The following is a 144,179-nucleotide window of genomic DNA, read 5'->3' as shown; positions in this document are numbered from 1 at the left end:
GCTGCTAAGTCACTTCTGTCGTGTCTGACTCTGTGTGATCCCATAGATGGCAGCCCACCAGGCTCCACCGTCCCTGGGATTCTCCAGGCAAGAATACTGGAGTGGGTTGCCATTTCCTTCTCCAATGCATGAAAGTGAAAAGTGAAAGCGAAGTTGCTCAGTTGGGTCAGACCCTTCGCGATCCCATGGACCACAGCCTACCAGGCTCTTCCATCCATGGGATTCTCCAGGAAAGAGTACTGGAGTGGGTTGCCATTGCCTTCTCCATTACTATATTTCTAGATAGAGGCAATTCTAATTGCTTCCATTTCACCATCCATGCCAAAATAGCCCTCACTCTGCAGGTCAGGGAACAGATGAGTTGTGGACTCTGCCAGCTGCTGAATATGTCTATCCTAATTTTGCATTCAAGAACTGTGTAGACAAGCACAGGATTGGTTTGGCTTCACACTGCCCCCAATGGAGGTGGGTCTAACCTAAAATTTCATTGATCCCTTGACCTAAAATAAGCTCCTACTGTGACTGATGGACCATAGTGACACTTGGGGCATCTTGGAATTAGTGTGAGATCAGAACCAGTGTCTGATAGGCCCCAAAAGGTATTCTCCTAATTCAAAATCACATTGACTAAAAACCTCTATGTCCCTTTCAGGAAGGCCAGGAAACAGACTAACAATATATATTTTGGGACAGTGTACCGAGGCATGATGGACACGTACTTCCGGATTTCAAAACTTACCCCAAAGCTGCAGCTATCAAAACTGTGTGGTACTAGCATAAGGATGGACACATAGATCAATGTAATAGAATTAAGAGTCTTGAAAAAAACCCATAAATCTATTCATGGACATACATCCCAAAGAGTTGAAAACAGGCGTTCACACAGAACCCCATAGAGGAATGTCCACCACAGTAGGCACAAGGCAGAAGTCACCCAAATGTCCATCCACTGCTTAGCAGATAGAAAACATGTGTGGTCTAGCCATACAGTGGAAAACTATTCAGCCAGGAAAAGGAAAGAAGTGCTGATTTGGGCTACCACGTGTATGGGTCCTATGCTCAGTGACAGCAGCCAGACACAGAAGGCCACCTATTTATTGTATGCCTCCATCTCTAGGAAGTCTCCAGAACAGGCAAAGGGCTGTTGATAGGAAGCTGATGAGTGGTTGGTTGCCTGAGAACTATGCAGGGTAGGATGGGGTGGGGAAAACTGCAGGAGGGGGCAGTGGGGAGTGACCGAATGGCTGGTACAGGGGTTTCTCCTTGTGGTGGTGCCAATGTTTTGGAACTAGACACAGTGGTGATGGTGTCCCAGCACCGCCAGCGTATACTTGGTACCACTGGGTGGTCTGCTGCCTTCTCTGTATAAAGGTCTCGTCCCGTGGAAAGGGAGAGTTCCGACAAAGAGAGGGTCCAATGGGCAGGGTGAGCAGGATTCTGCCAGCGCCATTTCTTTGCAGATTCAGGCCTGCGGAGGTGGGTGGGGTGGGGAGCATGGGAAAGCAGTGATCTCAGGGGAGTCTACCTGTCACAGAACGTGCGCCCCGACCAATGAGGGGCCGGCTCGTGGTTGCTAGCATACGGAGTAGAGGTCTGAGAGTACCGGTTGTCTTGAGAGGTTGGGACCAGCTGACTCATCCCACCGCGTATCATCCCATCACACCTCATCCCATTGCACCGCAAAGCGAGGCCTCAACGGTCAGCATGCCCAGGGAAAGGGGCCGTCGAAGGTCATCTGGTCGCCGCTTCCGCACCGCCCATGCCGAGCTATCCTTCTCCATGAGACACATGAAGCGCCGCCTGAACTCGTCTGCACCCATCTTTCTAGCAGCCATTATGCAGCACCTAACTGCCAAGGTCCTGGGGCTGGCAGGCAACAAGGGCCAGAACAGCGGTCAGAAGCACATCACCCCAGAGCTCGTGGGCACGGCGGTCCACCACAACGCTCTGCTCAATGGCTCTTTTGGGATGACAACCATCTCCCTGCTGGCCCCAGCCTGGCACCAGCTGCTCAACCCTGGGTCCTGGGTTCCAGGCCCCGGGTGCCCGGGCCCTGGACGGGCCTCCCCCTAGCTGTCGGGCACCAGGTCTGCTCACTGACCGACCGCACAGCCCGGTGCCTCGGGCCCAGTCATGTCGAATCAATCAAAGTGTTTCAAGACATCCCTGTGGGTGCTTCAGTCACTTGGCCTGGGAAGTGGTGGTGGGACACCCCTCCTTGGAGAGGTAGGGGTCGGGGGTCTGGCTAGAGCGGAGGGGGAGTGTTGTGGGTACGGGTGGAGTCGGGGATGGCAGGCAGAGAGGAGCGGTCACCCACGGTGACAGCGCATGCGGTGACCCTGGTGAGAGAGGCTGGCTGTGGCGGGGGTGTGGTGGAGTGGGGTCTGGGGGGAGGCCGGGGAAAAGAAGGCTCCCCCGTTGGCTCTGAGCAAGTAGGAGCCAGGCGAAGTCCCCAGAGGGACCGGGGTCCTGAGGGTGACGTTCAAGACCGAGAGGATGGCGTCGTGGTAGGGTGAAGGTGCCAAAGTGACCGACCGCCTCGCAGCGTGGGATGCAGGGATGGTGGACAGCGTGCTTGACAGGGGTTCCCATGTGGGTAGGGCCTAGATACCCATGGGGGCAGGGGCCTAGACCGCAAGACTGCGGCGGAATGGGGACTGGGGTGGGCGGGACACAACCCGCAATTATGCAAAGTCGAATCAGGGTCACGCAGGGTCACCAGTTGACTTTTTGGTCGTGTGCCTTTAGGGATGCCAAGAGATGCCCTGCTAGGCAACCTGCAGGAGCAAGCTGTCACCTAGCAACAGCGGGCTCCCAGCCAGAGCCAGCCCAGGTCCCCCGGTTTGCATATGGCGCCGACAGCCAACCATGGCCCCGCCTCCGCGCCCGCTCTTTTGCATATCCCGGCGATGGGACCATCTGGGCGGCCGCGCGGGCGCCGTCGCGCTGTGGGCCCGAGCCGGACGCATGGCACGTCGCCTGTCGCCGCCCGGTTGCGTCAGCGCGCCTGGAAGGGCCGGGGAGGCGAAGATGGCGGCTTCCACGGCCGGCCTGGGCGGTGGCCCGGGCCCGGGCCCCGAGCCGGGGGACTTCCTGGCGCGCTACCGCCAGGTGTCCAACAAGCTCAAGAAGCGGTTCCTGCGGAAGCCGAACGTGGCGGAGGCCGGCGAGCAGTTCGCCCAGCTCGGCCGTGAGCTGCGCGCCCAGGAGTGCCTGCCGTACGCGGCCTGGTGCCAGCTGGCGGTGGCGCGCTGCCAACAGGCGCTCTTCCACGGGCCCGGCGAGGCACTGGCGCTGACCGAGGCCGCGCGCCTCTTTCTGCGGCAGGAGCGCGACGCGCGCCAGCGCCTGGCCTGCCCCGCCGCCGCCGGGGAGGCCCTACAGGCCGCCGCCGCCGCGCTGGGCGCCGCCGTGCGCCTGCACCTGGAGCTCGGGCAGCCGGCTGCAGCCGCCGCGCTCTGCCTCGAGCTGGCGGCTTCCCTGCGCGACCTGGGCCAGCCGGCTGCCGCCGCCGGCCACTTCCAGCGCGCCGCGCAGCTGCAGCTGCCCCAGCTGCCCCTGGCCGCCTTGCAGGCGCTCGGCCATGCCGCGTCCTGCCAGCTGCTGGCGCGGGACTACAGCAGCGCGCTGGCACTCTTCACGCGCATGCAGCGCCTGGCGCGGGAGTTCGGCGGCCCCCCGCCGCAGCCCCTGACGCCGCCGCCCCCACCGCCCGGGCCGCAGCCCGCCGCCCCCGCGGCCCTCGCCCCGCCGCTCCCGCCCGGCGCTGGGCAGCCAGCCACCGCCGCCCCGGCCGCGCTGGGTGCCTTCGCCGACGTGCTGGTCCGCTGCGAGGTGTCCCGCGTGCTGCTGCTGCTGCTCCTGCAGCCCCCGCCGGCTAAGCTCCTGCCGGAGCACGCACACACCCTGGAGAAGTACTCCTGGGAGGCTTTCGACGGCCACGGGCAGGACAGCAGCGGCCCGCTGCCCGAGGAGCTCTTTCTGCTGCTACAGTCCTTGGTCATGGCCACACACGAGAAGGACACAGAGGCCGTCAAGTTGCTGCAGGTGGAGATGTGGCCCCTGCTGAGCGCCGAGCAGAACCACCTCCTGCACCTCGTTCTGCAGGAAACCGTCTCCCCGTCAGGCCAGGGCATATGACGAATCCCTGACAGGAACCCAGCCACACTGTGCCTGTTCCCGAAACTCACGCACCGGCCTGAGCGTTTGCGGGAGCATGAAAGATCTTGATCCCGGCGCTTCTGCCTCTGCAGTGTATCTTACTTGTCTTGCCACCGGAGGAATGTAGTTGACTAAAGTCACCTTGTTTCCATGACAGTGGCAGGAAAAGAAAAAAAAAAAAAAAACACCCATATAATAGAATCGGAGGACACAGCTCACCTCACCAGAAATTTCAACATAAACTTGAGAATCCCTTGGGTCCCTTTCACCCAACTCCCCCCAACCCAAGGCTCCCCTTTCCCCACATCCTTGTTTCACACAGGATTTATTTGAATAGCTCTGGCTCAGAACTCTAGCTGCATGATCTTTTCATGGTGACACTGATTCTTTAGCATATTCCGATGTCTGCCTGCGTGATCGCCCAGTTCCTCCTTTGTTTCATGCGCCTCATACATAGTATTCATTGGAATCATTGTATTCAGTCCTCCACGGTTGTCACTACAGCCCTCAATCTATGATAAAGCCTTTCTGACACTCCTGACTTGCGGTTTAGATTGAGCTCCTCTGTAAAATGGGAATTTTATCTAGCTGTCAGAAGGTAGAAGCACAGATAGTTCCCTTTTAGATACGAGGTGGATTCGTTCACTCGAAATGGCCACTGTGCCTTTGAATCTACAGAGATCATTTGCAATGTGGTCCTTAGCTACAGTGTGTATGTTTTCGGTGCGAAAGGGGTGGGCCTGGGAGTAGGGGTGAGGGTGGGGTGAGCTCCAGCGCAAAGGTGTCAGATGTGCACTGGAGTTTTCAGTTGCAGTTGTTCCGAGAGGTCTGGGTAATCCACACGGGCAGGTTTAATTTTAGTACGGATCCTTCTACAAATCTTCCTTTAACTCAAATATATAAAATCAGCATGCTTCTTTGGTCTAGCGTGATCACATATATGCCAGACTGTCCCCTTGGCCCCCAAAAGCAGGATGGTGTTCCATTTTTAAACACTATATTTCTGGTCCAAATGATACATGCAAACTGACTTAGCTGTTGTCTCAAATTTTCTTTAGTGTTGAGTGTGATGACAAGAACTCTTTAGAATATATTCTCATTCTCAGCCATTCAGTTTGGGAAAATGTGTCCTTGAGGCTGAGGTTATAGACAGCAGTAATCTTTTGGGGTGAGATTTAAGCACTCAGTTTGGGACTCGATCTTGCTTTTGTGGGTTTGGTGGGGAGGGGGAATATGTGGAATGTTGTATGAGATAAGTGCCCCCAAATTGGTCGGACTTTTAGGGCATTTTTTGTACCTCTATTTCAGCAGTGTGGGAGCAGTGGCTAAGCAAGTATAGCGGAGCCCATTGGAGACAGATGCAGGCACCCCTCCTGTGCTCTCACATGGCTGCCAGGCAGGGTCCTTCCAAGCCCTGAAAGCCCAGTCCCACTTACTGCCAAGGTGGTAAGGGTGCATGCTCCCTTGTGCGTTTGCTTTTTCTGGGACACTCAGCCCTGGCTGCCTCCCTTACCATCCTTAGGACAAGAATGCTTACGAATGAATTATGGAGTGTGCCTGGTGAGAGCATTTGGGTTTGGGCGGAAGGGAAAACCTCCTTAGAGGCTTGCTTAGAGTAGGTGGGGGAAGGGAATCCCAAAGATGCTGGTATTGGATATACAAGCAGTGTTCGCCTTCTCCAGAGAAAGCAAAACAACAGAATCAATCTGTTAAAAAACAAGAAAGCATACCCAGGAACTTCCCTGGTGGTCCAGCGGCTAAGACTCTGAGCTCCCAGTGTAAGGGACCCAGATGTGATCCTTGGTCAGAGAATTAGGTCCCACATACCACACCATGCCTCAGTGAAGATCTACGATCCCACGTGCTACAACTAGCACCTGGTATAGCCAAGCAAATAAATATAAATATTTTTAAAAGAATAGCCAGGAAATCACTCAAAAGGAAAAACTGTAAGGGAAAAGTAGTCTGATAAGATATTAAAATATACAATCAGGAGTTCCCTGGTGGCCGATTGGTTTAGAATCTGCCCCAAAATGCAGGGGACATGGGTAAAAACCCTAGTTGGGAAACTAAGATCCCACATGCCAAGGGGCAACTAAGCCCTCCTACCACAAGGAAAGATTCAACATGCTGCAACTAAGACCCAGGACAGTAATTTTTTTAAATGCTTCACAAATTCAACTTTAATTATAAAAAATAAAATATATAGTAAGGCATCTTTAGGTAAAACAGTAGGGTAGTGGTGTAGCAATAGACAAACACACCTGTGGAGTGAATAGCATGTCAAAAAGTATACCCAGATACACATAAAGTTTAGTTTAAGACAAAGATAGCATCTCAAATCTCTATAGAAATGATGGACATTTTAATAAATGGTTCTGGGACAACTGAAAAGCTATTTATTAAAAAATTAAGTAGATTTATATCTCACTCCATACACAAAAATAAACTCCAAATGTATAGGGGTCTAAATATTAAAAAATAAAACCATACAGCATCAGGCAAAAACATTAGAAAATTCTTCTGTAGCCTAAGTGAAGAGAAATACTTTCTAACTACAATTTAAAACCAGATGTAATAAAATTAAAAATTGGTAAATTTGACTTAATTAAAATTTTTTTAAATCAAAACTTTTACATGGTTTTAAAAACACCATATTTGGGAGAATGGCATTGAAACATGTAAAATATCATGTATGAAATGAGTTGCCAGTCCAGGTTCGATGCACGATACTGGATGCTTGGGGCTGGTGCACTGGGACGACCCAGAGGGATGGAATGGGGAGGGAGGAGGGAGGAGGGTTCAGGATGGGGAACACATGTATACCTGTAGTGGATTCATTTTGATATTTGGCAAAACTAATACAGTTATGTAAAGTTTAAAAATAAAATAAAATTAAAAAAAAAACACCATAAACAAAGTAAAAAGACAGCAAACTGGGAGAAAATATTTACCACATATAATGCAGAGTAATAGCTAATATTTCTAAAATAGATTCACTTTATTATTTTACACATTTTTTTCCATTGGGATTTTGATCCTTTGTCCCTCAATTATATATATATATATATTATATATATATATATATATATATAATATATATGTATGTATATGCTTGTTTCTATTGAAGAAACAGAAAGGTAAGCCAGAAACAAAATTGGTTGGCTACAAGGGGTGAAAGGGGGAAGTTTTTTATTTTTAATAATGTTGAATTTTGTAATCATGTTAATGGTTTCATATTAAAATATAAATAAAACCAATGATAGAACAATAATTCTAAAACTAAATGAAAATGAACAGTTGAGTTCAACTATACTTCAAATAATTAACAAACGTATTCAAGGAAAAAGAAAAAACTTAATGCCAGTATTTTTTAATGCAGTTCTTTGGCTAAATATTCTCAACCTAGAAAGAATTCAGAATATATCAATAATATCTTGAACTATCCTTAGCAGACTTGCTTTTTGTGGGTTTTTTTTTAACTCTGAAGAAAAAAGACTCTACTGATGAGCATATTTGAGACTGGGCCCAGTAGTTGCCAATGGAAAGAAGTGAAAGTCTGTAAACAAGTCACAGTATATTTTTCAAAAGAGTAATATGTTAAAATTTCTTAGTGAGATTTTAAGCTTTTAGAATATGTGAAATGAATGTCTCCTGCAGACAGCAAATGGAGAAACACATATCAAAATCTATAAAAATTTTATTACAAAAAGCAAAAATCTGTCGTATTTGAACCAAGAACACTCCTCCCTTCCCACCTGCCCCCTACCCAGACTCAGCACTTCACTTCAGATTGCAATCACTTTCTCTTCCCTTGACTTGTAGTCAGAGGGCTTTCTTCCTGGGAGGAGCAGTATGTCATTATGTCTCATCCTGACCCCATCTGTGTGCTGATGAGGCTGAGTCCCAGGCAAGTGTGGTGGAGAAGTGAAAGTTCCCTTCTTCCACTCAGTTCCCACTTACCAGACTGAAGGTGCACCTTGGGTGTGATGGTTTGAGAAGACTGCGGTCCTGATCATCTTGTTCTTTCTCTGGCTCATGAGTCAGTGGTTCAACTTCAGGCGGATGCCCCCTTCCAAATGTTCAAGTCCTAGAGCACGAGTGTCACTCAGAAGTTTTCCATTGTCCCCAACCCCAGTTCCAGAGCATGGATCAGAGATTTTACCCAAAAGGAGGCACAGACCAAAAAAACAGATAGCTCCTAATCTCTTCCCAGGGGAACTGATTTTATTTACAACAGACCATGGAGAAATTCAAACCTAAGGACAGTCTCAAGAACAACGGAGATTGTAGTGAAAAGACAGTGAAACTTGTGGATTTAATGAAACTGCAGACTTAGCCAGTTATGAGCCTTCCTGGGATCAGAACAAATATCAAGCATGAACTCAGAAACTATTCTTCAAAGAAGCCACAATTTGGTTGAATTCCTTTGAAGAACAATTTATGCTCCCAAGGCTTTGATGAAGACAAGAGAGTAAGTAATCAGCTGGCAGTTCATGGACTTTTAACAACTGGATGTGATCAAGCAAAGAGAATCCTGTCAATATCACTGTCATTCTAGGGTAATAGGTAAGAGGCTTAACAATGTGTGGGGCAAGGGTGGGGGAGCGTGGGGATAGACTTTACTGGTATAATCCACTTAGTCACTAAATAATAATAAACAATAACCAACCCTGGGGTGGGTAATGGACCAATACTCAACAGTTACTACAATATATTGTCTAAAATGGCTAGCCTCCAACAAAAAAATTATGAGACATACAAAGAAGAAAATATGGTTCACACACTGGGAGGAAAAAGTAGGCAATGCAAACTGCCTGAAATAGCAAGTAGATGTCAGATTTAATAGAAAAAAGACTTCAAAATTGTCCTTACAAATATGTTCACAAAACTAAAGGAAAGCATCCTTTAAAAAGTAAAAGATATGGTGCCAATGTTATATCAAATATAGAATATCCATACGAGATAGGAAGAAGAACCAAAAGGAAATTCTGGAGTTGAAAAGTACAATAACTGAAATAAGTAATTCACTAGAAGGGCTCAGTGTATTTCAACTAGAAGAAGAGAGAACTAGCAGACTTGAAGACAGTTTGATAGAGATTATGCAAGCGGAAGATAGAACAGATAAAGAATGAAGAAAATCGAACAGAGTCTCTGAGAAATGTGGGACACCATCAAGTGTACCAACATAGGAGTAATGAGAAGAGAGAGAGAAAATAGTAGAAAAAAATGTCCAAATAAATAATATCGGAACACTCCCTAAATTGAAAACCAATAACCTACACATCCAAGAAACTCAATAAACTTCTAGTAGGATAAGGATAATGAGATTCCCAAACAGATGCATCATAGTAAAAGTTCTGAAAGTCAAAGAAATAATAAAAGTCATAGAGAAAATCTTGAATGTAACAAGAAAAAAGTGATTCATCTCTTAAAAAGGAACTCCAATAAGAATAACAGTCAACTTCTGGAGGAAACAATGCATTGGGATAACATATTCAATGTGATAAAGTAAAAAATGTAAACCAGCAACCCCATATTCAGCAAATCTATCTTTCAAAAAAGGAAAGCAAATAAAGACATTTACAAAGTAAACAAACAAGCACTGAGTGAATTTGTTGCTAGCAGACCTGCCTTACAAGAAATACTGATGGAAGTTCTTCAAGCTGAAAGCAAGTGACTGCAGATGGCAATTCAAACACAAATACACACACAAGACAGCGCCAGGAAAGGTGTTTATGTAATTATAAAAGACAGCATAGTTGTAAACTTTTGTTATTTTCTGTGAACTGATTTTTTAAATGTATAAAATAATACATATAATAATATGTTAAATATATACAATAGCATGTATATGGTGTACTGTTAGGTCTGTAACATAAAATGTAATATATTTTCCAAAAGCAATGTAAAAGAAGTGGGTGGGAGTCAAGCTATACCGAGTTACAGAAATGACTACAGTTGGCAAAGCAATAATTATTGCAATTTATTGTTGTATTTGTAATATTAATAGACATAATAGGTATAATAGTATCATTAAAGAGGAGAAAATGGAATAGAGCTATATAGGAATAATGTTTCTATATATTATATGGAATATATATGTATACATGTGGAATAAGGTACTATAGATCTGAAGGTGATTCTGGTAAACCAAGATGTATTTGGCAAGCCCTAGAGCAACCACTAAAAAAAAAAAAAAAAACTCAAAAGTATATTTTAAAAAATCATTTACAAACTTACAATGCTACACTATAAAATATTCACTTAATGCAAAAAAGGTAATAAAGAAGAAATAAAGGAACAAAAAAGCCCATAAGATATATAAAAGAAGAAGAAAAGAGCAAATGTAAATCAACTATAGCAGTGGTTAGAATAATAGCAATCTAGTAAAAAAAAAAAAGCAAAGATTGTGAGATTGGCTAAAATAATATGATACAGCTATATGCTGTCTACAGGAGATGTACTTAATGTTCCACAATACAAATTGATTGAAAGCAAACTAGTACAGCCACTATGGAGAACTGTGCGGAGATTCCTTAAAAAACTGGAAATAGAACTGCCTTATGATCCAGCAATCCCACTGCTGGGCATACACACTGAGGAAACCAGAAGGGAAAGAGACACGTGTACCCCAATATTCATCACAGCACTGTTTATAATAGCCAGGACATGGAAGCAACCTAGATGTCCATCAGCAGATGAATGGATAAGAAAGCTATGGTACATATACACAATGGAGTATTACTCAGCCATTAAAAAGAATACATTTGAATCAGTTCTAATGAGGTGGATGAAACTGGAGCCTATTACACAGAGTGAAGTAAGGCAGAAAGAAAAACACCAATACAGTATACTAACACATATATATGGAATTTAGAAAGATGGTAACAATAACCCTGTGTACGAGACAGCAAAAGAGACACTGATGTATAGAACAGTCTTATGGACTCTGTGAGAGAGGGAGAGGGTGGGAAGATTTGGGAGAATGGCATTGAAACATGTATAATATCATGTATGAAACGAGTTGCCAGTCCAGGTTCGATGCACGATACTGGATGCTTGGGGCTGGTGCACTGGGACGACCCAGAGGGATGGTATGGGGAGGGAGGAGGGAGGAGGGTTCAGGATGGGGAACACATGTATACCTGTGGTGGATTCATTTTGATATTTGGCAAAACTAATACAATTTTGTAAAGTTTAAAAAAAATAAAAAAAATTGATTGAAAGTAAAAATATGAAAATAGATATGATAACAGCAATGGCAAGAAAGCTGAAGTGGGTATACTAATATCAGATACAATAGACTTCAAAGCAAAAGTCCCTAGAGATAAAGAGAAACATTTCATAATGACAAAAAAGTCAGTCATTCTTTTTACAAATATATATGCGACAGAAAACAAAAATACAAAATATATAAGGCAAAAACTGACAGAATTGATGTGAGAAATAGTTGTACAATAATATTTGAAGACTATTGGAAGGACTGATGTTGAAGCTGAAACTCCAATACTTTGGCCACCTGATGCGAAGAACTGACATTTGAAAAGACCCTGATGCTGGGAAAGAATGAAAGCAGGAGGAGAAGGGGATTACAGAGGATGAGATTGTTGGATGGCATCACTGACTCAATGGACATAAGTTTGGGTAAACTCTGGGAGTTGGTGATGGACAGGGAGGCCAAGTGAGCTGCAGTCCATGGGGTCACAAAGAGTTGGACAAGACTTAGTGACTGAACTGAACTGAACTGATACTAAACTTTCATTAATAGGACAACTATATAGGAAATGAACAAGAAAATAGGAGACTTGTTGTTCAGTCGCTCAGTCGAGTCTGACTCTTTGTGACCCCATGGACTGCAGCACTCCAGGTTTCCTTGTCCATCACCAACTCCTGGAGTTTGCTCAAACTCATGTCTACTGAGTCAGTGATGCCATCCAACCATTTCATCCTCTGTCATCCCCTTCTCTTCCTGTCCTCAATCTATCCCAGCATCAGTGTCTTTTCCAATGAGTCAGCTCTTCACAGAGGTGGCCAAAATACTGGAGCTTCAGCTTCAGCATCAGTCCTTCCAATGAATATTCAGGGTTTATTTCCTTTAGGATTGATTGGTTTGATCTCCTTGCTGTCCAAGGGACTCTCAAGAGTCTTCTCCAACACCACAGTTCAAAAGCATCAATTGTTCAGCACTCAGCCTTCTTTATGGTCCAACTTTCACATCCATGCATGATTACTGGAAAAACCTTAGGGACCTTTGTTCACAAAGTGAAGTCTCTGCTGTTTAATAACCTGTCTAGGTTTGTCATAGCTTTTCTTCCAAGGAGCAAGCGTCTCTTAATTTTGTGGCTGTAGTCGCCATCTGCAGTGATTTTGGAGCCCAAGAAAATAAAATCTACCACTGTTTCCACTTTTCCTCCATCTATTTGCCATGAAGTGATGGGACTTGATACCATGAGGAAAGGTTGTTGCTGAACCACACAAAGACGCTGGGATTCTTGGCCTCCGGAGGAGAAGAATTCAATCTGGGGCCAGAGACAAGGCTTGCTCGCTCAGAGCTTTTGTGTAATAAAGTTTTATTAAAGTATAAAGGAGATAGAGAAAGCTTCTGACATAGGCATAAGAAGGGGGTAGAAAGAGTACCCCCTTGCTAGTGTTAGCCATGGAGTTATATACTCTCTAATTAGTTATTACAGTGAATCAAAAGAATGTCTGGAGGTTGTAAAGACCTCACTAGACCTACTCCCATAATTTACAGCTTAAGATAACAGGATTAGCCAGAAGGTTTTTTCCAGAGACTGTCTTCAAGCAGGATACATTATTGTTATATAATCCTAAGGAATGTAGAGGGACAAAAAAGTTTGTCCTTTCTTCCTCCTTGAGAATTCCAGACCCCTCTCTCCTTGGGACCCCTAGACTTATTATCAACCTGCCTAGGAAATGACTCTCTCATTCCCCCCGCCCTTTTCTTTTAGGAGAATTATGTTGCCAGGGGAAAGGAGCATCGTTTTCATTCCATAACTGCTTCCGAGCTGATAAGGGGCATTGTCCCTAAATTGGTGAGGCAACATATTCTCCCAACCCTCATATTGAGGGTCTCTGATCCAGGGGCCCCAAGTAATATTTGGAAGAGGCTGTGGCACTCGTAGGAGCTTGGACAACCATTAGTAACTTAAATGCCTTCATGCAACTAGAAACAAATCCAATTACACAGTTACAGATGCAAGGCAAAATAGTCATTAAAACAAGTTAAAATCAAAATTAAAAGTCATATTATGTCCATAGTTACATCAGTCTATCTTAAAGTGGTTAAATGTCATCAGTTTAAGAAGAAGCATCACATGCAATTGTTGTTGAAGGTATTAGCAGACTGTGAGAAAGTCTTTTCCTTGTGGAGATGTCCACCACAGGAAGCCTTTCACTGATGAAGAGGGGAGCGCTCCACAGACCCAGCAGTTAGCCTGATTGTGGAATTCAGCATAGGAATGAGCCCAGGACAGGAAGGCATTGTCTTGAGGATCAAACGGCAGACTCAGGACTTCTGGGGTCAGCAGAAGTAGGCTTACATAGATTATCAGGCCCATCTGAAAAGTACAAAGTCAGAGCATAGAAATTAAAGACATAAAATGAAGTCACTTAGTTCTGGTCAGGGTGCCACCTCTTAACTCGAGTGTGATGTACCCACGAATCAATTTCTGGCACTTTGACAGCTGTGGGAGAAGAAAGAATAACCTGGTAAGGGCCTTCTCAGAGGGGCTCAAGGGATGGGCCCCCAGACCCCAATGTTTTTATGAGGATCTCGGTTCCTGGCTCAAATAGAGGCTTGCTTGACTCAGAGGCTGGGTCAAGAGTTGTCTCCTGGAGTTCTGTTAATACCTGTTGAAAAGCTGAGAGCTGAGTTACTAGTTAATTCCGAGGCTTCAGGGTCTATAACAATGTGCATAAGAAAGACCTTCCATAAATACATTCAAAGGGGGACAGTCCCTCCTTTTGGGGGGCAGTTCGAGCCCTCATTAAAGCTATCGGTAGGACTTTAATTGTCCTGTGTCTCTTGATTTAATTTGTGCAGATGTCTTTTGATAATGTCATTAGCTTTTTCAACCTTTCCTGAGGATTGGGGTCTCCAGGAACAGTGTAAATGATATTCTATTTCTAGAGCCTTAGACACCCCCTGAGTTACAGCAGCTTTAAAGGCGGAGCCATTGTCACTCTGAAGGCTCCGTGGCAGCCAAAACCCGGGGATAATTTCATAGGTTAAAATCTTTATAACCTCCTTAGCCTGTTAACTATGACAGGGAAAAGCCTCAATCCATCCAGTAAAAGTATCCACCCAAACTTGTAAGCAAGAATACCCATTAGCTTTTGGCATATGAGTAAAATCAATTTCCCAGTCCTATCCAGGATACTTTCCACTTCGTTGTAATCCAGATTTTGCTAGCTTTTCAGCCTTTGGGTTATTTTTCTGACAAACCTCACACCTTTTGATAATGTTCTTTAAAGTTTTCATTACATTTTTACCTTCAAACAAATGAGAAGCCATCTGGTAAGTACTCTCTGCACCCAAATGAAAACCCTTAAGAATTTTCCATTGAGCATTTTCAGGAATTATTAATTGTCCATCCTCAGACTGTAACCATCCTTTATCAGTAATCTTTGCTCCTCTTTTCTCATATCTTTCTAATTCTTCCTCAGTATATTGTGGTTTTTCCTGTTCCACAGGACCTGTCCAGATCAAAGACGTCTGCAGTGAAGGGGTTTCGTAAAGTGCCGCTTTTCTGGCTTGACAGTCAGCCAGCTGATTACCTTCAGCTACTTTACTCCCATCTCTGTTGTGTCCTTTGCAATGCATAACAGCTACTTCTTTAGGACAACATATAACAGTTAAAAGTCTCTCGATCTCTCTGAAATGTTTAATAGGTTCTCCTGTTGCTGTTTTAAACAGTCTTTCTTTCCATATTGCAGCATGAGCATGTAAAGTCAAATAAGCCCTTTGCTCAACTCTAGAGCTCGGGTCAGGGCCACAAGCTCCGCTAACTGAGCACTGGTTCCCTGGGGGAGAGATTTTGCTTCTAAAACCTGTTCAGCAGTCACCACAGTGTAACCTGCTTTACACTTTCCATCCTGAACAAAAGAACTGCCATCAGTAAATATTTCCATGTCAGGATTGTCTAATGGGGTATCCACTAGCTCTTCCCGAGCTGCATAGTTTAAAGTTAGAAATTGGGAACAATCGTGATCAGGTATTTCATTTTCCTTCTCAAGAAGGAAAGTGGCAGGATTTAAATTTCCACAAACTTTAAGCTTAGTTACTGGTTCTTCTAACAATGACTGATATTTAAGAAGCCCACTGTCTGTCATCCACATATTAACCTTAGAATTTAAGATTCTACTCACATCATGAGAAGTCAGTACAGTAAGGTTTCATCCATTAATTATTTTTAAAGCTTCAGGTGCTAATAAAGCCGCTGTCCCAATTACTCTTAGGCAGTGGGGCCACCCATGTGAAATTACATCTAATTCTCTGCTTAGATAAGCAATAGGTTGCTGGTGAGGCCCTCAAGGTTGTGTCAAAACTCCCAAGGCCACACCTTTTCTTTCAGTGACAAACAAATTAAATTCTGACCCCGTGGGCAAGCTCAGAACTGGAGCTTGCAGGAGAGCAGTCTGAAAAACCTTAAAAGCCTTTTGAGTATCTGCAGACCACACCAGTTTGTTGGTTTGGGCCTGCTGAGTTTCAGCTAAAGTTTATATAAAGGCCCGGCAAGTTCCCCATAACCCGGAATCTAAATGCAACAGTAACCTGTGATTCCCCAAAATCCTCTCAATTGTCTTAAAGTCATAGGTAGGGGATGATTTAGTATAGGTTTAATTCTCTCGGGGCCTATGGCTCTAGTCCCTTCTGATATGATTAGGCCCAGGTATCTAACAGATTGTTGACAAAGCTGAGCCTTTTCTCTTGATGCCTTGTAACCGCAGCCTGCCAGAAAGTTTAAGTCTTCTGAGGCTCGTGAGGTTAGGGGCAGAAGCCGGGAGGACCCCATGCCCGAGGGGAGGCGGCCAAGAGGAGTTACCCCACGTCCAAGGTCAGGGGCAGCGGCCAAGAGTGCCAGGCTGCGACAGCGCAGGAACGGCTGAGAGGAGCTACCCCACGTCCAAGGTTAGGGGCAGCGGCCGAGAAGAGTTACCCCACGTCCAAGGCCAGAGGCCGCAGCCAGCAGGAGCAACCCCACCTCCAAGGAGCGGTGGCTGCACGGGCACAGGAAGGCCTAGAGGAGCTATTCCACGTTCAAGGTCAGAAGGGGCGGTGGTGAGGAGATACCCCTCATCCAAGGTAAGAGAAACCCAAGTAAGACAGTAGATGTTGCAAGAGGGGATCAGAGGGCAGACACACTGAAACCATACTCACAGAACTAGTCAATCTAATCACACTAGGACCACAGCCTTGTCTAACTCGGTGAAACTAAGCCATGCCCGTGGGGCCACCCTAGATGGGCGGGTCATGGTGGAGAGGTCTGACAGAATGTGGTCCACTGGAGAAGGGAATGGCAAACCACTTCAGTATTCTTGCCTTGAGAACCCCATGAACATTATGAAAAGGCAAAATGATAGGATACTGAAAGAGGAACTCCCCAGGTCAGTAGGTGCCCAATATGCTACTGGAGATCAGTGGAGAAATAACTCCAGAAAGAATGAAGGGATGGAGCCAAAGCAAAAGCAATACCCAGTTGTGGATATGACTGGTGATAGAAGCAAGGTCCGATGCTGTAAAGAGCAATATTGCATAGGAACCTGGAATGTCAAGTTCATGAATCAAGGCAAATTGGAAGTGGTCAAACAAGAGATGGCAAGAGTGAACATCGACATTATAGGAATCAGCGAACTAAAAGGGACTGGAATGGGTGAATTTAACTCAGATGACCATTATATCTACTACTGCAGGCAGGAATCCCTCAGAAGAAATGGAGTAGCCATCATGGTCAACAAAAGAGTTAGAAATGCAGTACTTGGATGTAATCTCAAAAACGACAGAATGATCTCTGTTCGTTTCCAAGACAAACCATTCAATATCACAGTAATCCAAGTCTATGCCCCAACCGGTAACACTGAAGCTGAAGTTGAACAGTTCTATGAAGACCTACAAGACCTTTTAGAACTAACTCCCTAAAAAGAAGTCCTTTTCATTTTAGGGGACTGGAATGCAAAAGTAGGAAGTCAAGAAACACCTGGAGTAACAGGAAAATTTGGCCTTGAAATATGGAATGAAGCAGGGCAAAGACTAATAGAGTTTTGCCAAGAAAATGCACTGGTCATAGCAAACACCCTCTACCAACAACACAAGAGAAGACTCTACACGTGGGCATCACCAGATGGTCAACACCGAAATCAGACTGATTATATTCTTTGCAGCCAAAGATGGAGAAGCTCTATACAGTCAGCAAAAACAAGACCAGGAGCTGACTGTGGTTCAAATCATGAGCTCCTTATTGCCAAATTCAGACTTAAATTGAAGAAAGTAGGGAAAACCACTAGACCATTCAGGTATGACCTAAATCAAATCCCTTATGATTATACAGTGGAGGTGAGAAATTGATTTAAGGGACTAGATCTGATAGATAGAGTGCCTGATGAACTATGGACTAAGGTTTATGACATTGTACAGGAGACAGGGATCAAGACCATCCCCATGGAAAAGAAATGCAAAAAAGCAAAATGGCTGTCTGGGGAGGCCTTACAAATAGCTGTGAAAAGAAGAGAAGCCAAAAGCAAAGGAGAAAAGGAAATATATAAGCATCTGAATGCAGAGTTCCAAAGAATAGCAAGAAGAGATAAGAAAGCCTTCCTCAGCGATCAATGCAAAGAAATAGAGGAAAACAACAGAATGGGAAAGACTAGAGATCTCTTCAAGAAAATCAGAGATATCAAGGGAACATTTCCTGCAAAGATGGGCTCGATAAAGGACAGAAATGGTATGGACCTAACAGAAGCAGAAGATACTAAGAAGAGGTGGCAAGAATACACAGAAGAACTGTACAAAAAAGATCTTCATGACCCAGATAATCATGATGGTGTGATCACTCACCTAGAGCCAGACATCCTGGAATGTGAAGTCAAGTGGGCCTTAGAAAGCATCACTATGAACAAAGCTAGTGGAGGTGATGGAATTCCAGTTGAGCTATTTCAAATCCTGAAACATGATGCTGTGAAAGTGCTGCACTCAATATGCCAGCAAATTTGGAAAACTCAGCAGTGGCCACAGGACTGGAAAAGGTCAGTTTTCATTCCAATCCCAAAGAAAGGCAATGCCAAAGAATGCTCAAACTACCACACACTTGCACTCATGTCACACACTAGTAAAGTAATGCTCAAAATTCTCCAAGCCAGGCTTCAGCAATATGTGAACCGTGAATTTCCAGATGTTCAAGCTGGTTTTAGAAAAGGCAGAGGAACAAGAGACCAAATGATCTGCTGGATCATTGAAAAAGCAAGAGAGTTCCAGAAAAACATCTATTTCTGCTTTATTGACTATGCCAAAGCCTTTGACTGTGTGGATCACAATCAACTGTGGAAAATTCTGAAGGAGATGGGAATACAAGACCACCTGACCTGCCTCTTGAGAAATTTGTATGCAGGTCAGGAAGCAACAGTTAGAACTGGACATGGAACAACAGACTGGTTCCAAATAGGAAAAGTAGTCCATCAAGGCTGTATATTGTCACCCTGCTTATTTAACTTCTATGCAGAGTACATCATGAGAAACGCTGGGTTTGAAGGAAGCACAAGCTGGAATCAAGATTGCCAGGAGAAATATCAATAACCTCAGATATGCAGATGACACCACCCTTATGGCAGAAAGTGAAGAGGAACTCAAAAGCCTCTTGATGAAAGTGAAAGAGGAGAGCGAAAAAGTTGGCTTAAAACTCAACATTCAGAAAACGAAGATCATGGCATCTGGTCCCATCACTTCATGGGAAATAGATGGGGAAACAGTAGAAACAGTGTCAGACTTTATTATTTGGGGCTCCAAAATCACTGCAGATGGTGACTGCAGCCATGAAATTAAAAGACGCTTACTCCTTGGAAGGAAAGTTATGACCAACCTAGATAGCATATTGAAAAGCAGAGACATTTCTTTGCCAACAAAGGTCCGTCTAGTCAAGGCTGTAGTTTTTCCAGTGGTCATGTATGGATGTGAGAGTTGGACTGTGAAGAATGCTGAGTGCTGAAGAATTGATGCTTTTGAACTGTGGTGTTGGGGAAGACTCTTCATAGTCCCTTGGACTGCAAGGAGATCCAACCAGTCCATTCTGAAGGAGATCAGCCCTGGATTTCCTTGGAAGGAATGATGCTAAAGCTGAAACTCCAGTACTTTGGCCACCTCATGCAAAGAGTTGACTAGTTGGAAAAGACTCTGATGCTGGGAGGGATTGGGGGTAGGAAGAGAAGGGGACAACAGAGGATAAGATGGCTGGATGGCATCACGGACTCGATGGACGTGAGTCTGAGTGAACTCCAGAAGTTGGTGATGGACAGGGAAGCCTGGCGTGCTGCAATTCATGGGGTTGCAAAGAGTCGGACACGACTGAGTGACTGAACTGAACTGAACTGAACTGAGGCTCGTGAACAAGCTTCCTCTGTCTCAGCACTGAGCAAAATATCATCTACATATTGTAACACCACTGCTTCTGAGCTATTAAAGTTTTGTAGATCCTGTGACAAACTTTATCCAAATAAGTGAAGACTGTCACAAAATCCCTGGGGCAAAGCTTTCCAGGTTAACTGAGAAGCTTGCTGCGTAGAGTCCTCAAAGGCAAGTAGAAATTGACATTCCTCCACCAAAGGCACTGAATAGAAGGCATCTTTCAAATCAATTACTGAGAAATATTTGGCTCATTCAGGAATTTTAGACAATAGTGTATAAGGATTAGGCACCATGGTGTGTAAAGGAACTACAGTCTCATTTTATTATTCATAAATCTTGAACTAGTTTCCATTTTCCACTTGATTTTTTATACCCAAATTAGGAGTGTTGCATGGACTGTTACAAGGAATTAATAGTCCTTGTTCCTTTAAATTTTTGATGATGGGTTTTAACCCTTCCTTAACCTCAGCTTTCAGTGGATACTGCTTCTTATGTGGAAATAAGTATGGGTCTTTGAGCTTGACAACTACAGGAATAGCATTTTGTGCTTAACCCACAGATTTTCCATCAGCCCATACTCTAGGATTTACATTTTGTCCAATTAAAGGGAGAGAAAGGGAAGGCTTCATATTCATGAAAACAGAGGCATGGACTTTGCTTAGTATATCCCTCCCCAAAAGGGGTGAGGGAGACTCTGGCAAGATCAGAAACTCATGTGAAAATAGCACAGAGTCTCGGTTATAGCTTAAACAACAACTGAAGTATAATACCTTTTGGCTCGTCCAGACAGTCCCATTACAGAAGCGGATTGGGAAGAAAGTGGGCCAGTGGCTTCAGTAAGCATGGAGTAAGTTGCCCCAGTATCTAAAAGGAAATCGATGGATTGGCCCCCCAGAATTATTAATACCTGGGGTTCCTCAGGTGTAATTAGGATGGGAGCCTGTGTGGGGACCCCCGGGCACCTTTAGTCCTGTTTGTCTTGAGAGTCTGACCCCTGAAACCTACGCCTCTGGGGGCAGTCTGTCTTCCAGTGTGGTCCTTTGCAGACCGGACATGGAGCCGGGGGCGGCTTAGATGCCTGAGGGCAATTCCGCTTGAGGTGCCCCTCCTTTCCACAGTAATAGCAAGCTCATCCCTTTTCACCTGGGTCCCTCTGGGCATTTTTATCAGGCTGTTTATGAACGGTTTTCATAGCCATTGCGAGGGCTTCCACCTGTTCCTTTGTCTTTTTTTCTTTCTTTCCCTCATATTCCCTACCATAATAGACTGTTTGAGCCAGATGAAACAGATTATATAAAGTCTGATTTGGTCCATACGCCCATTTTAATAGCTTACAGCGGATATCTGGAGCCGACTGAGTGAGAAATCTATCCTTTAAGATCACTTTTCTCTCTTCACTTTCGGGCTCAATCTCAGTGAATCTGCGAAGGGCTTCTCTCAGTCTATCTAGGAATTTACCAGGAGCTTCCTTTTTCTTCTGTTCTATGTCTGCCAATTTGCCATAGTTTAAAGGCTTAGCACTTGCCTACCTGAGTCCTTTAAGAATACATCTGACAAAATGACTCTGATCCCATCTTCTTTTAGCTGTGTTGTAGTCCCAGTATGGTTCTGTAGTTGTGACCGCCTGATTCCCAGTGGGGAGGTTGGTTATCTCATCCTCCCTCTTCCCTACTGATTCATTACCAAACCATTCATCTCCATAAGCAACCGCTTTTCCCCAAAACTCGAGTCTTTGAGTCGGGAGTCAGCGTTTGTCCCAAGATGTATATCACATCCTTCCAAGTAAAGTCATAAAGCAGAGTAACACCTTTAAAAGCTCTAATATATTTTTCTGGGTCCTCTAAATAGTCTCCCAGATCCCCCTTGATTCTTTGTATTTCTTGATAAGAAAAAGGCTTATTAACTCTCATAGACTGATTATTTCTCCCGGTGGGTGTTTCATAAAGAGGCAACAGCTTGTGTGGCTGTTCCTCAGTCTCTTTGGCTGCTCTGCGCATATGATCCCAGGGACAGATTGAAGAAACCTGCTTTTATTTATCTCTTTGTCTCCTGTCCTCCATCTCATCTAGCAAAGTAGGGAGGACAGGAGGGAGCTGAAGGAGTCACACCCAAATCTGTACCCATAGGACATAAGTCTGGCATATTTCTCAGAGAGGAAAAGGGCAACACATATGCTACTTCTACCCATTTTCCTTGTTTTCTACAGAACCGCTGTAATTGTAAAACAGTGTTGTACTTAAGAGACCCTCCAACCAGCCACCATTCGCCATCCTCCAATGGGTACCACAGCCATGCAGTATCACATAGGAAGACCAGGTGTGTCTTATTTAAGCCCTGGGGATCAAATCTATCCCAGTTTTTCAGGATACAGTTCAAAGGAGTGAGGCTGGAATTGTTAGCTCCCATCTGTAAGAGAGAAAAAAAGCGACCAGCACCATCTTTCTACCAGAGGTGTCCCTCCCTGCTCTAGATGGGGGTGTAGACAGACTTTACACCAAATCTTTTCTTTCCTGGTCGGACTTTACTGACGCAGGTGATATACCATCGCAGGTGACACACCAACGCAGGTGACATACTCATTCCTCCCGGTTCTACCACCAAGACGGGGTGGAGATGCACCAGGGGTAGACCTGATGGAATCCCTGACTGACGTTCAGCTCCTCACCTTGCTTGCCTCTGATGCAACCCGGGATGCAATCAGAGTAACCTTCTGGAATACCTCCAAGGCTAAGACCACTGGGGGCACCTTTCATCACCTGAGTGCCTGTGCACGACCCTGAGTATATTCCTGACCACAATAAGACTGATACGAACATAAAACTGAGATGTTCCTTCCAAGCATCACCACACCAGTATAAGAGTCTCCTCTGGTCCACTAAGAGCCAGCGTTACCAAAGGGAAAAAAAAATCCATTGTAATTCCAATCTGAGTAACCTTTAACCTCAGAGATGCTCTTGGAGCTAGTGCTCCATCTAGCTTCCAAATTTTCCATGCCTAGAGAGGCTAGGTGCTTCCTGACAACCAATCCAAGTTTGGGATCTAAGTCACAGTAACAGTACAATCACAAGTCCCTTGAAAGTCTATGAACCGACAGATTAGTTTCGTACTTCTAATTCCCAAGGAGTTATGAAACGGTCAAAGAGACCGAAAAGTTTGACCGAGAAAGGAGAGTTTGGTCCACATGCTTTATCCATTTCTGGTCAGTCCCCAAAGGAGACATTGGGTGTCTCTTGGCATTGGCAGGTTGGTATAAACCCCCAACAGGTTTCTGCCATAAGCTGTATGAGGTCACCACGGAATCACAGAGCAGGGCTCCTCACTTGCTTCATGCAGGGCATTTCATTCATTCATGTAAGCACACTGTAGAGTTAGTAAAGCACAGCAGAAAACGTGTTTGCTAGGAGAACAAAGAACTAGAACTCCAAGCATCCTTACCTTGTCCTGAAGAATCCCGTATGAGCCCCCAAGATGAAAGGTTGTTGCTGAACCATGCAAAGACGCCGGGATTCTTGGCCTCCAGAGGAGAAGAATTCAATCTGGGGCCAGAGACAAGGCTTGATTGCTCAGAGCTTTTGTGTAATAAAGTTTTATTAAAGTATAAAGGAGATAGAGAAAGCTTCTGACATAGGCATCAGAAGGGGGTAGAAAGAGTACCCCCTTGCTAGTGTTAGCCATGGAGTTATATACTCTCTAATTAGTTATTACAGTGAATCAATACACTGTTGGTGGGAATGCAAACTAGTACAGCCACTATGGAGAACAGTGCGGAGATTCCTTAAAAAACTGGAAATAGAACTGCCGTATGACCCAGCAATCCCACTGCTGGGCATACACACCAAGGAAACCAGAATTGAAAGAAACACGTGTACCCCAATGTTCATCGCAGCACTGTTTATAATAGCCAGGACATGGAAGCAACCTAGATATCCATCAGCAGATGAATGGATAAGAAAGCTGTGGTACATATATACAATGGAGTATTACTCAGCCATTAAAAAGAATACATTTGAATCAGTTCTAATGAGGTGGATGAAACTGGAGCTGATTATACAGAGTGAAGTATGCAAGAAAGAAAAACACCAATACAGTATACTAACGCATATATATATGGAATTTAGAAAGATGGTAACGATAACCCTGTATGTGAGACAGCAAAAGAGACACAGATGTGTAGAACAGTCTTTTGGACTCTGTGGGAGAGGTGGGGGGCGGCGCTGATTTGGGAGAATGGCATTGAAAAATGTGTAATATCATAAAAGAAACGAATTGCCAGTCCAGGTTTGATGCAGGATACAGGATGCTTGGGGCTGGTGCACTGGGATGACCCAGAGGGATGGTATGGGGAGGGAGGTGGGAAGGGGGGTTCAGGATGGGGAAAACGTGTACACCCGTGGCAGATTCATGTTGATGTATGGCAAAACCAATACAATATTGTAAAGTAATTAGCCTCTAATTAAAATAAATAAATTTTTTAAAATGGCAATTATTATATATATATATATATATATATATATATATATATAAAGAATGTCTGGAAGTTGTAAAGACCTCACTAGACCTACTCCCATAATTTACAGCTTAAGATAACAGGATTAGCCAGAAGGTTTTTTCCAGAGACTGTCTTCAAGCAGGATACATTATTGTTATATAATCCTAAGGAATGTAGAGGGACAAAAAAGTTTGTCCTTTCTTCCTCCTTGAGAATTCCAGACCCCTTTCTCCTTGGGGACCCCTAGACTTATTATCAACCTGCCTAGGAAATGACTCTCTCAATGATCTTCATTTTTTGAATGTTGCATTTTAAGCCAGTTTTTTCACTCTCCTCTTTCACCCTCATCAAGAGGCTCTTTAGTTCCTCTTCAATTTCTGGTATCATCTGCATATCTGAGGTTGTTGATATTTCTCCCAGAAATCTTGATTCCAGCTTGTGATTCATCCAGCCTGGCATTTTGCATGATGTACTCCGCATATAATTAAATAATCAGGGTGACAATATATAACCTTGTCGTACTCCTTTCCCAATTTGGAACCAGTCCATTATTCTACGTAAGGTTCTAACTGTTGCTTCTTGACCTGCATACAGGTTTCTCAGAAGACAGGTAAGGTGGTCTGGTATTCCCATCTCTTGAAGAATTTTCCATAGTTTGTTGGGATCCACAGTCAAAGGCTTTAACCTAGTCAATGAAGCAGAAGAAAATGTTTTTCTGGAATTCTCTTGCTTTTTCTATGATCCAAAAGATGTTGGCAATTTGATCTCTGGTTCCTCTGCCTTTTCTAAATCCACCTTGAACATCAGGAAGTTTTCGGTTCACGTTCTGTTGAAGCCTAGCTTGAAGAATTTTGAGCATTACCTTGCTAGCATGTGAAATGATCACAATTGTGTGGTAGTTTGAACATTCTTGGGCATTGCCCTTCTTTGGGATTGGAATGAAAACTGACTTTTCCAGTCCTGTGGCCACCGCTGAGTGTTCCAAATTTGCTGGCATATTGAGTGTAGCACTTTCACAGCATCATCTTTTGGATTTGAAATAGCTCAGCTGGCATTCCATCACCTCCACTAGCTTTGTTCACAGTGATACTTCCTAAGGCCCACTGACTTCCCACTCCAGGATGTCTGGCTCTAGGTAAATGACTATACCATTGTGGTTATCCAGGTCATTAAGACCTTTTTTGTATAGTTCTTCTCTGTATTCTAGCCACCTCTTCTTAATCTCTTCTGCTTCTGTTAGGTCCTTACTGTTTCTGTCCTTTATTGTGCCCATCTTTCATGCCCATCTTTGCATGAAATGTTCCCTTGGTATCTCCAATTTTTTTTAGAGACTTGGACTATGCTAGAAACAAATAAGACCTAATTCACATATAGAACAATCCACCCAAAAGTAGAATATAAATTTTTCTTAAGGGTACAGGGAGAATTTACTATACCATAAAACAAATTTTCAATTTTAAAAAGTACAAATGATACAAAGAATGTTCTCTGCCCACATGAAGTAAAATTACAAGTGGGATAAAAAGCAGAAAACTCACAAATATATAGAAATTAAACAAAACCCTCCTAAATAACAAATGGGTCAAAGAAGAAATCAAAATAGAAATCATAAAATAATTTGAAATAAATGAAAATACTTTTATGAAAATTAATAGGATGCAGATAAAGAACTGCTCAGGGGGAAATTTATAACTGTGAGTGAAAGTGAAGTGAAGTCGCTAAGTCATGTCCAACTCTTTGCGACCCCATGGACTGCAGCCTACCAGGCTCCTCCCTCCATGGGATTCTCCAGGGAAGAGTACCGGAGTGGGTTGCCATTTCTTTCTCCAGGGGATCTTCCCGACCCAGGGATGGAACCCAGATCTCCCACATTCCAGGCAGACGCTTTAACCTCTGAGCCACTCCTGGAAGTTCAGAGGTAAAGAATCTGCCTGCAATGCAGGAGACCCCGGTTCGATTCCTGGGTTGGGAAGATGCCCTGGAGAAGGGCATGGCAACCCACTCCAGTATTCTTCCCTGGAGAATCCCCATGGACAGAGGAGCCTTCCGGGCTGCAGTCCATGGAGTCACAAAGAGTCGGACACGACTGAGCGACTAAGCACACACAGCACAGAGAAAAAGAAGATCTCAAATCAATAACCTAACTCTACACCTTAAGGAACTGGAAAAAGATGAATAAACTAAAAGTAAATCACACATAAAGAATGGAATAAGATTAGAGCAGAGATAAATTAAATGGAGAGCAAAAAACAAAAACAAAATAGAATCAACAAAATCAGAAACTGGTTCTTTGAAAACAAATTGACACCATCTTTAGCTAGATTGACCAAGAAGAAAAAGAAGATTCTCAAATCACTAGAATTATAAATGAAAGAAGGGACATTACCACTGACCTTACAAAATTTAATATTCCATAAAGTAATACGATGAACAATTGGATGCTGACAAATTGGATAACTTAGATGAAATGGAGATATTTCTGCCAATACACAAACTACTGAAACTTACTCAAGAAGACATAGACAATCTGAACAGAGTTATAAGAAGTGAAGAAATTGAATTAGTAATCAAAACACTACCCACAAAGAAAAGCTCACACTCAGATGGCTTCATTGCTAAATTCTAGCAGATATATAAAAAAGAATTAATACTAGTTCTTCACAAACTTCCCCAAAAAGCAGAAAAGGAAGGAATTTTAGGAGGCCAATATTCAGTTCAGTTCAGTCGCTCAGTCATGTCCAACACTTTGCGACCCCATGAATCGCAGCACGCCAGGCTTCCCTGTCCATCACCAACTCCCGGAGTTCACTCAAACTCATATCCATTGAGTCGGTGATGCCATCCAGCCATCTTACCCTCTGTCGTCCCATTTTCCTCATGCCCGCAGTCCCTCCCAGCATCAGAGTCTTTTCTAATGAGTCAACTCTTTGCATGAGGTGGCCAAAGTACTGGAGTTTCAGCTTTAGCATCATTCCTTCCAAAGAACACCCAGAGCTGATCTCCTTTAGAATGGACTGGTTGGATCTCCTTGCTGTTCAAGGGACTCTCAGGAGTCTTCTCCAACACCACAGTTCAAAAGCATCAATTCTTCGGCACTAGGCATTCTTCACAGTCCAACTCTCACATCCATACATGACCACTGGAAAAACCATAGCCTTGACTAGACAGACCTTTGTTGGCAAAGTAATGTCTGTGCTTTTCAATATGCTATCTAGGTTGGTCATAACTTTTCTTCCAAGGAGTAAGTGTCTTTTAATTTCACGGCTGCAGTCACCATCTGCAGTGATTTTGGAGCCCCAAAAAATAAAGTCTGACACTGTTTCCATATTACTCTGATGCTAAAGCCAGAAGAGGACGTTACAATAAAAGAAAACTATAGACCAATAAATATCATGAATAAGAATGCAAATATCCTCAATAATACTAGAAAATCAAATTGAAAAACATTTTAAAAATTATATACCATGATCAAGTAGGATTTATACCAGGAGTGCAAGGTTAACTCAACATCCAAAAGTCAATTAATGTAATACATTATATCAATAGAATAAAATCACATGATTGCCTCAAAGATGCAGAAAAAGCATTTGACCAAATCATAAGGAATGCACTAAAAAAAATTGGGAATTTCCTGGCTCTCCAATGGTTAGAACTCAGTGCTTTCACTGCCAGGCCCCAGGTTCTGTGCCTGGTTGGAGATCTAAGATCTGCAAGCTCTGCAGTGCAGTCAAAATAAAAAGACTGAAAAATGCTATGAAGAATCCAAAAATGTAAAATTAAGAAAGCAGATAACTTAGCTGAAGAAGTTCAAGACTTGTAAACAGAAAACTACAAATCTTTATTGAAAGAAAATTTAACATACCTAAATATATTGAAAGATATTCTATGTTCAAGCATTGGAAGACTTAATTTCATTATGATGGCAGGCAGTATTCCCCAAATTGATCTATATATTGAATGAAACCTCAATCAATATCACAGCTGCCTTATATGCAGAAACTGACAAGCAGATGCTAAAATTCATATGGAATTGAAAGGGGCCCCAAAATAGCCAAAAACAATCTTGGGGAAAAAGGAACACAGTAGGAGGCTCTTGCTTCCCAATTTCTAAACTGACTACCAAGCTACAACAATCAAGACAATGTGGTACTGGCAGAAGACTAGACACTAGACATAGAGCAATGGAATAAAATTGAGAGTCCAGAAATAAACCAGTCTACGGTCAACTGACTTTCAACAAGGGTGTCAAAATCATTCAGTGGGGAAAGAATAGTCTCTCCAACAAATGGTGCTTGAACAACTAGATATCCACATGCAAAAGAATGCAGCTGGACCCCTACCTTATAGCATATATAAAAATTATCAAAAAATGAAATATAGACCTAAATGTATGAGCTAAAACTACAAAACTCTTCGAAGAATGCATAGGAGTAAATCTTCATGTACTTGAATTTGGCAAAGCCTTCTTAGACATGATATCAGAAGCACAAGCAACAGAACAAAAATAGATAATATTCATCAAAATCTAAAACTGCACTTCAAAGGGCACCCTTAACAAAAGTCAGAAATGGACACACAACATGGGAGAAAATATTTACAAATTGCATATCTGATAAGGGACTTGTACCTACAATATATAAAGAGCTCTTATAACTCAATAATAAAATGATAAATAACCCAATTTTAAAATGGGCAAAGGGGCAATTCCCTGGTTGTCCAGTGGTTAGGACAACACACTCTCACTGCCATGGTCCCAGGCTCAATCCCTGGTGGGGAAATAAGATCCCACAAGCTACTTGCTCACCACTTGGCATGGCCAAAGAAAAGAAAAGAAAAAGAAAGAAAAGGCAAAGGATCTGAGTCTACATTTCTCCAAGCCAGATATGCAAATGGCCAATAAGAATGTGAAAATATGCACATTGTCATTAGTCATCAGGGAAATGTAAGTCAAAGCCACAATGAAATACTACTTCATACTCACTAGGATGTCTAGAATCAAAAAGTCGGAAAATAAGGTGTTGGAAGATATGGAGAAATCAGAATCCTCATGCATTGCTGGTAGGAATGTAAAATGGTGCAGCTGCTGTGGAAAACATTCTAGCATTTTTTCAGAGGATTTAGCATAGAGGTACTATAGGTCACAGGAATTCTGCTCCTAGGTTAAAATCCAAAAGAGTTCAAAGCTGGGTTTTAACAAAAACTTGTACATGAATGTTCATAGCAGCATTATCCATAATAGTCAAAAGGCGGAAACAACCCAAATGTCCATCAACAGATGAATGGATAAACAAAATATGGTATGTCATACGATGGAATATTATTCAGTTATAAAAAGGATCAAAGTCTTGATACATGTTACAATGTGGATGAACTCAAAAACATTATGATAAGTGAAAGAAGTCAGTTACAAAAGTCCATATATTGTGTGATTCCATTTATCTGTAATTACATCAGATTGGAAAGAATTAATACAGAATATCACATATGATGCTTGAAGTAATGCCAAAGAAATGGTCTTTTCAAGCCTCACTGTTAGGGCTTTTAACTGCTATAAACTTGTTGCTGAAACTTGGCCTCTGTTCAACGGTGCCAAATAGGAACAGGGACACAGAGTTCTAGGTAAAGTAGAAAATAATAGTTTTTTTATTGCTTTGCCAGGCAAAGGGGGCCACAATGGGCTAATGCCCTGAAGACCCTATGACCCTTACTACCCTGGAGCGGGTAGTAAGGAGTTTCTATAGTGTTCAAGGAGCAGGGTGTGATCAGCTTGTGGACAGTTCTTGGATTGGTTGACATCAAGTTGACATTTCAAGCATTATCAGCCTTCTGGTTTCAGCCAGCCTAGGGTCTGTGTTCTTGAGGTCAGCAGTTTTCATCTGGTGGGAGGGTGGTGTCTGCTTCCTGTAAAAACAACTTAGGAATATGTATCAGGCCTTTATCTATATCCTTCAGGGAACTGGGACTTTGGGTGATTCTGTTATGTGGCAGAATTATAGTCTAAATTGTTACCAGTTCCTTAGCCCGACAGCTATTCTTTGTTTCTAAATCTTCACATTTTCCAATCATTGACTCAACTCAGCATTTTACTTCAAAAGACAAGGCCACAGAGGCTTGAACACAGTTTTAAACTTTGTACTGGTTTTGTCAGAAGTAAAGTTAATGATTTTAGTACATCATATTCAAAGACTACAAGATGTTCACTCTGCAATTAATAGTCTTGGGAGAGCCAGACACCCCACTGTACCCGTCCCACTGTGGCAGGATTTAATTTTATTAAAGTAACTTCTGATAGTTTTCCTAAGAAAAAGAAAAGAAAAAAAGAAATGGTCTTTTCAAATTTTGCCAACTAGAATTTAAATTGCTAAGTATGTTTTCAAAGTATAATGGCCATATCTATAACATTTAAAATATTCATACTCTTTGACTTTTTGGTCTTTCTTTTTAAAACCCTATTTCATAGAAATAACATATGTGTTGTTTATCCATCTATCTGTTGATGGACATTTGGGTTGTTTTGCAGCATTGTTATGGCAAAAGGAAACTGAGTTGGAAATAAAGAGATGTCTATGATTCTTTATTAATTGCAAAAAGGAAATGTCAGAACGGTCCAGTTTGATCAAATTTGTGTAAAATCAAACAGCAATAAATGTGTATATGTATATATTTTATAGAAATACATGTGGAAGAATATATAGCAAACTTCATATTTCTTTTCAGTATATTTGTACTGTTTCACTAGTTTTAATGAAGAGGTGTTACTTTTGCTATTTGAAAGATAGAGAAAATTTTTAATTAAGAAAAGGAGGTGGGTGGAAGAAAGGAAGTTGTTGTTCAGTGGCTAAATCGTGTCCAACTCTTTGTGAACCCATGGACTGCAGTACACCAGGCTTCACTGTCCTTCACTATTTCCCGGAGTTTGCTCAAAGCATTGAGTGGGTGATGCCATCCAACCATCTTATCCTCTGCCATCCCCTTCTCCTCCTGCCTTCAATCTTTCCCAGCATCAGGGTCTTTTCCAGTGAGTCAGCTCTTCCCATTAGGTGGCCAAAGTATTGGAGCTTCAGCCTCTGCATCAGTCCTTCCAATGTATATTCAGGGTTGATTCCTTTAGGATTGACTGGTTTGATCTATTTCCAGTCCAAGGGTCTTTCAAGAGTCTTCTCCATCACCACAGTTCAAAAGCGTCAATTCTTCGGTGCTCAGCCCTCTTTAGGGTCCAACTCTCACATTCATAGGTGACTACTGGAAAAACCATAGCTTTTACTATAGGTACCTTTGTTCACAAAGTGATGTCTCTGCTTTTTAACAGGCTGTCTAGATTTGTCATAGCTTTTCTTCCAAGGCTTCCCTAGTGGCTCAGACGGTAAAGAATACGCCTGCCAATGCAGGAGACCCGGGTTTGATCTCTGATTCGGGAAGATCCCCTGGAGAAGGGAATGGCAATCCACTCCAGTATTCTTGCCTGGAGAATCCCATGAACAGAGGAGCCTGGCGGATTACCACCCATGGAGTCGCAAAGAGTCTGACACGACTGAGCGAGTAACACTGTCTTCTTCCAAGGACCAAGCGTCTTTAATTTCCTGGCTGCAGTCACCATAGCCTTTGATTTTGGAGCCCAAGAAAAGACAGTCTGTCACTGTTTCCATTCCCCCCCCCCCCCATCCGTTTGCCGGGGGAGTGATGAGACCGGATGCCGTGCTCTTAGATTTTTGAATGCTGACTCTTAAGCCAGAAAGGCAGGGAACTAGCTTCTGCGCCCCCAACCCCCGCCCCCGCCCGCCCCCGGCCATTTCTGTGTGCGCTGCTCTTACAGACAATGCGGTGCTGGGCGTCGCCTCTACCTGGAGGATTACAGTAAGCCTGTTGTCAGTGATGAGTCAGAGTGCGTGGTGCTGATGCTGCTGCCATTTCATCACCTCCGCGAGCGCAGCATCCATCCCTCGGTCCTCCCCGCGCCTGGGCCTACCTGGCCTGAGGCTCCCAGGCCAACGATGCCCTCGTGGCCGATCTAGATCAGGACCGAGCCGCGCTCTCCGAGGCCCCGGCCTGGCGCCCCCATCTCGCCGCCTGAGGCCCGGGCCAAGGAGACCTGCCGAGCCTCGGCAATGGAGGCCATCTGGCTGTATCAGTTCCGGCTGATTGTCATCGGGGATTCCACGGTGGGCAAGTCGTGTCTGATCCGCCGCTTCACCGAGGGCCGCTTTGCCCAGGTTTCGGACCCGACGGTGGGGGTGGATTTCTTCTCCCGTCTGGTGGAGATCGAACCCGGAAAACGCATCAAGCTCCAGATCTGGGATACCGCGGGTCAAGAGAGGTTCAGGTGGGAGCGCAGACTCGGCCCGTGAGCAGTGGGAGGTCTTCTGGGTTTTCCCGATCCCCGGGGGAAGAGGACTTCCTGGTCCCGGTCGCCGCCCTTAGCGAAGGTAGCGAGGCTCTGAGAGTTTCTGCTCAAGCCCACCTTCAGCTATCTGGGAATTCAGTTCAGGGAAAGATACATCCTGGCAGTCAATAATGCATATTGCTCGTACCACAACTCCACCAACTTGCCCCCTTCGTGGTTAATCAACTCGCTGGAGTTGATCTCTGTCATTCATCAATTTCAGTCCCTATGCTACATTTCAAAAAATGTTCCCAGGTCATCCTAATGTAGGATGACAGATCTAGATAGGTGATGTAGAGATAAAGATATAGATAGAAACATAAATACTAGATAGAAATAGAGATGTATGTGATGATGGATTCTTTCTTGCAACTAGCATGCATGCAATGATCATTCACTCTCTGCCAGACACTGCACCTATCTCTGGGAAAACAGCCTGAGGAACCTCCTGTAAGGGGATGCCATGTAAACAAAATAGACACAGGCATTGCCCTCCTAGAATGTCTCTGCTAGCATAGTGGAGGGGGAACTAGGTCAGTAATTACACAAAAGAGTGCCTTGTTCATATTTGTAGGCTCACCACCTATGATAACACTTAGCACATAATGAGTGATAAATAAACAGGTGGAATTTTCTCTTCCAATACTTTGTTTCACTTGTAGCATGTATCACGTGTAATTATATGTATGGACACAGATGAGGGAAGGCTTACTGGAGACAATGACGCCTGATGAGTGCGAGGAAACTGCATGTATAAAGACAAAAGTCAGAGCAGCGTACGCAGAAAACTTTGAGCTACAGTCATGCAGAGCAGCCGAAACTCGATCAAGAGGCCTCAATAAATCATCATTTATCTAGTGAACAAGAATCAAACATAGAAGATATTGGTCAGCTGGTTGAAGAGGGGTGGGGAGAAGAGAAAAGTTAGACTTGTCTCCACTTCCCCACTTCTGCAAACAAATATCCTTGTCCAGGTTCACTTTGAACTTGTGATTTCATGTTTCATATTATAACCAAAGAAAGGCATCTTTTGTGTTTGTCACAATTTCTTTCTGTATGAACAGCATTTTCATATCCACAGATTATTATTTATTGGATGATAGTGACTTCTAAGGGTTCTTTGTATATTAAGAATATTAATCCTTTTCTGTCATGGATGTTGTAAAGTGTTTTTTCAGTTTTTCATTTGTCTTTTAACTTTGTTTACATTAAGAAAATTTTTTGCTGTTTTGTTCTTACCATCATCTAGCTAGGACTCCAATTCCCTGGACAATGTTTGTTCTGTTATTACTGGGCCATTTGTCCTAAGGCTTAAGCTATCGAGTCCCTCATTGTTTATATTCTTCATCCAAGGAGAAAGAAAAACTAAAAATAGACATAGGTCAAAAAGCATGGTAGTCTAAGGAAAGTGACTGGATAAGCAAATAGTTCTACAATGTCTAAGACGCCCTGAGAAAAGTACCATAATGCACATTGAAAATTAAGCTCCTCAAATCAAGAAGCGAAAATACATGTGGTTTCTTCCATTTCAGAAGTAGAGAAAATGTATAATAGGTTTTAGAAACATTCTGATTACAATGCTTTAAATAAATCATATGATTTTAAGGGGAAGCTTTGTCTATTTAGGCAGTTTCTCCCACCTGGTGGCTCCTGAGTCAGCCTTTCTGAAGTGGGGCAGACAGACAATTGGCTCAAGGTCTTTGCAGACAATCCCTCTTTTTCCTATTCCCACATGGCCTGCAAAGTAAAAAAACAAAATCATGTTCCTCTTCACAGAAGAGGTTGAAGACCTCTGGTGAAAATAAAAAGGTAACAGAGAAATACGGTAATGATAAATGGTGCACTTTTGTGATATATACTTGTATTTCCTGTCAACTATCATAAATTCATTTTTCTTTTTTAGAAAATCCTATGCCAACTATGATCATTTGTAATGAGCTCTCCAGGTGACAGAATACTTAATCCATTATTTCATTTGCCTCATGATAACCTGTTACTTAGATATCCCACTTAGCAGAAAAGGAAATCTCATTCAGCTCTTCAGTGGCGAGAATGGACAGGTTAACTATGGTTTGACCTAAGCTGAGGGAAAATGCCTGTATGCACATGAGCATTCATTTCTAGAAGATACCATTTCAAAGTTTAGCTCAATTGAAAAGTTTAGCTCAATTGCAAATTCATGTATCATTATTATGATGGAATGATGTTTGTATTCCTTTGTTACAAAGAGAAAAGCATTTTCACTGAAGGACTCTGTCGCTAACCAGAGACCACTCTTTGAGTTCACTGAAGTACAGGAGTTTGGGCTTGGCATTCAATCTTGACTTCTCTCTTGTGTTCTAGATCCATCACTCGTGCCTACTACAGGAACTCAGTAGGTGGTCTTCTCTTATTTGACATTACCAACCGCAGGTCTTTCCAGAATGTCCACGAGTGGTTAGAAGAGACCAAAGTACACGTCCAGCCCTACCAAATTGTATTCGTTCTCGTGGGTCACAAGTGTGACCTGGATACACAGAGGCAAGTGACTCGCCACGAGGCTGAGAAACTGGCTGCTGCGTATGGCATGAAGTACATTGAAACGTCAGCCCGAGACGCCATTAACGTAGAGAAGGCCTTCACAGATCTGACGAGAGACATATATGAGCTGGTGAAAAGGGGGGATATTACCATCCAGGAGGGCTGGGAAGGGGTGAAGAGTGGATTTGTCCCCAACGTGGTTCACTCTTCAGAAGAGGTAGTCAAATCAGAGAGAAGATGTTTGTGCTAGTCAGCCCTTGTGTCTCCAAAACCTGCTGTCCCACCTGGACTTCCAGCTGATCAAAATGATAGAATCATCATGCGACTCAAGAGAACTTAAACCTCTATATTGGATACCAAGTGAGCCTCTTCCCCAAGGGGCCCTCAGACAGGTGATTGGTAGGTGGGCGGGGGAACCTGGAACTGGAACTGGCCCTGTTTTGTGGCCCAAGCTGTGCACTGGCTGCTCTGTATGCCCTTTGTAGACTGTATGTCAAGAAGCTGAGGTCCAGGGAACCAGGCCCCCCAGGAAAGTACACCCACAGTCAGGACAACTATTTTTCGGTGTTGCATAGGTCACGATCATAATAAAATATGTAAAGGGGATAAAAGTATCACATCGGGAACAATGATCAAACCTACAAAAATGAGAGATATCGACCCAACCAATGAGAATATCCTGCACTAAATGTATGTGTGGGGTTTGGTTAAAAGGTACCAATTAGCTCTCCACAGCTCATATGTAAAATGAGGGGTATGGGCCAGTCTTTTCATAAGACCCTTTCAAGGCCTGGTGTTCTGGTAAAAAAAAATGGTGTGAATGTCAAGAGAGAGTCAATTTATACACTGTTATTATCACATTCAAAAAAATGTACAGTCTTGTGCAAGAATAACCAGCACTGTGTAAGAAATTTTCCCATGCAAATTATCATGGAATTAGAAGAGAGAAATACTATTAATACCGATGTCATCCCCCTTTTGCCTCTGACCACACCTGGGGTTTCACTGCTTTGGTGACTATGATCTGAACATAAACACCTGCTTAGGAGGGGCTGTAACCCTTACAGACACATTATGGTTCACTGAATGACCTGTTTGATCATTGTAAGAGGCCATGAGGTTTTCTTCCCCAGTTTACAAAAAAATTAACTGAGAGGCAGAGGAGAGTCACTAGGCCAAAGTGAAGGTCTTCTGACTCCTGGTTTTTACTTCACTGCATCATCCTGCTGCCCAATGAATAAACTGTTATTGTTTACTTTGGAAGAGATATGACTGCAAATAAATATTCTCTACATGTTAGGATATGTTTCCTTATTGATTATAACTCAGCTCTAACCCTGAGGAAACCTGGGCATAAGTCAAAGGTAAAGCCCATTCAGGTATTATTGACAAGAGGATTTTACACAAGTGAATAATTGCACAGTGAACACATGTTAGAACTGTTTGGGTTATGTGTTCTTATCGCTGAAATGCAGTGGATATATTATTGAAAGGAACTAAATACAGCAATGGGGAGTGGGGTGGGGGTAAATACTCACTTCACAATGACCTTGGCTCCTTGTTTGCCATATGCCTACACTGGGCTCCTATCTACCCTACAAAGTTAACTCTTAATTCTCAGGTGAACAGACAGCTAACTAGTTGCATCAGAAACTTGAAATGGTTGCCTTGCAGTTCCATTATCTTCTTGAAGAGAGGTGATGCTTTAAATGATTTTTTGATTGTAGCCAGTTCAGCTAGGCAAAAGCCATACTTTTTGTAGTAAAACAACCAATTCTGATTAGAGTCAGGTTTCTCATTTCCATTGTGATAGGAACGCCTAAGGATGGTAAATTGCTTTGAAATATGGTATTGAATCTCAGAATGGATGTAACTGAATCTGAAATTTGGAGGATTTACTTCAGCCAAAATAAAGCAGTAAAATCATGAAAATTATGGGAACAAACCACCTTAGACCTACCTGCAGCATCCACTACAAGTGACCCAATCATCATCTCTTCCTTGGTTTAGCGTGACCTAGCTTGGGTGGAGTAACTAATTTGCCAGCTTTGTGGTTGTAGAAGACAAACAAAAGATAGTAAATTGGGCTAACACAAAGTTTCATCAACTGCTATACTTAATTATGTTTAGAAGATTCTGAAAGCAAGATTATCCAGTGGATAGATGAGAGTTGACTGGATTCTGTCAGTTCAAGAAAAAAAGGATAGAAACAAAACTCTCTACCATTTTCTTGACTTAAATACATCATATGTATATTTTTCTCATTCTTTGCATTTTTAGGCAGGTTTAAAAATACTCATCATAGATTCAGCAGAAGTGGCTGAGCTTAACTGCTTAAACAAATTCTAGAACTTTAAAACTCATTTTAGTAGAATTCAGTGCTGTTGTCACTGCAATAAGTGGGTTTTGGAAAATGTGTGAAAAAGTCAGGTGTTAGTACAATATTAAGGGTAAAGCTCTAGAAGCTATTTTACTACATAGGTGAAGACAAGATAAACTAACTTGTAACAAAGACCACAACTGCATGTTGGATTAGATTGCCTCATATTCCAGAATAAAATGTACTGTGTACTTTTCCTCACTTTGTTGTGCACTGTAATGAAATGTGAAAAACTTTAGCTGTATGTGAATGAAAATATGCTTGTATTTAGTAAAATGGTTGATTATGTGACTGTAAGATTCCAAGTGTGTGTTGTAGCTATTTCCAGAGGAGTCTGTCCCTACAGTGTAGCAACTGCTACCAAGAACATCAGGTAGGTGGGACATATGCACAACAGTATTCACCAATATCTTAAAGCCAGAAAGTTACAGGATCATCAGGTTGAAAGTCACAGAGACCTCACTAATCCCTGGAAATGCCATATGACTTTTGCAAACATTTGTTCTGTGAAGCCTAATATGAATCGTTGCAATTTTTAGTCAAGGGTTTTTTGTTTAAATTTAACTATTTTTGTTAAATAGCTCCTAAAAATTGGGGGGGGGTTGTTTTTTAATTGAAGTATATTTGATTTACAATATTATACTCATTTCAGATTTATAAAATAGTGATTCAGTATTTTATAAACTATACTCCTTTTAAAGTTATTATAAAATATTGGCTATATTCCCTGTGCTGTACAATATATCCCTGTAGCTTACTTATTTTATACATAGTAGTTTGTCCCTCTTAATCCTTTACCCCTATCATGCCTCTTCTCTTTCTCCCTGCTAGGAACTACTGATTTTTTTTCTATATCCATGAGTCTGCTTCTGTTTTGTTATATTCAGCAGTTTATTGTATTTTTTAGATTCCACATGCAGGTGATATATTTGTCTTTCTCTGTCTGACTTACTTCACTTTGGTATGATAATCTCTAGGTCCATCCATATTTCTGCAAATGGCACAATTTTGTTACTTTTTATGGCTGTGTAATATTCCACTATATATATATATATCACATATCATATATATGTGTGTGTGTGTGTGTGTGTATATATATATATATCACATCTTGTTTGTCTATTAATCTGTTGATGGCCACTTAGGTTGCTTCCATGGCTTGGGTATTGTACATAGTGCCACTGTGAACACTGGGGTGTGTGTATCTTTTAAAATTAGAGGTTTTATTTGCTTTAGATAGATGCCACGTAGCTTATTACAATTGTTTTCCCTAGAAAGTCTTCTTTTCTCAAGGCTACATTGCTTCTATCTTTTCAAATACTACTAAGATGTGCATTTTGTGTCAGGATCACTTGCAGTATGGTGCCCAGATCACAACACAAGAGTTCCATACACTGCCTAGGGTTTATAGCACATATTTGGTGGAGGAGTTAAAAAAAAAAAAAAAGGAAGCCCTTCCCAATAGCTCAGCAGTAAAGACTCCATCTGCAATGCAGGAGACACAGGTTCTATTTCTGGGTTGGGAAGATCCCCTGGAGAAGAGAATGGCAACCCACTCCAGTATTCTTGCTTGGAGAATCCCATGGACAGGGGAGCCTGGCGTGCTACAGTCCATGGTGTCACAAAGAGTAGGACACAAATGAGCGACTGAACACACACATGAAAAAAAGGGAAAATGTTTGATTCAGAGTCTGGGCATAAGCTTTATCACTTTTATAATCATGAGTGAATGAGGGAGGTAGGGAGGGCGGGGAGAAAGGAGGGAGGGAAGGACCAAAAATGCAATATCATTCAGTTACATGACTGTAAATATCATCTGTCAGCCAATGAGTCCTGAATTTCTATCTCCAGCTCATCTCTTTCTCCCTTGAAGTTTACACATTTAGAACCAACTGTGTAGCCAACGTCTCCATTTGAATGTCTATTAGGGTCATAAGTGTAACATGTCACACTGTCGTTTGTTGCCACGGTTGTTGTGATCGCTGATCTCCCTGCTTCCAGAGTCTATTCTCCACACAGCAGCCAGAAGGAGCCTGATAAAACATTTATTATCAGCAATCAGCTGCTCGTAATGCCCCAGTGGTTATCCATTTTAGTCAGCTGAAAACCCAAAGTATTTCCAGTGGCTTTCAGAAAAACTTTTAAAAATGAAGTTCAACCCCTTTGCATCACCTGTGTGGCCTTTTTCATCAAACACCCCCAGCACATTCACACCTCAGGGTGTTTGTACTTGCCCTTCACTGAATCTTAGATTCTCTACCTTGAGATGTCTGCATGGATTTCTCCCTGACCTCCATCAAGTTCTGAAACCAACAGCTGCTGAAATCTGCAAGCAGCTTCCTGATCCTAGAGAAGATGTGGCTTGAGAAGTTGTTCCTGACAGTGCAACCTATAATCTAACTCCTTAGTCTGCCCTGGGAAACAACAAGGTTTAGGGAAAGGGAACTTCAGTTCAGTTCAGTTCAGTCACTCAGTCATGTCCGACTCTTTGCGAACCCATGGACAGCAGCACACCAGGCCTCCCTGACCATCACCAACTCCCAGAGTCCACCCAAACTCATGTCCATTGAATCTGTGATGCCATCTAACCATCTCATCCTCTGTTGTCCCCTTCTCCTCCCGCCTTCAATCTTTCCCAGCATCAGTGTCTTTTCCAAAGAGTCAGCTCTTCCTATCAGGTGGCCAAAGTATTGGAGCTTCAGCTTCAACATCAGTCCTTTCAATGAACACCCAGGACTGATCTCCTTTAGGATGGATTGGCTGGATCTCCTTGCAGTTCAAGGGACACTCAAGAGTCTTCTCCAACACCACAGTTCAAAAGCATCAGTTCTTCGGTGCTCAGCTTTCTTTATAGTCCAACTCTCACATTCATACATAACTACTGGAAAAACCATAGCCTTGACTAGACAGACCTTTGTTGGCAAAGTAATGGAACTTAGAAGGAGAGAATGGGAAACTTTGAGAGCACAGTTTCACAGGAAGGAGTAGACAGTAGTATCCCCAAGCAGCAGTGGGTTCAGAAAGACAAGTCTGAAAATATATCCCTAGGATTTCAGGGAGCAGGAAGGCATGCATGACCTTTGCCAGTATAGTGCTGGTGGAGTGATTTCTGCCGACACCAAGCCTCTTAGTAAGTTGATGTTCTTAGTTCTGTTGGGGGCCCAATCTTTTATGATTTTAGCCACTGTCTTTGTATTGATGACTCCCAACTGAAGGATTCCAGCCCACTCTTGTGTGCACTATACCAATACAACCAACCTGCCTACTAAACACATCCAGAGATTCCTCAAACTTGACATATCCAGTATGAAATCAATGGTAGTCAAAACGAGCTCCTTCAACCTCAGACTTGCTTCTGTAAATGACACCACCATCTACCCCCTTGTTCAACACAGAAACTTAAAAGTTATTCTATTTCCTCACTTCCCCTCACTTCCCATATCAAATAGGTCATCAAGTCCTATCAATTCTTTCTCCAAAATATAGCCAACTCTGCCATTTCCTCTGCCCCTATTGCTATCACCTTTGTCCAAACCACTATCAACTCTTTGCTGAACTACTTACTATCTTTCTAAGTGGTCTCCCTACTTCAGCTCTTATTCCCATGATACATTCTCAATATAACAGCCAGAATGATCGTTTCAAAAAGGAAATCACATCAAGTCATTCACCTGCTTGAAACCCACCAACAGTTTCTCATCACATTTAGAACAAAGTCCAGACAAACTTGACATTTCTTAACGTGGCTACAAGGCCATGCATGATCTGGCCTCTGGCTACAGCTCCAGTTGTAAGGTCCATGAAAGTAAGAACATTATTCATCTTGTTCACAGATATTTCTATTCTACAATGTGTACTATAGATATAGGTTTGAATCATGATTTCTTCTTGCCCAACTTCAATTCAGTAAGAAAGATATACCCACCTGAATGCAGAGTTCCAAAGAATAGCAAGGAAAGCCTTCCTAAGTGATCAGTGTAAAGAAATAGAGGAAAAGAATAGAATGGGAAAGACTGGAGATCTCTTCAAGAAAATTAGAGAGACCAAGGGAACATTTCATGCAAAGATGGGCTCAATAAAGGACAGAAATGGTATGGACCTAACAGAAGCATAAGATATTAAGAAGAGGTGGCAAGAATACACAGAAAAACTGTACAAAAAAAGATCTTCATGACCCAGATAACCATGACGGTGAGATCACTCACCTAGAGTCAGACATCGTGGAATGTGAAGTCAAGTAGGCCTTAGGAAGCCTCACTATAAACAAAGCTAGTGGAGGTGATGGAATTCCAGCTGAGCTATTTCAAGTCCTAAAAGATGATGCTGTGAAAGTGCTGCACTCAATATGCCAGCAAATTTGGAAAACTCAGCAGTGGCTACAGGACTGGAAAAGGTTAGTTTTCATTCCAATCCCAGAGAAAGGCAGTGTCAACGAATGTTCAAACTATCACACAATCACACTCATTTCACATGCTAGCAAAGTAATGCTCAAAATTCTCCATGCCAGGCTTCAACAGTACATGAACTGAGGACCTTCAGATGTTCAAGCTGGATTTAGAAAAGGCAGAGGAACCAGAGATCAAATTTCTAACATCCCTTGGATCATATAAAAAGCATGGAAATTCCATAAAACATCTACCTCTGCTTCATTGACTACACTAAAGCCTTTGACTGTGTGGATTACAACATACTGTGGAAAATTCTTCAAGAGATGGGAATACCAGACCACCTGACCTGCCTCCTGAGAAACCTGCATGCTGGTCAAGAAACAACAGTTAGAACCAGACATGGAACAACAGACTGGTTCCAAATTGGGAAAGGAGTAGGTCAAGGCTGTATATTGTCACTCTGCTTATTTAATTTATATGCAGAGTACATAATGTGAAATGCTGAAATGGATGAAGCACAAGCTGAAATCCAGATTTCTGGGAGAAATATCAATAACCTCAGATATGCAGATGACACCACCCTTATGGAAGAAAGCAAAGAGGAACTAAAGAGCATCTTGATGAAGGTGAAAGGAGAGTGAAAAGGCTGGCTTAAAACTCGACATTCAAAAAGCAAAGATCATGGCATCCAGTCCTATGACTTCATGGCAAATAGATGTGGAAACATTGGAAACAGTGACATATTTTATTTTCTTGGGCTCCAAAATCACTGTAGACGATGACTGCAGCCATGAAATTAAAAGACACTTGCTCCTTGGAAAAGCTATTGTAAGAAAAGAAAAGCTTGGAATAAAATCTAGACAATACATTTAAAAGAAGAGACATGACTTTGCTGACAGAGGTCTCTATAGTCAAAGCTATGGTTTTTCCAGTAGTCATGTATGGATTTGAGAGTTGGACCATAAAGAAAGCTGAGCGCTGAGGAATTGATGCTTTGAACTCTGGTGTTGGAGAAGACTCTTGAGAGTCCCTTGGACTGCAAGTAGATCAAACCAGTCCATCCTAAAGGAATAAACCCTGAATATTCATTGGAAGGACAGATGCTGAAGCTGAAGCTCCAACACTTTGGCCACCTGATGCGAAGAACTGTCTCACTGGAAAAGATCCTGATGCTGGGAAAGATTGAAGGCAGGAGGCGAAGGGGACAACAGAGGATGAGATGGTTGGATGGCATCACGGACATGAGTTTGAGCAAGCTCCGGGAGGCCTGGCGTGCTGCAATTCATGGGGTCTCAGAGAGTCAGACCCGACTGAGCGACTGAACAACATAGCTGCACACAGACTGTCTAGATTAACACATGAATCCTTGTAGGTAAATTTTGGTAATTTATATTTTCTTTGAAACTTGTATCTTCCATCTAGAATTTCAAATGTATTGGCATACAGTTGAGCTTAGTATAATTTTAAAGTATCTGTATTTGTGGATAGAAACCTTTCATTTACAATGTTACATGTTTCTGTTTATTATTCAGAGGCATTATATTAGAGGTCTGCCTATTTTTATCAGTATTTCCAAAGAATCAGTTGTGTTCTTGGTTTTATGCTTTTTTACTTCTTCTGCATTGCGATGTATTAATTACTATGTTACCTACGTAAAAGGCCTTCCTTTTTCTGTGCTCCAGTCAGAATTCCCAACCAAGCCAACATGACTGAAGGCAGAAGGGGAGGTAAGAACAGAGTGTTAACTGCTGTACAAGTATAAAGCAGGGCTGTCTCTAGTAAACAGTGGCATCCATACTAGAGTTTATTTTTCTGGGCTCCAAAATCACTGCAGATGGTGACTGCAGCCATGAAATTAAAAGACACTTACTCCTTGGAAGGAAAGTTATGACCAACCTAGACAGCATATTAAAAAGCAGAAACATTACTTTGCCAACAAAAGTCCATCTAGTCAAGGCTATGGTTTTTCGAGTATTCATGTATGGATGTGAGAGTTGGACTGTGAAGAAAGCTGAGCCCTGAAGAATTGATGCTTTTGAACTGTGGTGTTGGAGAAGACTCTTGAGAGTCCCTTGGACTGCAAGGAGATCCAACCAGTCCATCCTAAAGGACTGAATATTCATTGGAAGGACTGATGCTGAAGCTGAAACTCCAATACTTTGGCCACCTGATGCGAAGAACTGACTCATTGGAAAAGACCCTGATGCTGGGAAGGATTGAAGGTGAGAGGAGAAGGGGACGACAGAGGATGAGATGGTTGAATGGCATCACCAACTCAATGGACATGAGTTTGGGTAAACTCAGGGAGTTGGTGACGGACAGGGAGGCCTGGCGTGCTACAGTCCATGGGGTTGCAAAGAGTTGAACATGACTAAGCAACTGCTGAACTGATACTAGAGTTAAGTACTCATGGGAAAATAAAGCAAGGAAGAGGGGTAAGGACACACATTAGTGTGTGTTGTGCAGGGGGCCAGTCCTTTCCAACGTGTGTACGGTGGCCTTAAGAAGCTCATTTAGGAAGTTATCTTTGAGCAGAGACTTGAATTTAGAAGAGTTCAGGGGGAAGCTATGTAGATAACATCTGGACAAAATGGGGAAGGATTTTCCAGGAAGAAAGAATAGCAAGCAAGAAAAGTCCTGAAATAGGAGCAAAATGATTGCCCATTCCAGGAAGAGCAGAACCAGGCATGCTAAAGCAGAAGGCCCACAGGGAAGGGTACAAGGTAGGCAAAGGGCCGGAGTGGAAACCAGCTCATGTCAGTGAATTTAGATCATTGTCAGGATGCTGGCTTATGCCCTGAGCTCTGACCTCTTCACATGGTGGACCACAGAGAGACAAGCGTGGAAGCAGAGAGCCCACCTCAGAGGCTGTGGTGGTGATCCAGGCAACAAATGTTGGGACTTGGGCCAGGATTGTAGCTGAGGAGGTGATGAGTCAGTCACATTTTGGATACACCACGATGTTAAGAGTCAGGATTTGCAGATGGATGAATAGGAAATCAGAGTATGTTGGAATGTGGGTAGACTTGAATTGGAGGTGAGGCAAGGGAAGGAGTTAAGTTTTTGACACGTTGAGCTTGAGATGCCCATGAAGTTTGGCAGATGGAACTGTCAAGTAAGCAGCTGGATACAGGCGTCCAAAATTCTGAGCTCTCAAGGTCCAAGTTGGAGACCAAATTCTGAGGCTCACCAGGGCAGGAATGTTTTCCAACACAAAATGAGTGAAGTCACTCAGTCGTGTCCAACTCTTTCGACCCCATGGACTGTAGCCCAGCAGTTTCCTCCATCCATGGACTTTTCTAGGCAAGAGTATTGGAGTGCATTGCCATTTCCTTCTCCAGGGGATCTTCCCGAGCCAAGGATCGAACCCAGGTCCCCTGCATTGCAAGCAGATGCTTTCCTGGCTGAGCCACCAGGGAAGCCCTTGCAACATGAGGGTGAATGACAAACCAGAGGTCTAGGAGATAGAAGCGCTGGCACATGAATGTGAGAAGAAGCAGGCAGAGAGTTGAGAGGAAAACCAGGCAAGGATCCTAAAAAGCCAAGAGGGAATCTCAGGAGGAGAGAGCAATCTTCCATGTTTGCTGCATCTGACTGAGAACAGGAGAGAAAAAGGAGAAACAACGGGGACCATGAGTACAAACACTTTCAGGACAATGCTTTCTGCGAAGGGCAGAGAAATGAGGATGGCAGCTTGAGGGGAAGAGAGGCCAGGAGAGAATTGTTTTTAAGATAAGAAAAATTCAGTGGACAAAGATAGAGGATGCAGGAGAGAGGGGCCCTGGTTGCAGGGAAGGCGGGTGAAGTGGAGAGAGGCCAGCTGTTCTGCTGTGGACCATGACACGATGCCCATGCTCCTCTGACATTTCCATAATCTGCAGGGCCATGCTCTGCCTCTGATGGGCTGACTTGTGTCCCCCCAGCAAGATATGTTGAGGTCACCACAGTGAATCTGACCTCGTTTGGAGACAGAGTCAGAAGCTGTCATTAGAGGGGTGGCCCCATGGATCCGTTGATGTCAGACTTCGGCCTCCAGAAAAAACTTGAAGACATTTCTGTTGTTTAAGACTTCCCTGGTGGCTCAGAAGGTAAAGCGTCTGCCTACAACACAGGAGACCTGGGTTCGATCCCTGAGTTGGGAAGATCTCCTGGAGAAGGAAATGGCCACCACCTCCAGTCTTCTTGCCTGGAGAATCCCATGGACAGAGGAGCCTGGGGGGCTACAGTCCACAGGGTTGCAAAGAATTGGACATGACTGAGCATCTTCACTTCCCTTCTAGGCCATCAGAGGCCAAGAGTTACAAGGACGAGGGAACAAACAGGTTTGGTCACTGGCACTGGGGACAGAATGTGTGCACTACCCAGGCCAGAACCTGGCTGAGCAGATATGGCCCCCACACACATTCAAGATGCTTCACATACCGCCCAGAATGCCTATGATGGTCCACATGTCTTGGCGAGGGTAGGGTGGCCAGAGGCTGACAGTAGGCAGAACTGAGTTGGGTGAGACAACTGTGGACGGAGGCAGTCATAGGCTGGGGGCTGCACTCAGCAAGGGGCCTCCTGCAAAAGCTTTTTTTAAAAAATTGTTTTAATTGGAGGCTAATTACTTTAAAATAAAAAAAGTTACAGAGAAACCACAGCACAAAAAAAGCTTCTGTCTTTTACAGCCAAAGAGACACAGATGTAAAGAACAGACACTTTTTTTGGGGGTGTGGTTTCTCTTTCACTTTTTCTTTTTGTAAATTTATTTATTTTCATTGGAGGCTAATTACTTTACAATTAAAAAAGCTAAAGAGAAACCACAGCACAAAAAAAGCTTCTGTTCTTTACAGCCAAAGAGACACAGATGTAAAGAACAGAAGCTTTTTGGGGGGTGTGGTTTCTCTTTAACTTTTTTTGGGGGGGTAAATTTATTTAATTGGAGGCTAATTACTTTACAATATTGGAGTGGTTTTGGCCATACATAGACATGAATCAGCCACGGGTGTACATGTGTTCCCCATCCTGAATCCCCCTCCCACCTCCCATCCCAACCTATCCCTCAGGTCATCCCGGAGCACCGGTTTTGAGTGCCCTGTTTCATGCATTGAAACTGGACGGGTGATCTATTTCACACATGGTAATATACATACTTCAATGCTATTCTAACTTTTTTTGCTTTTGAGTGACAGAAGCAACAGCCAAGGCTGACAGATATTGACAGCTAGGAGCAAGAATCGGGGCGTGGAGGTCTGAATGGCTGACCTACGGATGGTGGAGCCTTGCACCCCTGACTTTAAAGTGCTGGGAATTTGCTGTCTGATTAAACAAGACACTGGCTTAGCCAGGTCAGGACGGCAAAGCAGGAGTGGAACCAAAGCATGTGTGGTGTGTGCAAGGACCTGAACAAGACAGACCATGAAAGAAGTAAAGATGTGGGGGACAGTGAAAACCTGGAAGGGAACAGAATGGCTTGAGGTGGAGATTAAGAAGGCACTGCAGGGATTGACAAGGTCTCAGCTGTGACTGAGGCTGAGAGATGGGGAGATGACAAGACACCCCAGAGAGGGAGATCAAACAGGAGAAACACTGTCCTTACCTTAAGGACAGACCAGCTGCAATCTCTATTGAGAAAGGCAACAGAAGTTAGTTTGTTTGACATTTTTGTTTCAAGTTTCTATTTTCATCCAAATCCCTTGTTCCCAAGTTGCCTATGTCCACATTCCATTAAATTCTGCAAGACACAAAATTGATTCTCCAAAACCTCCCACTGCTATCTCACTTGAAGTGTTCAAAACATTTTAAAAAATGTTACTCTGAAAAACCTCATTTGTATTAATGACAATTCCATGCAAATATTTTTTGTGGGTGGGAAAAAAGCAGAAACAGGTGGGTTAACAAAAGTCAAACTAGATAATGTTTACAATATGAATACTGATTTCCATAACCAGCGTTCAGTATACCCCACCACTTCTAAAGCTTAATATTAAATATTGGTATATATTTGCCATTATTCAGCTACCTGAATCATTTTTCCTTATGACATACGCAGAGTCATACATGAAAGTTTCGAGCTACACAAAAGCACTCTGACCATATTCCTGCCCTTTTTAAAACTCTTCCAAGCTTTGTTACTATCTGCTTTTAAAATATCGTTTCCCTTGGTCATTCCTGCTGCTGCTGCTAAGTCACTTCAGTCATGTCCGACTCTGTGCGACCCCATAGACGGCAGCCCACCAGGCTCCCCCGTCCCTGGGATTCTCCAGGCAAGAACACTGGAGTGGGTTGCCATTTCCTTCTCCAATGCAGGAAAGTGAAAAGTGAAAGTGAAGTCACTCAGTCGTGTCCGATTCCTAGCGACCCCATGGACTGCAGCCTACCAGGCTCCTCCATTCATGGGATTTTCCAGGCAAGAGTACTGGAGTGGGGTGCCATTGCCTTCTCCGTTGGTCATTCCTACGGGTGAACAATTCTCCCTATGGTCACTAGTTATCTGGATTTCTCCCAGAAGTATGTTGGGACCCATCAACTTTCAGCAGTTCGTGGTGTGACCACCTGAATACGTATAGGATAGGAGGAGAGTCAAGGACGGGATCTTCCAGGACTATTTTATCTTGGACCAATTCTTATTTTTCCGGGACCTTCTTTGTATCATCTGAACTGTGCAGATTCTATCCTTAAAGCCAAGGTCAGTCCTAGACGCTGGTCATCTCTTGCATAGCTGAGGACCAATGGAAAACAAGGGCAACTACAGTCCACTTGTAACTGAACCCTGGAGTCGATGTTTCAGGGTGACACCAAGTCGATCCTGAAAAGCTAATATTGTCACTTTGCTGTGGTATTGCAAGCAACAGTGATCGTGGAGTTGAAAATTACATGTCCCGGGTCAGTTAAAATGTAACTCTTAAGCTGCCTCTGGACCACCTGGCTGAGAATAAACAATTGCCCAAGCCACTCCAAACATGGACCTAAGTAGCCAAAGATGTAGGTATTGACGAAAAGGAAGAGATCATTATCTCCTGACCTTTAGCTTTTTAAAATTTTTGTGTATTTTACTCTCTAGAATCCACAGCTTTGAGCTGGAGAAAATAAGCTGATTCAGCCTAAAATGGGTTTACTTGGAGGTGCTAATAGAACCAGGAAAAAACTCACGGCCCCAAAGACAAGTTGTTACACAACCTACTGAACATAAGCCATGGCAAGGAGGCATGATCCTTTATACACAAACTGCTCAAATACACTGTGCACACAAAACAAGAAAGAGACACAAATAAAAGTCAATTCTTTACATGAACTTTGAAGCACTATCCACACCTCAAAGGAGTCGGCTCTTCACATCAGGTGGCCAAACTATTGGAGCTTCAGCTTAATATTATATCAACTTAGTAATATATTACATATTATATTAGCTTAATATTAGCTTATCATTATACTAGCCTATTAGCTACTAATATATAATTTTAGCATTAGTTTATTGTTAGCTTATTAAATATACACAATTTATATACATATATATCCAATTTATATATATACAACTTATATAATTACATAATTTTGTATTATATTAATACAGAAGTGTATTAATATAGAGATGTGGCGAATTAGCAAGCCCATGTAGTCTATGATACTGGTTGTGGTTATAAGATTTCAAAATAATACATGTACAAATTCAAAAGTTTATTGACTAGTTTTGGCCACAAAACTAAAAAGTCACTCTATGAGCTCCTGAAGTTCAGTAAATTTATAGCAACACCTGGCTTTGGGTTAAGGAGAAAACAGCTCTCCAATCTATCATGTCATTGTCAAACTTGACCTCTCAGCTGATTCCTGAGTTTTGCCTCACCTAGACAGAACTTATTCCATCTGGCTCTTTAAAATATCTTAACTTTTTGTTGATATTTTAAAATAAACAAGATTATTGCTTTTGTTTTTTTGCAGAGGCAGATACTAGCTAAGCAGCCTTATGAAGAGGACTAGAAAAGGAAGTATCCCACTGACAAAAACTGACCATGATCATGCAAGATCCAACAGGCCAGGTGAGAGGTGTTGAAAAACCTTTTCTCCCTCAAGCAAGATGCTCACCTTGGATCAGCTTTCTAGTTTGGTTGTCCTGGAAACATGATGAAGGTGTATGGTCCTCTGTGGGATTGCTGGGCCTGCTTCCAGTACAAAGTCATGGGTACCTGACTCCTGGCCTGGGAGGGCTACAATTGAATGTAAACATCTGCTGGGGGCCACAGCTCAGGGTCCCTGAGTGCAATGGACCTCTTGTTCCCAGGCCTTGACCTAGCTGGGACCCAGGCTGTGCACAGGGGGCTGTTAGAAGATGGCCTCTAAACCCAGCAGCTCTTGCACCCATCTGTGTCGTCTGTGGGGACCACTGCAAGAATTTCCACCTAAGGATGATGCTTCAAGCTGACCCCTGGCATGGTGTCCATGGGGTCTTGCCTGTCCCGTATTCTTCAGAGTAAACTGGTATTCAGGCATGGCCTATCCAGGTCTTGGGAGTTCAAATGTGTTGTTAAACACAACTCTAACTATGATGAGTATTGCCTGTGCTCTTGGCAGTCTTCAGAGACAATACACCCCCACATTTAGCACTAAACAGACAACAGACATGGCTCCATAGGGGATCAGGACCAACCAAGATGAACCTTTAAGAAATGATTTGAGACCCTTAAAGATATTGTGAGGTACAGGGCCAAGAATAGCAAACATAAAAGAACGGAGAGTATTCATTCATTAAGGAACTGAACTTAATGAATTACTCAGTATGTGCCATGGTACAGAGGGAAGGAAATTCACCTGGGAACCAGACCTTGGTTTCACTTTGGCTATGTGGTTGTGGCCGTCAGTATCTATAGTGTGTCAGACATTTTTTTTGGGGGGGGGACATTTATTTTTGTTTCAAGTTCCTGTGTTCATCTGAATCCCCTGTTGCTTCCCATCATCCCCTTACCAAACTCCTCTCAGTTAACCCCAGAAAATAAAATGCTATGATCTTTGACTCTGTAATTCTATTTTTGGTAATCTAATCTCAGGAAAAATCCTAAATACAGGAAAAATCCTTTTGTAAAAATGTAAAGTGCTGAATTATTTACTTCACACAAAAAAATTTTAAAACATCAAATGTCTATAGGTCACAGTTTACTAGGGTCCAGCTATTTAGAATACTGTTAAACCAGTAAAATAATGTTAATTTAAAAGCATTCTATAATAGGCAGATTGCAAATTCCATGTTAAGAAAGTATGATAAAAATTATACAGACAAAATAATTTAAATTATGTTTTTTTAAAAACCTATGCACAGTAAAAGAAATGGAAGCCATAGAATCATTAAGGGGCGGCTGCAAGTGGAACTGAAATGTCTTTTTTCCTCCTAATTTCAAAACGTTCTCAAGTGAACATGTTTTACAATGGAAACGTTGATTTCAGTTGCATTTTCAACGCATTTGTTACTCAATATCACAATTTTATAGTCAATCTTGTGCTCATTATGCTTTCAGGTATACTATACTAGTATTAGGCTTGAAGAAATCATGTCAAATCAGGATGGTTATGTTATTCTGAAAATGTAAACTGTTACAAGAGAAATAATCTGGCAGACGCAAGATTTAAATATCTTTTATTTAATTAACAAAGCCTAATACTCTCTCTGACACATACTGCATACTTAGGTAATATTTGTTGTGCTTAGAAAACCTAAAATTCCTATTTAGATTTTCATGGACTTAAAGGAAGACAAAAGGAAGATCTTCTGACTAAATCATTCCTGTTAACAGGAACATTTCACACCAATATACTTACCATAATAAAGTTTGGGGAAAAAGTAACACAAAAATATATTAAGATGTTTACAAAGCTCAAATTCTAAAATACGGGAATTTAAACTCATGAAAGAAACCCTGAGAGGAAACTTTGGTATCTCTCAGATTTAACTTCTGAATTGTTTGCTTATCTATATTCCTTCCAAAGGGATCTTATGTTGTTTCTACAAACATAAAAGGTTCTGGACATGGCCAGTTATACGTGCAAGTAAATAAACTTTACAAAAGACCCATGTTGATTTTAGCAAGAATAACATTTAAAGGTTCTGTGCTACAATTGTTAACTTCACTGCTTTAGTATCATGAAATACCAGTACAAAACACTGTACGAGTATACTCTTTGCTACAAGGACATGGAACAATACATTTGTGTTTTTACCAGAATTCTGTATCACCCAGCCACTGTACCAAGGGCTTTCCACAGGGATTTTCTACCACTCTTATGAAGTTTTACCATGAATAAAAAATCTCACAACTCTTTTAAACCACTGCAGATTTATATTTATCTTAATATTCCTGTCTTGCTGCTTTGGAGAACTGTCAAGAAGTACAAAATCACCTCAGGCAAGAGTTTTCAGTAGGTAATTTTGTTATTTTATGTTGGCCAAGATCTCCTTTATGTTGGCCAAGATCTCCTTTATGTTGGCATTGCAAAGGCTCTGTGTACCTATATCAGGTTAGAAAAGGTGTTGTCTCAATAGCCCTCTTACGATTTAGCAATGCAAATTGCCATTTCCTTAAAAGTACAGAACATTACATAGTTATTAGCTAAGCAGTAATTCATGAAACTCAATTTACAAAGGACAAATAACAACAACAGAGGACCATAAAGCCCTACGTGTACTAAAGAAAAACAAATTTTCAAATATTTCAACTGTTTTTTTCTACCTCTAAACTCATTTAACCATATCACAAGTGAGAGTAACACCAGGCAATACAGAAAAAGTAAACTGCGCTAAACTGTCCAGAAATCAGCTTCTGTAACATATCTCACAGTTTCTAGCCATTTTGGCTAAGACCTTCCTTATGAAAAACAGACAAACAAAAATGATGAAAGCAGCATTTACTTTGTTGGAAATGCAAAAAATAAAATAACAACACTGTAAGTTTCATAAGATATTTGCAACTAATTTTGTTTTTATAAATAAATAAAGTGGTGCTTATCTGTTTTTAAAGTTTTAATTATTCTTGCTGTTAAAAATCATTTAAAGTTATGTCAACTTTTAAGCATAAACATGTTTCGAAAATTGAACCACATTTTTAACTGCCATCTTTATGCTTTGTTCTTGGTAGAATCATCTTTGTTTCTTCTCTTAACATCCCAATTATAAACTCTGGCCATATCTGCAAGAATTGTCAAAGAAAATGCCACAGCAATTCAAAAGATAATGTGCAATCACACACTGAATGAAAGACAGAAATCACACACACAAAATACTAGTGTCTACAGCAAGGTGTAGTATCATCTGCCAAGCAAAGACTGGAATAAAATTCCACCAAAACCTAGTCAAGACCTCAAATCAATGATTGTTTAGCGTAGCTGGTCAACTATAGTATTATATTTGACACATGTGTGCTTGACACTCCCAACAGTTTTCAAGAGAGCCCCTCATCCACAGTATTTCAAAGGTGGTTCAAAGCATAACCTGACATGCAATATTTAAATTATTACAATTTAATTATCACTAATTTTATCTCTTACCCTCTGTTTGGCTTAATTTATGCAATCTATTCAGCATCTATATCTTTTCCTTTCCACAAGCACCACCCTGCATAGGCCTTCGCCTACTGGTGCTTTCTTTCCCAGCTCATGCCTTTGGTGGTATGTCCTGAAGGTACAATACTATCTTCTAGGTATTTTATCTTTTTTTTTCCCTCTGAATGAAGCCTCCACGTTACCAGTCATGTGCTAACCCCTGCTCTAGGCCTCAGACAGGTCTTCACCCAACCCCTTAAAACCTGTCATGCACTACATGCTATGGAGGAGAGAGAACATGGAGCTCCTACACTTGAAGAGCTCCCAGTCTGGCACGAAAAACAAATTTTAAGTACTATATGCAAAGTGCTCAGGAATCACAAAGGAGCAACAGAACACCCTGAGAGGACTAGAAAATGTTCAGAAATGTTCTGCTGCTTGAGCTGAAAGATGAAAGATAAGATGGAGGAACCCAAGCAAATAGGGGGAAATCAGTTTAGGTAGGAGGAACCAAGTGTGGACGTATAAAGGGCACACCCCATTTAGGGGGTGAGGAAAACCACCTGGGGTGATTTGGACCTTGGGTGCACCAGGGGAGGACCAGAGCACGAAATTAGTCAGTGGCACATGGAATCGAGACTGGCAGGGACCACCCCCTAAGAGTGCCCATGTGCATAGCTGATAAGTAACAAAGAACCACTGAAGCATTATAGCCAGAGGAATAAAAATAAGACGTGTGACTCAGTGAATTCATGGCAGAGAGAGTGTGAAGGACTAGGGGGAGGAAAACAGAGTAGAAAACTGCCATATGACGCAGCAATCCCACTGCTGGGCATACACACTGAGGAAACCAGAATTAAAGAGATGCGTGTACCCCAGTGTTCATCACAGCACCGTTTACAATAGCCAGGACATGGAAGCAACCTAGATGTCCATCCTTAGACGAATGGATAAGAAAGCTGTGGTACATATACACAATGGAATATTACTCAGCTATTAAAAAGAATTCATTTGAATCAGTTCTAATTAGGTGGATGAAACTGGAGCCTATTGTACAGAGTTAAGTAAGTCAGAAAGAAAAATACCAATACAGTATACTAACACATATATATGCAATTTAGAAAGATGGTAATGATGACCCTAGCAAGAGAGACACAGACGTAATGAACAGACTTTTGGACTCTGTGGGAGAAGGCGAGGGTGGGATGATTGGAGAGAACAGCACTGAAACATGTATATTATCATATGTGAAACAGATCGCCAGTCCAGGTTCGATGCATGAGGCAGGGTGCTCAGGGCTGGTGCACTGGGATGACCCTGTGGGATGGGATGGGGAGGGAAGTGGGAGGGTCAGGTTGGGAAGACATGTAAACCCACGGCTAATTCATGTAAATGTATGGCAAAAAACACCACAATATGGTAAAGTAATTAGCCTCCAACGAAAATAAATAAATAAGAAAACTACTGACCCTCAGTTCTAAAAGGCCAAAATGAGTGTAACAGAGAGCTAAGAAGATTGACTCCCAGGTTTCTGTCTTGAATGACTGCGTGGGGCAGATGGAAAACGCCAAGAGCTGGGTTTCAACACGAGAGCCTTCCCTTTCTCTCTGCTAAAAGAAATCCTACATTACCTTTAAATACAGTCTCAGCCCTATCTTCTCAAAGACTTCTGAAATCCCTGAGCTCACATCTATCGCCCTAATTTTAAACTGCATTGGTGTTGGCTACCTGAAGTTGAATGACTTCTATTTTGCTATGAAATGATCACTAGCTATCTTACGTGTGTTTTGTCATTCTTTTTTTACACTGATCTCCTCACCAGCACATGCCCCACACAGCTTAGCACAGTTGTAGGAACACAGGAGACCCTTAATAAGAGCTGTGGAACTCTAGTACTTATCTAGCTATAAAGATTATCTTGAGAAAATATTTGAAATAGAAATACTCATGTACTAAATTGAATTTGCTATTTCCACACTTTCACACCTCAAATTCAGATAAGTCTATCTATAAACTTATTTCAGTATTAGTTCTAAAATATGTCATTTACTACTGTTATAAAATCTGCAACTTAACATTAGTCTAAGAGTAAGGACATTCTTCTCATTAAAGCAATGCACATAAGAACATAAAAAACATTTTTCTCCTTTCCCCCTTTTGCCTTTCTTTAGCAAAGGATACTGACTTCCGTGGTAGTAAACTGATCTCGAAGAAAGTCGAGGTCTTCCTCAAGAGACTCAAGATTCTTTGTGGCCGTCAATAAATTCTTTTCCAACAACGCCTGAGCTTCATCAATATCATATTCAAGCATTACGTTCGCCTGCAGAGAAAAGCGTGACAATGAGTGAACACTGACTTTGTGCTTCATAGGTTAGAGCAGCGGTTGGCAAACTACAGCCTTTGGGTCAAATTTGGCCAGCCATCTCTTGTCCTAAGTTTTTTGGAAACCCAGCCACTCTTCATTCACTTAAGACTTTCATGCCGTATTGGTGAGCCAAGTACTAGTTGTGACAGAGACCATGTGGTCTGAAACACCAAAAATATTTACTCTCTGGCTTTTAACACAATATTTATTGCCCCCTGAGTTAGAGAATATATTTACATACATTATATCATTTCCTCCTCAACTTCTCTACAGTGAAGAAAATAGGCTCTGAGAAGTCAGCTTACCTATGATTTCAGAGATACTAAATAAATGGAAGAATTAGGATAGGAACCAGTATCTTTAGTTATCAAACCCTATCTTTCTACCACCTCTATTGGGACACTAAATCAACTGAAGTAGTTGTTTCTGAGCTTAAGGTAGAACTTTAAAGCTTTCAAAGACATATGTATTATCTACATTTGGTCCATTAAGAGAAACAGCTAGCTTTAACTGCCCCCTTCCAACCTACAACAGATGCCAGAGGCGAAGGCAAGGTGACCAAGTCTGGATCTAAGATCTGGAGTAACTGCTGACACTTGGGAAGGCATGCGCTCTGTAACAGGGAACCATACCTTTCACAGCTCTGAACTATCACCTGACATAACACCAGGCATTTCCTGAACCACTTTCATCACATGACAAATGAAATTTAAAAATTACTCAAAGGATTGTTGTAAGAATTAATGAGACAACATGAAAGGACTTAGCACCAAGCAGGTGCTACATACTTATCGACTGAATATGCCAGTCCATTATAATTGCAAGTGAGTGAGTGAAAGCCGCTCAGTCGTGTCCGACTCTTTGCAACCCCATGGACATGGATTTCTCCAGGCCAGAATACTGGAGTGGGTAGCCTTTCCCTTCTCCAAGGGATCTTCCCAACCCAGGGATCGAACCTAGGTCTGCCGCATTGCAGGCAGATTCTTTACCAGCTAAGACACAAGGGAAGCCCTTGTGATAATTAGAAAGCTGCATAAATTCAGACAGGACTAAAATATTCAGTGCAAAGTAAATTCTTCTCCAAACCCAGATTCCCAATCTCACTTCTCAATTACTGATACTTATTAGCACTTTTTTTTCCCCCAGAAAATGTGTACACTTTGCTTACCTGTAACAAGAGGAAATAGAATACATTTTAAAACACTTCATTCGTGTCAAAAACTATCATTCATTCATTCAAGTATATCTCCTTAGTTGATTCACTCCTCAAACACTGCCTTATCAGCCTCTCTACTTGACAGTCTAACAGACATCTGAAGATTGACATGCCCAAAAGACAACTCCAAGTCGTCCTGCAAACCTGTTAGTCCTTTGCATGCAATATGAGTCACATATATTTTTTCTTGTTGTCTTTTTACTTTGCTCATGGTTTTCGAGTTTTGAGGCCTGAAAAACCATCCTTATTCCAGGGCTACAATTATCTGTGACTTGGTCTACAACTTTGATGGTGTCACTATTTCATGTGAGTACATGATCCATTTGAAATCCATCTCGTGTAAGGTAGGCTCCAGCCGTGATTCTTAGGACAGCGCTCCCTGTTGTCCCAGTCTACTTTATGGAATCATCTTATCCCCACATGCTGATTAAGTGTGGGCCAAGGAGAAGAAAAACCAAGGAGGATAACCCCTAAGATCTGAGCTACTGGGTGGCTAGCTGTTCCATTTTTAAAACTAAAACTAAGCAAGAATGGGAATTATGTTTGTAGAAATAAATGCATAAACTCTGAAATGTTACTGCTAACAGAAATCAGGAAGGAGGAACTAACAGACAGAGAAGTGAGTTTCCATGTATGATCTGCCAACCTTTCATGGCCCTAGAGTGCCTCTTGGGGATGACTATATAGGATAGCAGCAAGTGGAAATCCTCCCAATTTGCTACTTTGCATAGGAACTTGCCTGAGGTAGCAAGACCTACCTGTGTAGTCAGGCATGACTTGTTTGTTCATGGGACTCAAGAGTAGTAACAGGAAAAATCACAAACAAGGTCTCTGAAATCATCACAACTGAAATGTTTGACTTTTTCAAATGGGTTCCAACCCCAAGGTTTTTATAATAATCTGTTCCCCCTTAAGTTCAGAGAGCTCTTTCTAGAACTCATAAATTCTGATGATGAACAAACATCTATCTGAGGTTCAACAATACCTTCTGTTACATTTAACAGATAAAGTACTAGCTGGAGGGAAAGTCGGGTATTGGTCCATTTTGTTTTGACTGGAAGAGACTAGAGCATGTTTCTGTGGCAATCTTTCTCATACTCCTCGTCCCCCGCAATGCTACCCCTTCATTCCATCTATGGTCAAGTGCTCCTCTCCAACACTGCCATGTTGGGGAAAACACACTGCCTTACCAAATGTCAGCCAAGGAAGCTGTGACAATGACACTGACTTACCCCCAACCACAGACACACTTTATCGGTAGGAGGAACTGAAGCTTTGCAATACAGGTTGTCTGCCAATAAGAACCTGGTCTCCAGTGAACTGGTGGACTCCTTCAAAAAAAAATAAATAAATACATGACGGTACTGTAAACTGTCCATCTTAATACCAAGGTCATACAGGCGATTGCAGAGCTGAGCTTAAGCCATTTAAAACAGTCCCAGATCAGATCAGATCAGTCACTCAGTCGTGTCCAACTCTTTGCGACCCCATGAATCGCAGCACGCCAGGCCTCCCTGTCCATCACCAACTCCCGGAGTTCACTCAGACTCACACTCATCGAGTCAGTGATGCCATCCAGCCATCTCATCCTCTGTCATCCCCTTCTCTTGCCCCCAATCCCTCCCAGCATCAGAGTCTTTTCCAATGAGTCAACTCTTCGCATGAGGTGGCCAAAGTACTGGAGTTTCAGCTTTAGCATCATTCCTTCCAAAGAAATCCCAGGGCTGATATCCTTCAGAATGGACTGGTTGGATCTCCTTGCAGTCCAAGGGACTCTCAAGAGTCTTCTCCAACACCACAGTTCAAAAGCATCAATTCTTCGGCGCTCAGCCTTCTTCACAGTCCAACTCTCACATCCATACATGACCACAGGAAAAACCACAGCCTTGACTAGACAAACCTTTGTTGGCAAAGTAATGTCTTTGCTTTTGAATATGCTATCTAGGTTGGTCATAACTTTCCTTCCAAGGATTAAGCGTCTTTTAATGTCATGGCTGCAGTCACAATCTGCAGTGATTTTGGAGCCCAGAAAAATAAAGTCTGACACTATTTCCACTGTTTCCCCATCTATTTCCCATGAAGTGATGGGACCGGATGCCATGATCTTCGTTTTCTGAATGTTGAGCTTTAAGCCAACTTTTTCACTCTCCTCTTTCACTTTCATCAAGAGGCTTTTGAGTTCCTCTTCACTTTCTGCCATAAGGGTGGTGTCATCTGCATAGCTGAGGTTATTGATATTTCTCCCAGCAGTCTTGATTCCAGCTTGTGTTTCTTCCAGCCCAGCGTTTCTCATGATGTACTCTGCATATAAGTTAAATAAACAGGGTGACAATATACAGCCTTGACGAACACCTTTTCCTATTTGGAACCAGTCTGTTGTTCCATGTCCAGTTCTAACTGTTGCTTCCTGCCCTGCATACAAATTTCTCAAGAGGCAAATCAGGTGGTCTGGTATTCCCATCTCTTTCAGAATTTTCCAAAGTTTATTGTGATCCACACAGTCCAAGGCTTTGGCATAGTCAATAAAGCAGAAATAGATGCTTTTCTGGAACTCTCCTGCTTTTTCAATGATCCAGCGGATGTTGGCAATTTGATCTCTGGTTCCTCCGCCTTTTCTAAAACCAGCCTGAACATCAGGAAGTTCACGGTTCACATATTGCTGAAGCCTGGCTTGGAGAATTTTGAGCATTACTTTACTAGCGCGTGAGATGAGTGCAACTGTGCGGTAGTTTGAGCATTCTTTGGCATTGCCTTTCGGATTGGAATGAAAACTGACCTTTTCCACTCCTGTGGCCACTGCTGAGTTTTCCAAATGTGCTGGCATATTGAGTGCAGCACTTTCACAGCATCATCTTTCAGGATTTGGAATAGCTCAACCGGAATTCCATCACCTCCACTAGCTTTGTTCGTAGTGATGCTTTCTAAGGCCCACTTGACTTCACATTCCAGGATGTCTGGCTCTAGGTCAGTGATCACACCATCGTGATTATCTGGGTCATGAAGATCTTTTTTGTACAGTTCTTCTGTGTATTCTTGCCATCTCTTCTTAATATCTTCTGCTTCTGTTAGGTCCATACCATTTCTGTCCTTTATCGAGCCCATCTTTGCATGAAATGTTCCTTTGGTATCTCTGATTTTCTTGAAGAGATCCCTAGTCTCTCCCATTCTGTTGTTTTCCTCTATTTCTTTGCACTGATCGCTGAAGAAGGCTTTTTTATCTCTTCTTGCTATTCTTTGCAACTCTGCATTCAGATGTTTATATCTTTCCTTTTCTCCTTTGCTTTTCCCACAGACAAATCAGGTGGAGGAACCAAGCGACAGAGAGGTAAAGGAGAAGGGTAAAGAAAGGACCACTGGGGCCACAGGACTCCGCAGGGAGTGCATGCATCCTGACTCAGCTACTTACTGCACCCCTGAAGGCTGTGGCAAGCAGCGCTTGTACGAACACAAACACATACACTTCAGTGCCTGGCACAGAGTAAGCACTAGACAAGCGTGATTATTATCATTTCATCAGTACTTCATGCTCAACCAACCAGTCTTCTGAAGTCTCTTATAAAGTTTGTGACATAAAATAAACGGTCTCGAGATGTAGCTACTCTGCCAGTCAAGTAATAAACCATATATATACACACACACACACACATATATATATAATAGGTTAAATATTTTCTGAAACTTCATTTTTACACCCTGCTTTTATTTAACAAAAACAAAAACAAAAACGGGTGAGAACTCAGAAGATTCTCAAATTCAGTTCTGCCAGTAACTAGCTATGTGACACTGGTCAAGTATACCCTCTTTGTAAATATTTCCTCAACTGTGAACTGAGAGCCACAAACAATAAAGACTATTCATTTCTTTTTGCACTTAAAATAATTTCAAGTTGCATTTAAACTTCACAAATACTACATATAAGTAAAAGCCCCCAAGCAGTGTGGGCCCTAGAATTAAACCTGACTTTCGGTGGAAAGCCACATGTCTCACAGAAGCACACCATCTGTGATATTACTACATGTGCTTAGGAAGGCAGACTGGATCTTCCAGCACAGGTTCAAATACCAGTGACCAAGGAGTCAAGGAACACATGTCTCTGCTGAACTATTCTGGTTTGCTCATGTTTACAAACAAAAAAGGCACTTACTTTTTTCTTCTGCATGTATTTTAGAATTTCTAAAGTCTGCTTAATTTCAGGAATCTGGCCTTTTAGCCTGTGAATAAGAAAAAGGTTACTTTAGTATCTGGCACCAAGAAACAGTCTTACTAGCTTTGTACTTTCTATTGATATGTTTTGAGGACAATATGTAAATATGAAATAGTCAATATATTTTATATGTAAGATATTAATGAATTGTTTATTAAAATATCTAAGATATTTCAGACAAATATTTACTAAACTACTTAGATATAATAGCAAATACTTATGGAACACCTATTGTGAACAGAGTCCTGTTCTGTATGTCAAATCCTCCATTAGTTAACTTTTCTGGGCTGTGTGTGCTTTAGTCACTCAGTCGTGTCTGACTCTTTGTGACCCCATGGACTGTAGCCTGCCAGGCTCCTCTGTCCATGGGGATTCTCCTAGGCAATACCAGAGTGGGTTGTCATGCCCTCCTCCAGGGGATCTTCCTGAATAAGGGATTGAACCCAGGTCTCCTGCACTGCAGGCAGATTCTTTACCAGCTGAGCCACCAGAAAGTCATAGCCCCCAGAGGTGATTCAAAGGTTCTACATTTAATTAGAATTGCATTTTAAATAGATTAATTTTTAAAATAACATGCATTCAAGTATTATATTCTCAACTGGAAACCACCAACCCAACAGCAGCAAGTGCAGGGACAGCTTCTCAGCACCTGCACTTCTCACAATGCAAAATCAACTGAATGTGTAACACACCACAGTAAGATACAGTATAATTTCATGATCCTTTTAAACTTTGGAAAGAATAAAATACTTAGGAATATATCTACCTAAAGAAACTAAAGACCTATATATAGAAAACTATAAAACACTGGTGAAAGAAATCAAAGAGGACACTAATAGATGGAGAAATATACCATGTTCATGGATTGGAAGAATCAATATAGTGAAAATGAGTATACTACCCAAAGCAATCTATAGATTCAATGCAATCCCCATCAAGCTACCAACAGCATTCTTCACAGAGCTAGAACAAATAATTTCACAATTTGTATGGAAAAACAAAAAACCTCGAATAGCCAAAGCGATCTTGAGAAAGAAGAATGGAACTGGAGGAATCAACCTGCCTGACTTCAGGCTCTACTACAAAGCCACAGTTATCAAGACAGTATGGTACTGGCACAAAGACAGAAATATTGATCAATGGAACAAAATAGAAAGCCCAGAGATAAATCCACGCACATATGGACACCTTATCTTTGACAAAGGAGGCAAAAATATACAATGGATTAAAGACAATCTCTTTAACAAGTGGTGCTGGGAAATCTGGTCAACCACTTGTAAAAGAATGAAACTAGAACACTTTCTAACACCATACACAAAAATAAACTCAAAATGGATTAAAGATCTCAACGTAAGACCAGAAACTATAAAACTCCTAGAGGAGAACATAGGCAAAACACTCTCTGACATACATCACAGCAGGATCCTCTATGACCCACCTCCCAGAATATTGGAAATAAAAGCAAAAATAAACAAATGGGACCTAATTAACCTTAAAAGCTTCTGCACATCAAAGGAAACTATTAGCAAGGTGAAAAGACAGCCTTCAGAATGGGAGAAGATAATAGCAAATGAAGCAACTGACAAACAACTAATCTCGAGAATATACAAGCAACTCCTACAGCTCAACTCCAGAAAAATAAAGGACCCAATCAAAAAATGGGCCAAAGAACTAAATAGACATTTCTCCAAAGAAGACATACAGATGGCTAACAAACACATGAAAAGATGCTCAACATCACTCATTATCAGAGAAATGCAAATCAAAACCATTATGAGGTACCATTTCACACTAGTCAGAATGGCTGTGATCCAAAAGTCTACAAGTAATAAATGCTGGAGAGGGTGTGGAGAAAAGGGAACCCTCTTACACTGTTGGTGGGAATGCAAACTAGTACAGCCACTATGGAGAACAGTGTGGAGATTCCTTTAAAAACTGGAAATAGACCTGCCTTATGATCCAGCAATCCCACTGCTGGGCATACACACTGAGGAAACCAGAAGGGAAAGAGACACATATACCCCAATGTTCATCGCAGCACTGTTTATAATAGCCAGGACATGGAAGCAACCTAGATGTCCATCAGCAGATGAATGGATAAGAAAGCAATGGTACATATACACAATGGAGTATTACTCAGCCATTAAAAAGAATACATTTGAATCAGTTCTAATGAGGTGGATGAAACTGGAGCCTATTATACAGAGTGAAGTAAGCCAGAAAGAAAAACACCAATACAGTATACTAATGCATATATATGGAATTTAGAGGGATGGTGACAGTGGCCCTGTGTGCAAGACAGCAGGAGAGACACTGATGTATAGTAAAGTCTTATGGACTCTGTGAGAGAGGGAGAGGGTGGAAGATTTGGGAGAATGGCATTGAAACATGTAAAATATCATGTATGAAACGAGTTGCCAGTCCAGGTTCGATGCACGATGCTGGATGGTTGGGGCTGGTGCACTGGGATGACCCAGAGGGATGGAATGGGGAGGGAGGAGGGAGGAGGGTTCGGGATGGGGAACACATGTATACCTGTGGCGGATTCATTTTGATATTTGGCAAAACTAATACAATTAAGTCAAGTTTAAAAATAAAATAAAATTTAAAAAAAATAAATAAATAAACTTTGGGTGATTTTTCTATGTTGAAAAATACTATTTTCTTTTCAAGTTAGGTAATAATTGTTACCTAAAAGTTAGGTATATATTATAATAATATAATAAAATTATAAATGGATCATTGGTTTGAATCCAGGAAATTTACAAAAACAATGATAGACATGATGAGACTGATCAGACTGAACCAACTGGACATCCACACATAAAAAAATGAATCTAAACACAGACATACATACACATTTCACAAAACTTAAGTTGAAATGAATCACATATGTAAAGTATGATGCAAAACTATAACACTCCTAGAAGATAAAACAGGAAAAAAGCTAGATGACCTTGAGTCTGGTAATGATTTTTTAGATATTAATACCAAAGACATAATCCATAAAAGAAATAATTGATAATGATAGACTTTAATGAAAAGACAAGCCACAGACTGGGATAAGATATCTGCAAAAGACACATGTGATAAAGGACTGGTATCCAATATATACAAAGAACTTTCAAAACTCAACAATAAGGAACAACTGTATTAAAAAATGGACCAAAGGACTTAATGCCCTACCAAAGAAGATATACAAATGGCAAATAAGCATATGAAAAGATGCTCCACATCAGGTATCATCAGTATCAGTATCAGTTCAGTCGTTCAGTCGTGTCTGACTCTTTGCAACTCCATGAACCGCAGCATGCCAGGCCTCCCTCTCAATCACCAGAGAAATGCGATTTTAAACAATGACATAACCACTGCACACCTATTCTGGGCTTCCCAGGTGACGCTAGTGGTAAAGAATCTGCCTGCCAATGCAGGAGATGCGTGTTTGATTCCTGGGTCAGGACGATCTCTTGGAGGCGGGCATGGCCACCCACTCCAATACTCTTGCCTGGAGAATCCAATGGACAGAGGAGCCTGGTGGGCTACACTCCATGGGGTCGCAAAGAGTCGGACACGACTGAGCCACTGAGCACACACACACCTATTACAATGGCCAAAATCCAGAATACTGACAACTCTGGATGCTGGTGAGGATATGAAGCAACGTTAATTTTCATTCATTGCTGGAGGGAATGCAACATGGTACAGTCACTTTAGAAGACAGTTTGTCAGGTTCTTACAAAACTAAACACATTCTTACCATATGATCCAGCAATCATGCTCCTTGGTATTTATCCAAAGGAGCTGTAAACTCAGGTCCACACAAAAACTGCACACAAATGCTTATAACAACTTTATTCATAATTGTCCAAACTTGAGAGCAACCCAGATGCCCTTGGTAGGCAAACGGAGAAATAAATTGTGGTCCATCTGGACAATGGAATAATATTCACTGCTAAAAAGAAATGATCTATCAAGCTATGAAAAGACATGCAAAAAGCCTAAATGCATATGACTAAATGAAAGAAACCAACCTGAAAGGGTACTACATACTGTAGGATTCTGGCTGTAAGACATTCTGGAAAAGACACAACTATGGAGACAGTAAAGCATCACAGGTTGCCAGGAGTTTAGGAAGGGGAGGGAGGGATAAATATATTGCACACAGAGCATTCTTATGGCAGTGAGACTACTCTGTATGACACTATAATGACAGATACATGTCATGGTGCATGTGTTCAAACCCATCAAATGTACAACGTAAGAGTGGACACTAATGTAAACTATGGACCTTAGTTAATAAAAACATATCAATATTGGTTCATCAACTGTAACTAATGTTCCACTCTGGTGAAAGATATAGATAATGGGAAGGTTATACATGTGTAGGGGCAGGGGCTAAATAGGAAACCTCTGTACTTTATGCTCCATTTTGCTACAAAACTAAAACTGCCTTTAAAAATAAAGCTTATTCAAAATAATTTTAAAAAACTACTAGCAACTGATTCCCAAATGAAGTCACTCTCACTGACAACAGGTAACAATATGCTGAAAACACTCAAGGCCAAACTCAGAGAATACAGAATGAGACCTTTTTTAGCTCTTTTGTTTTTGACGATTAGAAGCTGCCCAAGGCTTTCAAATGTTTCACATGGAAAAATGTGCAAAACTATTCTGGGAGTCCTGTCAAATCACAGTATAATTTGTAACCAAATGGACTAAAAGCAGACTAAAAATAAAGCTGTGGTTCTTTCAGAAGACATGCAACTAAATATTATTAGAGGTCAGCATGTAAATAAATTCTAAATATGATAATGAACATGTATTTCCTGAATCATACAAAGGAAGTCACAGTACTGTGTGAATGAGGTTAGCATGGCAAACTTCTTTACAATCTGTGCTACTGACCTGGGAAATGTGTCACAGTGGCCTGCTGCTTGAAAAATAGTATCACTATCTGGCAAGACAACTCAGTGAAGAGTTGAGAAATACACACTTAGCACTGACTTTTTTTTTAAAGCATAGCTTGAAGGCTACTGTTCTGTGAACTCTTTACAATTCAATATAGATGTCAAAGGTCTCTCAATTTTGCTTTTTTGTCTATGCTGATATACGTAAATGAGAGAAAGATGTAGACATGTTCATGTGTATAGTATCTGATAGACATGTAACATTAGTATGTTCAGATCAAATTGTTTTGGTCATACAAATGATTTCTATGTTATATTGTTGAACATGTAGATATTACATGTAATATATACGTTATGAAGCATAGCAATCAATCAAGCAGCTGCAACCCCAGACATCTCAGGAACTAGACCACCAAGGCCACTGTGCATGTCTGAGCAATACACCCTCCCCACCCTTGTTGTTCATTCACTAAGTCATGTCTGATTCCCACGACCACATGGACTGCAGCACACCAGGCTTCTCTGTCCTTCACTATCTCCCAGAGTTTGCTCAAACTCACGTCCACTGAGTCAGTGATGCCATCTAACCATCTTATCCCCTACTGCCACCTTCTTCTACCCTCAATCTTTCCTAGCATCAGTGTCTTTTCCAATGAGTCGGCTCTTCATATCAGGTTCCCAAAGGATTGGAGCTTCAGCTTCAGCATCAGTCATTATCATGAATATTCAGGGTTCATTTCCTTCAGGATGGACTGGTTTGACCTTCTTGCTGTCCAAGGGACTCTTAAAGAGTCTTATACAGCATCACAATTTGAAAGCATCGATTCTTTATTGCCCAGCCATCTTTATGGACCAACTCTCACATCCATATATGACTACTGGCAAAACTACTGACATCACTAGAAAAGTGATGTCTCTGCTTTTTAATATGCTGTCTAGGTTTCTCACAGTTTTTCTTCCAAGGAGCAAGTGTCTTTTAATTTTGTGGCCGCAGTCACCATCCACAGTGATTTTAGAGCCCAAGAAGATAAAATCTACCACTGTTTTCACTTTTTCCCCATCTATTTGCCATGAAGTGATGGGACCAGATGCCATGATCCTAGCTTTCTGAATGTTGAGTTGTAAGTCATTTTCATTCTCCTCTTTCACACTCATCAAGAGGCTCTTTAGTGCCTCTTCGCTTTCTGCCATTAAAGTGTGGCATCTGCATATCTGAGGTTGTGATTTCTCCAGGCAGTTTTGATTCCAGCTTGTGATCCATTCGGCCTGGCATTTTGCATGATGTACTCTGCATAGAAGATAAATTAGCAGGGTGACAATATACAGCCTTGATGTACTCCTTTTCCAATTTTGAACAAGTCTGTTGTTCCACATCCAGTTCTAACTGTTGCTTCTTGACCTGCAGACAGGTTTCTCAGGAGACAGGTAAGATGGTCTCGTATTCCCATCTCTTTTAAGAATTTTCCAGTCTGTTTTGATCCACACAGTCAAAAGCTTTAGCATAGTCAATGTTTCAGAAGTAGAAGTTTTTCTGAATTCCCTTGCTTTTTCTATGATCCAACAGATGTTGGCAATTTGATCTCTGGTTCCTCCACACCCTGCTCTGTTCCAAAAAATAGCAGCTCTCCTGAATTGTGTGTTTATAGTCTCTTTATTACTTCTTCAAATAGTTTCATTACAGTTACGTGTATTCCTAAACAATATATTCTTTGCTAGTTTCTTGATACAAATGGGCTCATGTTAGTTGCATTTTTCTGGTGTTTGCTTTATAACCCAATCAAATTCCTAAGAGTTTTCATCCATTTTCACTTATGTGTAATATACATTTACAAATATAACACAACTTGTTCATCCATTCTCCTGTCAATGGACATTTGGGTCAGTTCCAGTCTTTGTCATTCTATGAACAATGGAAATTTCTAGGTGAGAGGAGAGACAGAAGGGAACTAGAAGGGAACTAGATCAAGTTTTCAAAGGGAGGAGCATTTAAGGCTAAAGGGCAAATTTCTAGTTGTTTTTCCTCCCTCTAAATTGCCCTGCGTGAATCACATTACCTACCCCATGACTGTGCTACTGCTAAGTTGCTTCAGTCGTGTCCGACTCTGTGTGACCCCATACATGGCAGCCCACCAGGCTCCCCCATCCCTGGGATTCTCCAGGCAAGAACACTGGAGTGGGTTGCCATTTCCTTCTCCAATGCAGTAAAGTGAAAAGTGAAAGTGAAGTCACTCAGTCGTGTCCGACCCTCAGTGACCCCATGGACAGCAGCCTACCAGGCTCCTTCGTCCATGGGATTTTCCAGGCAAGAGTACCGGAGTGGGGTGCCATTGCCTTCTCCGACCCCATGACTGTAACAGGGCAGAAAAACAATACAATTGGCCAGAGGCAGGGAGAAGGTCAGACTGAGGGCTGAGAAGAAAGTACTGGCCCCTAGTAGTTCTGTTCTCCCCATCATCCTCCCAGGGGAGATGCCAGTGAAACCAGTCAAAGAGAAAGGAATGGAAACAATCTCCCAGAACCTGAGGCACTTGCCTGAAGAGAAGGAGCATTTGTCTGATGGCCATGCCATAGAGTGTAAACTCTGCCCACCAGGAAGGACTTGAATTACTCACTCCCACTTCCACACATATTACTGGCCAAAGGGAATGGATATCCCTGAGGGAATATGAGCTGACAGGGGAAAAAATGGTCATCTGATAAACTCAACTACAAAATAAAACAAAGAAAATAAACTCAACGACCTCTACCAGATGAAACAAGTGCAGTTTAGTTCAGTTCAGTCACTCAGTCATGTCCGACTCCTTGTGACCCCATGGACTGCAACACGCCAGGCCTCCCTGTCCATCACCAACTCCTGGAGTTTACCTAAACTCATGTCCATGGAGTTGGTGATGCCATCCGAATACTAAAAGATTATACAGTGAATATTTTTAAATATCTCAAAAAGACAAGACAGGATACTGGTAATATAAAAAAGAAATGAGTAGCTGTAAGAAGAACCAAAAATACTAGGTTTAAAAAATGTAATGGCTGAAATAAAGGACTCATGGATAGCAATCCATTTAATCACCAAAAGACAAAATTACTGAAGTCAGCAGAAAAAAGGAAACAATAAACAGAAAGGCAAGGCAGAATTAGAAGAGTTAATTAACATCCACATTAACACGAATCCCAGAATGAGAAAAGGAAAAAAATTAACAGATGATCGAAAAAAAATGATAATCACAAAATTTCCAGTTACAGAAATTTATAAAAGCACATAAAAATTCATGTGTTAAAGAGACCACCACACGAAAATTATGAATTAATAAGTAACTTTTCAAGCTGAAGGTAAATTTATATGACAGGGTGCAAGAAAAGATAAACAACATGTGTAAAGAAAAGGTTAATATCCACACTACACAGAGCCATCTGCTGTAAAACAATCAACCACAGAAGTAGTTTTGTTGCATAGCTGATATCACAGAGGTAAGGGAACTTTCAGGAAGAAAAATAAGATAATAAAACTGGAAAACGCTTTGAGTTGAGCAGTGAGGACTACAGAAAAGCATGTGTCTCGAGGCAGGTGCCAATAACAGCTGGAGACCTGAGCCTGGGCCCCTGACTCACACTTCAGTTGGGAGCTCACATACTTAAGTGCAAGAAGTAGGAACAGGGTTCAAGAGGTCCAAGGCTGATACAGATGCACAGCTCCCAAAAAGCAAACTCCTCTATGCATAAAAGCAATCCATACAGGTATCCATGGCTACAGGAACCTGAATATAAGTCAGTTAAGAAAGAATTTAAGAAAGATAGCCTCAAAAAAACACAAATCTGTATGCAGGTCAAGAAGCAACAGTAAGAACCAGACATGGAACAATGGACTGGTTCCAAATTGGGAAAGGGGTATACAATGCTGTATGTTGTCATCTTGCTTATTTAACTTATATGCAGAGTACATCATGCAAAATGCCGGACTGGATGAAGCACTAGCTGGAAGCAAGATTGCCAGGAGAAATATCAATAACCTCAAATATGCAGATGACACCACCCTTATGGCAGAAAGCAAAGAAGAACTAAAGAGCCTCTTGATGAAAGTGACACAGGAGAGTGAAAAAGCTGGCTTAAAACTCCAACATTCAAAAAACTAAGATCATGACATCCAGTTCCTCACTTCATGGCAAATAGATGGGGAAACAATGGAAACACTGAGACAGACTTTATTTTGGGGGGGGCTCCAAAATCACTGCAGATGGTGACTGAAGCCATGAAATTAAAAGACACTTGTTCCTTGGAAGAAAAGCTATGACCAACCTAGACAGCATATTAAAAAGCAGAAACATTACTTTACCGACAAAGGTCCATATAGTCAAAGTTATGGTTTTTCCAGTAGTCATGTATAGATGTAAGAGTTGGACAATAAAGAAAGCTGACTGCCAAAGAATTGATCCTTTTGAACTGTGGTGTTGGTGAACTCTTGAGAGTCCCTTGGACTGCAAGGAGATCCAACCAGTCCATCCTAAAGGAAATCACTCCTGAATATTCATTGGAAGGACTGATGCTGAAGCTGAATTCCAAAACTTTGGCCATCTGATGTGAAGAACTGACTCATTGGAAAAGACTCTGATGCTGGGAAAGATTGAAGGCAGGAGGAGAAGGGAACAGCAGAGGATGAGATGGTTGGATGGCATCACTGACTCAATGGACATGAGTTTGAGCAAGCTCCGGGAGTTGGTGATGGACAGGCATGCTGCAGTGCATACGGTCACAAAGAGTAGGATGCGACTGAACTGAACTGAAAACAAAAGAGCTGACAATCTTGAAAGTATCCAAAAAGAAAAATGAGCTTATCTAAATAGATACGTTGGATTAAAAAAAAAAACACACCATATGTTGTTTACATGGAACACCCTTAAATATAAATAGTAAAAACAATTGAAAGAAAAGGCATTGGAGAAGATATACCAAGAAAATGTTAGCCACCACTCCCGGGCATATATCTGGAGAAAGCCATGATTCAAAAGGATACATGCACCTCAGTGTTCATTGCAGCACTGTTTACAACAGCCAGGACATGGAAACAACCTAAATGTCTATGGACAGAGGAATGGATAGAGAAGATGCAGTACATATGTACCATGAAATATTACTCAGCCATAAAAAGGAATGACATCATGCCATTTGCAGCAACATGGATATACCTAGAAATTGTGATATGGAGTGAATTAAGTCAGACAGGGAAAGACAAATATCATGTGACACTGCTTACATGGGGAATCTAAAAAAAAAAAACCAGGTACACATGTACTTATTTACAAAACAGAAACAGACTCACAGATGTAAAAAACAAACCTATGGTTACTAGGGAGGAAATAAAAGGTGAGGGATAAATTCAGAAATTGGGATTGACATATATACGCTGCTGCTGCTACTGCTAAGTCGCTTCAGTTGTGTCCGACCCTGTGGGACCCCATACACGGCAGCCCACCAGGCTCCACCGTCCCTGGGATTCTCCATGCAAGAACATCGGAGTGGGTTGCCATTTCCTTCTCTAATGCATGAAAGTGAAAAGTGAAAGTGAGGTCACTCAGTCCTGTGCGACTCTTAGCAACCCCATGGATTTCAGCCTACTAGGCTCCTCCATCCATGGAATTTTCCAGGCAAGAGTACTGGAGTGGGTTGCCATTGCCTTCTCCGATATATACACTACTTTACAGAAATCAGATAACTAGTGAGGACCTACTATATAGCACAGGAAACTCTGTAATGACCTATATGGGAAAAGAATCTAAAAAAGAGTGGATATATGTATATGTGTAGCTGATTCCCTTTGCTATATGGCAGAAACACAGTATCTATTATAAATCAACATACACCAACAAGTTTTTAAATGTTAGCCAAAACAAAGGTGAAATAGCTCTAAGTTTCCAAAAAAACTGACTAAAACAAGAAGCATCATTTTACATGGCTTTAAAATCAGCAAGAAGACTTCATAATTCTCAAACTGCATGTACCTAAAGAAACAGAGTAAAAAGCTTAAAAAAAAAAGGATAGAAATTATTTCAGGTTAAGATGGCGGCAGACCCAACATGTACGCTTCTAACTGTTCAAGTAGCCAGGGAAAATACACATTTTCTTTGCAGCTAGGCAGCAGAGAGCTGTTGAGGTGACAGGGACTACAGGGCTAATCTTGCCGGGGACAAACTGAGACGTGAGCCAATTTCTTACAGCCACTTTTACCAAAGAGAACATGAAGGAACGTTTCTGTTTATAGCAACATGCCAACTTATTAAGAAATAAAAAATAAATAACTGAATTAGAACATCAGCATTTTGCGACTCATCATTAATGGATTGAGGAATTAAGTATCATTGTAGGAGAGAACTAGATACTATTTACCTCTTAATGGAGAAACCATACACAAACCTATGAAAGTATTACCAAAACAAAAAAAGAGAGAAAGAAACAAAAGAAAAACCTGATTATGAACAAGACTGCAGAGACAACTATCAATGTATAATACACAGAAAGGGCAAAGAAACATACTTGAAAAGCCCACAACTGCTGTGAAATTTAGCAACATCCTTCTGAATAACCCACAGATTATAGATCTAAGTGTGAGATAAACAATAAAGCTCTGAGAATAAAACATGAAGAGAATACCCTCATGAACTTGGGATATCTCTTAAACAGGATACAAAAAGCACTAACCATTAAGGAAAAAAACCCTGTTAAATCAAAGTACATTCAAATTAAATGGTAAGTCAAACAGGATGTCCACAGTGTATCCTAAAAACAAAGAGGAATTCCCATCTAAACACCAACTTTTGTATCTCTGCCTAAGTGGTACCCTCATACCCAGACTACCCTTCCTCCCTTTAGTCTGCTTCTAAGCTCATAACCAGCCTTCAACATTCTACACAGCTATCTGCTCCTCTTGGAAGTTTCCCCTGAACCCGTGTCTCCCTGCAGCTCACCCCTTCCCCTCTGCTAACTCATCACTCTGTACCACAGCACCTTAACTGCTATATTTTGTGTACTTCTTTTATTTACATACCTATCATGCCACTAGACTACACCCCTACTGAAAGCAGATATTGGTATTTTACCCCAAAACAGTATCTGGCACCTATTAGGAACTCCATAATATTTGATATCAGAATGCTGGCATATGTGTGTAACAGGTCTCCATAAGTATTTATTACAGTGAATTGACTGCATAAGCTGCTATAAAAACATAGGGGAATAAAGGACTAAAAATGGGAATACTTTTGGCCCAAGCTTATTAGTTATGAAATCTTGGGAAAGTCGTAACTTCTGTGGGTCTGCCATCTCATCGGCAAAATGAAAAAATGAAGTAGACATTTAGGATGTTATGATCCTAGATGCTATGGAATAAGGACTTCAATACTCATTCTGTTAGGTCTTCAAAAGCATCTTAGACTGACAACAGCAAGTGCTGGCAAGACTGAAGAACTGGAACTCCCACACATTGCTGTAATGTAATATACAACAATAATTGCATATAATGCAATTATAATTGCATATAATAACTGCAATAATGTAATACTGCTGTAATGTAATAATGTAATGCGGCTGTATAATATGCTAGAGCCACCTAGGATTTTTGGCAGTTTCTTATAAAATTAAACATACTTACAAGTCAGCGATTCTACCTCCTGGATAATAATCCAGGAGAAATGAAAATATATGTCCATGGAAACATTTAAAACCAAATGGGGAAACAACCCAAATGTCCATTAATAAGCAAATAGATAAAAACAGACAAAAACTGTGGTAAACCCACATACAGTGGAGAATGACTCAGCACTAAAAAGAAACTAATGTATTGATACCCACAGTACCATGGATGATGACTCTCAAAACCACTATACTAAGTGTAAGAAGCCTGACATAAAAGAGTAGTTACTATATGGTTCCAGTCATATGACGCTCAAGAGCAGACAATACTAATTTATGGTGAAAATAATCAGAACAGTGTTTGTCTCTAAGAGTGGGCATGGTTGGCCAGAAAGGACCAGGAAGAAACTTCCTGGGTAACAGAAATGTTCCATATGTTTATCTGGGCAGTGGTTACAGAAATGGATACATTTATCAAAATTCATAAAACTGAATATTCAACACATAGACATTTTATCTGTGTGCAAATTATCTCAATCTTTCAAAAGTTTCAGCGATGTAATATTAATCTTAAAAACTTAGAAATTTTTACACTTACCTCCTTTTTTTTTGGGCAAGATTGAGTTCCATAAACTTATACTTCTGATACTGTTCATCCAGCTTCTTCAGTACAATATCTGCAGTCTCATTCCCAGGCTGTTTCATGAAGGAATCTACATCTTCCTTTTAATATCAAAAAGAATACATTAAGAATTTTACAATTCATACCTCAGATTTTTGACTGCTTTAGCTTTTTTAAAACATAAAAGGAGCTTGGGGGCGAGGTGGGGGGGAAGAGCTTGTGTTTCTTTTTCTCCAAAGACTTGTTTTTAACTTTTTTAGTTATAAAAAGTTAGAGACCATTTCAGACAGTGCAAATATGTTATGTAGTCAATATATTCTTCTCCTACCTTCCTATTTACATATAGGGAAAGAAGACCTTGCTGAGTTATATATATGCCATGCAGCACTCACAGTAAATACAAAAATTACCAACAAACATGTCATTTAGTCATGTGCCTTAGCCACAAAATGATTCAAAATTATCCATTTTATTACTTACAATTTTAACTCTACAAGTTCTGCCATAAAAATCATGCTAAATATGGTCATTAGGTTCCCAAGAGAAGCCACAAATACTTCCTTAAGTTATCAACTGATCGAAATAAAGTAAGCCAAAGTGTAAAAGTGTTAGTTGCTCAGTCGGGTCCGACTCTTTGTGATCCCATGGACTGTAGCCTGCCAGACTCCTGTGTCCATGGAATTCTCCAGGCCAGAATACTGGAGTGGGTTGCCATTCCCTTCTCCAGGGGATCTTTCCACCCCAGAGATCAAACCTGGGTCTCCCGCATTGCAGGCAGACTCTTTACCATCTGAGCCACCAGGAAAGCCCAAGCCTAAAAGGCAAACAAAACAATCTTTTCTAACAGGAATAAATAAGCAAAAGCAAAGCAATAAAACTGAACAGCATTTTTAATGTATATTACACATGCTTGTCCCTGAAGAAAAGCTAGTTAAATAGATAACGATCAGGAACTAAATGAAACTCTATGGAAACAAAGGAGATTCTCTAAAAACCTTCCAGTAGTTTAAACAACTTTAGTCCTTCAATACAGGAAACTTAAATTTAGACTTTTGCTGCTGTAGTTCATTCTCCTTGCTCATATCTAAGCTTCTAATAACACGTGCTGGAAACATTTCTTTTCCTATAACAATCCTTCTAGGAAGATGCTATCTCCATTTTATTTCCAAATCATCTTACAGTTTCTGGGATCTTTACTTATCTGGGATAAGCATTATTCTTATCCATGCTTACTAGCTAGGGTTTCCCTGATGGCTCAGCAGGAAAAGAATTGGTTTGCAACACAGGAGATGCAGGAGATAAGGGTTCAATCCTTGGGTGGGGGAGATTCCCTGGAGGAGGGCATGGCAACCCACTCTAGTCTTCTTGCTGGGAAAATCCCATGGACAGAGGAGCCTGGCAGGCTATGGTCCATGGGATTGCAAAGAGTTGGATACCACAAGCGACAACAGGTGAGCACATGCTTACCAGCTTGAAGGGAGTATTTTAGCCAAAACCAAGCAAGAAGAAAAAGGAAGAGAAACACAGCAAAGGAGTGAACTATGAAGCCATCAAGTTAGACACTGTAAAAGAAAACTGAAAAGGTGAGCCTGAGGCAACATCTGAGTTCTGCATGGTGATCAAGTGTAAGGAGATAGCATTTTGGAGATAGCATCTTCCTAGAAGGATTGTTGTAGGAAAAGAAATGTTTCTGGGACATGTTATTAGAAGCTTAGACACGAGCAAGAAGGAACTATAGCAGCAGAAGTCTGTGGTTAAGACCCAGAGGCTGCATGGCTTGAATGCTGGCTGCATCACGTACTAGCTGTGCGGACCATGAGGCAGTTGTTTAACTCTTGTCTTGGCCTCAATTTCCTCATCTGTAAAAGAAAAAAGTGCCTCTTCCCTACAGGGGATTAAATGAGTTACCACATGTAAAAGACTCAGAAGAGGACACAGTAGCTAGTAAGTGTTCAACAAACATTAGATATGGCTAAGGGAACAGATGGAAGCACCAAGAATTCTATCCTGGGGTGGTGGTCAGGAAAAACCACAGAGGTCATATCTGAACTAGATGTTGAGAGATGGGAGCAGCCAAACAATGGACAAGGGGGAAAAAGATCAATTAAAGCAGAGAAAGAAAAAAATTACTGTACCAACTGGAATGGGGAAAAGGCAGTCTGACTTCTAACCACTATGGTACACTGCCTCATTACCGAAATGAATATGTATTAAGTATCTACTTGCAATACTGAAAGCACATTCTGTTTCTCAGAATATGTAAGTAATGTTATCCTTATTTCAGTTAAAGAAACAGAGGGGCTCAAAGTTGTAAAACAATATGCTCAAGATAAATAGCAACTGGGAAGCAGAGGCAGAATTCAAACTCTAGTCTCAAAACCAATGTTCTTCATAAAATACGTTATTTCCCATTAGTTGGGGAACATAAAAATATTTATATAAATTTGGATTGTTTATATATTGTATTGATGGAAATTTTAAAGATCTATAAAAAGCAACTCATAACATTTCAGAGAAAATGCATTTTAAGATAACACTTTATATAGCCCCTTGATAAACTTAATCTTCCTGAATCAGATTTCTGAAGCCATCATTTGTTGAGCGCCATGAATGCAGGATTTTAAGGCACTATGGAAATTCAATCTGACATTTAGTTACGAGTTTATACTGTGTGTCAGGCACTGTGCTAGGATCAGGGGAAATGCCAGTGAGCAAGATCATGACCTCACTAGAGGTCTGGAGCCCACAGACTGACCAAGTTTAAAGCTTGGATAACTCACTTACACATTGTGTGACTTGGGGCAAATTACTCAAGGGCTCTGGGGCTCAGTCTGAACATGTACAAAATGAGAATAACAGTACTTGCCTCTTACTGAGTTGTGTAAAAGCATTAGGAATGTGCCTGGTACTCAACAAATTTTGTCTCTTGTTGATGATTAACTGGGAAATGAGCGGAAAGAAATACATGGCACATTTCAGGGACAAAAAATAAAATAAAATAAAAAAATAAAATAGGAGAAAACTGTATCAGCCAATGCAAATATTCATACAGTGCATATAAAAGTGGTCTAAATAAAAGACAGGGGTCTTCTGAACGGTGGAAGATTTCATCAACAAAAAGCCAATCCAGGTTCGATGCATAAGACAGGGTGCTCAGGGCTGGTGCACTGGGACGACCCTGAGGGATGGGATGGGGAGGGAGGTGGGAGGGGGATTCAGGATGGGGGACACATGTACACCCATGGCTGATTCATGTCAATGTATGGCAAAAACCAGTACAATACTGTAAAGTAATTAGCCTCCAATTAAAATAAATAATTTTTTTAAAAAGGCAGAAGATTAAGACAATATTGGGACAAAGCAAAAGGTGGAGAAATTTCCATTAAGGTTTTATAGTAGTTCAGCCAGAACTGAGTGAACAAAGATGGGTGATACTGGCCTGGAACACCCATCAGGTTTTCTCAACACTCAACTAGTTCTCAAACACTATTTCGAGAACAGCCTTATGGAGAAACAGGATTGAAAGCCTCTACGTGCTTCTCTGTTTGGCCTTGGTTTAGTCTCCCCGTTCAGTGAACCCTTCAACACGGCTTGCCAGCTTCCTCTGTGAACTGCACCCAATGGACTCTCTACGTTGTTAGACCCATGTACCTCAAAGTGATTACAAGTGGCTTCACTTAGACAACCTTCTAGTGAGCGCCCGCAGCCAGCGGGCTAAGGCCTCCATGGCCTAACGGGTTCCACATGGCCTTTGAGAGCTATCCCGGCCGACGCGCCCATCATGGGGTCTTCTTCCGAGGCCACAAGCCGCCGCAGCCCTTCCACACCCGAGGTGTCATTTCCGAGCGTCACACCTGAGCCCCAGCTCCGTTACCCCGTCCCCCTCGGTCTCCCCAGAATCCAGGCTGAGGCTCCAGCTTCTCACCGCCTCCCGTCTTAACGCAAGCGGGGTCGGAACCTCAGGCCGCGGAGGGCGGAGGAAGGCGGTCCTTCGAAGCGGCCCCGCCTCCGCCCCCCGAGTCCTCCGCCCCCGAGTCCTCCGGCCCCGCGCCCCCTTAGCGCCTGTGACCAGCTCGGACGGCAGGCCCCCTCCCAGGCAGGTCCCGCCCCAGTTTAGTCCGTTCAGGCCGGAGCGCCCCCTCCCAGGTAATTGGGCCCAACGGCTCTCCCTCCAACAACCAAGGCCCGGGTGAGGGGCCAGGAAGAAAGGGAACAACAGCGTAGCATCAAGCACCCGCTGGCCACTTACCACAAAAACCGCTTCAGGAATCCCCAGGTGGAGTCGCCTCCCGTTCCCCGCGGCCACTTCTCCGACACCACAACCGTCCTTAGAGGCCGCCATTTTGGAGAAGCGAGCGCGCGACTAACGTGCCTCGCGAGCGGCCTGTAGCCCGGGGCCTCTGATTGGCTCGGGTCACAGCCGCGGGCCCGCCCTCTGGCCTGGTAGTCTGTGCGTTCGTTGGCTTACAGGAAATACCCGCCCCGTCCCCGCTCGGCAGGGTCGCTCGATCTGTGGGTTCTAATTGGCTGCGCGGGTGAGTGACGGGCGTGGAAGGGCCGCGGAGGCGAGGCTGGCTCTGCGGGAAGGACCAATACCGAGTCCTGGGAAAAGGGATTCCGGGGGTTTTGTGGGTGGGGCGGCGGGCTGGAGGATGCTCACAATCCCGGAAGAAGCCGGAACAGACTACACTTCCAGCCTGGAACAGGCCTCTCCAGAAGAACCTTCGAAGCTACCCGATCCCTTCTCGAACTCAAGCAGTCTCGAGACCTAGACGCCACCACGGGACTTGGGCCTCGGTGACATTCTGGGCCCACGATCCTCGCAAGCTTTTTGGCCCCTGAAGGGTGCTTGTTTTGAGCCTGCTTCCGAGGGGACCTAGTGGCTTGATTCCAATAAATACCCCGCCCGTTGCATCACAATTTACCGAAAGCCACCTTTGGTCAGACTCTCACCACCAGCTCAAACGTTTTCCAAACTTCACACTGTACATATTAATACAAAATCCTAGGAATTTTCCCGATGTTTCTAGACCCAAGGAATCCCCAAGCTCATCCACCACTACACCCCTGTTTTCTGACATCGAAGCACCGTGTTGGTTCCTGCCTCGGGCTTCCCTGGTGGCTCAGTGGGTAAAGAATCCACCTGCCAATGCAGGAGACATAGGTTCGATCCCTGGGTCAGGAAGATCCCCTGGAGAAGGAAAGGGCAACCCACTCCAGTATGCTTGCCTGGGAAATACCATGGACAGAGGAGCCTGGTGGGCTACAGTCCATGGGGTCACAGAGTCAGACGTGACTTAGTGACCAAACCACAACCAAGAAACACGGACGTCTCTATCTTGCCTGCACGGGGTAGGAAAGGAGCACAGGTGAAGACACTATCTGAGTTATTTAAAAATTAAAATGACAATGGGTACCAACAAGGCTGTTGTAAAGATTAAATGAGATTATGTATATAGACTACCTGGGTTTTCATGCTGGTTCAGATTGTAAAGAGTCTGCCTGCAATGCATAGATTCGATCCCTCCATCAGGAACATCCCCTGGAGAAGGAAATGGCAACCCCCTCCAGTATTCTTGCCTGGAAAATCCCATGGACGGAGGAGCCCAGCGGGCTACGGGCTACAGTCCATGGGGTTGCAAAGAGGCAGACACGACTGAGCGACTAACACTTTCACTTTTCGCGCAGAATACCTAATAAGTACTTGGCATACAGTAGGACTACAGTAGTGAGGGGACTTGGCCAGGATGAAGAAGTGGAAAGAGGGAGGCAATTGTTGTTGTTGTTCAGCCGCTAAGTGGGCAGGGCTTTGAGCTGGACTGAGTGGTGAAGGACAGAGTTTGCCGGAAAGTTTGGAGGACAGGAACGAGGGCGCTACTAGAGGTGGGGTAAGGGCTAGAGGACTGGAAAGATGGGAGGGGTTGGAGGGGTGGGGGGATGGCTGGTATCCCAGGAATGGAGAAAGTGGGCAGGTCAGTAAGACTCAACTGTGAAGGGGCTGAGGACTCGAGACAGTGGCAAGGCTTGAGGCCTTGGAACAGGGGTGGTGGTGGATGAGAGTGAGAGCCTTTATATAGTAGTGACAAAACTTAGAAAGTGAAATTAAAGAATACCATTATGGTAGAATTAAAAAACATAAAATACTTGGTAGTAGTCTTTATTTACATATTGAAAAGTGCTAGTAACTGTTCAAAACCTCAAATCAGAAGACAGAAGTTAAAGAATGCCTGAGAGCTCCAGCATGTTCATAATTGGGAGGGACAGATATAGTTAGGATGTCTATATGTCTGTTTTCTCCAAATTGAACTAGAGAGTCAATGTAGTCCTAAGCAGCATGTTCTCTGAGGCCTTTTCTTTATCATAGAAATTGATCAGTTGATTGGAATGTTTTATGTAATTCAAAGAACACCTGAATACGTGAACCAATCTTGAAAAATATGCATAAACCTAGAAGACTAATACTGCCTGATTTTGAGACCTACAGGAAACTGTGATAATCAAGACAGTGTGTTATTGGACTAAGGACAGATCTTTGGATCAATGGAACAAAACAAAAGGTAACACAAACCCATAAATATGTTGTCAGTTGGCTTTTGAGAAATGTTCCTAGACAATGCAAGGTGAAACGAATTTGTTTTCCCCAAATGTTTCAAGAACAACTGGATAATTATATAGAAAAAAGTTAACCTCTACCCCTGTCACCAAGCTCAAAAATGTAGTTTAGATGGATCATAGATCTAAACATAAAAGCCACAAATTCCCTTGCTGTCCAGTGATTAGGACTCTCCACTTCCACTGCAGGGAGCACAGGTTCGATCCCTGGTTGGGAAACTAGGATACTGCAAACCATGTGGTGCAACCAAAGGAGGGGGGAAACTCAAAGGAAAACATTAAAATGGGAAAAACAGTTGGATGCTTCACACAGTAAAAGAGATGGTGGAATAGCCAATAAGTATATGAAAAGTTGCTTAGTCATCGGGGAAGGGTAAATTAAACCACTGTGAAATATTACTTACAAACCCACCAGCGTGGCCAAAATTTAAAATACTAACAGCAGTCATTTTTGTCCAGAATTCAAAGCAATAGAATTCTCATAGACTGCTGGTGGGATAAAGTGGTACAGTTATTTTCAACAACTTTTGGCAGTTTTAATTTAATTTTTTGGCCATGCAGGGTCTTCATTGTGGTGCGCAGGCTTCTCTAGTTGTGGCATGTGGGCATCTGTAGTTATGGTGAATGGGATTAGTTGCCTCGTGTCTTGTGGGATTTGAGCTCCCTGACCAGGGATTGAACCCACATCCCCTGTCATTGGCAGGCAGATTCTTAACCACTGGACCACCAGGGAAGTCCTGGCAGTTTTAATTTTAGATAAACACCTACCTGATGACCCTGTCATTCTACTCCTAGGTATTTACCCAAGAGATAGATCCACATTTGTCCACAAAAAGATTCAAACAAGAATGATTTTGTATGTATGTATCAATTTAAAATTTAGTTTAAAATAATGAGTACGAAGCACTACATTTTCCAATAACAACTGAGTTTATCATCAGTATAACTACACTAAATAAACTTCTAAAACATGTACTTCAAGAAGAGGGAAATGGTTCCAATGCAAGAAGGGATGGTGAACAAAGAATTTGTGAACACATTTCCAAGTGTAAACAAAAACGTTTCTCTCTAACACCTTAAATTTGGGACAGGGCTAATATATTGGGCCACCATCATCCATAAGTTGGGAGGGAATGCCCTTGTAGTTTAAAAGTATTCTAAGGTCTTTGTGTTATTTAATAGAAGAGATTAAGATATTAACTTTAGGGGTTTTTTTTTTTTTTTATAATTTTACAGGTAAAGTTTCCAGGATAACTATTAAAACAAGAGAGTGCATCACTTCAAAAACACTGAATTGAAGAATCCCAAGGGTATTGAATGTCCAAATGAATGTTTATTGACTTGGAAGCTGTTGGTGATTCAGTTCAGGCTGCAGAAAGATCATCATTTGTTTTGACCTCTGATTCGGAATCATTTTCACTTTGGTACTTCGACATGGATTTTGTCTGTTAAAGACAGACAGATATATAAATCTTCCATTGTTCCCACATACTTTTCCTTGTGGTTATAAAATAAACTACAAATATTTTTACATAAAACTCAGGTCAGTCTGCTCACTATCTGATGCTTGAAGCTTTATCAGGCCTCTTAAAACCTTCAGGAACCAGGGGACCCCCAGGGCATGGTCTGAAGACTGAAGGTAGAAACCTTGTAAAGATTTCTAGAGAACAATAATCAGAGGCAATGAACACCTGGATCATGACACTCCCTTTTGCTTCTGAGGTTAGCTATACCTCATCCATGTTACCACTGCCTGCTTCCACTTCTGTGCTCAAGCTGTTTTCTCTATGTCTAACGTAAAACTTCTATCATGCATACCTCCACTAGTCGCAATTCTGCTTAACATTTTATAAGTAATGCCACACATGCAGGCCCTGAAACCTTTTATCCCTGAATTAATTGTTCCCTCCTGTGATCTCCCATGGTGCTTTGGCTTTCCTATCTGTTTATATGCTTGTCTGGAAGATCCCTTCCCCACTCCCTTGACTGACTACCCATTTTTAAGTCTGAGCATGCAACTCAGGTGCCTAAAACCTTCATACTGAGCTACCCACCTCTTCAGCACTGCTCTCAGTTGTGTCTGTTGAATGAATGAATAAAAGGTTTGCTGACTACATATCGGAACTTGGTTGAGGTTTCACCACACAACTTTGTAGAGGATTGGGTTTTTACAGTTTTGTCTTTTTAAAATGTTAGAATGCAAAAAATAAAATGTTAGAATGCTGAAACTGTTGTGCTGAAATTGAAGGCTGAAAATGTGACAATTCCTTTTTCTTCTATGAAGAAACAACAGTACACAGAAGACTGCAAAACTCTGTTCTTACACTGGTCTTGCCTCCAGTGATTGCACATGTCTGCATGCATGCTAAGTCGCTTCAGTCGTGTCTGACTCTTTGCGACTTTATTATGGACTGTAGCCTGCCAGGCTCCTCTGTCCATGGAATTCTCCAGGCAAAAATACTGGAGTGGGTAGCCATTCCCTCCTTCAAGGGATCTTCCCAACCCAGGGATCAAACCCATGTCTCTTATGTCTCCTGCACTGGCAAGCAGATTCTTTACCACTGGCACCACCTGGGAAGCCCCTGCACATGTCTACCAAGGGCCAAAACAACAACAGTTCAAACATACGTTATTTCTTGTGGGTGCAGCACAAGCCTTGCTGGTCCTTAAGGCTGGTTGGGTGTAACTCATGGATTGAGGTGCCATCACAGAAGGGAGTCTCATTGGAGTTGGAACCTATGAATTCAAATGGAAGAGAAAACAAAGGAAAAACTTAATTACTATTTTATTACTCCGTGGTGCTGGAGAAGACTCTTGAGAATCCCTTGGACTACAAGGAGATCCAACCAGCCCATCCTAAAGGAAATAATTCCTGAATGTTCATTGGAAGGACTGATGAAGCTGAAACTCCAATACTTTGGCCACCTGACACGTAGAACTGACTCATTTGAAAAGACCCTGATGCTGGGAAAGATTGAAGGCAGGAGGAGAAGGGGACAACAGAGGATGAGATGGTTGGATGGCATCACCAACTTGATGGACTTAAGTTTGAGTAAACTCCAGGAGTTGGTGATGGACAGGGAGGCCTGGCATGCTGCAGTCCATGGGGTCGCAAAGAGTCGGGCATAACTAAGCGATTGAACTAAACTGAAAACAATAGTACCAAGAGGACAAACAACTGCTCTAGAGGAAATATTACATTTAAAGGATGTCCACTGAAAATGCTAAATGTCAGATATGAAAAAAAAGAGAAAATGCCTCCATCCTTAAACATGAGAAGGTGCCAGCTGAGTCACAGCAGACCCTGGAGATAAACATGGAACTAAAATTTCAAGTATTTTGCTCAGATGCTGACAGCGTTTTGTGCATTCAAGGACAATAAAATATCACTAGTTTACAAATCAAGTGCTCTGATGTTTCTAAAGAAGCAACAGATACTGGCACTGGAGAGGCTGTAGAAAAATCTCCAAGGAAAAAAAAGGAAAAGATGACGCACAGCCATGAAGTAGAAGGGATGCAGTAATATGGGGGTTACTTGTAACTGAGATAAGGACAATGAGGGGGGGCAGGCAGAATCCTTACTGGAACAGGTTCAAGAGAGGAGGAGAGCAAAAACCCAACAAACTAGTGAATATATCAAAACAGAAGCGGACTCACAGATACAGAGAACAAGCCAGTGGCTACCAGTGTGGAGAGGGACCTGGGGAGGGGCAAGATAGGGGTAGAGGATTAAGAGGTACAAACTACTACGTATAATATACATAAGCTACAAGCATATATTGTAAACCACAGTGGATATAGCCAATATTTTATAATAATTGCAGAGCATCACCTTTCAAAATGGTGAATGACCATATGGTACACCTGAAACTTATATAATAGTGTACATCAACTATATTTCAATTAAAAAAAAAAACTTAAAAAATAAGTTGGACAGAGAAAGACAGATATCATATGTGATCACTTATGTGTGGGATCTAAAAATATGATACAAATGGACTTATTTACAAAACAGACTCACAGACTTAGATAAGGAATTTATGGTTGCTGGGGGGGGTGGGTGGATAGGGGGAAGGATACTTAGGGAGTTTGGGATGGTCGTGTACACACTGCTGTATTTAAAATAGATACCAACAAGGACCTACTGTATAGCATAGGGAGCTGTGCTCAGTGTTATGTAACAACCTAACTGGGAAAACAGTCTAAAAAGGAATGGATATATGTATATGTGTAACAGATTCCCTTTGCTATAGAGCAGAAACTATCACAACATTGTAAATCAACTATATTCCAATAAAAATTTTGATTTAAATTTCAAAAAAAGAATGAAAAGAAAAGAAGTACTTACATAGCATATTTAAGAACTCTTTTAAGGAATTTTTCAGTAAAGGTATAAAATATACCACTAAATTGTAGTATATTCCTATGTGAAATATCATTGAGCCTTTATATATATAGTTAATATATACCAATCTATAAAACATAATATCTCAAAACATAAATACAGATCTCAAAAACATAAACACAAAATAATACCAATTATAATCAATTTTCTAAAATCACGTAGAAGAGTACTACATATTTTTCCTTAGTAAAAGAATGAAAATGTTCTGAAAGGCTATACAGAAAATTCACCATAGTCATTGTCTCTGGAGTGGCAGAGGGTGATTGGGAAAAGGGATGAGCCAAGGAGAGTTTGGTCTTATTTGTAAAATTTCATTAAAAAATGATCTGGAAAAATTATGATAAAATGTTAATATTTAGTAATTTAGAATGTTGAAGCATAGATGCTTGTTATCCTCTATACTTTCCTACATTTTAAACGTTTTTCCAAACTGACACCAACAGTAAAAGCATGAGTGAACTGGTTGTGAGGTTGTGTGGGCTAAGGGACTTCAGAGTTTCCATTACTTGTATTCAGTTCAGTTCAGTCGCTCAGTCGTGTCCAACGACCCCATGGACTGCAGCACACCATGCTTCCCTATCCATCACCAACTCCCACAGTTTACACAAACTCATGTCCATTGAGTTGGTGATGCCATCCAACCATCTCATTCTCTGTCATCCCCTTCTCCTCCTGCCTTCAATCTTTCCCAGCATCAGTGTCTTTTCAAATGAGTCAGTTCTTCGCATCAGTATTGGAGTTTCAGCTTCAGCATCAGTCCTTCCAGTGAATATTCAGGACTGATTTCCTTTAGGATGGACTAAGGGACTCTCAAGAGTCTTCTCCAACACCACAGTTCAAAAGCATCAATTCTTTGGCACTCAGCTTTCTTTATAGTCCAACTCTCACATCCATACATGACCACTGGAAAAACCATAGCTTTGACTAGATGGACCTTTGTAGGCAAAGTAATGTCTCTGCTTTTTAATATGCAATCTAGGTTGGTCATAGCTTTTCTTCCAAGGAGCAAGTGTCTTTTAATTTCAAGGCTGCAGTCACCATCTGCATTGATTTTGGATCCCAAGAAAATAAAAACTGTCACTCTTTCCATTGTTTCCCCATCTATTTAACATGAAGTGATGGCATTGGATGCCATGATCTTAGTTTTTTGAACATTGAGTTTTAAACCAACTTTTTCACTCTGCTCTTTCACTTTCATCAAGAGGCTCTTTAGTTCCTCTTCACTTTCTGCCATAAAGGTGGTGTCTTCTGCATATCTGAGGTTATTGATATTTCTCCCCGCAATCTTGATTCCAGCCTGTGCTTCATCCAGCCTGGCATTTCGCACAATGTACTCTGCATATATGTTAAATAAGCACGGTGACAACATACAGCCTTGAGGTACTCCTTTCCCAATTTGGAACCAGTCTGTTCTCCCATGTCTGGTTTTAACTGGTGCTTCTTGAGCTGCATACAGATTTCTCAGGAGGCAGGTAAGGTGGTCTGGTATTCCCATCTCTTTAACAATTTTCCACAGTTTGTTGTGATCTACACAAAGGCTTTGATATAATCAATAAAGCAGAAGTAGATGTTTTTTTCTGGTATTCTCTTGCTTTTTATATGATCCAACGGATGTTGGCAATTTGGCCTCTTGTTCCTCTGCCTTTTCTAAATCCAGTTTGAACATCTGGAAGTTCACAGTTCACTTACGGTTGAAGCCTGGCTTGGAGAATTTTGAGCATTACTTTGCTAGCATGTGAGATGAGTGCAATTGTGTGGTAGTTTGAACATTCCTTGGCATTGCCCTTCTTCTGAACGGGAATGAAAATTGACCTTTTCCATTCCTGTGGCCACTGCTGAGTTTTCCAACTTTGGTCCCATCACTTCATGGCAAATAGACGGTGAAAGAATTGAAACAGTGACAGATTTTATTTTCTTAGGATCCAAAATCACTGCAGATGGTGACTGCAGCCATGAAATTAAAAGACACTGGCTTCTTGGAAGAAAAGCTATGACCAACCTAGACAGCATATTAAAAAGCAGAGATATTACTTTGCCGACAAAGGTACATACAGTCAAAGCTATGGTTTTTCCAGTAGTCATTCATGTATGGATGTGAGAACTGGACTATAAAGAAAGCTGAGTACTGAAGAACTGACACTTTTGAACTGTGGTGTTGGAGAAGACTCTTCAGAGTCCCTTGGACTGCAAGGAGATCAAATCAGTTCATCCTAAAGGAAATCAGTCCTGAATATTCATTGGAAGCACTGATGCTGAAGCGGAAACTCCAATACTTTGGCCACCTGATGTGAAGAACTGACACACTGGAAAAGACTCTGATGCTGGGAAAGATAGAAGGCAGGAGGACAAGGGGACGACAGAGGATAAGATGGTTGGATGGCATCACCAACTTAATGGACATGAATTTGAGTAAACTCTGGGAGTTGGTGATGGACAGAGAAGGCTGGGTGCTGCAGTCCATGGGGTTGCAAAGAGTTGGACACAACTGAGCGACTGTGAATTGAACATAATACTTACTGATTGAAAGAAGGAGGTCACAAAAGAATATGTACAGTATGATTCCATTTATATAAAGTTCAAAATTGGAAAAACCAACAACACAAAAGAGAACTAAGGTGACAATATGAAAGTGAAAGTGTTGCTCAGTCATGTCCCACTTTTTGGGACCCCAGGGACTTATAGCCCGCCAGGCTCCTCTGTCTATGGGATTCTCTAGGCAAGAATATTGGAGTGGGTAGCCATTCCCTTCCCCAAGGGATCTTCCTGACCCCGGGATCAAACCCATGTGTGGTCTGAGTCACCAGGGAAGCCCAAACTTAAAAAAAATAATAAAATAAAAAAAAAAGAGCCGAACATATGAGCGAGAGGAACTTTCTTCTTCATTAGGCAGAGCTGTGGCTTCGTGAACTGGCTGACAGAAAATATTTTTCAATTCTCTCTCTGTCCTACCACTACTTGGAAACTTGTTTCAATCACAGAGATAGAGAAGCTCGGGGAAGCTAGTTATGACCTCCCGGGTTCATCAGCCCCCTTCCCACTCCTGTACGTGAGTGAATGGGCTCTTAATGAACACACCAAAGACTTTGATTACTAAGCCCCTGGAGAGACCAAAGCCCAGGTCCCAGGTTGACTGCTGAATGGAGTACATGCAGGACAGACAGGAACAGCAGAGCAAAGGCTATAGAAACTGAGCTGCCACTAGGACCACAGGTCAAAGAAGCAGGCTGGAAGGTGTAGCTTAAACTGAACCAGGTCAAGTGTCTGCTAAAGCACAGATATCAACATTCTCCATAATTTGGCCAGACTGAAGCGACTTAGAAGAAGAAGAAGAAGGGTCTTTTAAATTAACAGTCAAAACATCCAGGATACATGTACACCCATGGCTGATTCATGTCAATGTATGGCAAAAACCACTACAATATTGTAAATTAATTAGCCTCCAATTAAAATAAATTAAAAAAATAATTTTAAAAAATCCAGGATAAAATCCAAAATTAGTTGGCACATGAAGAACCATGAGAATCTCAACTTCCGTGGGAAAAAACCATTAACAGTCATGACATAGATGATGGAATTATCTGACAAAGACTTTTAAAGTGGCTAGTACACAAATGCTTGCATGAGTAATCATGAACACTTGAAACAAAAGTTAAAATAGAAAGCATCAGCCAAGAAATAGAAGATACAGTGAAAGGCCAAACAGAACCTTCAGAACTGAAAAATATAATTAACTGGAATAAAAATACCTAATGGAATGACAAATTATCAGAAGGGAGATGAAAAAGGAAAGATTCAGTGAAACTTTAGATAGATGAACACAAATCACTCATTCTGCAAAACAGAAAGAGAGAGATTTAAAGAACCAAATAGAGCCTCAAGGACCAGCTGGGACAACATCTAAAGCTCTAATATTTGTGTTATTAGAGTCACAGAAAGGGAAAAGAATCAGTGCAGTAATAATGGCAGGAAATGTTCCAAGTTTGAGAAAAGACAAAACCAAAGACTCAAGTTGTATGAACCTGAAAATAATACCCCACCCTGCAAATCCATGCCAAAGCAAATTCATAATCAAACTTCTCAAAATGAAACAGCAAAAATTTTGAAAAAATGATGCAACATCTATGATTATGATGACTATGTATTTTTCATCAGAATCACAGGAGCTATTAATAGCTTAGTGAACATAAATTTGGCCCACATTATGTTGCTTCTTCATTTTGTGATTTTTTTTCCCTTGAAACCCCAAACTTTCTTGCTAAACTCTTCCTAGGTGCATAGCCACATATTTGCTCAGTACATTTCAAAATTACTTCTTCCAAAATCCTATCAAAATTCTCATTCCTAAATGCAGCTCTGTTGCATATAAGAACAAAGTTACTATGTACTCAGAGTGAATGTGCAGTTGGTTATATCATTGGAGCAATTAAGTTTTAAAGCAAAATTGTGCAAAAATAGCAGGTGCACATCATTTAAGTCCTTGGGGCCAGATGTGTTTTGGAATTCAGAATGTTTTACACATAGAACATGCTAGTAATACCCCACAGGGACTGAAATAGCACCCTGTAATGAAACACACTAATATTTATTTTTGTACCAAAATGCAAATGCCAAATTTACATATGAATATTTACACTTAGTAAGATAAACAATGACTGTAGCCTCATTATAGTTCAAGTACAGTTCTGTGACCAAAAGCGTTTGCTGCAAACTTAACAAATCTTGTTTCCTGGAGTTTTTTGAATTTTATATTTGCAGACAATTTATTGGGGACCCATATTTCAACCTTCAACTTATCAGCAACTCCTATCAATCATATCTGCAGATCAAGCTTCTTGAAATTCTTTCTTTAGATCTACTGCCAACATTCTAGCATTCTAGACCAGATTATTCTAAATCTCTGGCCTGGATGACTTGAAAAGACTTCTAATTGACTTCCCTGATCTGTCTTATTTCCCTACTAATCATCTTCCACTCTCCTCCCAGACTAATCTTTCAAAACTGTAAAAAGGACTGTGTGGTAGCTTTGACTCCCCACTGCTTATATAACAAAGCCTAAATTTCTATACAAGTTCCTACAAGATCCAGTAACTCTAAGCTTGAGCTTTATCTCTTGTTGCACCCATCATCCATGACAGTATGCCCATGCTAAACTACTCCAAGTTCCCAGAATAACCCACCAAGCTTCCATTTGCCAACCAGTTACTGCCAATCCACCTCATCTCCTTTTCCCTCACGTTCAGCTTCTTTATCAAAGTAGCCCACACACCCTGTGAAGTCTTCATTCCACTTGGAATAGTCAGTGCCTCTAATTGATGACATGTCTATCTACCCTTGCAGCCCCTGTATCTTGACCTGTCAGCCCGCTGCCTAAATGCCTAATAGATGCTCAAGAAATGTGGAGCAAAGCTGGGTAACTCTGTAGCTCTCTCCCCATCATGGAATCCACTCTTCCACAAAAAGAGGAAGAGTGAGCTCAGCCTGTCTACAGCAAATATTAGCAGAATACATAGATGGGATGGGGAGGGAGGTGGGAGGAGGGTTCAGGATGGGGAACACATGTACACCCATGGCTGATTCATGTCAATGTATGTCATTTAATAAAGTCTTTTAAAAAAACTGATGAAAAATAAAACATTTCTAGGAGTGCCTGGCAGTCCAGTGGTTAGGACTCAGTGCTTTCACTGCTGAGGGCCCAGGTTCAGTCCCTGGGTAGGGAAATAAGATCCCAAAAGCCATGCAGTATGGGCAAATAAAAAAGAGAGAGAGAGAGAAGACATTTCTTGCTTGACCTACTTCCCTAATACAAATGTATATGCTACCTGTATATATCAAAAAAGAAAGAAGGTAGTAATACATCAGACACATTACCATGTAGGAGATGGAAGAAACAGAAACTGGGTCCCAGATGGTTGACATGCAGGTGCAGTTACTCAACTGCCAGTTCATTTCACTGGTCATTTCCATCTCTGAGGGGTGACGCCACTTCACATCAGATCTAAAGGGCAATTGATAAATCAGCTCACTTTGGGAGATGACAAGTCTACCGTGTAAACATCTAGTCAGGACATAGCCTTTGAGACAATGCTTATGCTCATCAATAGGTAAAAGATTAATATGAAGGAACCAGTAAAAAAGGTAAAAAAAATAAAAGACCGTGGCTATTTTCTACATGAAATTAAGGTATCATTACAAAGCTACATATTTCAGTTTAGTTTTTATTTTATTTCTTAGTTTTTACTTTATTTTATTTATTTTTTAAAATTTTATTTCAGTCGCTAAGTCATGTCCAACTCTTTGCAACCCCATGGGCTGCCATATCCCAGGCTTCCCTGTCCTTCACTATTTCCTGGAATTTGCTCAAACTCATGTCCATTGAGTCAGTGATACCATCCAGCCATCTCATCCTCTGTCATCCCCTTCTCCTCCTGCCCTCAATCTTTCCCAGCATCAGGGTCTTTTCCAATGAAAAGACCAGGTGCCGAAGTATTGGAGCTGTGTAACCCACTCCAGTGTTCTTGCCTGGAGAATCCCGGGGACAGGGGAGCCTGGTGGGCTGCCGTCTATGGGGTCACACAGAGTTGGACACGATTGAAGTGACTTAGAAGTAGCAGCAACCTTGACTAAACAACTTAAACTCTTTATTTGTAAAATTAAGATAAACTATGATTCATAGAATTAGAGTTATTAAGAGAATAAATAATGTAACACATGTACTATTTTGTATAAATAAGAGAATAAATACAGCAAAAAGGAAACAAACTCTTATTGAACTCTTACTAGGCTCTGTGTTAAGTGTTTTCACAATATTAAATATTTAGTTTTCATAATAACTGTGTGAAGTAGGTATCATAAAGTCTCGTTTTATGGATGAGGAGACAAGACTCTCAGAGAGGGCAAATAACTTGCTCAAAGTCTTATAGTCAATTAGTGGCAGGCCTAGAAGCCCATATTCTATATCACTGGTAAAGGTTATTATCCCTGTTTTCTTCATCTATTTCAACTCCTCTACCAAATTATATAATAATCTATTCTGTATACACTTTAGTTTTAATTCTAAGATATGTTTCTTGTCTCTACAAGCTCATCTTTATTTTGTATTCATAATTTGATTTATTAAAATTTAGTTTTTATCCAAGTAATCCAGAGTTTAAAAAGTCAAATAGTGCTAAAAGACCTAAAACCAAAACACCAGTCATCACAAAAGCAGCCACTCTTTTCCTTATGGTATTTAATTCCATAATCATAAAGAAGATGTTTATGCTACTATGTCTTCCCCTCTCACTCCGCTATATCTTGACAATACAGGCCCCAGCTCTAGAGCAAGACTGCCTGGGTTCAAATTCCATTTCAGTCATTTCATATATGTATGTTGGAGAAGTTACAGAATCTGTGTATCTCAGTTTCTGCATATGTTAAATGTGAATTCATTGCATTCATTCTACAAATACCCATTCAATATCTAGTAGGTGCAAGGCAGCATCCTTAGTGTCTTATATAAAACAGATGGAAATATTTGCTTTCATGGAGCTTATAATCGAGTGGAAATAATAACTTTCCCAAGTAGAAAGACTGAGTCATCATGTGTAAAATACTTAGGATGAACAGTATCTGGCTCAGAGGAAACAAATCTTAGCACCATATAATATGTCATTTTGATTTTTGTCCTGGAGATCTATCTACATCCTTCTATTCCATTCCAAATTAGCTTCTGTACAAGTAAATACAACCCTTGGACTTCCATTGTTATACTGGGAATTCCCTCCACCTCTTTAAGTAGGGCTCTCTGTTTCCCTGAAACCCATGTGTTCCTCTTTCTTAATTTAAGAAAACCACTGTTTTGTTGGAGCACATGCTGTGGGATCTTTCTCAGCAAAGGTTCTTGGTAGGCATTTTTTTTTTAACTTTTGGGTGTCTGAATCTATCCCTTATATTTCCTTGAGAGCTTGATCCCTCTTATTTCCTCACCTCTGATAGCAATTATTATCAACTCTACCTCCAAAATATGTCCCAGGGGTGTCCACTTTCCATTATACCCCCTGCATGACCACCATTCCAGACAGAGTATTTCATGTGCACACTCAAAGCAGTCTGTACAGGTAGTGGAATTTTTAAATATATTCCTGGATTTTATTTGTGAATATTTTATGTACAATTCTGATATTTATAATTAATAAGTGAGCTTAGTCAGTAGTTTCCATTCTTTGCTCTATCTTTTTGGGCTTTCATATTAAAGTTACAGGCTTCCTTTGTGGCTCAGATGGTAAAGAATCCACCTGCAATGCAGGTAGACCTGAGTTCAATCCCTGGGTCAGGACGATCCCCTGGCAAAGGAAATGGCAACCCACTCCAATATCCTGGCCTGGATAACCCTATGGACAAAGGAGCCTGGCGGGCTACAGTCCATGGGGTTGCAAAGAGTTGGACATGACTGAGCAACTAACATATTAAATTTATGTCATTTTCTAGACTGTATTGTAGATCATCCCTCTTCTCAATAGCCTGGAATTGAAATCGCTTACTCTTCTCCAAGCCAGGCTTCAGCAATACGTGAACTGTGAACTTCCAGATGCTCAAGGTGGTTTTAGAAAAGGCAGAGGAATCAGAGATCAAATTGCCAACATCTGCTGGATCATCAAAAAAGCAAGAGAGTTCCAGAAAAACATCTATTTCTATTGACTATACCAAAGCCTTTGACTGTGTGGATCACAATAAACTGTGGAAAATTCTTCAAGAGATGGGAATACCAGACCACCTGACCTGCCTCTTGAGAAACCTATATCCAAGTCAGGAAGCAATAGTTAGAACTGGACATGGAACAACAGACTGGTTTCAAATAGGAAAAGGAGTACGTCAAGGCTGGATATTGTCACCCTGCTTATTTAACTTATATGCAGAGTACATCATGAGAAATGCTGGGCTGGAAGAAGCACAAGCTGGAATCAAGATTGCTTGGAGAAATATCAATAACCTCAGATATGCAGATGACACCACCCTTATGGCAGAAAGTGAAGAGGAACTAAAGAACCTCTTGATGAAAGTGAAAGAGGATACTGAAAAAGTTGGCTTAAAGCTCAACATTCAGAAAACGAAGATCATGGCATCCGGTCCCATCACTTCATGGGAAATAGATGGGGAAAGAGTGGAAACAGTGTCAGACTTTATTTTTGGGGGCTCCAAAATCACTGCAGATGGTGACTGCAGCCATGAAATTAAAAGATGCTTACTCCTTGGAAGGAAAGTTATGACCAACCTAGATAGCATATTAAAAAGCAGAGACATTACTTTGCCAACAAAGGTCCATCTAGTCAAGGCTATGGTTTTTCTGGTGGTCATGTATGGATGTGAGAGTTGGACTGTGAAGAATGCTGAGCACCGAAGAATTGATGCTTTTGAACTGTGGTGTTGGAGAAGACTCTTAAGAGTCCTTAGGACTGCAAGGAGACCAAACCAGTCCATCCTAAAGGAGGTCAGTCCTGGGTGTTCATTGGAAGGACTGATGCTAAAGCTGAAACTCCAATACTTCGACCACCTCATGTGAAGGGTTGACTCATTGGAAAAGACCCTGATGCTGGGAGGGATTGGGGGCAGGAGGAGAAGGGGACAACAGAAGATGAGATGCCTGGATGGCATCACTGACTCGATGGACGTGAGTCTGAGTGAACTCCGGGAGTTGGTGATGGACAGGGAGGCCTGGCGTGCTGCAATTTATGGGGTCACAAAGAGTCGGACACAACTGAGTGACTGAACTGAACTCTTTAAGGATAGATAAAGCTCAACTTCATGTGACAATGGGCCTATGCATGTTTCTGCTTCTTCTTGGATGAATTCTGTCATTATATTTAATTTGGAAAACCATCAATTTCCTTTAGATTTTCAAATATGTTGTTACCAAACAGTTGAACAAACTATTGATGTATAATTGTTTTAATCTCTCCTACATCTGTGGTTTTGTCAGCCCTCTTATTCCTCACCTTGTATACATTCTCCTTTCGGTTTAATCAGAGGAGCTTATTTTATTGGACTTTAAATCATTGTTTTGGATTTATTATTCCTGCAATTTTATTAATTTAAGATTTTATCTTTATAAATTTTATCTTTGTAATATATTTTTATTAGTTTAGATGTTTTTTCTTAAGATAAAATTAAGTTCTTATTAATCTATCTTTTTTAACAATGATGATTTTTTTTCTATTCAGCTTTCACATTGCCCCATTAACTCTGATATTAAGTTCTCTTTTTCATCACCTCCAGAACTAGAGAGCATATTAAAAGGCAGAGACATCACTTTGCCAACAAAGGTCCATATAGTCAAAGCAATGGTTTTTCCAGGAGTCATGTATGGATGTGAGAGCTGGACCATAAAAAAGGCTGAGCACTGAAAAATTGATGGTTTTGAACTATGGTGCTGGAGAAGACTCTTGAGAGTCCCTTGGACTGGAAACAGATCAAACCAGTCCATCCTAAAGGAAAGGAACCCTGAATACTCACTGGAAGGACTGATGCTGAAGCTGAAGCTCCAATACTTTGGCCACCTGATGTGAAGAGCCAACTCAGAAAAGATTCTGATGCCCAGAAAGATCGAAGGCCGGAGGAGAATTGGGCCGAGAGGATGAGATGGTTGGATGGCATCACCGACTCAATGACATGAGTTTGAACAAACTCCAGGAGATAGTGAAGGACAGGGAAGTCTGGTGTGCTGCAGTCCATGGGGTTGCAAAGAGTTGGACACAACTTAGCGACTGAATGACAAAGATAATTGATAACTTCCCTTTTGATTTCCTGTTTGGCAAAAGGATTGTGTTCTATGCATAGTTGCTCAGTCGTGTCTGACTCTTTTCAACCTGTGGACTGTAGCCCACCAGGCTCCTCTGTCCATTGGGATTCTTCAGGCCAGAATACTGGAGCAGATTGTCATGCCCTCCTCCAGGGGATCTTCCCAACCCAGGGATCGAACCCAGGTCTCCCACACTGCAGGCGGATTCTTTACCATCTGAGCCACCAGGGAAGCCCAACGTGTCCTGCAATTCGCATTAATTCTTGCCAAAGGATTACTGATTCATTCAGATTTTCATGGTCAACTTTTCATTAATTAGATATAATTTTATTGGATTATGATAAAATGTAGTCCATAAAATTCTTTGTTTGTTTGTTTGTTTGTTTTTAAGATTTTCTTTGGGATTCCTTGGAAGAAAATGAACATTTTGCTTTAAGTATTAAGCTTTGTGTATACACTATTAAGACTGTTCTATCTCCCAAAATAGTGTCTTATTCTGTTGAGTGCTTTTAACCTTACATTCCACACCATTTCTTGTTAATATTATCAGTTCGGCCTTCCTCTGATTTCCATTTGCCCTTCTTTTTTGTGGCAATTTTTTGGCAAAAACGTAGGGAATCACTCACTGAAGTAATGCTGATTACCTTACAATGCTGAGGAGCTCCAACTGGTAGTTTTATTGTCTTTGTTTAATAAAGTAATAAAATAAGTATCACTCATTTACTACAGTTTCTACCATAAAGTAAGAAAATAACCAAGAATACAAAGAACTACAAAGAATGTCAATACATAAGACATACTTAGCCAAAGAAGAGCCTTCAGACAAACCATGAAGGGTTAAATCAAAGTAAAAAATGACCTTTTTTTCTAGGTGCTATGCTCATCAGTCCCTTCCTCTAACATGTATTTATTGGCTGTCTTTTTTTAAAATAACTCACCTGTTAACTGCGCTTTCTCCAAAGTTAAGATCTGTTTTATAAAACAAACACAAATTTCATATTATTTTATGTAAATACTATTAAAATGCATATAAATATATATGTAAAATATTAGTTTAAAAATAGATGCTTACTTTCTACAAGGCTAACAACTGAACCGTCCAGGTCATTTGCTACAACTTTTTCATTTTGCTGTCTGGCTTCAACATGTTTGCGGGCTTGTGAAGGCAATGTTGGTTGTCATAAAGCACAGAGAAAAGAATCTGAAAATAAGAACCAGACGAAAACCTAAACCAAATTTCCATCAATACAGTAATGAGATATCTATGTCTATACCTTCCCATTACAAAGTAACAGTACTTTAAATTACTAGGCTAATTAGTATAAATAAGGTCATTTAAAATTATTTGTTAAATTTAAATTGAGCACTTGTTATGTGCTAGACACTGTACTAGGTGCTAAAGATACAGCTGTGAATAAAGAAGATAAAAATCTCTGCCTTCATTTAGCTTACGTTCCGTTGGAGACCAACAATAACCAAGATGAAGTATGTAACATGTTAAAGTGCAAGTCGCTCAGTCGTGTCTGACTCTTAGCGACCTGATGGACTGACTATACAGTTCATGGAATTATCCAGGCTAGAATACTGGAGTGGGTAGCTGTTCCCTTCTCTAGGGGATCTTCCCAATCCAGGGAATGAACCCAGGTCTCCTGGATTGCAGGCAGGTTCATTACCAGCTAAGCCACCAGGGAAGCCCAAGAATACTGGAGTGTGTAGCCTATCCCTTCTCCAGCAGATCTTCCCAACCCAGGAATTGAACTGGGGTCTCCTGCATTACAGGCAGTTTCTTTACCAGCTGAGCTACCAGGGAAGCCCACATAAAACTGTTAGATGGTAATAAGTGCTAAGGAAAAAATAGCAGGGAAAGGAATATAATATGTTTGTGGGAGAGTGGGCATTTAAATTTTAGACAAGAAAGGCTCACTGAGAAGGGGACTTTTATATAAAGACCTGAAGCTTGTAAAGAGTGACCCATGCAAATCCACCAGAAGGAACAGCATAAACAGCCCTGAAGAAACACTGTGCTTGGTGTATTTGAGGAACAGTGACTCCAGTGTATCTGGAGTCAAAGTGGTCAGAGTCAGAAGGTGATGAATGGGTTTGTAAGGAATTGGTTTTCACTCTCAGGCTGCCATTTCAGCCCAAGGTCTCTGAGATGGGAAAGTCACTGGAGGGATTTGAACAGACAGAATCTCTCTGACTACAAGGAGATCCAACCAGTCCATCCTAAAGGAGATCAGTCCTGGGTGTTCATTGGAATGACTGATGTTGATGCTGAAATTCCAATACTTTGGCCACCTGATGCGAAGAGCTAACTCATTGGAAAAGACCCTGATGCTGGGAAAGATTGAGGGCAGGAGGAGAAGGGGACAACAGAGGATGAGATGGTTGGATGGCATCACTGACTCAATGGACATGGGTTTGAGTGGACTCCAGGATTTGGTGATGGGCATGGGGTCACAAAGAGTCAGACATGACTGAGCAACTGAACTGAACTGAATATCTCTGATTTGTATTTTAATGGGATCATTCTGATTGGTATGTAAATAGTGGACTGCAGAGGGCAAGGGTAGAAGCAGAAAGCCCTTGCGGTAGTGTAGGTGATGGTAACTCTGACTACAGTGGTCAGCTTTTACATACATTTTGAAGGTAAAGTCAAAACATTCCCTCATGTATTGGATGTGGGTGTGTTACAGAAATAAAGGAATCAAGATGACTCCAAGCCTGAGTTGCATTGGTCCTAGCCACATTCTTCCTGGAAGAAATGAGTCGCTATTTGCCATTAACTGACATGGGGGAAAACCATGGATAAAGGAGGCTTGGGGTCAAGGGTCAAAAGCTTAATTTTGGACACATGGAGTTTGGGAACCCTACTAGATGTTCAAGTGCTATCACAGAATGGACACTTGGATATACAAACCTGGAGTTCAGGAGCAGTGGCTGCAGCTGGGAGTTCTTATCATGTAAATGGTATTTAAGGCCATTGACTTGGATGAGGTCATCTAGGGAATGAGTGTATATGGATAAAGAAGAGAGATGAGCAGGAATCAGTGGAAAACAGTCTAAGGGAGGCAAGAGTTAGACAAGAAGAAAACCAACAGGGAAACTGAAGAAAATGTAACAAAGAAGAGGGAGTCATGAGTCATGTCCAGTAAGATGAAGGCTGAGAAATTACCACTTTATTTGCAACCTAGAGGCCACTGGTGACTTTGACTAGAGCCATTTTAGTGGTGTGGTGGGAACAAAACCCTCATTAGTACTACACAACTATTAAAGTATCAATACTTAAAGTAGTTTAAGAGAAAGCAGGGAAAATGTGAACACACCTTTCTTTTTTTTTGTCTTTTTTTAAAATTTAAATTTATTTATTTTAATTGCAGGCTAATTACTTTACAATATTGTATTGGTTTTGCCATACATCAACATGAATCCGCCTTTCTTAACTACAAGAACAAGCAGACAAAATAATCAGTGAAAATACAGAGGATTGAACAACAGAATTAAAAACCTCAGCAGGACACAGTTTTCAAGTGCACATTAAATATCTACCAAAAATCATGGTTATATACTTGTCCATGAGGCAAGTATCAACAAATTTCCGAAGTATTAAAATATAGAGAAGGTGCTCTGACATAGTGCAAGTAAGCTATACTTCAATAACTACAAAAAAGGTAATTAGAAGGGTCTCATATACACGAACTTTTAAATATATACTTCTAAGTAACACATGGGCCAGGTCCTGTTCTAAGCATTCTACATTTATATTGACTCTTTTATCTTGACAGGAACCTTCTGAGGATAAGGACGCTGAGTCACAGAGCAGTTAAGTCACATAGTCCATGAATGACAGAGTGAAAATTAAAGTCAAGTACTCTGGTTCCATGGCCAGTATTTTTATTTCACAGTGACTGAAGAGAAAAAGTAGTTTCAGCTGGCCACACAGTTTTTGATACAACTGGCTCAAGAAACGAGCATTAGGCAACCAAAACTAAGTGCTCACAGAGAAGGTGATGGCACCCCACTCCAGTACTCTTGCCTGGAAAACCCCATGGATGGAGGAGCCTGGTGGGCTGCAGTCCATGGGGTCGCAAAGAGTCAGAAACGACTGAGCAACTTCCCTTTCACTTTTCACTTTCATGCATTGGAGAAAGAAATGGCAATCTACTCCAGTGTTCTTGCCTGGAGAATCCCAGGGACGGAGGAGCCTGGTGGGCTGCCATCTATGGGGTCAAACAGAGTCAGACACGACTGAAGTGACTTAGCAGCAGCTAAGTGCTCATGACAGCATGGGCAGAGATCACCAGAAGCCAGTTTTGGGCTGTTGGGACTCAGGCAGAGACATTACTTTGCAGACAAAGGTCCATCTAGTCAAAGCTATGGTTTTTCCAGTGGTCATGTATGGATGTGAGAGTTGGACTATAAAGAAAGCTGAGCGCCAAAGAATTGATGCTTTTGAAATGTGGTGTTGGAGAAGACTCTTGAGAGTCTCTTGGACTGCAAGGAGACCAAACCAGTCCATCCTGAAGGAAATCAGTCCTGAATATTCATTGGAAGCACTGATACTGAAGCTGAAGCTCGCTCCAATACTTTGGCCACCTGATGCGAAGAACTGACACATTTGAAAAGACCCTGATGCTGGGAAAGATTGAAGATGGGAGGAGAAGGGGATAACAGAGGATGAGATAGCTGGATGGCATCACCAACTCAATAGACATGAGTTTGAGCAAGCTCTGGGAGTTGATGGACAGGGAGGCCTGGCATGCTGCAGTCCATGGGGTCGCAAAGAGTCAGTCACGACTGAGTGAATAACTGTTTTATGTTTAACCTTCTTAAAAGCACTAATGATCCCAAAACCATAGGGCCTCAGAAAAAGTCCTTCTTTTGGAAATGAAGCAAATGTTTACCATACATTTAGTGTTACTCAAAGGACTTACGTTCATCATAGTTTTGGTCAAAGTCACCCATTGGAAATGCAGAAAGTGTGTCCATTGAGAAAATATATACAAAAGAAAAATTAAAAAACATCATTTAAAATAGACAGTTTAAGTCTTCAAGTTAAATTAAGAGCAAGCAAATTTTAATACATATAAACCCCATGAGAGTATACCTCATTACTACAGGAATTTTTGTCTAGCATAGAGGGCCAAGTAATATCACTGAAATATAATCAGCCATTAAAAAAAACAGTATATGGCTGATTATGTGCAGTCATGTACCAGTAAATGTACAACAACCAGCTATCTAGGAAAAGGCCTGTTTTGTCGCATCCGTCCATTTATTTCTGTGGTATAAATGCTTACATCACAGCCAATTTCAAGTTACCACTGTGTCATTAACTAGCTTCCAGATTTCCTGAGACAATAGCAGTTGGGCTCCTGCAAGCTGGTCTGAGTTGTATCTTGTATACTCACTGAGTATAAGGCTAACTAACCTTTGGACTTCCCTGGTAAGCAAGACTTGCTCCACGTACAGACATCACACTTGATTTATGTATGTATTATGTGTTTACTTTTTAACACTTATCTTCTAAGTAATATTTGAAGGTACAAAATTCAGAAATTACAAAAATGGATACAGTGAAGACTCGCTCACCCATCCCTTTCCATTTTATTCATTTCTCAGATATCCTTCCAGAAATATTCTCTAAGAAATTAAAGAAATATATATGCTTTCTTTTTTGTTTTTAAAAAGAATAAGCAATAGCATACTATACACTGTTTCCCACCTTGCTCATTTTCTATTCAACAATAGAAAATACATGTATTTTACAATACATGTTGGAGGTCATTCCATTCCAGTGCCCCTTATAGAGGGTCATTTTGTTATTACAATGTTGTAAGGTATATCCTTGTTCATATGACATTTCACAACTATGAATATATATGGGATAACTTCCTAGAAATGAAGTTGCTAGGTCAAAGATTGCTTTAGGAAGAGGCGGCACATATAGTGAGTGGTTAGGAAATTAAAGAATTAAAGATTCTAATCCTGCCCTCAATTATCACTGTCATAATCATAGAACAGAGTCATATCACCTGAAAACCTGACTTTGCTTGCTGAGGTTCTCACAACTGGACCGTTTGGTATGGAGGGAATCAATGCACGCTGCATGCTAAAGAGATCACAGGAAAGATGAGTCATGCTAGGCAATCAAGAGAGATACAAATATCCTACCTGGCTGAGCCTGCATTTCTTTCATTTATTTATCTATCCATTCTATTATATACTAACTACATACCTACCTATGATAAAGAGATAATTAATAGTCAACAGACTTGTCTAGTAGAGGTTGATAGTATAAATCAAATATAATTAACATAACCTTAAAAAGTAGACTGAATGAATAATACATGACCCTGATAGAAATCTTTGAACAATACTGAAAAGGACAAAACAGGAAGCTGAAATCAACCATGATTATTCTACTCAGAAATAGCTAACATGAATATTTTGAAGTGATGCACCTCAAAGTTTATATTATTTAATTTGTATGTATGTAGAAGAGTACATGTATGTTTGTGGATAAACAGTTTGCCATACCATTAAATAATCATCCACAATAGTTAATTCTCCCTAGCAGAGTCCCTAAGGGAATAAATCAAATTCTTCAAAGAGAGGTTCTTCTAGGGCCAACTTATGACTTTCAGAATCATTCAGTATAACAAAAGATGTTCCTCTGGGAGGCCGACAACTCTGTGAAGAGTATGGAATCCCACAAAAGATTGAAAACCTCTATTCCATATTATCATTAAAAAATGGCTATATACTATTTCACCATATTTAAAGCCCAAAATTTCTTTAGTCAATCAGATGTTGCTAAACTAAGACAAATTATTTAGATGAAAACAAAATTAATCTATATTACGAAATTTATCAACTTACCCATAAGGAGGTAGAATGTCATGTTTGTCCTCCAGAGAAGCCAAATGCTGTTTTAGTGCTTCAAGTAAACTGTAGGGTGCCTAAAGATAATTAGGAAAAAGTTGTTTTTTGATAGTTATTAGCAAATTCAGACTCTCTGATATCATGAAAAGTTTCTGAAAAACAATTAGGACACCTGTCCAGCAAATGATTAAAGTGAAATCATTGCTACAAGTAAATTCATTCTTAAAAGTAGCATCTTGGTATGAAATCAGATTTTCAGACTATGCTTTTACATACCTTTTTAAAGAAACAACAAAAGTCCCTTAAGATGATCAAACAGCTGCTAAAATATCTGTCTCCTTTGGAAACGACACTGGGCTTGAAATTATTCATTACTTATGGCTCTTTCATGAGTCACTAGATTATTAGATAAATTTCAGTAAAACATTAAGCCTAGTGGGGAAGAGGGAGAGGAGGAGAGAAGAAAACAGAGAGACAGAGAAAGAAACACAGCAGGGAACAGAGAAGCTCATTCATGGTCTCTGGTCTCCCCTGGAATGTCACCTCCTCAACCAGGATTTCCTTGGGTGTCCTAGAGAAAACAGTACCTACCAACAATCTCTTTACCATCACCACCTTTTTTTTTCTTCATGGCAATGATCATCCTTGAAATTATAGGTTTCATTCTGTGTATGTTTATTGCCTGTCTCCTTGCAGTAAAATATAAAACTCTAAGGGACTGATGTTGAAGCTGAAACTCCAATACTTTGGCCACCTGATGTGAAGAGATGACTCATTGGAAAAGACCCTGATGCTGGGAAAGATTGAAGGTGGGAGGAGAAGGGGGTGACAGAGGATGAGATGGTTGGATGGCATCACCGACTCAATGGACATGAGTTTGGGTAAACTCTGGGAGATGGTGATGGACAGGGATGGACTGGCATGCTGCAGTCCACGGAGTCACAAAGAGTTGGACACGACTGAGTGACTGAACTGAACTGAACTGAACTGAAAAAGACAGCAATTTTGTCTGTTCATTGATGAATCTTGGTGTTTGGCATATAATAACTGCTTAATTGGTATTTGCCAAATGAATGTGGATGCATCCTTTCATTTTCCACTCCAATTAAAGATGGGAGAAGTGTGTTTCTTACATAAGGTCAATTCCCAACCAGGGTTCTGTGTGTCCCAGTATGTCTCCCCTGATCCAATCACTCACTCCTCAGGAGGAGTTTGTTAATAAACTACTAGAAACCACCAGGCACAAAGAATACAGCAGGCCTCATGACCTGGGGTGTGGGAGAGGAGAGATAACAAATAACCAAACGAATAAATGTCAAATGAAAGCTGTGAAAAGTACTATGAAGGAGAGGTACATGATAATCGGTGTTTAGGTGAATCTGATCAAGTGAGGGATGAGAGACAAGCAAGCTGAACAACATAACAGCTGATATGAGAGCTGAGGGAGAAAAGTAGGATGGTATGAAATGAATGAGGATGACAGGGGGGCATATGGCACAGACCACAAGTAAAGGTGAACTATGTTGCCGGGGCAGGGAGAGCCAAGGGGAGCGTGGAGGAGATGAAACTGGGAGGGTTTTCAATGGTGCAAGACCTTAAACTCATGTCAACGTTGTGGCATTTGGACATTAACCTGAAAATTGTTGTTTTTCAGTCGCCAAGTCAGGTCCAACTCTTGGAGACCCGATGGACTGCAGCATGCCAGTCTTCCTTGTCACTCACCATCTCCCAGAGTTTTCCCAAGTTCATGTCCATTGTATCAGTGATGCCATCCAGCCATCTCATCCTCTGTCGCCCTCTTCTCTGCCTGTTCTCAATCTTTCCCAGCATCTGGGTCTTTTCCAATGATCCAGCTATTTGCATCAGGCAGCCAAAGTTTGGAGCTTCAGCTTCAGTATCAGTCCTTCCAAAGAGTATTCAGGGTTGATTTCCTTTAAGATTTACTGGTTTGATCTCCCTGCAGTCCAAGAGACTCTCAAGAGTCTTCTCTAGCATCACAGTTCAAAAGCATCAATTCTTCAGCGCTCTGCCTTCTTTAAGGTCCAGTTCTCACAACTGTACATGATTACTGGAAAGACCACAGCCTTGACTATTTGGACCTTTGTCAGCAAAGTGATGTCCTTGGTTTTTAACACACTGTCTAGGTTTAAAACTAAATATTAAAATAATTAAGATCATGGCACCCAGCCCCATCACTTCATGGCAAATAGAAGGGGAAAAAGCAGAAGCAGTGACAGACTTCCTATGCTTGGGCTCTAAAATCACTGCCCAAATTCCAGATGTTCAAGCTGGAGTTTGAAAAGACAGAGGAACCAGAGATCAAATTGCCAACATCCGCTGGATCATCGAAAAAGCAAGAAAGTTCCAGAGAAACATCTACATCTGCTTTATTGACTACACCAAAGCCTCTGACTGTGTGGATATCAACAAACTGTGAAAAATTCTTCAAGAGATGAGAATACTAGACCATCTGACCTGCCTCCTGAGAAACCTGCATGCAGGTCAAGAAGTAACAGTTAGAACCAGACATGGAACAATGGACTGGCTCCAAAGTGGGAAAGGAGTACATCAAGGCTGTATATTGTCACCCTGCTTATTTAATATATTCAGAGTACATCGTGCGAAAGGCTGGGCTGGATGAAGCACAAGCTGGAATCAAGATTGCCGGGAGAAATATCAATAACCTCAGATATGCAGATGACACCACCCTTATGGCAGAAAGTGAAGAGAACTAAAGAGCCTCTTGATGAAAGTGAAAGAGGAGAGTGAAAAAGCTGTCTTAACACTCAACATTCAGAAAACAAAGATCATGGCATCTGGTCCCATCACTTCATGGCAAATAGATGGGGAAACAGTGGAAACAGTGAGAGACTTTATTTGGGGGGGGGCTCCAAAATCACTGCAGATGGTGACTGTAGCCATGAAATTCAAACACACTTGCTCCTTGGAAGAAAAGCTATGAGTAACCTAGACAGCATATTCAAAAGCAGAAACATTACTTTGCCAACAAAGGTCCGTCTAGTCAAGGCTATGGTTTTTCCAGTAGTCATGTATGGATGTGAGAGTTGGACTATAAAGAAAGCTGAGCACCAAAGAACTGATGCTTTTGAACTGTGCTGTTGGAGAAGACAGTTGAGAGTCCCTTGGACTGCAAGGAGATCCAACCAGTCAATCCTAAAGGAAATCAGTCCTGAATATACATTGGCAGGACTGATGCTAAAGCTGAAGCTCTAATACTTTGGCCACCTGATGCGAAGAACTGACTCATTTGAAAAGACTGATTCTGGGAAAGATTGAAGGTGGGAGGAGAAGGGGACAACAGAGGATGAGATGGTTGGATGGCATCACTGACTCGATGAACATGAGTTTCAGTAAACTCTGGGAGTTGGTGATGGACCGGGAAGCCTGGCATGCTGCAGTCCATGGGGTTGTAAAGAGTCAGACACGCCTCTTTGAACAACTGAACTGAACTGAAAATCACTGCAGATGGCGACTGCAGTCATGAAATTAGAAGACGATTTTTCTAGCAGGAAAGCTATGACAAACCTAGACACCTTGAGAATACTGGATGACTACTGGATGGCTTTGAAGTGAGGAATGAAATGATTAGATCTGTATTGTGAAAGTTCTCAGACCAGCATCCTGGTTGCATTGCATAAAGCAATCAGCAGGGGGCAAAGTACATGGACGTAGAGCAGCGGAGAAGTGAGCTGAAGCTAGTTCTTGAGCTTAAGGTGGCAGAGACCAACCCCAATGCGGCTGAACTAGCAGCTGGAAAAGGGTTTAACGAAGGAAATGTTCACAGAGGTGTGGCAGGGCTAAGGGACCATTCTGAGAGCAACAGGGATAATGGCACAAAAGTTATCAAGAAGGGCAACACTTATCCTCCAATTAAATTAAAAAAATTTTTTTAAAAGAAAAGCAAAGCAGCAAACACATGAGTCTGAGAAGACTCAGAGGAGGCTGGGTATCACTCATGGGCTGCTGGGATGATGCAGCAAAGCAGAAATCTGTTCAGAGGAATTTCCCATCACACCAAGTATGGGGACAAGGAGAAGACTTCCCCACAGACGCCTCTTAAACACGTGGGCACTCTCAGCACAAAGGAATTGGCGAGTATGTCCCTAGCCAGAGGCCACAGGCCCCTGAGCAGCAGGGAAACTAGGAGGTCTGGAGTCCAGGGTGAGCTTCAAATGTTCAAACATACAAGATGGGAAAAAAAGAGGGAGAGGGACCCAAAATGATGAGGGGACTGCCAACATCAGCAGGGCAAACACACATGTACAGCAAAGGCACAAAGAATTTCTGGATCAGTCACTCAGTCATTCAACAAACACATGACAAAATTATAAACAGAGAGAAGTTGCCTTTCCCTGCACAATGTGGGTTGGAAACATTCTTTTTTCATCCAATTTGCTTTCCAACGATTCCAGCAAAAGGGTAGGCGGGAGGCTCTCCGAGCTCTTCTGGAAGCACCCAGTAGCCCTCTGCCCACCAAAACCATGGCCATGCCATCCGGTAGGTCCCCCTGAGTTTGGGCTCCTGGAACTCTGCTGAGGGGTGCAGCCCAGGTTTGAAGTGCTTGGGTGAAAAATGAATTGCAAGCAGTGCAGCCAATGCGTGAGTTTTAGGGGAGTTGAACCCAACACGAATGAAAGAGTGGGGAAGGGTGGCAAGAAAAGGGGTAGACCCAGACAGACACAACGGACAGCCACTCATGGAAGGATGCTCCATGAGCAAGAGACGGGGTTGAGACCGAGGAGGAAGGATCAGCCAAGGAAGTGAGGTAGACGCCTCTTCAGAAAACGAAGGGTTTAGCTGAGTCTGAACATGGGGAGCGTGCACTTAACATTTCCCTTCCTCCACGTAAAGTCAAGATTGTCGGAAGCATGAGAGAAACTAGCCAAGTGATGCAGAGGTGCAGAGGAAGACCTCCGCAGCCTTGCAGGGGTCGAACATCAAGATTGACTGCAAACGCTCCTCCCAAGGATGCATGGACCTTTCTCAAGGGGGCTGACCGAGGGGGCAAAGAGGAGGAAGGAAGGAAGACCTCATCTTGAACTTTGAATCAATATGTCATCAGAGGAGCCAGGGGACCATTCTTCTGGCTCTTTTCAAATGTGATCCATTGAATTAAAAGATCAAGTGACTCCCCGCCTCCCTCCCATCCCAGAGAGCCTTCGTCTCAGTCCATCCCGGGCTTTCCAGAATGCCCCAGAAAGCACATGCCCAGTGAGCAGCTCAGCCAGCCCAAGGCTGGGACAGATGACTCTCTGCACTGGCTGAGGGCCCCAAGCCAGTGTGCTGATAAGGAAGCCCTTGCAGTAAAAGCAGCTGATTCACGGGGCAAGGAGTGGAGACCTGCGTGATACTTGAACATCAAAGTGCCTCGCCTGACTTCTGTGGTCTCTCCCCCAGCCATCGATTTTGGTTTCTGATTCAGGGGTCCTGGGGATCCTAGGAACCAGGAAGAGTGGAGGTAAGGAGGACAGAGGAGGGTCTCATGGGAAGAAAGGATCTCTAACCGGGGTCTGTCTTGTCCAGATGGGCCCCTCCTCCAAAGCTCCGGCCGCAGGCACTGAGCACTGAAGGGGGCCAAGGCCAAGACGCCAAAGCCCAGTTCAACTGAAGCTTGTCTGCTGCCATGATGGGCCGATTCAACTGAAGCTGGTCTGTGTCACCATGTTGGGCTTCGAAATTCTCAGCAGGGGAACCATTCCCACCTTTGCCACCACCCTCAAGGAAGGGAGGTCAAGGCGGAGAAAGTCAGAGGATGATATCTGGGGAGATATCACTAATTATAGTGACTCTGGGCAATGAAATCCCATCTTCTCCTCTACTAAGGCAGACATTCTCATTGTCTCTCTGTCTGGTTAGTGGAATTCTCATTCCAGAAGCTGTGCCTTATAGCATCCAACAGTGGTTCCCATTGTGGACCATTTGATGGGGTTCAATGTCTGTGCAGAAAATAGGTCACTTTGGTACCTCTCCACACATGAAGGAATGCTTGTGAAGACACGTATGTTTCCCTCAAAGGTTTTTGAGAAGTCATCAGATAGACACTCCCTCCTTCTCCTGACACCAAACTCAACATTTCTTTGCAGCTGCAATGATCCTGTCCTCCCAAGGTCCATTGGGTTTTTTCTTCACAAGCTTCCCCCCATACATGCCTGACCACCTCCCATTCCTCCAGTCTCAACCAAGGCAGCTCTGCAACACCAGAGTCAGGCAGCAGGTTGTGCTAGAGTTAAGGACCTGACTTATGGGATGGGGAGACCTGGGGGATAGCCATGGAAGTTCTGAGTCCCCAGATTCCCCAGAAGGCTCTGAACTTGAAGAAGCTTTCTCCTCCTCCCTTGCTGGAGATGCTATGGAGAGTTCTACCCCCCCAAGTTGAATGCCTCATCAGGATATGTCCTCACCCCCTTCCTGGCCTCTAGGCCTCTAACTACAGTTAAGTCACAGCATTGCCAGCTGGGGACATGCTCCTCTACCTACATTCCAGTTAAAAACAGTAAAAATAAACAAGATCACCTCCTAGGAGGATTGCAGAAATCCGTGCCAATCTTAAAAGTAAAAAGGATGCAGGGGTGATGGTCCCTACTTTATCTCCATATAACTCACCAGTATGGCCCCCAAACCAGTCAGGCCCTGAAGAATGACAAGCCGCAGCATAATCAATCAAGTAGTAACCCAGTTGCAGCCACTATAGTTTCTTTGGTTTTTGTTGCTGTTGTTCAATTGCTCAGTAGTGTCTGACTCTTTGTGACCCCATGAAACGCAGCACGCCAGGCCTCCCTGTCCATCACCAACTCCCAGAGTTTACCCAAACTCAGGTCCATTGAGTCGGTGATGCCATCCAACCATCTCATCTTCTGTCATCCCCTTCTCCTCCTGCCTTCAAACTTTCCCAGCATCAGGGTCTTTTCTAATGAGTCAGCTCTTCGCATCAGGTGGCCAAAGGATTGGAGTTTCACCTTCAACATCAGTTCCCCTAATGAACACCCAGGACTAATCTCCTTTAGGATTGACTGGTTGGATCTCCTTGCAGTCCAAGGGACTCTCAAGAGTCTTCTCCAACACCACAGTTCAAAAGTATCACTTCTTCAGTGCTTAGCCTTCTTTATAATCCAGCTCTAACATCCATACATGGCTACTGGAAAAACCAAACCTTTGACTCTAAAGACCTTTGCCGGAAAAGTGATGTCTCTGCTTTTTAATATATTATCTAGGTTTGTCATAGCTCTTCAGTAGATGTAGGTTAATGTAGTCTCAGGAACATGGTATGTGGCTAACAGTCTGGTGAGTGCTGTGCTTTCCATTGCCATCTAAAGTATGAATCAGTAAGAGTTTGTGGGCAGATGAAATGGACAATGCTATACATTTATGATCCTGTTCAGGCTGTGTTAACTCTCTCAACCCATATGTTGGTCAGAATATGGTCAGATGAAGTTTAGACCCTTTGGTTACCCCTCAGAATATTGCACTGATCTACTTCCATTCATGATGTCATGCTAAATGGACCAGATGAGCAGAAAGGGGACCTTGGAAAGTGATATGCACTCCAGGGGATGGGAGGTCAACCCTACAAAGATTCAGGAGGCTTCCATAGCAGTAAAATTTTTAGAGCATCAGCGGCCAGGGGTCTACCAGGAAATCCCATTCAAAATAGAAGATAAAGTGTATCTCACACGTCTCACCATGAAAAAGGAAACATGAGTACTGGGAGGTCTCTTGGAGATCTGGAGACCAGGAAAGACTGCTTTGGCTCATATTCCAAATGACCTAAAGTAGCTTGCTGTGTTAGTCTGGGTCCCAGAGCGGGTCAGTAGGCTGGGCCTGCAACCCCTGCTGCTCGAGCCCTACAATACACGTGGGATGGAGAGCAGGCAGGTCCACAGGGCACCCACGGGCTGCATGAGCAGACTGCCAGACCCGCATTTCATCCTCACCTGCACCGCCTGCCATCTGAGGGATTCCTGACGAGAGACTTTGGGGGAAGGAAAAAGCCTGAGCTCATCTGATGCTCACAACTCTGCTGTAAGGCAGACAATAGCATCACCCTCATTCTGCATTTGCATAAAGGAGGCATAGAGAATGCAAATGAGTTGCTTGAGGTGACACACTTGAAAGGCAGATAACGCAGCCTCAAGTTTAAACTCACTGTTTGCAATACCTTGATATTTTCTTTTTTTTTTTATTATTTTTTTTATTTTAATTGGAGGCTAATTACTTTACCATTTTGTGGTGGTTTTTGCCCTACATTCACATGAATCAGCCATGGGTGTACATAGGTTCCCCATCCTAACCCTCCCTCCCACCTCCCTCCCCATCCCATCCCTCAGGGTCATCCCAGTGCAACAGCCCTGAGCACCCTGCCTCATGCATCGAACTTGGACTGGCGATCTATTTCATATATGATAATATACATGTTTCAATGCTATTCTCTCAAATCATCCCACCCTCGTCTTCTCCCACAGAGTTGAACAGTCTGTTCTTTACATTATACAGAGCAAAGTAAGTCAGAAAGAAAAACACCAATACAGTATATTAATGTATATATATGGAATTTAGATAGATGGTAACGATGACCCTATATGCGAGACAGCAAAAGAGACACAGATGTAAAGAATACCTTGCTATTTTCACCAATCAGTTCTGTCCACTGAAAAAGCATGTTGGAGTTGTTACACTATAAGTCACCATTTAGCACTCAGCGGGGAACGACCTCTTTTGTAAGACCTACAGCTCACAGACCTGTTCCAAAGACACAAGTCTATGTATATATAAGTAGAAATATAAATGTTACTCTCAGGGAAATGAAAATACACATGTAACCATACAGAAAATGATGGCATCTCAGGTGATAAACACAGCCCAAAGACAAAAAGCCACTTAAAGACAGACAAGAGATGTACTGACCTGAGAAAGATATGGAATGTCATTCTGGTCAATTCCAGCTTGCTGAAAATAGAAAAAAAAAGGGGAGGGTGGGGAGCAAACATTACAGCAAGGATTGTTAACAAAGAAAAGTAAGTGTGAGACCAATTTGTACACTAAAGAGAAAGGACTCCAAGAGCAAGAGTGCCTTGCTGGACTGGTACACACCCAGATCAAGAAAAATGGCAGGCTAAAGTATGTCTTGTGGGGCTTCCCAGGTGGCTTAGCAGTAAAGAATCCACCTGCCAATGAAGGAGACGCAGGTTTGATACTTGGGTCAGGAAGATCCCCTGGAGGAGGAAATGGCGACCCACTCCAGTTTTCTTGCCTGGGAAATCCTCTGGACAGAGGAGCCTGGTGGGCTACAGTCCACAGGGTCGCAAACAATTGGACAAAACTTAGCGACTGAGCAACAACCACAAAAGAATTCCTTGCACACTTAAGCATAAACTTATATTTGCTCTTAGGGTAAAATTTAAAAAGACCTGTCAGATTTTGAGTCTTTGTTGTTTTGTGAAGAGCTTGGCTTCATTTTGGATATCATACAAATGTGTTCTAACTTTTCAAACACTCAGAATTAGCTACTAGGGCAAACCTGTGGCCCACCTCATATGTTTCCTTATCTCACTGGTTTTAGAGCTGTTTCTGGTAGGAAGGTAAGCTTGGTATAAATTATCCTCAAGTCACAAACAGAAATCATTGTAAGATTGTTTTTGATCACAAGTGCACTGGAGGGTACATTTGAAGTACCTATTCCTAGTTTTTAGTTGTACTGTTTACAAAATAGTTAAAACTACCCATTTCTGTTTATGTGGCAGTGATTGTGGGGTGGAGGTATAGTTGTACAGGATACTAAACTAATACAGAAAATAGCACAAAAGCTGTGGCTAGAAATAGATTTCTGTACCTCTGCAACTTTAAGGAACTGTGCCAATTTGGTCATTCTTTCGAGGAACTTGATGTAAACATCCAAACTTTCCCTGCATTGCTTCTTTCCCATGTCAAAATATTTATCTAAAAATAGAAAAAAATGACAAAGTAGCCAGTATTTTAGCAATCCCAAGTTTAATTCCTTTCTGATGATTATATGTTAATTCTGGATATTATTTTAACTTCTTGAAAACAATTATAGTTTTAATCCAATAATGTTTTGCTTTATCAAACAACACTGCACATCTAAGTATAAACAACAGATTTTTTATACAGGAACTACTGCATGCTGAACACTGGTGCTGGTAATATATATGGCATTTAATAGCATACACATATAATTTAGATAGTTTTGTTTAATTTCTACAAATTCTAGCCTGGAATCTTTTTGATTAACATCAAGTTCTGATGGTCTCTGACAGAGAGGCTGTTATTTCCTACCCTTTATAACTCAACAAATGTACCAGGCACTTCCTAAATGTAAGAAATATCTCAAATTGTCAACAATGAAACTGGTTAGGGCTAAATGATGACTGAAGTTTCTTAAAAAGCCTAAGAAACATTTGCTTGTATATGATCAAAACAATAATTTGTAGGCTGTATCTTAGGAAAGTTAGAATTGTACTATTTAACATTAGTTGAGTGGGACTTACTGTGTAATGAATAAATATGGCAATCCATGTTAATTTCCCAATAAATTTCCCAGAAGTATCAGTTAGCACTTATATACAAATTGAAAAGTTCTGTGGGTGATTAATTATTTTTAACAAAAAAAGCAATATGATGTCTAGTTATGTAAATATATATGACCTTGTAAGGATCTTCTATTTTGAACCTAAAACACAGATGAATCTAAATGTAGATATAAAAGGTTTTTACAAATAAAGAATTTTTGCCAGTTTAGTTTTTAAAAAGTCATGTCTATTCTTTAGCTTACCTAGCAGATTAAGGATCCCCTCATTATAGGCTACAAAGAGGCGAAGAGAATCCTTAAAGAGGAGCATGAAAGCAGCATGTATTATACCATTAGTTAGTTCATCAGCATTTGCCTGGAAATTAAAGAGGAATCAATTACCACCATGGTTTTTTCCCTCTTCCACCTACAGTCAAACAATGCTGCTTAACAATATTTTCTTAAAAAAGGATTTATAAAGCTCTTACATTAAAATTCAGAAGAGCATCAAACTGAATTTGAATAACTGGAAGAGTGTTCAGCAGTTTCTTAGTGTTCATAGTTCTCATCACACCGTCTGTCCTATAAAAGATAAAAAAAGTTCATAACATCAATGCTAATTAAGAGTTTGAGAAGCACAGTGACATTGGCATCTTGAAAAACAGCTGCATTTTTGCCAAACTACATATCAGAATAGATATGTACTGCAGTACTTCTTGCTTAAAAACTAACAATATTTACCTACCCTCTCTTGATTTTGGTGATGTCTGACTCCATCAGTCTATACGCGAGTGACTTTTCATTCAAGTACTTGCTATATCGTCTGATGAAAGCTGACATAGCATAGCCTAAAAATGAAATACCTTTTATTATTTCCAGTTTAACCAATGTTAACCATTTACAACATATGTCATCAAATGCAAAGATTTATCATTCCACATTCACACATACCCCTCAACAGTATCTTTGACGCATAAAACACTAGAATGGCTTTTATTACTCATCAAGTACAGTATTCCTAAAACTTTCTGTTAAAGATTATTTTTTAAATGAATTTATGTTTATTTATTTATTTTTAATTGAAGGCTAATTACTTCACAATATTGTGGTGGTTTTTGTCATACATTCACATGAATCAGCCATGGGTGTACATGTGTTCCCCATCCTGACCCTCCCTCCCACCTCACTCCCCATGCCATCCCTCAGGGTCATCCCAGTGCACCAGCCCTTCCTCAAAGTGTTGATATCACCTTTGGATGTGGTATTGATGGTGACATTTCTGAACCGGAGAAATAACTGAACTTTATTAGTTCTTTTCACATTTTCATAGACACTATTATAAATCCTTAGCATTTTCCTGACACCCGCTATCCCCTTGTTACCATTGCTCTGGTCTTCCTTTCATTCAACAAACGACCTTGCCCCTACTTCATAGACAAAATGTAAAGAGAAAGGCCATGACTGAAACTCAGCTGCTCACTATGGGCCTTGATTCATTTATTCAATTTACTTATTCATTCAACAATTATTCAGTGTTCACTATGATGCTGTAGGTTCAGTAGTGAACAACAGAGACCTCCCCCCGCCAAAAAAAAAAAAAAAGAAAAGAAAAAATCTGCCTACATGGATCTTATACTCCAATGGTGATTGATAGACAAGCAAAAGAAAAGAAAAATACAGAGATGTTTAGTTGCTGAGAAGTGGAAAGAATAAAACTCAAGCAGAGAAGGGATAAAGGGACCATGATTTTTGGGAGGCTGAGGCAGGAAAGCCTCACTGAGTAAATACCTGCATATGTGTTGTGTCAATGAATTTAGAAATTACTTTCCATCATAAAACGTACACCACATCACACCCTTCATCATTCAGAACCATTTTTATAAACTAGGCATGGTTTCCAGAACATTTCCCTCCTTGCCACAAAGAAATATTTCCATCAAAGAATCATCTTACCTTCTACGACACTTGTATCCAGAAAGTTGTGTAAAGTGAACAAAGAACTTCTCGATGCAAGATGCTGGATAAAACGCTGTCAAACAAGTGTGCCAAATTCTCAAAATTAGTTTCAGTTCACAAATAGAGTTCATTCGTGATTTTGTCTTTGTGGATACATACTTAACATAATTCTATCGCACGTATCTTCTATCTCTTTCAGGGGCATTGATTAAGGTGAGCACCATCACACCCTGGGATAGCCAACATAAGGATCTGTAGTGCTGCCAAGTCTGTTGACATACCCACCAAATAAACAAGGGGTTAAACATTAAAGCTAATGTGAATACACACTTTTCACCCACGTCTTTCTATCAGTAACATCTCAGGAATTAGGGACACTGACCTGTCGAAATGACACTGCAGTCGAAAATTCCCATATAATTCATAGTATATAAAGTGAAAGTCACCCAGTCATATCCAACTCTTTGCAACCCCATCGACTATATACAGTGCATGGAATTCTCCAGGCCAGAATACTGGAGTGGGTAGCCTTTCCCTTTTCCAGGGGATCTTCCCAATCCAGGGATCAAACCCAGGTCTCCCACATTGCAGGTGGATTCTTTACCAGCTGAGCCACCAGGGAATAAAACCCACATATAATTTACAGTCAGCTATCTGTAGATGCCATACCACTGTAACTGTGATTCCATCCATGCCTGTGGAATCAACCAAGAATGAATATCGTAGTGCTGTAGTATTTACAATGGAAAAAAGCCACATACAAGAGGACCTGTGCAGCTCAAACCTGGGGTATTCAAGGGTCAGTGGCAATTATAGGATTAATTATTTTAATCATTCATGTTAAATTATTTAACAATTCAATTAATGGAAAAATAAAAAGAATACTGTGGTACATCTCTGGACCCCAATGCCCAGAAATGACAACTGCTAACTTTTGCACATATCTCCTTCAGTTCTATTTTTTGGCAGGAATTTATCATTTATTTATTTGGCTGAGTTAGGTTTTAGTTGCAGCACAATGGATCTTCATTTTGTTACACGGGATCTTTTGTTGTGGCGCACCGAATCTCTAGCTGTGGCACAGGCTCAGTTGGCCTGTGGCATGTGGGATCTTAGTTTCCCAGCTGGGGATCGAACTCTCATCCCCTACATTGCAAGGCAGATTCTTAATGACTGGACCACCAGGAAATTCCCTTCAACTCTATTTTTAAAATAAGAGGCATAAAGCCTTACAGATCAAGTTAATAGTGGCCTTTGTCCCATCCTCAAGTTCAATTTACTTCTCCTACCTAGAAGGAAACATTATCAAAATTTTCATGTGTTATCTTTGCATCCTATTTTATTTATAGTTTCATATATATACCTGTTACATGGACAAATATTGTTTGAATTTTAAACATTTATAGAAATTATATTGGACTCTAAATATCATTCCATGGTATACTTCCTCTACTAGCAAAATGGTATACTTTATTAAATACTGATTGCAAGGAGAAATTCATAAGTAAAAATGGAAAAATTGGTGTTTTAATATCTACTTCTATGTACTTTCCCCACTTGTCATGAATGGAAGCAAAATGTAGTAAGCCCCTAACACACTGAGCATTTTCAGCAGTTGTGTCCCGACAGTCCTTTGTACTAAAAGGAAGGAATATACACCATGCTCACCTCATTTCCATACACCATGAGGTGATGGACAGTAACCAGGGCTTTGAACACCACCACCCAGCTGCTGCTACCAGTTTTCTCAGAAAGAATGTCAGCCAGATGAACAACACTCATATTTGTTCCATTTATGTGCTGGATCAGATCTAAATTAGAGACAGTGACAAGCATTAAAACACAGACTGAGGAAAAAAAATTTCAAAACCAAAATCGGTAACTTTACCTGAAATACAGATGCAATCAAATCTCAGAGACATGACAAAGAGAATCATCTGAAACGTTTTCTTCATTTCCAATAGTAAAATTTGTGCATGCCCATGCTCAGTTGTTCAGCCATGTCTGACTCTTTGCAACCCCACAGACTGTAGCCCACCAGGCTCCTCTGTCCATGGGATTCTCCAGGCAAGAATCCTGGAGTGGGTTGCCATTTCCTCTTCCAGGGGGTCTTCCCAACCCAGGGGTCAAACCCACTTCTCTTGTATTGCAGGCGGATTCTTTACCACTGAGTCACCTGGTACTAACATGGTAGGTGACACTGAATGACTGTTTATCCTATTTGTTCCATAGAGTTAATGAGGATTGTGATTGCATTGACTCTGCTCACCAGTGTCTCCTCAAGACCCAGCACAGTAGCTGGCACATACCAAGTTGGAAGAAGTAAGGAAAATACTTGTTAAATAAATGGATAAGACTCAAGAAGGTAAGTAACATGCTCGAGGTCATACAGGTAGTTCAGTGGAAGGGCTGGGATTTGAAATAAGGTTTGTTTGACTTTGAAGAACAAGGTATTAAATATTATGTCATTGTGCCTCACTCAAGAAAAGTGTCATTCCATGAAGGTTCAGTAAGGAGCTTTGTCTCCCTAAGACTTACTTTTTGGTTTACACCTTTTAATTTCTTACTGCTTCTTCTTCTTTAGTCCACTTCCCCACAGCCTCATACCTGGTTTATTGCAACAGCTTTCTGCTTTCCTGCCTCAAGGTTATAACCATTAATTAATTGACTTTTACAGCCCCTCAAAAGGTAAGTCTCATTGCTTCGTTTTCCTACTGAAGAACATGCAATGATTCCTTGCTGTTTATCACTTCAAAAATTCTCCTTGCTTTCCAAACCATCTATAAACTATCATTCTAAAACAACTTCATCCATAGCACTTATCCATTATGCAGCATCTTCATATGCACAGCAGTAGGACAGGTACTGAGGAAGGGGCTTAACAAATATGCTAGTGGATTAAAGTGACAGACTGACCCTGCAAAGTAAGATTTACTTATTCAACAAACATATATACTCAGCGTCAATGCCTAATATGTGCCAGTTGCTGTGCCATGTTTGGCAGGCTTCCCTGGTGGCTCAGGCAGTAAATAATCTCCCTGCAATACAGGAGTCATGGGTTTGATTATTGGTGGGGAAGATCCCCTGGAAAAGGGCATAGGAACCCACTCCAGTATTCTTGTTTGGAGAATCTCATGGACAGAGGAGCCTGGCAGGTACAGTCCACAGAGTTGCACAGACTTGGACACGACTGAAACAACTTAGCACACATGTTCATGCCATGTTTAAGGTTATGAAGAATGAGATTCTCTGCTATATTTTTTATCTTTAGGTCTGCTTCATTCCTCTTTCTATGCAGTTTCCTCTGCAACCTTTTCATTTCTGCTTCAGCATGATTTCAGTCTTTGGACTGAATCTTTCAGTTATGCTGGTACTGATTCAAGTGCTCCTGTTTGGTTCCATGCACCCTTAACATTGGTAATTATTGCTTAACCTTCAGGTTTTGAAAAGTTAATCCTGGTACATGTTACATCCTACCACAGGGCTGGATTATATATACTGTCCCAGAATCTAATATGGGACCTGTTGAGAATAATTTTCAGGAAACTTTGAAAATATATATAGCAAGAGGAAATTAATCTGCTTAACTGTGGTGAACTGGTAGTTGCTGCAATAAACACCCGTTATCATGATGATAAGAAAAAACTTCAGGAGACCAACGCACATTAGGTCAATGAATAGTTTTGAAGCCAAAGAGCAAAATCAAGAGTTGATCAAAAGGCTGAATCAGCTACAAAGGTTGTAATAGCAATGGGATTTACATCTATTGCCAACAGCACAGACTGTTTATGAAGCCACTGCTCCTGTGCAAAGAGTCAGACATGACTGAGCAAACACACACACACACACACACACACACACCCATACACCACTGCTCTGGCGCAAAGAGTTGGAAATGACTGAGCACACACACACACACACACCCATACACCACTGCTCTGGTGCAAAGAGTTGGAAATGACTGAGCACACACACACACACACCCATACACCACTGCTCTGGTGCAAAGAGTCGGACATGACTGAGCACACACACACACACACATACTCCATTGCTCCAGCACATAGAGTCAGACACGACTGAGCATGCACACAGGCACAAACCCATATGCCACTGCTCTGGAGCAGAGTTGGACATGACTGAGCATGCACACACACAGGCACAAACCCATACACCACTGCTCTGGAGCAAAGAGTTGGACACGACTGAGCATGCACACACACAAACACACACATCCATCCGCCAGTGCTCCAGTGCAGAATCAAACATGACTGAGCACACACACACACCCCCATATGCAACTGCTCTGGCACAGAGTCAGATATGACTGAGCATGCACACACATACACACACACACACCCCCATATGCCGCTGCTCCAATGCAAAGAGTTGGACACGATTGAGCGCACACACACACACACACACACCATAGGCCACTGCTCTAGCACAAAGAGTCGGACACAACTGAGCATGCACACACACACACACACACACACCCCCATATGCCTCTGCTCTGGGACAAAAAGTCAGACAGGACTGAGCACGCACACACACAAATGCACAAACACACACCCATATGCCACTGCTCTGGTACAAAATGTAGGACATGACTGAGTGCACACACACAACACACACACACAGCCATCCACCACTACTCTGCTGCAGAGTTGGACAGCACTGAGCACACACACACACACACCCATCTGCCACTGTTCCTGCACAGAATCACACATGACTGAGCATGCACACACACACACATACACCACTGCTCCAGCACAGAGTTGGACATGACTGAGCATGCACGCACACACGTGCACACACACACACACACACACACACACACTTCCACATGCCACTGCTCTGGGACAAAGAGTCAGACATGACTGAGCATGCACACAAACACACACACATACACACACACACCAGTCTGTGACTGATCTAGCGCAGAGTTGGACATGATTGAGTACACACACACACACACACACCCATCTACCACTACTCCAGTGCACAGAGTAATGGAGGACTGAGCACACGCACACACACACACACAAACACACACACCTATGCCACTGTTCTGGCACAAAGAATTGGACACAACTGAGCACACACACACACACACACACACATGCACAAACGCATATGCCACTGCTCTGGTGCAGTTGGACATGACCGAGCACACACACACACCCATACGCCACTATTCCACCACAAAGAGTCAGACACTACTGAGTGCATGGACACGCACACACACCCATATGCCACTGCTCCAGTGCAAAGAGTTGGACATGAGAAAGTGCACATACACACACACGCGCATGCACACCCATATGCCACTGCTCAGGCGCAAAGAGTGGGACAGGACTGAGCATGAACACACACACCCATACGCCACTGCTCTGGCAAAGAGTCAGACACGATTGAGCACAAACACACACACATACAGCCATCTGCACTGCTCCGGCACCAAGAGTCACACACGACCGAGCACGAATACAATACCCACACAACCACATGCCACTGCTCTGGTTCAGAGTCATACATGACAGAGCAAACAAACACACACACGCACACAGCCATATGCCACTGATCCCGTGCAACGAGTCAGACACAACTGAGCATGCAGACACACACACACACTCATATGCAACTGCTCTGGTGCAGAGTTGGACAGGACCGAGCACACACACATAGCCATATGCCACTGCTCCACCACAAAAATTCAGACACTACTGAGGACACACACACACACGCACATACCCATATGCCACTGCGCTGGTGCAGTCGGACATGACCGAGCACTCACACGCACACACCCATACGCCACTGTTCTACTACAAAGAGTCAGACACTACAGAGCATGCACACACGCACACACACACACACACACCCCTATATGCCACTGCTCCGGTGCAAAAAGTTGGACACAACTGAGCACACACACACACACACACTCACACTCATATGCCACTGCTTCAGTGCAAAGAGTCGGACACGACTGAGCATGCACACATACACAAACACACAACCATATGCCACTGCTCTGGTACAGAGTCAGATATGACTTAGCATGCATGTGCATACACACACACCCCCTCATATGCCACTGCTCTGACGCAAACAGTTGGACACAATTGAGTGCACACACACACACACAAACCCATATGCCACTGCTTCAGTGCAAAGAGTTGGACACGACTGAGCATGCACACATACACACACACACACACACCCATATGCCACTGTTTCAGTGCAAAGAGTTGGACATGACTAAGCACATACACACACAAACACACAAACGCACACCCATATGCCACTGCTCCAGCTCAAAGAGTCAGACAGGACTGAGCATGAACACACACACACAACCATACGCCACTGCTCTGGTGCAGAGTCAGACGTGACTGATCTCACACACACACACACACACACACAGCCATATACCACTGCACCACCACAAAGTGTCAGACACTACTGAGCATGCACACACACACACACACACCCATATGCCACTGCTCCAGTGCAGAGTTGGACACAACTGAGCACACACACACATACGCACACACCCATATGCCACTGCTCCAGTGCAAAGAGTTGGAGACGACTGAGCACACACACATACAAACACACAAATGCGAACATCCATATGCCACTGCTCTGGTACAGAGTCAGATAAGACTTAGCATGCACGTGCATACACACACCCCCCCCCCATATGCCACTGCTCCAATGCAAAGAGTTGGACTCAACCGAGCACACACACACACTCACAGCCATATGCTACTGCTCCACCACAAAGAGTCAGACACTACTGAGCACACACACACACACACACACACACACACACACACATATGCCACTGCTCCAGTGCCAAGAGTTGGACATGAATGAGCACACACACACACGCACGCACACCTCCATATGCCACTGCTCCAGTGCAAAGAGTTAGACAAGACTGAGCACACACACATACGAACACACAAATGTGCACACCCATATGCCATTGCTCTGGTACAGAGTCAGATATGACTTTGCATGCACATGCATACACACACACACCCCCATATGCCACTGCTCCAATGCAAAGAGTCGGACATGATTGAGCACGCACACACACACACACACACACAGCCATCCACCACTGCTCTGGTGCAGAATCAGACATGACTGAGCACACACACACTCATACACCCATAAACCACTGCTCAGGTGCAAACAGTCAGAAATAACTGAGTTCGCATGCTGCTGCTGCTGCTGCTAAGTCGCTTCAGTCGTGTCCGACTCTGTGTGACCCCATAGATGGCAGCCCAACAGGCTCCTCCATCCCTGGGATTCTCCAGGCAAGAACACTGGAGTGGGTTGCCATTTCCTTCTCCAGTGCATGAAAGTGAAAAGTGAAAGTGAAGTCATTCAGTCGTGTCCGACTCTTCGCGACCCCATGGACTGTAGCCTACCAGGCTCCTACATCCATGGGATTTTCCAGGCAAGAGTACTGGAGTGGGTTGCCATTGCCTTCTCCGTGAGTTCACATAGAGACACACAAACACACACACAGACATATGCAACTGCTCCGGCACAAAGAATTGGATATGACTCTGCACATGCACACACACCCATACGCCACTGCTCCGGTGCAAAAAGTAGGACAAGACTGAGTTCGCACAGAGACACAGAAACACACACACAGCCATATGCCACTGCTCTGGCACAAAAAGTCTGACATGACTCTGCATGTTCACACACACCCACACCCCCATATGCCACTGCTCAGTGCAAAGAGTTGGACACAATTGAGCACGCACACACACACACACACACACACACACACACCTATATGCCACAGCTCCGGTGCAAAAAGTTGGACACAACTGAGTGCACACACACACACACACACACTCATATGCCACTGCTCCAGTGCCAAGAGTTGGACACGACTGAGCACACACATAAACACACAAATGCACACACCCATATGCCACTGCTCCAGCTCAAAGTGTCAGACAGGACTGATCATGAACACATACACAACCATATGCCACTGCTCTGGTTCAGAGTCAGACATGACTGATCACACACACACACACGTGCGCGCGCGCACACACACACACATGCATAGACCCATATGCCACTGCTCCAGCAAAATGACTCAGACACGACTGAACATGCACACACACACCCTTATGCCACTGTGCTGGTGCAGTCAAACATGACCGAGCACACACACGCACACACCCATACACCACTGTTCCATCACAAAGAGCTGGACACTACAGAGCATGCACGCGTGCACACACACACACACACACTCATATGCCACTGCTTCAGTGCAAAGAGTCAGACATGACTGAGCACACACACATGCACACACACACAACCAAATGCCACTGCTCCAGTACAGAGTCAGATATGACTTAGCATGCATGCACATACACACACAAACCCCCATATGCCACTGCTCCAATGCAAATAGTTGGACAAGATTGAGCACACAGACGCATACACCATAGGCCACTGCTCCAGCACAAAGAGTCGGACACAACTGAGCACACACACACACACAGCCATCCGCCACTGCTCTGGTGGAAAAAGTCTGACACAACTGAGCACGTAGACACACACACACACACACACCCATCCACCACAGCTCCAGTGCAAAGAGTCGGACATGACTGAGCACACACACACGCACACACCCATATGTGACTGCTCCAGTGCAAAGAGTTGGACATGACTGAGCACACACACACACACACCCATAAGCCACTGCTCCAGTGCAAAGAGTTGGACATGACTGAGCACACACACACAAATGCACACACCCATATGCCACTGCTCCAGCTCAAATTGTCAGACATGACTGATCCCATACACACACACACACATGCACAGACCCATCTGCCACTGCTCTTGCACAAAGAGTCGGACATAACTGAGCACACATGTGTGTGCACACACACACACACACACACCCATATGCCACTGCTCTGGCACCAAGTGTCAGACATGACTGAGCACACACACCCACCCACCCCCCCCCACACACACCCCCATACGCCACTGCCTGGTGCAGAGTCGGACATGACTGAGCACACACATGCACACACCAATATGCCACTGTTCCACCATAAAGAGTCAGACACTACAGAGTGTATATGCGTGCGCACACACACACACACAAACCTATATGCCCCTGCTCTGGTGCAAAAAGTTGGACACAACTGAGCGTGTGCACGTGCACACACACACCCATATGCCACTGCTTCAGTGCAAAGAGTTGGACACAACTGAACATTCACACATATGGACACGACTGAGCATTCACACACACACACACACACACACACATGCCACTGCTCCAGTGCAAAGAGTTGGACATGACTGAGCACACACACACAAATGCACACACCCATATGCCACTGCTCCAGCTCAAATTGTCAGACATGACTGATCCCATACACACACACACACATGCACAGACCCATCTGCCATTGCTCTTGCACAAAGAGTCGGACATAACTGAGCACGCATGTGTGTGCACACACACACACACACCCATATGCCACTGCTCTGGCACCAAGTGTCAAACATGACTGAGCACACCCACCCACCCACCCCCACACACACACCCATACGCCACTGCCTGGTGCAGAGTCAGACATGACTGAGCACACACATGCACACACCAATATGCCACTGTTCCACCATAAAGAGTCAGACACTACAGAGTGTATATGCGTGTGCACACACACACACACACAAACCTATATGCCCCTGCTCTGGTGCAAAAAGTTGGACACAACTGAGCATGTGCATGTGCACACACACACCCATATGCCACTGCTTCAGTGCAAAGAGTTGGACACAACTGAACATTCACACATATGGACACGACTGAGCATTCACACACACACACACACACACACATATGCCACTGCTCTGGTGCAAAAAGTTGGACACAACTGAGTGCACGCACACACACACACACACACACACACCCATATGCCACTGCTCTTGCACAAAGAGTCCGACATAACTGAGCACACGTGTGCATGCACACACACACACACACACCCATATGCCACTGCTCTGGCACCAAGTGTCAGACATGACTGAGCACACACACCCACCCACCCACACACACACACACACACCCATACGCCACTGCCTGGTGCAGTCGGACATGACCAAGCACACATACACACACAGCCATATGCCACTGCTTCACCACAAAGAGTCAGACACTACTGAGGACACACACACACACACACACACACATATGCCACTGCTCCAGTGCAAAGAGTTGGACATAACTGAGCACACACACACACGCACACACTCATATGCCACTGCTCCAGCGCAAAGAGTAAGACAGGACTGAGCATGAACACAAACACACAACCATACACCACTGCTCTGGTGCAGAGTCAGACATGACTGATCACACACACACACGCACACACACATGCACAGACCCATATGCCACTGCTCCAGCGAAAAGAGTCAGACACGAATGAACACACACACACCCACATACACACCCATATGCCACTGTGCTGGTGCAGTCGGACTTGACCGAGCACACACACGCACACACCCATACGCACCTGTTCCACCACAAACAGTCGGACAGTACAGAGTGTGCACATGCGTGCGCACACACACACACCTATATGCCACTGCTCCAGTGCAAAAAGTTGGACACAACTGAGTGCACATGCACACACACACATGCACACACACACACCCACATGCCACTGCTCCAGTGCAAAGAGTCAGACACGACTGAGCATGCACACATACACACACACACACACATATATGCCACTGCTCTGGTACAGAGTCCGACACGATTGAGCACACACACACACACACACAGCCATCCACCACTGCTCCGGTGCAGAGTCAGACATGACTGAACACACACACATACACCCATACACCACTGTTCAGGTGCAAATAGTCAGAAACAACTGAGTTCGCACACAGACACACAAACACACACACAGCCATATGCCACTGCTTTGGCACAAAGAGTCGGAGATGACTCTGCACATACACACACACCCACACCCCCATATGCCAATGCTCAGTGCAAAGAGTTGGACATGACTGAGCATGTACACACACACACACCCACTCATCTGCCACTGCTCTGGCGCAAAGAGTCGAACATGACTGAGCACATGCACACACACACACACACACACACATATCCACCACTGCTCCAGTGCAAAGAGTCGGACATGAATGAGTATACACACACACATGCACAAACCCATATGCCACTTCTCCAGTGCAAAGAGTTGGACATGACTGAGCCCACACACACACACACGCACACACCCATAAGCCACTGCTCCAGTGCAAAGAGTTGGACACGACTGAGCACACATACACACAAACACACAAATGCACACACCCATATGCCACTGCTCCAGCTCAAAGAGTCAGACAGGACTGAGCATGAACACACACACACACAACCATACACCACTGCTCTGGTGCAGAGTCAGACATGACTGATCACACACACACACACACACACGCACAAACCCGTATGCCACTGCTCCAGCAAAAAGAGTCAGACATGACTGAACACGCACACACACACACACACACCCCCATATGTCACCACACTGGTGCAGTCGGACATGACTGAGCACACACACACACCCATACACCACTGTTCCAACACAAAGGGTCAGACACTACAGAGCATGCATGTGCGCACGTGTGCGCACACGCACACACACCTATATGCCACTGAGCCGGTGCAAAAAGTTGGACACAACTGAGCACACACACACACACCAATACGCCACTGCTTCAGTGCAAAGAATCAGACACAACTGAGCATGCACACATACACACACACACACCCATATGCCACTGCTCTGGTTCGGATTCAGATATGACTTAGCATGCATGTGCATACACACACACACACACACCCATATGCCACTGCTTCAGTGCAAAGAGTCAAACATGACTGAGCATGCACACATACACACACACACCCATATGCCACTGCTCTGGTACAGAGTCAGATATGACTTAGCACGCACGAGCATACACACACACACGCCCCCATATGCCACTGCTCCAATGAAAATAGTTGGACATGATTGAGCACACACACCCATATGCCACTGCTTTGGTGCAGAGTCAGACACAACTGAGCACACTCACACACACACACACAGCCATCTACCACTGCTCCAGTGGAAAGAGTCAGACATGACTGAGCATGCACACACTCACACATACCCAGCACCACTGCTCAGACCATAGAGTTGGACATGACTGACCTCACACACAGACACACACACACACCCATACGCCACTGCTCTGGTGCAAAGAGTCGGACAGGACTGAGCGCGCACACACACACACACACATGCACACATCCATATGCCACTGTTCCATCACAAAGAGTCAGACACAACTGAGTGCACACGTGCAAACACACACACAGAGACACCCAGATTCCACTGCTCCAGCGCAAAGAGTCGGACAGGACTGAGCATGAACACACACACACATATTGCCACTGCTCTGGTACAGAGTCGGACACGACTGAGCACACACACACACACCCATACACCACTGCTCAGGCACAAAGATTAGAACATGACTGAGTTCGCACAAAGACATACACACACATGCACACCCCCATCTGCCACTGCTCTGGCACAAGAGTCGGACATAACTGAGCACGCACACACACACACACACACACACCCATATGCCACTGCTCTGGCACCAAGTGTCAGACATGACTGAGCACACACACACACATACACACACACACCCAATGCCACTGCTCTGGTGCAGAGTCAGATATGACAGCACACACACATACACATGCACCCACCCATATGCCACTGCTCCAGCACAGAGTTGGACAGTACTGAGCATGAACACACATACACACATGCATGCACACACACATACACCACTGCTCTGGTGAAAAGAGTCAGTCACGATTGAACACGCACACACATACACACACATACACACCCATATGCCACTGATCCACCACAAAGAGGCAGACACTACGGAGTGTGCACACACACACACACACCCTTATATGCCACTGCTCTGGTGCAAAGAGTTGGACACCACTGAGCACACACACACACACACCCATACTCCACTGCTCTGGTGCAGAGTCGGACACAACTGAGCACTCACACACACACACACACAGCCATCCACCACTGCTCCAGTGCCAAGAGTCAGACACGATTGAGCACACACACACACACACACACACCCAACACCACTGCTCAGGTGCATAGAGTCGGACACGACTGAGCTCACACACAGACACACATGCACACCCATATGCCACTGCTCCGGCACAAAGAGTAGGACATGACTGAGCTCGCGCACACACACGCCACTGCTCTGGTGCAAAGAGTCGGACAGGAATGAGCACAGACACACACACACACACACACAGCCATACGCCTCTGCTCTGGCACAAAGAATTGGACATGACTGAGTATGCATGCACATGCGTGCACATGCGCACACACACCCATATCCCACTGCTCCAGTGAAGAGTCGGAGATGACTGAGCGTGTGCGTGCACACACACACCCATAAACCACTGCTCTGGCGTAGAGTCGCACACAACTGAGCATGCACATACATACACACACACACACACACACACACACACACACCCCATCCGCCACTGTTCCGGCACAAAGAGTCAGACATGATTGAGCATGCACACACACACAGACCCCCATACTTTCTCCACAGGGAGTCTCTGGGCAACAGATAACTTTAAGAATGAGACCCCTCTCAGAAAACCGAGTTGTTACTCCGCTGGCTATTATGTCCCAAGCTTCAGGCGGAAAGTGTAACGAGTTCGACGTTTGGGGTTAAAGAGACCATAGATAGGTTGGATTCCAGGCTCAATCAAAGGCACTGGAGTGCGAACGCACCCTCCTCCACGCCCGTGGCCTCCCGGCGCAGAGGCGGGGGGGGGGGGGGTGGGGAACTGGTGGGGGGGGCGGGGGGGGGGGGGGAACTGGTGGGGGGGGAACTGGTGGGGGGGGCGGGGGGGAACTGGTGGGGGGGGGCGGTGGGGGGGGAACTGGTGGGGGGGCGGTGGGGGGGGGAACTGGTGGGGGGGGCGGTGGGGGGGGGCTGGGGCTGCAGCAGGGCCTGCGAGGCCATGGAGCCTACTCACCCGCCAGGTGTTTCTGCTCGGGTTCTGTGGGCTCGTTGGTGGTCGCCCCGAGGGCAGCCTTGGACACGGATGACCCCATAACTGCGTCGCAAGCTGCCAGCCACGAGGGTAGGCAGCGGAAACTGGTCCCTCCTCTTCCGGCCAGCAGACTGAGCCAGGACCCGGGCGATGGGAGGGGCGCCTGAGATGACGGAAGAAAGACCTTGCACGGTAGCAGGCCTTCACCGCCACTCTGTCCTGCGCCCCCTGACTCAGGCCTGCAGATTTATGAGGTGAGGCGTGAAGTCACGAGGTGCTGGGTCCGGGTATAGCGGGTTCAGGCGGGGCAGAACCCCGAGTGAGGCGGAGCATCTCAGGCGACCCAGGCAGACTCATGGTGTGATAGACCCTCAATAAGAGAATAAACAACCACCATTGAGTGAATATCATGAGAAAGAGGGACATATTGCAGACCACAGATGAAAGATCTGGAGATCTTTTGGTCTTAGGAAGTTAAGCGGTCATGTGACAGTGCTTTGGAAATCCTTGACCTGGCCTTCTTAGGGAGGCTACGGTCACGGGTAATGGGATCTATATCCTGCCCAAATCCCTGGCCTTCAGCCCTTCACCCAGCATCATATATGGAAGGTCATAGACTTCTTAATACTATTTCCTTTACCCCTGCAGTCTGTAGTGATCTTACTACTCTCATTCCTGATAGTAATGTATGCCTTCTTTTTCTTCCTTAATCGATCTGGCTAGACAACTATTAATTTGATTGATCCTCTCAAAGGACCACGTTTCGGTTTCATTGATTTCATTCTCTTTTCTATGTCATTGATTTCTACTTCTATCTGTATTAATCCATTGCTTCTACTTGCTTGCAGTTTATTTTCCTCTTCACTTTCTAGTTTCTGAAGAGAGGTTCGATTCTTTATTTAAGATTCTTTTTTTTTTATAGTATAGGACATTAGGGTTAAGTACAGCTTTTGTTGCTGTCAAAGATATTATTTCAGTCTTTTAAATATAATTGAGATCTATTTTATAGAACAGAATATATGCGCTACCAAGGTAAATGTTCAGTGTATCCATGAAAGCTGCATATGTTTTAAATTAATTTATTTTTAATTGAAGGATGATTGCTTTACAGAATTTTGTTGTTTTCTGGCAAACTTCAACATGAATCAGTCCCTCCCATCTCCCTCCCCATCCCACCCTTCTAGGTTGATACAGAGCCCCTGTTTGAGTTTCCTGAACCATACAGCAAATTCCCGTTGGCTATTTTACAAATGGTGATTGCAGCCATGAAATTAAAAGATGCTTACTCCTTGGAAGGAAAGTTATGACCAACCTAGATAGCATATTAAAAAGCAGAGACATTACTTTGCCAACAAAGGTCCGTCTAGTGAAGGCTATGGTTTTTCCTGTGGTCATGTATGGATGTGAGAGTTGGACTGTGAAGAAAGCTGAGCACCGAAGAATTGATGCTTTTGAACTGTGGTGTTGGAGAAGACTCTTGAGAGCCCCTTGGACTGCAAGAAGATCCAACCAGTCCATCCTAAAGGAGATCAGTCCTGGGTGTTCATTGGAAGGACTGATGCTAAAGCTGAAACTCCAATATTTTGGCCACCTCATGCAAAGAGTTGACTCATTGGAAAAGACCCTGATGCTGGGAGGGATTAGGGGCAGGAGGAGAAGGGGATGACAGGATGAGATGGCTGGATGGCATCACTGACTCAATCGATGTGAGTTTGAGTAGACTCCGGGAGTTGGTGACAGACAGAGAGGCTTGGCGTGCTGCGATTCATGGGGTTGCAAAGGGTCGGACATGACTGAGTGACTGAACTGAATGTAAGTTTCCATGTTACTCTTTCCATACATTTTACCCTCCCCTCCCCTCTCCCCATGTCCATAAGTCTATTCTCTATGTCTGTTTCTCCACTGCTGCCCTGTAAATAGATTCTTCAGTACCATTTTTCTAGATTCTGTATATATGCAATAGAATACGATATTTATCTTTCTCTTTCCAACTTGCTTAACTTCGTATAATAGGTTCTAGGTTCATCCACCTCATTAGAACTGACTCAAAGGCATACCTTTTATGGCTGAGTAATATTCCATTGTGTATATGTACCACAACTTCTTTATCCATTTATCTGTCTGTGGACCTCTAGGTTGCTTCCATGTTCCAGCTATTGTAAATAGTGCTGCAATGAACAATAGGATACATGCCTTTTTCAACCCTGATTTCCTCAGGGTATATGCCTAGGATTGGGATTTCTGGGTCATATGGTGGTTTTATTTCTAGTTTTTTTAAGGAATCTCCATACCGTCTTCCATAGGGGCTGTATCAGTTTACATTCCCACCAACAGTGCAAGAGCATTCCCTATTCTCCACACCCTCTCCAGCATTTATTGTCTGTAGACTTTTTCATAATGGCCATTTTGACCAGTGTGAGGTGATATCTCTTTGTAGTTTTGATTTGCATTTCTCTGATAATGAGCAATGATGAGAATCTTTTCATGTGTTTGTTAGCCATCTGTATGTCTTCTTTGGAGAAATATCTGTTTAGGTTATTTTTCCCACTTTTTGATTGGGTTGTTTGGTTTTTTGGTATTGAGTTGCTTGTATATTTTGGAAATTAATCCTTTGTCACTTGTTTCATTTGCTATTATTTTCTCCCATTCTGAGGGTTGTCTTTTCACCTTGCTTGTAGTTTCCTTTGCTGTGCAAAAGCTTTTAAGTTTAATCAGGTCCCACTTGTTTACTTTTGTTTTTATTTCCATTCCTCTAGGAGGTGGGTCATAAAGGATCTTGCTTTCACTTATGTCATCAAGTTTTCCTTTAAGAGTTTTATAGTTTCTGGTCTTACATTTAGGTCTTTGAAAGCTGCATTTTTCTTTTCCTGCTCAATGCAGTGTTCAATTAAATGTGTTTTACCTTTATTGGTATTGTATCACAAGTGACTGAAGCTCTGTTCATTTGCATTTTTATAGCCTTTCTCCCCAACCCTGAACTTCAGGTTGGAGACTTTATTTTGCTATGTCTTCAAGTTCACTGATCTTAGTTTTGCAGAGTCTAATCTTCTCTTAATCCCGTTTTTTCATGTCCAATAAGGTATTTTTCATCTCTAGAATTTCCATACGCTCTCTTCATTATGTTAACATTTTCCTTTAAACCCTTGAGGATAGCACAGTAACTATCAAGGTTGTATGCTTATCAACCAATTCCTTCATCTTTGACATTTCTGGCTCTGTTTCTATTGACTTATTTTTGTCTTTGACGTAGCTAACATTTTTTCTGCTTCTTCCCATGCAATTTTGTATAGATGTCAAATATTGTTAATTTTGCTTCACTGAGTGCTATATTTTTATATATTCCTTTACAGAATGTTAAAGTTTGTTTAGACAGGCACATACATTACTTTAATATCTCTTCTATCCTTTCAGCATATGTTTTCTCAAACAACTTCATTGGTATTTAATTCATAGATGATATTTAATTCATATATCATGGTGCAGTGGTAAAGAATCTACTTACCAGTGCAGGAGACCCAGGTCTGATTCCTGGGCTGTAAGGATCCCCTGGTGGAGGAAATGACAACCAAATCCAGTATTCCTGCCTGGAAAATTCCATGGACAGAGGAGCCTGGAGGGTTGCAGTCCATGGGGTTGCAAAGAGTCAGACACAACTGAGTGACTGAGCATGTACACTATCATACCATTCACCCATTTAGTTTACAAACTGGTAGTTTTTAGTATATTCAGAGTTGTATGACCAGCACCAGGATCAATTTACAACAGTTTACAAAGAAACTCCACACTCATTAGCCATCATTCCTCATTTCCACCTAAACCTCCCATCCCTAGTCAATCACTATTCTACTTTATGTCTCTGAAGATTTTCCTATTCTGAATATTTCATATGAAAGGACTCAGTCAATATGTGGACCTTTGAAACTGGGCTTGTTCACTTAGCATATATTCCAGCTTCATTCATGTTGTGGCATTAATTAGTACTTCCTTTCTTTTTATGACCAAATAATATTCCATTGTATGGATATACTACAATTTATCCATTCATTGATGAACATTTTGGTTGTTTCCCTTTTTGAACTATTGTGAATACTGCTTCACATGCAAGTATTTCTTTCAATACCCTTTTTCAGTTCTTTTAGATACATACCTAGGAGTGGAATTGCATGTTCATATAGTTATTCTGTGTTGAACTTTATAAGGAAGTGCCAAGTATTTTCCATAGGACTGAACCTTATTACAATTCCACCAGCAATGTGTAAGGGTACCAATTTTTCAACATCCTTGCCAACATTTCTTTTCCATTTGTTTAATTATAGCCATCTGAATGGGTGGAAGTGGTATCCCTTTGTAATTTTCATTTACATTTTCCTGATGACTAATAATTTAGTATAATTTTTTCATGTGCATATTGCAATTTGTGTATCTACTTTGGAGTAATGTCCATTCTGATCCTTTGCTGATATTTTTCTTTTTTTATACTTTGCTAATTTTTTACTTTGGTTCTTTATCTTTTTTCAGCTTTATTGAGGTATGATTAACAAATAAAAATTGTAAATATTTAGGTTGTACACCATAATGTTTTCTTTAAAGGTGTGAAAGATAAGGACTCTGAAATGATCACCATAATCTAGTTAATTAACACATCCATCATCTCCATACTTGAAATATTTTCTGTGGTTAGAACACTTATGATCTATTCTTTTAGCAAATTTCAAGTATGCAATATTATTAATTATGGTCATCATGCTGTGTGTTAGATCCCTAGAACTCATTCATCTTTTTTTAATGAACTCATCATATAACTGAAAATGTGTATCCTTTGATCAACTCCTCCCCATTTCCCCCACTTCCAGCCCCCAGCAAACATTATTCCACTTTCTGGTTATAAAAGTTCGACATTTTCAGATTCCATATATAAGTGAAATAATATATTATTTGTCATTCTGTGCTTAGCTTATTTCACCTAGCATAATGTCCTCCAGGCTTATGTATGTTGTTACAAATGGCAGAATTTCCTTCTTTTTTTAATGGCTGCCTACACACACACACACACACACACACACACACACACACACCCCTTTGAGATCTTGCTTTCATTTCCTACAGATATATGCCCAAAAGGTGGATTGCTGGATCATATGGTACTTCTAATTTTTTTGAAGAATCTCCATACTGTTTTGGAAATGGCTATCAGTTCAGTTCAGTTCAGTTGCTCAGTCATCTCCGACTCTTTGCGACCCCATGAATTGCAGCACACCAGGCCTCCCTGTCCATCACCAACTCCCAGAGTTCACTCAAACTCACGTCCATCGAGTCAGTGCTACCATCCAGCCATCTCATCCTCTGTCGTCCCCTTCTCCTCCTGCCCCCAATCCCTCCCAGCATCAGGGTCTTTTCCAATGAGTCAACCTTTTGCATGAGGTGGCCAAAGTATTGGAGTTTCAGTTTCAGAATCAGTCCTTCCAATGAACACCCAGGACTGATCTCCTTTAGGATGGACTGGTTGGATCTCCTTGCAGTCCAAGGGACTCTCAAAAGTCTTCTCCAACACCACAGTTCAAAAGCATCAATTCTTCAGCACTCAGCTTTCTTCACAGTCCAACTCTCACATCCATAAATGACCACCAGAAAAACCATAGCCTTGACTGGACGGACCTTTGTTGGCAAAGTAATGTCTCTGCTTTTCAATATACTGTCTAGGTTGGTCATAACTTTCCTTCCAAGGAGTAAGCATCTTTTAATTTCATGGCTGCAATCACCATCTGCAGTGATTTTGGAGCCCAGAAAAATAAAGTCTGACACTGTTTCCACTCTTTCCCCATCTATTTCCCATGAAGTGATGGGACCAGATGCCATGATCTTAGTTTTCTGAATGTTGAGCTTTAAGCCAACTTTTTCACTCTCCTCTTTCACTTTCATCAAGAGGCTTTTGAGTTCCTCTTCACTTTCTGCCATAAGGCTGGCGTCATCTGCATATCTGAGGTTATTGATATTTCTCCCAGCAATCCTGATTCCAGCTTGTGCTTCTTCCAGCCCAGCGTTTCTCATGATGTACTCTGCATAGAAGTTAAATAAGCAGGGTGACAATATCCAGCCTTGACGTACTCCTTTTCCTATTTGGAACCAGTCTGTTGTTCCATGTCCAGCTCTAACTCTTGCTTCCTGACCTGCATATAGGTTTCTCAAGAGGCAGGTCAGGTGGTCTGGTATTCCCATCTCTTGAAGAATTTTCCACAGTTTATTGTGATCCACACAGTCAAAGGCTTAGGCATAGTCAATAAAGCAGAAATAGATATTTTTCTGGAACTCTCTTGCTTTTTCAGTGATCCAGCAGTTGTTGGCAATTTGATCTCTGGTTCCTCTGCCTTTTCTAAAACCAGCTTGAACATCTGGGAGTTCATGGTTCACGTATTGCTGAAGCCTGGCTTGGAGAATTTTTAGCATTACTTTACTAGCGTGTGAGATGAGTGCAATTGTGTGGTAGTTTGAGCATTCTTTGGCATTGCCTTTCTTTGGGATTGGAATGAAAACTGACCTTGTCCAGTCCTGTGGCCACTGCTGAGTTTTCCAAATTTGCTGGCAAATTGAGTGCAGCACTTTCACAGAATCATCTTTCAGGATTTGAAATAGCTCAACTGGAATTCCATCACCTCCACTAGCTTTGTTTGTAGTGATGCTTTCTAAGGCCCACTTGACTTCACATTCCAGGACGTCTGGCTCTAGGTGAGTGATCACACCATCATGATTATCTTGGTCGTGAAGCTCTTTTTTGTACAGTTATTCTGTGTATTCTTGCCACCTCTTAATATCTTCTGCTTCTGTTAGGTCCATACCATACCATTTTATCGAGCCCATCTTTGCATGAAATGTTCCCTTGGCATCTCTAATTTTCTTGAAGAGATCTCTAGTCTTTCCTCTATTTCTTTGCATTGATCACTGAGGAAGGCTTTCTTATCTTTTCTTGCTATTCTTTGGAACTCTGCATGCAGATGCTTATATCTTTCCTTTTCTCCTTTGCTTTTTGCTTCTCTTCTTTTCACAGCTATTTGTAAGGCCTCCCCAGACAGCCATTTTGCTTTTTTGCATTTCTTTTCCATGGGGATGGTCTTGATCCCTGTCTCCTGTACAATGTCACAAACCTCCGTCCATAAGCTATACCAGTTTATATTCCCATCAACACTGTATGAGGGCTCCCTTTTCTCTACATCCTCATGGATACTTGTTTTTTGTTGTCTTTTTGATAACAGTCATCCTGACACATGTGAGAAGGTAGCTCATTGTGGTTTTGATTTGTATTTCGTTGATGATTCTCAGTGTTGAGCATGTTTTCATGTGCATGTTGGCTATTTGTACGTCTTCTCTGGAAAGCATTTATTCAGGTCTCAGGTCTATTCTTAAATTAGATTGCTTGCATTTTTTTTTTTTGCTATTGTTATAAAAGTTCCTTATATATTTGAGATGAGAGTGAAAGTCACTCCATCGTGTCCAGCTCTTTGTGACTCCATGGACTATACAGTTCATGGAATTATCCAGGCCAGAATACCGGAGTGGGTAGCCTTTCCCTTCTCCAGGGGATCTTCCCAAACCAGGAATTGAGCCCAGGTCTCCCACATTGCAGGCAGATTCTTTACAAGCTGAGCTATCAGTGAAGCCATATTTGAGGTATTAACCTCTTATCAGATATATGATATACAAATACCTTCTCACATTCCATGGGTTAACTTTTCATTTTGTTGATGGTATCCATTGCTGTATAGCTTTTTAGTTTGTTGTAGCACCACTTGTTTATTTTTGCTATTGTTGCTTTTGCTTTCAGTGTCAAATTTAAAAAGTCTTTGCCCAGATGGATGTCAAGGAGCATCCCCCTAGATTTAATTCTAGGAGTTTTATCCTTTCAGATTTTACATTTAAGTATTTAATCCATTTGAGTTAATTTTTGTGTATGGTGTAAGATAGTGGTCCAGTTTCATTCATTTGCTTATGGATATCTAGTTTTCCCAACACCACTTATGGAGAAGACTACCTTTTCCCCATTGTGCATTCTTGGCTCCCTTATCCAATATTTAGTTGACTGTGTATGTGTGGGTTTATTCTTGTACTTTATTCTGTTCCATTGATCTCTGAGTCTGTTTTTATGCCAGTACCATAGTGCTTTGATAACTGTAGTTCTGTAATATCATTTGAAATCTAGAAGCCCCCAGCTTTATTCTTTTTGCTCAGGATCATTTTGGATGTTTGGGGTCTTTCATGGTTCCATATGATTTTTAGTATTGTTTTTTCTATTTCTGTTAAAAATACCATTGGAATTTTGATGGGGATTGCATTAAATCTGTAGATCTGCTGCTGCTAAGTCACGTCAGTTGTGTCTGACTCTTTGCGACCCCATAGATGGCAGCCCACCAGGCTCCCGTCCCTGGAATTCTCCAGGCAAGAATACTGGAGTGGGTTGCCATTTCCTTCTCCAGTGCATAATCTGTAGATCACTTTAGATATTATGATCATTTTAACAATATTCTTTCTTCCAATCCATGAACACAGGATATATTAGAATTTCTTTTTTATTTTTATTTGTTTGGCCATGCCATGCAGTTTGAGGGATCTTAGTTTCCCTCCACGGATTGAACCTGGACCCTTGGTAAGTGCAGAGTGCTAATGACTGGACTGCCAGGGAATTCCCCATGAACTCAGGATATGTTTCCATTTATTTGTATCATCTTCAAATTCTTCCATTAATATCTTATATTTTTCAAGGCACAAGATCTTTTTTTAATATAAATTTATTTATTTTAATTGGAGGCTAATTACTTTACAATAAAATAAAAATACAATATTGTATTAGTTTTGCCATACATCAACATGAATCCGCCACGGGTGTACATGTGTTCCCATTCTGAACCCCTCTCCCACCTCCCTCCCCATACCATCCCTCTGGGTCATCCCAGTGCACCAGCCCCAAGCATCCTGTATCATGCATCAAGCCTGGTCTGAAGACTTGTGGATCTTTCATTTGCTTGGCTAAAATTATTTCTAAGTGTTTTTTGATGCTATTGTATATGTGAATGTTTTCTTAAATTCTTTTCCAGATAGTTCATTAGTGTACAGAAATACAACTGATTTTTGTATGTTGATTTTGTATCCTGCAACTTCACTGAATTTGTTTATTAATTCTAGAAATTTTTGGTAGAGTTTTTAGGTTTTTCTACAAATAAGACCATGTCATCTGCAAACAAATAATTTTTCATCTTTATTTTCAATCTGGATGCCTTTTATTTCTTTTTCTTGCCTAATTGCTCTACAGAGGACTACCAGTATTATGTTAAAAAGAAGTAGTAAATAGGCACCCTTGTCTTATTTCTGATCTTTGAGAAAAAGATCACTTTTTACCACTGAGGATGATGTTAGCTATGGGCTTGTTATATGGCTCTTATTATGTTGAGATACATTTCTCCTAAAAAAAAAAATCTGTAGAGTTTTATCATGAAGAGATGTTGGGTTTTGTCAAATGCTTTTTCTGCATTTGTTGAGATGATTATATGATTTGTATCCTTCATTCTGTTAATGTAGTATATTATGTTTATTGATTTGTGTATGTTGAACAATCCTTGCATCTTGGGGATAAATTCCAATTGATCGTTTTGTTTGATCCTTTTATCATGATGTTGAATTCAGTTTGCTAGCATTCTGTTGAGGATTTTTTCCATTTTTATTCATCAGGGATTTTGCCCTGTAATTTTCCCTCCTTGTAGTGTCTGTATCTGACTTTGGTATAAGGATAATGCTGGCCTTACTAAATGAAAATCAATATGTTCCTTCCCCTTCAAATTTTTGGAACAGTTTAAGCAGGATTGTCATCAATTATGCTTTAAATGCTTTGTATAATTCACCCATGAAACCATCTGGTCATGAGCTTTTCTGTACTGGGAGTTTTGTGATTACTGCTTCAATCTTATTTATTGTTGGTCTGTTCAGATGTTCTATTCATGATTCAGTCTTGGTAGGTTGTAAGTTTCTAAGAAATTATCCATTCTATGTCATCTTACTTATTGGCATATAATTTTTCATAGTATTCTCTTATAATCCTTTGTATTTCTGTGGTATCAGTTGTAATGTCTTCCTTTTCATTTCTGACTTTATTATTTAAGTCTTCTCTCTTTTTTTTTCTTCATTAAAGTAGCTAAAGGTTTGTCAATTTTATCTTAAAAAACCAACTCAATTGTGTTGATCTTTTTGTTGCCCTTCTGGTCTCTATTCCATTTATTTCTGCTCTAATCTTTATTCTTTCCTTCTTTCTCCTTTGTGTTCAGTTTGTTCTTTTTCTAGTTCCATGAAGTGTAAAATTAGGTTGTTTTGTTGATGTCTCTCTTTTTGCGTAATCCATGCATTTCTTACTCTAAAATTCCTTCATGGATGTGCTCTCACCACATCCCATAGGATTTGTTGTCTCAATTTTTAATTTGTCTCAAGGTATTTTTAAAATTTTCCTTTGATTTATTTTATGACCCAGTGATTATTCAGGAATGTGTTAATTTCCACATATGAGTACATTTTACTCCTGTTACTGATTTCTGATTTCATACCATTGTTGTCATAAAAGATACTTAATGTGATTGCATTTGTCATAAATTTAAGCCTTTTGTTCTCCAATTATGATCTATCTTGGACAGTATTCCAGTCATATTTATCTATTTTTTCTTTTGCTGTTTATGCTTTGGTGCCATACCTAAAGGATCATTGCCTATGGTAACGATGACCCTATATGTGAGACAGCAAAAGAGACACAGATGTAAAGAACAGACTTTTGGACTCTGTGGGAGAAGGCGAGTGTGGGCTATTTTGAGAGAACAGCATTGAAACGTGTATATTACCATATGTGAAACAGATGACCAGTCCAAGTTCGATGCATGAAACAGGGCATTCAAAGCTGCTGCACTGGGACAACCCTGAGGGATGGGATGGGGAGGAAGGTGGGAAAAGGTTCAAGATGGGGGACACATGTACACCCATGACTGATTTATGTCAATGTATGGCAAAACCATTACAATATTGTAAAGTAATTAGCCTCCAATTAAAATAAATAAATTAATTTTAAAAAGAATCATTGCCTAATCCAGTGTTACAAGTATTTACCCCATGTCTTCTTCTATGAGTTTTATAATTTTAGCTCTTAACAGGGAGGTCTGTGATACATCTTAACTTACTGTTTGTATATGTTGTCAGGCACGGGTCCAGTTTCATACTTGTCTCTGGTTTTCTTTTCTTATGAACACTTTGTGTGGTTTTGACATAGAATAGTTTTGGCCTCGTAGAATGAGTTAGGAAGTATTTCCTCTTCTATTTTTGAATAATTTTTGAAGGATTGGTGTTAATTCAGAATTAGCATTAATTTGAAAGTATCATAGAATTCACCTGTGAAACCATCTGGTCCTGGGATTTTCTTGGTATGAAGTTTGTAAATTACAAAAATAAAATTATACTGTCTTTTATATTTACCTATGTTGTTGCCTTCACCACTGATCTTTATTTCTTTGTGTGAATTTGAGTTACTCTCTGATGTTCTTTCATTTCAGCCTAAAGGACTCTAGTATTTCTTGTAAGACAGATCTATTAATAATGAATTATCTGTTTTTTTAATTTAGGAATGTCTTTTTTAAATTAATCTATTTTAATTGGAGGCTAATTACTTTACAATATTGTAGTGGCTTTTGCCATACATCGACACGAATTAGCCATGAGTGTACACATGTCGCCCATCCTGAACCCACCTCCCACCCCATCCCATCCCTCAGAGTCATCCCAGTGCACCAGCCCTGAGCGCCCTGTCTCATGCATCAAACCTGGACTGGTGATCACATATGGTAATATACATGTTTCAATGCTATTCTCTCAAATCATCCCATCCTCGCCTTCTCCCACAGAGTCCAAAAGTCTGTTCTTTACATCTGTGTCTCTTTTGCTGTTTTGCATATAGGGTCATCATTACCATCTTTCTAAGTTCCATATATATGCATTAATATACTGTATTTGGTGCTTTTCTTTCTGACTGACTTCACTCTGTATAATAGGGTCCAGGTTCATCCACTTCCTTAGAACTGATTCAAATGCATTCTTTTTAATAGCTGAGTAATATTCTATTGTGTATATGTACCACAACTTCCTTATCCATTCATCTGCTGATGGACTTCTAGGTGGCTTCCATGTCCTGGCTATTATAAACAGCGCTGCGATGAACATTGGGGTACACGTGTCTCTTTCAATTCTGGTTTCCTCGGACTGTATGCCCAGCAGTGGGATTGCTGGGTCATATGGCAGTTCTATTTCCAGTTTTTTAAGGAATCTCCACACTGATCTCCACAGAGGCTGTACTAGTTCGCATTCCCACTAACAGTGTAAGAGGTTTCTCTTTTCTCCACACCCTCTCCAGCATTTATTGTTTGTAGACTTTTGGATTGCAGCCATTCTAACTGGCGTGAGATGGTGTCTCATTGTGGTTTTGATTTGCATTTCTCTGATAATGAGTGATGTTGAGCATCTATTCATGTGTTTGTTAGCCATCTGTATGTCTTCTTTGGAGAAATGTCTGTTTAGTTCTTTGGCCCATTTTTTTATTGGGTCGCTTATTTTTCTGGTATTGAGCTGCATGAGCTGCTTGTACATTTTTGAGATTAATTCTTTGTCAGTTGCTTTGTTTGCTATTATTTTCTCCCATTCTGAAGGCTGTCTTTTCACCTTGCTAATAGTTTCCTTCATTGTGCAAAAGCTTTTAGGTTTAATTAGGTCACATTTGTTTATTTTTGCTTTATTTCCATTACTCTGGGAGGTGGGTCATAGAGGATCCTGCTGTGATGTATGTCAGAGAGTGTTTTCCCTATGTTCTCCTCTAGGAGTTTTATAGTTTCCGGTCCTACATTTAGATCTTTAATGCATTTTGAGTTTATTTTTTGTATGGTGTTAGAAAGTGTTCTAGTTTCATTCTTTTCCAAGTGGTTGACCAGTTTTCCCAGCACCACTTGTTAAAGAGATTGTCTTTTCTCCATTGTATATTCTTGCCCCCTTTTTCAAAGATAAGGTGTCCATAGGTGCGTGGATTTATCTCTGGGCTTTCTATTTTGTTCCATTGATCTATATTTCTGTCTTTGTGCCAGTACCATACTGTCTTGATGACTGTGGCTTTGTAGTAGAGCCTGAAGTCAGGTAGGTTGATTCCCCCAGTTCCATTCTTCTTCCTCAAGATTGCTTTGGCTATTTGAGTTTTTTTGTATTGCCATACAAATTGTGAAATTATTTGTTCTAGCTCTGTGAAAAATACCATTGATAGTTTGATAGGGATTGCATTGAAGCTATAGATTGCTTTGGGTAGTATACTCATTTACTCTATATTGATTCTTCTGAGCCATGAACATAGTATATTTCTGCATCTATTTGTGTCATCTTTGAATTCTTTCATTAGTGTTTTATAATTTTCTATATATAGGTTGTTTTGTTTCTTTAGGTAGATTTATTCCAAAGTATTTTATTCTTTTCATTGCAATGGCAAATGGAATTGTTTCTTTAATTTCTTTTTCTGTTTTCTCATTGTTAGTGTGTAGGAATGCAAGGCATTTTTGTCTATTAATTGTATATCCTGCAAAGTTACTATATTCATTGATTAGCTTTTATAGTTTTCTGGTGGTGTCTTTAGGGTTTTCTATGTAGATGATCATGTCATCTGCAAACAGAGTTTTACTTCTTCTTTTCCAACCTGGATTCCTTTTATTTCTTTTTCTTTTCTGATTGCTGTGGCTAAAACTTCCAAAACTATGTTGAATAGTAGTGGTGAGAGTGGGCACCCTTGTCTTGTTCCTGACTTTAGGGGAAATGCTTTCAATTTTTCACCATTGAGAATAATGTTTGCTGTGGGTTTATCATATATGGCTTTTATTATGTTGAGGTATGTTCCTTCTATGCCTGCTTTCTGGAGAGTTTTTATCATAAATTGGTGTTGAGTTTTGTCAAAGGCTTTCTCTGCATCTATTGAGATAACCATATGGTTTTTATCTTTCAATATGTTAATGTGGTGTATCACATTGATTGATTTGCAAATATTAAAGAATCCTTGCATCCCTGAGATAAAGCCCACTTGGTCATAATGTATGATCTTTTTAATATGTTGTTGGCTTCTGTTTGCTAGAATTTTGTTGAGGGTTTTTGCATCTATGTGCATCAGTGATATTGGCCTGTAGTTCTCTTTTTTTGTGGCATCTTTATCTGGTTTTAGTATTAGGGTGATGGTGGCCTCATAGAATGAGTTTGGCACTTTACCCCCCTCCGCAATTTTCTGGAAGCGTTTGAGTAGGATAGGTGTTAGCTCTTCTCTAAATTTGTGGTAGAATTCACCTGTGAAGCCACCTGG

General features: G+C 41.9%; 5 protein-coding genes across 5 annotated transcripts; 3 read left to right on the top strand and 2 right to left on the bottom strand.

The window, feature by feature from the left end:
• Positions 1-1,632: 1,632 nt before the first annotated feature.
• Positions 1,633-2,073, top strand: LOC102416286 (histone H2A-Bbd type 2/3-like). Its single transcript, XM_044936530.2, has one exon. The coding sequence runs from the start codon at positions 1,705-1,707 to the stop codon at positions 2,071-2,073; it is 369 nt and encodes a 122-aa protein (XP_044792465.2). The 5' UTR covers positions 1,633-1,704.
• Positions 2,074-2,919: 846 nt separating this feature from the next.
• Positions 2,920-4,702, top strand: LOC102415962 (40-kDa huntingtin-associated protein). Its single transcript, XM_025276261.3, has one exon. The coding sequence runs from the start codon at positions 2,968-2,970 to the stop codon at positions 4,138-4,140; it is 1,173 nt and encodes a 390-aa protein (XP_025132046.3). The 5' UTR covers positions 2,920-2,967; the 3' UTR covers positions 4,141-4,702.
• Positions 4,703-32,083: 27,381 nt separating this feature from the next.
• RAB39B (RAB39B, member RAS oncogene family) lies at positions 32,084-36,486 on the top strand. Its single transcript, XM_006048693.4, has 2 exons — positions 32,084-32,607; positions 35,011-36,486. The coding sequence occupies exons 1-2, from the start codon at positions 32,393-32,395 to the stop codon at positions 35,435-35,437; spliced, it is 642 nt and encodes a 213-aa protein (XP_006048755.1). The 5' UTR covers positions 32,084-32,392; the 3' UTR covers positions 35,438-36,486.
• A 15,059-nt stretch (positions 36,487-51,545) lies between these two features.
• On the bottom strand, positions 51,546-78,798 carry VBP1 (VHL binding protein 1). The gene is made up of 6 exons (XM_006048692.4): positions 78,644-78,798; positions 74,371-74,495; positions 61,186-61,252; positions 58,274-58,372; positions 55,642-55,780; positions 51,546-53,108 (listed from the first exon to the last, which is right to left on the bottom strand). Exons 1-6 carry the CDS (start codon positions 78,734-78,736, stop codon positions 53,038-53,040), a joined length of 594 nt encoding a protein of 197 aa, XP_006048754.1. The 5' UTR covers positions 78,737-78,798; the 3' UTR covers positions 51,546-53,037.
• Positions 78,799-82,319: 3,521 nt separating this feature from the next.
• On the bottom strand, positions 82,320-130,935 carry LOC102415624 (phosphatidylinositol-binding clathrin assembly protein). Its single transcript, XM_025276395.3, has 15 exons — positions 129,773-130,935; positions 117,238-117,380; positions 115,567-115,642; positions 114,359-114,461; positions 114,102-114,195; positions 113,878-113,989; positions 112,918-113,024; positions 111,993-112,034; positions 103,068-103,147; positions 102,221-102,297; positions 97,258-97,341; positions 97,124-97,154; positions 91,280-91,406; positions 83,635-83,742; positions 82,320-82,451 (listed from the first exon to the last, which is right to left on the bottom strand). Exons 1-15 carry the CDS (start codon positions 129,849-129,851, stop codon positions 82,371-82,373), a joined length of 1,344 nt encoding a protein of 447 aa, XP_025132180.3. The 5' UTR covers positions 129,852-130,935; the 3' UTR covers positions 82,320-82,370.
• Between the last annotated feature and the right edge of the window lie 13,244 nt (positions 130,936-144,179).

Source organism: Bubalus bubalis, chromosome X (genome assembly GCF_019923935.1).
Source record: "Bubalus bubalis isolate 160015118507 breed Murrah chromosome X, NDDB_SH_1, whole genome shotgun sequence".
NCBI lineage: Eukaryota > Metazoa > Chordata > Mammalia > Artiodactyla > Bovidae > Bubalus > Bubalus bubalis.
This window is presented reverse-complemented; position numbering and strand designations above follow the sequence as displayed.

What these genes read in the sequence shown, in the direction of transcription:
- LOC102416286 (XM_044936530.2), top strand. Translation starts at nt 1,705, where the DNA reads ATGCCCAGGGAAAGGGGCCGTCGAAGGTCATCTGGTCGCCGCTTCCGC.
- LOC102415962 (XM_025276261.3), top strand. Translation starts at nt 2,968, where the DNA reads ATGGCACGTCGCCTGTCGCCGCCCGGTTGCGTCAGCGCGCCTGGAAGG.
- RAB39B (XM_006048693.4), top strand. Translation starts at nt 32,393, where the DNA reads ATGGAGGCCATCTGGCTGTATCAGTTCCGGCTGATTGTCATCGGGGAT. An exon ending in GCGGGTCAAGAGAGGTTCAG is followed by an intron (nt 32,608 to 35,010) that starts GTGGGAGCGCAG and finishes CTTGTGTTCTAG; the next exon opens with ATCCATCACTCGTGCCTACT.
- VBP1 (XM_006048692.4), bottom strand. Translation starts at nt 78,736, where the DNA reads ATGGCGGCCTCTAAGGACGGTTGTGGTGTCGGAGAAGTGGCCGCGGGG. An exon ending in AATACATGCAGAAGAAAAAA is followed by an intron (nt 58,373 to 61,185) that starts GTAAGTGCCTTT and finishes TTTTTTTTGAAG; the next exon opens with GAGTCCACCAGTTCACTGGA. An exon ending in AAGTGTGTCTGTGGTTGGGG is followed by an intron (nt 55,781 to 58,273) that starts GTAAGTCAGTGT and finishes TTTTCTCTGCAG; the next exon opens with GCGAACGTAATGCTTGAATA.
- LOC102415624 (XM_025276395.3), bottom strand. Translation starts at nt 129,851, where the DNA reads ATGGGGTCATCCGTGTCCAAGGCTGCCCTCGGGGCGACCACCAACGAG. An exon ending in GGGGATCCTTAATCTGCTAG is followed by an intron (nt 113,025 to 113,877) that starts GTAAGCTAAAGA and finishes TTCTATTTTTAG; the next exon opens with ATAAATATTTTGACATGGGA. An exon ending in ACATTCCATATCTTTCTCAG is followed by an intron (nt 103,148 to 111,992) that starts GTCAGTACATCT and finishes AATTATCTTTAG; the next exon opens with GCACCCTACAGTTTACTTGA.